Raw genomic sequence first — 144,179 nt, forward strand, 5'->3', positions numbered from 1 at the left:
CCAGTTTGGCAACATGATATTCAAATACTTAGTCTATATCTAAAGTACCTTATCAAACTGGACTTATATATATATATATATATATATATATATATATATATATATTTACTTTTATCTTAACTTTATAAAAACTGTTACACACAATGCATGGGCAGCCGATAGTAAAACTAGTAAAACATTGACTCTTATTTACAAGATGTTGGTAAAATCCAAATTTGATTAAGCTTGTATCATTTACGATTTAGCAAAACCATGTTGGTTAAAAAATCCTATGTTTAGTGTCCATTTTAAAGGCATTGGTTATGAATTGTGATATGTAGTGGTTTATGAAGTGTTTCGAAACATCATCATGCTTTGTACAAAGAAAAAACAATGACGAAATATGCATACATTTTATTTTTTCGGGAATATTTAATTTAAAATATGTAGTACTGGTTATATGTGGTAAAAATGCTAATACTGTACAGTTCCGTACACCTTAATCAAGTTCAAGCAATAGTATTGTTAAAAAAGTTTCCATGGATATAGTTAATTAGATATATTAAAACAATTTTAAACATTTCTCCTCTTTCACTTTTTAAGGAGTCCACGACTTGAATTGGTTATCAACGTAAATAACGTAAATTTAAAATGCATCTGGTTAGTATGCTACTAGAGGCTTCTTACTTCCATTTACAGTTATCTAAAGCAATAATGAAAGAGCTAATTCAGGTCACCGTCTTAGTCTCGGTCTCTGGTTTAGTGTTCAGTTAACAGTTCGCGTTCAAGTTCATGGTACTTTTGACAATCTCTCGTGCACCGATTGTCATTGATTGATAACTATATTGATTTTTAAAAACGGCGTTCAGAATAATTATAATTTAAATCTTAAAAGAGAATAAGTAATTGTATGTCTTTACACAGTGATCATGATACGAAGTGCGCTGTGGTTTGTACTCATATTTTTATTCATAAATATTATTTGGTGTGCTAGATATATGCCGAAATGGAAAAAACAGGTAATTGTGTTATAACTTCTATTATTTATAGGTGGGTATTGAGGTGATCCATTTACCACCGATTATTGTTAATTTTACAAGTTTTGCCTGGTGTAAATTTAACTTTTATAAAACAAATCACATACTTGCTTAGTTCTGTTATTTAGCAGTGTCGTGACTGTTTGATATCTGAAATTCTTACATTGGAAAATTAAATTATTAAACTCTGTCATAATTGCTTCATTTTACATATTTTATATGAGAATGTTGGAAACCGCCCATAATTAATCATTAATTGACAAGACTTGATTGACATAGTCTCTCTATAAAATATACCAGTTTTTAAACGAGCATTTGATAATAATTTGAATATCTTTATTATAAAATTCTGTGACAAACAGATTCTTTGCGTTATACCACTTTTCTCCATACGCACACAAATGATCCCGACAGTTTCTGATTTCTCGGTTTGGTAGAATAAAAATGTTTACAGGTTTGAAGTTAAGGCTGCTATTGCTAGCAACATTATTACCTTTATTCCGCAAATTTATTAATATGAAAAAACTATTATTCTTGTAATGTTTCACCAAACGTCAAGATAATGACTAGGAAGTAGATTTGTCAACTCTTACAAGATTTCCACCATTTATATTTTACCTACTTTTAATATTGTCAATAGTAAATACTTTTGCATTAAAAAACAAAATAAGGTAAGAGATATTTTTCAATAAAATAGTTTTTCAAGTTCAATTTCAATTTTCTTAATAGTTCATCCCATATCTCGCTTAAGTAATAACCAAAAACAGAATTTCCAATCCAATCCAATTATATATATATATATATATATATATATATATATATATATATATATATATATATATATATATATATATATATAAATATATATATATATATATATATATATATATATATATATATATAATATCACTTACTTATAAGTATATTGTTAATGAAACATTCTAACTTTACTTAATGAAAAATTTTTGGTAGACATTCTTGTGGCAGTTTTATTGCCGTAAAGATGATTTGAATATAATATGAAACTAACTTTAAATTGTGAGCCTACAAATGCCGTAAGCCAATTTCGTCTCTAATTTGATTCCATGAAAATAACGTGACTACTTGCTTGTAGGTTTTAAAACTGTATTTAGTTAGAAAGTGGTAATTTGGTTAAAATTCACCTAAAACACAATCCAGAGATAAAAAGAAAATATAATATAGTCATAGATATTTTCTAACGGATTGCTACATTTACTATTCTTAACTAATCATTGAGCAGTAATTAGCAAATCGTTAATTTTTTAACAGTTCTTAACCAGGTCCGATCTTAAATGTATGCCGTATATGTATATACAAGAATATGTTAATTATGTCAATCATATAAAAAATATGCAAAAACGTGTCTTATTTTCTATGAATAATTGATTCTACGTAATCAACTAATTTGCTCAGAACATTCACTATGCCAAATAGGTGTTCTATTATTAGATGGTGTTATCTATTATTTAGATATAATAAAAATGCAATACTTTGAGCTGCAGCAATAACATAGTGATCATAGCTGAAGGTGATTATGAAACAGTCATTAAACATACAATACATAATTATCTTTACTTATTTTTCTCTTCTTTCAGATAAATCATATTTTTATTGATTATCTTAAAGAGGGTGTAAAAGTTTATTTCCGTAACTTTCAGTTCTACGGAAATACTTCAAACTGAAATTGCTATTGATAGATTTATAACATATTTCAAATTATTTTTTCGACCGTACTGTTTTAAATATTGATTTATAGTATCAGCAATCGGTCAGGAAATAAAACTCTATTTGTTCAGTCTCAATATTTCGTCACGATTTTGTGACTTCTTCAGGAGAAAACTGTAAATTTATTAGAATAATTAATGATTATATGTAACCAAAATGAATATTTTAATACTTACAACTATAAGAATGAAAATTTAAATTTTTTTGGCATATCTAAATAAATGACATATTTGTTTGATTTTATTTAGGAGTTATGGTAACCGCAATATTTTATAGAGTGAATTCCTGTTGTACAATTTTCAGCGAGTAGGTTAAAATAAACAATTACTATGACAGTATTATTCATTTTATAAAGTGGAAAGATGGAATTAATAGAATTGAGAAAGAATCAGGAACACGATAAATTGATCTATAAAATGTAATTGATGGTATGTAGTCAGTTACTGCAATACTGATATTTAGGAATGTAATAAAATTATAGGTACAGTTACTAGAGAATTACTAAGTTTGTGTTTAAAGGTTAAGATCTATCATATTATATATTGTTTAGTATGTTGCAGTAGATATTACTTAAATGATTGGTGTCTGTCTTATTATTGATAGATTCAGGAGTTTTATTAATGTGTACCATTTCAAGGAAAAGCCGATTTTTATAATTATCAACTTGTTCCAAGATTTTTACATTATTAAAGTCAAAGTTATGTCCTGTCTTCAAGTGGTGGTCCAGTAAGACACAAGAGTTTTTTTTGTATGTTACAGTCACTTTTGTGTTGAGTGACACGTTTTTTAAGTCACTGTTGACTTTGACCAATATAACAACTTTGACATTGACTGCAATTTATTCTATAAATTATATTACTCATTAATGAATTTGGAGTTTTAACTTTAATTTTTGAGAATAACCTTGAATTTAGAAGTGGATTGTATTTAATTAATTTAATGTTCGGAAGTATTTTGAAAAGTGGGACAATTTGGTCTGTTAAATTTTTTATGAAAGGTATTTTTTTATATGAAACTGGTTGTGAATTATTTATTAAAGCTCTATTGTAAAAGTTAGTGTTATAAATAAGTTTTTTTAATATATGTTTTGGGTAGCCATTGTTTAAAAACATTTCAAAAAGTTTCTTTAAATTGACATCTAGGAAACTCCGATCACAGATTGTCGTTACACGATTTTTCATAGATACAATTGTGTTAAATTTTTGACTTCTAGGATGATTAGAATAATAATTTATAAATCTGCCGGATGCAGTATCTTTTTGATACCAATCTAATATGATTTTGTTATCATTAGTTCTTATGACTTTGGTATCTAGAAAAGGTATACTATTTTCATTTTCATATTCAACAGTGAATTGAATATTTTGATGGAGTGAATTAAAGATCGTTTGTACTGTCTGAATATGGTTGAATGGTACACTGCATATTATATCAACAACAAATTTATAAATAAATGCTAGTGAAAACGGCAATTTTGAGATTCCAAGGTCTAATAAATGGTCTAGGATAATTGTTGCTAAAATAGGACTACTAGGACTGCTCATTGGTGTTCCAAATATTTGTTTATAGAATTTATCACAAAAACAAAAATATGTGCTGTCAAATAAAAATGTTAATAATGACAGGAAGTCTTTCCTAGATAATGATGTGAATTGTTCTATTTAAGACCATTTTTCTTGTATGATTTCAATGATTAACTTTATTGGGATGTTAGTAAACAATGACACTACATCTAATGATATCAAAACATAGTTATCTGGTAGCTGAATTTCATTTACAGCATTGACAAAAGAAAATGTATCTTTTGTATATGTATCCTGACTTATACATTCTACCAGCAGATAAAGGAGGATGTACAGTCGCAATGGACAAATTAGACTATATTCAAAAAGTAGATACTCTTTTACAAGATAATACAACATACACCCAAATTAACAGTGATCCGACTACCTCCATCCAAACTAAATATAATAAATTAATAAAAACTTTAAAGAACGAAAATAAGCTTACAGAACAACAAGCTAAAGAACTAAAAATTTACAATTCTGACATACCCAAATTATATGGCCTACCAAAAATACATAAAGCAAATATACCACTACGTCCAATTGTAAGTACTATAAACTCCACAACTTACAACCTATCCAAATTCTTGGGAAATATACTTACACAGGCATTTGAAAATGAGCTAAGTTTCAATACAAAAGATACATTTTCTTTTGTCAATGCTGTAAATGGAATTCAGCTACCAGATAACTATGTTTTGATATCATTAGATGTAGTGTCATTGTTTATTAACATCCCAATAAAGTTAATCATTGAAATCATAGAAGAAAAATGGTCTAAAATAGAACAACTCACATCATTATCTAGGAAAGACTTCCTGTCATTATTAACATTCTTATTTGACAGCACATATTTTTGTTTTTGTGATAAATTCTATAAACAAATATTTGGAACACCAATGGGCAGTCCTATTAGTCCTATTTTAGCAACAATTATCCTAGACCATTTATTAGACCTTGGAATCTCAAAATTGCCGTTTTCACTAGCATTTATTTATAAATTTGTTGATGATATAATATGCAGTGTACCATTCAATCATATTCAGACAGTACAAACGATCTTTAATTCACTCCATCAAAATATTCAATTCACTGTCGAATATGAAAATGAAAATAGTATACCTTTTCTAGATACCAAAGTCATAAGAACTAATGATAAAAAAATCATATTAGATTGGTATCAAAAAGATACTGCATCCGGCAGATTTATAAATTATTATTCTAATCATCCTAGAAGTCAAAAATTTAACACAATTGTATCTATGAAAAATCGTGTAACGACAATCTGTGATCGGAGTTTTCTAGATGTCAATTTAAAGAAACTTTTTGAAATGTTTTTAAACAATGGCTACCCAAAACATATATTAAAAAAACTTATTTATAACACTAACTTTTACAATAGAGCTTTAATAAATAATCCACAACCAGTTTCATATAAAAAAATACCTTTCATAAAAAATTTAGCAGACCAAATTGTCCCACTTTTCAAAACATTTCCGAACATTAAATTAATTAAATACAATCCACTTCTAAATTCAAGGTTATTCTCAAAAATAAAAGTTAAAACTCCAAATTCATTAATGAGTAATATAATTTATAGAATAAATTTCAGTCAATGTCAAAGTTGTTATATTGGTCAAAGTCAACAGTGACTTAAAAAACGTGTCACTCAACACAAAAGTGACTGTAACATACAAAAAAACTCTTGTGCCTTAGTGAACCACCACTTCAAGACAGGACATAACTTTAACTTTAATAATGTAAAAATCTTGGAACAAGTTGATAATTATAAAAATCGGCTTTTCCTTGAAATGGTACACATTAATAAAACTCCTGAATCTATGAATTATAAGACAGACACCAATCATTTAAGTAATATCTACTGCAACATACTAAACAATATATAATATGATAGATCTTAACCTTTAAACACAAACTTAGTAATTCTCTAGTAACTGTACCTATAATTTTATTACATTCCTAAATATCAGTATTGCAGTAACTGACTACATACCATCAATTACATTTTATAGATCAATTTATCGTGTTCCTGATTCTTTCTCAATTCTATTAATTCCATCTTTCCACTTTATAAAATGAATAATACTGTCATAGTAATTGTTTATTTTAACCTACTCGCTGAAAATTGTACAACAGGAATTCACTCTATAAAATATTGCGGTTACCATAACTCCTAAATAAAATCAAACAAATATGTCATTTATTTAGATATGCCAAAAAAATTTAAATTTTCATTCTTATAGTTGTAAGTATTAAAATATTCATTTTGTTTACATATAATCATTAATTATTCTAATAAATTTACAGTTTTCTCCTGAAGAAGTCACAAAATCGTGACGAAATATTGAGACTGAACAAATAGAGTTTTATTTCCTGACCGATTGCTGATACTATAAATCAATATATATCTTTAAGGAATATGACCTTTTAATTTAATATAAAAAAAAGTGCACTCGTAAGTGAATGGGATGTTTTCGGTCAATTTGGAGATAAAAAAGACAAGAGTTGTACTAATTTATCTATTTAATGAGGACGTTTCGCCCACTGTTCAATGAGCATCATCAGTTCATATAAAAGAATGTTATTAGCGATACATCTAATATGAGAAACAATTAAGTAAATGATCTTATCTTTAAAAGATCTGTAGCATTAATTATGGTATTAATGTGAAGAAACATCAAAAATTAATCTAATAAATACATCAGCAAAAACACAGAAACACTGAATTAAAATTAAACACTTTTAGCCAAATTTACCATGCACTAATACTACAAAATTGATTCTTCCATATTCTACTTTTAATTATTGGTTTCTTCTTCAATTTATTTTATTATATCATAACATTTATGTTGGCATCTACAAAACTTTTCCCTCAATCTCACCAGCTGATTGTCAGTTCTGACATTCGAGCTTTCAAATACTTCATTTTGCATGATATGGTCATAACAGTCAAGAACCCTAGCCGTGCAGTTGTTAATATAACATTTCAAAATTGACAAGTACATTTTTTGATAGATTTTATAATCAATCAATGTCAAAAGTTAAATTAAAAAAAAATTAATATATATATATATATATATATATATATATATATATATATATATATATATATATATATATATATATAGTCTTCTTAGTCTAGATGTTTCACGAACGTGGTCTCACAGTCAACATAAAAAATATTTTCACGATAAGCGGTTGCCAGGTACTTTCACCTCAGCATATCAAAGCGTCACAATAGACAATGCAAGTGTTTGTACCTCCGCTTCTGCCAAATCATGAACATCACATCACAAACACCACAACACAAAGGAATGCTGCTGAGACTTAGCCAGTAGTCTTATATCAACACATAGAAAGGCTTAACCCTTCCATTTGATCTAATAAACTTTATTAGAAGACCACAACAATGTCAACTCACAAAAGGGAATGCTCCTAAAACGCAGTCTTACTTAACAGAAATATCCAAGGATACATAAATCCAGGTCACGTTCCTGTACGTCCTACATGATATCTCAAAAACACAATGAACAAACCACAAACTAATACATTTTAGTACCACTAACATACCTCCACTACATCATCTGACCACACAAAGACACGGAACTAACAGACAGAAGAAACATAACAATACTCCCGCTCTATGTCACTAACACATCGGCCTTAGCCATGGACAAACGAAGTCGTATCAATATTTCCTCCTACTTATAAAACAAAAGACAATACAGAAACACGGACAAAACATGGACTGTAAAACAGAAAACATTTTTTTTCGGGGATTTTTCACAAATTGCCTGGACTATTAAACTTTAAAAAATCTTTATTTCTTTCACGAAAATATTTGACTTATATTTTCGTACAGAATTGGGTCTCAGCTGATTTAAAACTCAATAATTTTCTAAACACAAAGAAGAAGAAAAAAAAAACAACTTTATATGAAGCTCAGGCCTTGCATACAAAATAAACGATTTTATAAACGTAAACAAATATTTATTTCTTACAAATGGGATGTTTACTTTAGACGAATTGGAAATAAACACAGACTGATATCATTCACATTCAAAATACCGACATGAAAAATTCGCATATAAGCAATGAATCATTATATCATTCCAAATACGTATTATTTGATTCATAAAATTAAAAATACGACGAGAATATTTCTACGTAATTTTACGAAGACTGAACTAAACGAAAATGGAAATAGTAGCAGTTAAATTTGGGATAGACTTGATTCAACAAAAATTCGGTAAAAGCAAATACACAATGTAACTGAAAAAAATGGTTCAAAACAAACAGAGTCAATAAACTAAACGTACAGAGGGAGACAAAACAACAGACTTAATAAACTGCACATACAGGGGGTACACAAAAATACTATTAATATTAAAAACTTGATCTTTAATTGAGCTACACAAAACAACACAAAATAAACAATTCTTGTTCTGACTTCTAAATGAGAGTGCTTCTAGACAAATCTAAACAGCACCTCCGATCACGAGTATTACACTTGTGGTCATTCAGAAACAAGAAAGGAAACACAAAAAACAATCTCTACTTCTCGGTCACAATCTCCAACTAACCCGTGGCATAAAAAACACCATCTAAGATAGGCTAATTAGGAAAACAAAAGGGGACAAAGAAGAACACAATCTCCAACTAACCCGTGGCATAACAAACACCGTCAAAGATGGTTAGTAGGGAACAAGGGGACACAGGGAAAAACACAACTACTCAACTACAGAGCTGGGATAAAGGGCAAAACACAACTACACAGCTGGGACAAAGAGCAAAACACAACTACACAGCTCAAACAAAAGTCACTAGAAACAATACTTATATTTATTCAAAATAATTGAACAAATAAAATTACAAAAACCGATTATTCTGTAAAGCCTGTCAAATCAATTAAAAATAAATGCAAACAATAACTGTATTAATTGTTACTGTCAATAACTTTTAAAAATTATTTCCTTATCAAAACATCATTTAAAATTCATATTTAAATATTCAATCTCAAAATATTTTTTTTCATTTCCAAAACATATAAATCATAGTATATATACACACCTTTGTACAAAACATTAAATCAAAAAACAATACATGAAATTAAAAAACAATATATGAAACAGAGGGGGTTTCATATAAATGACAGAAAAACTCGAGAAGATTGGAAAAAAGATATGGCTTGGGGAAAAACTACTACAGATGCATAAATGTTTAGAATCTAGAACATGCTAGCCGCGTTGGGTGTTAAATTTGTAACGAATAAACAGACCACACGCGTTTGGGCGCCAAATTGTAACGAAGATACAATTTGACGTTGACGCAAATTTAAAACATGCCCCACGTTGGGGGCGCCAAATTGTAACGAAATATTTTGCCTACCACATTATTATAGGAGGTTGAAAATTGGGGACAGAAGTTACTGGAGGTAGAGATAGGGCAAGCAAAATAAACGAAACTTATACGAACGGCACTCAGGGTTTATTTGGAGTAGCTGGGTCGTGGATAAGTTGAATGGCGAGGGGGTTGGATTGGGGCAACTACAAAAATGAAACAAAGGGGTGCTTACATGAATCTCCTGCAACAAATGGATGAACAAAATAACAGGAAGTACCACTAGCTATTAAAAATATGAACGCTGCTTCGAGGTGCCAAATTATAACGATTAAAACAACTAGTTGTAACTATTGAAATAATTGTTGGAAATGCAAAAATATATCTTTTTAATGCGCTAAATTGTAACGACATATGTGAGAAACAAATTGTTTTGGGGAAAAATTGTAATAAACATAAATTTGAAATGGTTTAGAAAAAAAAATTAAACATTTATTGTTGTCTCACCATAAACAGTTACAAAAATAAATGGCATAAATTACTATATAGATAGTTACAAAAGTAAATACAAAATTAACAAAGAGACACTTAATATTGTTACTGGGCTATAATTTATAACAGAAATAAATTATTACAAATAAAAAATTATCTTTTTAAATGAAGAAAGCAATTATTAATAAAAATTTTTATTCTTATTTTTCCTTTAAAATTTAAACACAAAAGTTACCTGGATTGCATTGGAATTTCTGGGAGTAGAACTGGGCTTAAATTCTCTGCCTCACGAACAAAAACTGCATATCAAGCTGCGAATTATTGAGGTTGGAAGTTGGGGCACTGGAACATAAACTGTGGAAACTTTTCTACTTAAAAAACTGGAAGAGGTAGAACTGAAAACACAATGGTTATTTTTAAAGTCTCACTTAGACTGCAACTCCACATTGAACTTTACAACTAACTGCCACTACACACTAGATTTCCATGAAAAGGGACGAATAATGAAAAAAATACAAATTCGACGTAAAATTTGTAGTAACGCTAAAACCAATCGCTCTTGACTACGCCTCAGCGAGAGTGTCGCAATTATCTTTCCGGCGATCTAAATGGATGTTTGTTTAACACTAGAAGCACCAGCATTTGTTTATACCTAGAAGCACCACTGGCGGTCAAAATGACGGATATTAGAATTTTCTATTACCAGCCGGTTTTATATAATATTATACACCTAAGTAAATACATAAATAGAAGCTACTAATATAATATAGGTGCTTACCTGGTGTACTAGCATTGTTGTCAAGTAACTCCCATCCTATGGTATCTATGGAAGAATTCTCTAAATTGCTTCTGCGAATTCCTCGTACCTGGTTGGTAATAAGTTCTGAAGATGTATTGAAGTCTGCATTCGAAGTTGAAGCAGAAGTACTAGGCATCTCCTCAATCTTAACTTCACCTTCAGAATCACTGCCCGATGAATGTCCTTGATCAACTGTATTAGGCACATACTCGTCAACTTCATCATCGGATACATCTTCATCAGATAACTCTGCTACAGATTCATCTTCTGACAAATTCTGTAGACACTCTAATAGCTCCTGCTGAGTCAAATATCGGCGAGACATGATAACAGCCGAAATAATAAAAATCAGAATGTAAAATTAATCAAAATACAGATTGAACATGCAATTGCAAAGAGTATACTCAAACTACATAATAACAAATATTTTCGATGTATTTTATACATAAAATAAGTAGAAACTTCCCAGAAAAGCAGAACAAAACGTAGACTACCTCGTCATTAGGACCGCATTTTTCTAGGTAGACATCAACATACTTAAATATATTCAAAATGTAATTATACCTGTACCTGTAAGTACCTGTAAAAGAGAAATTATAATCCTCAAGTAAATAATAAAGTCCCAAATGATAAATTTTGTAAAATAAATATGAATGAGTAATACTCTAGACTAATGAGGGTCGAAAATAGAAAGCAGTCAAAATGAATGCTATATGGTAGTTCTAGGTATACGTTACCATATCTTAAAAAGTAATTACGCTAAGTACCTGTAAAAGAGAAATTATAATCTTCAAATAGATCTAGGAAAAGTCATAAAATATCAAGTTTCTAAAACATTTATGAATAGGTAATACAGAGTGTCAAAAATGAAAAGCAGTCAAAATGACCGCTCTGGTGCTTCTAGTGTTAAAACGCAGTATTGAGCGGCTTAAATCAAAGAAAAATATCAAAGAATATGCTTCCGTGATATAAACAAACTTAAAATGTCTTCATATCAACTCTCGACGCAAAGAGGATTGAAAATACTTTTTGATATTTTAACACATACGAGGGGATTTCAATATATATGAAGGAATTTACAAATGCTACAAGGTGTTGATTGGGAATATATAGTTAGTAGATTGTAAACTAAGTTGAAGGAACGAGTTGTAGATTTGCTTTGAAATAGAGACTTAACATTTAGAAGTGTAATAAATTTAAGTAAATTTTTTCAAAAACAACACATTCCAAATAAAGACAGTTATTCATAATTTATTTAATTGTATTTTGTTTGTGTTAGGTTTCTTAATGGGAAGGTGTATGGAATTTGATTTAACCATTTTCTAATAAAACTATTGATGATTTCAGTAGAGTTTATATTGATGAAATATATTGAGGTATATATCTATTCTGTTTTATTTCTTAATTTCCATGATTTAATTACCACAAAACCTATTCCACGACCATGAGAGATTAAAATACTATAGTGTGTTATAGTATCAAACTCATTTGGTTTCCGGGTTGATGGGATCGATATGTTACTACACTGTGCTGTTGACTTCCTCTCTGAAGTCTTCATTTGTACTTGTCTTCATTTCATTACTACTAAGTGGAACTACTACTAGTAGTAGTCGTAGTGACTGTGAAGTGAAATAAAATGTGAAGTGTGTACAATAACGTAATCTGGCGGCTTATGCGTACTACTTTAGTAATAGTACAATAAACAAGTGTGTCTAAGTGAACTTCAGGAGACTAAGACCTCGAAAATTGTAACAAAAACTTTAAAAAATTCTTTAAAAGCTAAGAAAAATTTATGGATCCGATAAGAACGGAAAATCGAGAACTAAGAAGAAGAGTAATCTAAGAACAGAAACAAGCTGATGTGAAACAAGAAGAAAACCAACTTTCTGATTAAGAAAGTTACCAGATAGAAACCAGAAACTTATAGAAAGAGAAAGACTTAAAGGGAAATGGAAAAAAGCAGCTATTAAAGGCGTCAAATAAAAGTAAGAAACTGGATAGAATTATATATAAATAAAGAAATAATAAAAATTTTAACTAAAGTCAAGTTATACAACGACATGGAAAAAAAAAGAATATGGTGGATTTACTTACGCCAATAAATAAATCAGAAGAACTTTAAAAAGAGAGCTACAATCATTTCATCAGTATGTAATAATAATAATACTACGGAATGCTAATATAATACAAAATTCAATTTAACCCAAGTATTAGAATAAAGTAATATTGATAAATCTACGAGTAAAATATTTTTTGTAGGTCTAGAAAATATTTTGTACTATTATAAAAGATATATAGGTAATTCAGAAAATTATTGTTAGCAAGTTCTCCTTCATATTTTATCGATCAACAAAAAAAAAGTATTATGATAGTTTGTATCGATTTAGAATACGTTTTCTACGTCAATATGTTTTTCACAAGATAAAACATTAATCTTATTTGGTAAATATGACGTAACATATTTCAATGGAAAAAATGTAGAATATGGATCAATAAATATAAAACATACTTACTGAAATTAATTACTGCCAAGAAAATATATTCTAAAACAAAAAAATTTAAATGTGTATTTGTGAAGGAGACAACATTTGAAGTCACAATTTTTATCCAACACAATTATTAAAATTATCATCCTTCTAAATGGGGGATTGTGTACCTCCTGAAATTTTTTAAAAATGAATTCGGATCAGATGAGACCTCGTTAAAAATGTTTTTATAATCAAATCTTTTGTTATTCTCTAAAATTCTTTTTCGATTGAGATTGTTGCTAAATAGATATTTCTGATAAATTCTGGGGCACTACATAAATTACTCATTAAAATTAAAGAATATTAATTTTATGCAAATAAAATATTTACCATACAAAATTGGTAATCTTTAGATGAAATGGAAGTAAACAAACCCAGAAAATGATTTTTTATTTACAAAATATCAGTACATCTTTGTGACAATAATTTTAAAGGTATGTGTTATTTAGTATAACACTTGTTCGAAATTATACAGGTAATAAAACAAATATTCATTGTGTAATGGTTCGGTACAAAAATTGAAACATTTTAATTAAATCAACAATAAATAATGTGAATGTACAATCACTAAGAGTTAGGCAATACATATTACCTAGTAGGTAAATGTAAGCTCCTAATATCGTGGTATTTGTCAGAAATCCTTCTACGATTCAGAATTATACCTTTACTTTTGGTCGAGTATTTCACGTGAGAATATAGTTTAAGTTTTTTAAAAATTATAGTTTAGTTTGGAGTTTATTTATGGGTTTTTGTTTTGAATTTTTATCTCTCACCTGTCAGGTGTACAGTGTATACACAATTAACCGTAGACAATATTATATTGTTTTAAAATATTAATATAATTGTAACTTACCCCCTCAGTGTAGATGTTCATTTTACTTGCTAATATTTCTTAGGTCGAACGCCAAAGTTACAGAAATACTCTGTCTAGTGGGTTAGTAGACTATATGTTTAGTGTTAGTGTTTTTACTCTTTTTGTTAGTACTATCATTACAATTTAAAGTTAGAGTATTCATTGTTGGAGAAAATTTAGCGTTATATGTATATACATTTTGGAATTTCATTATTATTATTAAACTAGTTTAACTGTACATATAGGTGAGGGGTAACATAGGCTAATTTTACTTTGTATTTGTAAATATTATTAAAATTAAGTAGTGATTAAGTGAAGTTGCACATACTAGATGCTCTATTAGTACCTTTTTTTAGTTTTTAGAAATTTTACAGCCCTTCCGGGTACCCATACATTCATTAGAGCAACTTTTTAACTTCATTATTTATATTTTCGTCAATTTATACATTTTTATTAACTTTCCACATTTATTCTCTTTTAACGGTCTTTGAATTGTATGCAAATTAGCCGAATAGTTCCTTGAGTGTCAATTGGTCATTTTCCGACATAGCTTGCTAGCCAACCTTCAATTTTCAACTGGTGAAATCCCAGACGACTGGTTGAGATCTGAATTCATCACTTTACCAAAAAAAGCTATATCCGAAACACTGTAGGGACTATAGACTTTGGTAGAATTAAACAGACATTTGTTCAACAAATTAGGATGGCGATATTGCTACCATTTAGAGCGTACTAAGTCTTGTAATTACTTCCAACCCGAAAGACCACCCACTGGCGTGGGAAATAAGAACACCAGCAGTTCAAACAATACGTAATTTATTAATTTAATCTTACTACAACTAAGTTAATATCTAGCCAAAGTTTTAGTGCAAGTTCTTTATTAAAATAGCCCCGATCACTGTCTGTCTATACACTGGTCCACGACACACTACAAACACAAGTACTGATACAGATTAAATATTACTACTAACTATCACTTCAACTAAGGACGTTTTCTTATATATGAATAAACTTGATAACTAATGAGCGTTCAGCTTTTAACTCTAAACTATGTAACGATAACTACAATGCGCGAGATAAAACTCTAAAAACAAGAAGCGACAAGCTCAGCTGGGATACAATTTGATTCTGATTACGCGATAGTCTGAAAACTCTTAAGCCAAAAATGCGTCGAATTATATCGAATTCGAAACTAAAAACTAACTAAGATGCGAGCGACCAGCTAAGCTGGGGTACAATATTATACTGACCTAAAATTCCGATTTTCAATACCTGACTATTGTAAGGGATTTTCTAGCGGCGGAGGACAACTTCGATATTTCTATACAGTGGTAGGTAAAACCCGACCTTTTGAATTCTTGTCTAACAGAGAATTTTTTGGAATTGGTCGGAGAAAGTTAATCTACGGGTAAATATATCTTTTAAATACAAATATCGACTTTCATGAGAATTTACCTAGGTAGAAGCTAAGAATTGTAAGTTAATTGCTACCAGTGGCGTAGCAACACTTGGATACATTTCTTACAGAAATTTATTCATACTGTGGGGCGCGCGGCTAGGTAAAGTATAACTTCATCTAGAAATATCCTAAACTTACTTCTTAAGTACAACTAGAGTGCTACTGAAGGCTATCGGCTTCAGACAATGGAAGAGGAATCAGCTTTAAATTTGTCCAGACTTATAAAGAAGTCTTACGAGTTACCCTTCAAAGTTATTTCTACCTATCGTCCAAAGCTGAATAAGAAATAAGTGTGAGGAAGATCAACATGAAACGCAGTTTGGATTTAGACATAAATTGTAACTAGAAAAGCACTTTTTTCACTGAATTTTTTGCTAAAGAAATGTCAAGATCAACGTTAAGATGTCTTTTTCGTTTTTATTAATTATGAAAAGGCATTTGGTATAGTACGTCATGACAAGTTATTTTAAATATTGAGATATAAAGGAGTTGAGAGCCGCGAGGTCAGGATCATTGAAAACTTATAGTGACGTCAAACAGCGACCTTTCATATTATTGGAAAGTCGATAGAAAAGTGTAAAATTCTAAAGGGAGTTAGACAGGTTTGTGTGCTATCTCGACTCTTATTTAATTTAATTTATATTTAGATAGAATATTTTAACGTACTTTGCACAACTTGGAATATGGTGTAAATAAAAAAACTAATAAATACCTTTAGATACACAATTGACACAGTTATATTGAGCGATTACCTAAATGGGTTGTAATATCTTACAAAGTTCATTGATACGGTGAGACGAGAGATAGGACTAAAAATTAATTTATTCTACAACAAAATACATTGTATTTAGTTGCTTATATTATCAAAATACACAACTACAAATAGATAAACATTTAATACAAAGAATATAGAATCTTAAATAGTATAGTTTTTTATACTACCGAACAAAAACTAGACCCAAATAAAGAGATAAAATGTAGAACTAAGATGGGTTATGCATTTTTTTATAAATAAGGTTACTCTTTTGTAACCATAACTTGAAATTTCAACTTCGGAAAGGCATGAATAAATGTTAGATATGGTCAGTTGCCTTATATGGTGTCAAAGCACCGACCTTAAAAGTATCTACAATTGTTCGCTTCGAGGCTTTTAAAATGGGGTTGTATAGACGAACTTAAAACACTATCGCCGACTAAGCAGACAAATAAAGATTTTTTCAACAGAGCAGAACTGTCAACTGAACAGCTACTTGTCAGCTGATTGATATCTTTGACTAAAAGGGTAAATGGGAAAAATTGAAGGCCGAAGATTAATTGGTATAAAACTATCCTCGTGGTTGACGAATGTCAGAAAACACGGGATACGAAGAGTCAAACAACAGTTTTGAATACCTTAAGATAGAGAGAGTTTTGCCGTGTTTCTCCGTGGCAACTAGGCACATTGAGATCTCTAATAAATATGTCTATGAGAACGTAGCCATTGAACAAGTTGTTTTATTCTGCTTATATTTGTCGTTCTCACATATTAAAAGTTTTTCTAAAACATTTTTCCCATATATTTAAAAGTTCTTACTATTTAAAAACTTTAATGTATCCAATATTTTTCAGGCCTGTGAAGTGCCAACATCAAGAAATTCACACTACGTCTGTACAGATAACGGTGAAGTGAAATGTCTACCCGGATGGACTGGTGACCTGTGTGATGTTCCAAGATGCAGATCAGGATGCGATCCATTACAAGGATACTGCAATCGTCCTGGGGAGTGCATTTGTAAACTGGGATATTATGGCGACAAATGTAATAAATGCATTACCTTACCTGGGTGTCAACATGGTTATTGCAATGTTAGTTTTGAATGTATTTGTCAGGAGGGATGGGATGGGATATTTTGCACAGAACGTAAGTATCAATTTCATATTGTACATGTTTCATACTATATTCTTAAAAGACCATTGTCACCGAAAAACAAAAAAAGCAAAAGACGTCAAGCTAAAAACTATTTACTTCAAGTTTATTTTCTCTAATTTTTGCGATAAACTTCTAAACTATTATTTGCTATTTACTTCCTGAAAACATTCTTATAAACTCTTACTTAAAACTTTTTGATCGGAACTGTAATAAATTACGTTTTAACTATTTTTTTTTAACTTGCGGATTTTGCAAATGTGCCAAAATATTATATACTGAAAACTCAGATATCGACAGATATCTACACTTCTATTCATATCACCACCCTACACAATTACAGGAACATTTAAATTAAGAAATGCATAACGCGAAAATGGCATTAAAAAAAAATAGAAGAAAAAAAAAGAAGAATTAAGGACCCAACAGAAGACGAAAAACCAATAAAGGGAACAACAGAGAAAATAATAATAGTGCCATGATAACACCAAATAAAAATATTTATATATTTAATATTGACAGAAAAATCTCAACTACAAAGTTTACCATCCGCAAAAGCAAAAATGTTATTAGAAAATCGAGGAGTATTCGAGATTCTATGTGGAGACTGTGACAAATCGTACATCGAACAGACAAAACGAAGAATTCATGTTAGACAAGAAGAACATCGAGATGCCATCAAAAGAAGAGAGAAACCTGTTCAGTTTCACAACATGTTTCAAATGCAGAACATACAATAAACCTGAACCAACCAAAGGATGATGACATGAACGTTGAAAATAAAACAAAACGTGAAATCAGAGATCATTAGGAATAGAAAAAATTCTAAAAATCTAAACCAGAGATGATGCTCAAAGGCTTCCAATAACATGGAAAACGGTATTTAAGAAGAAGATGAAAATAAATCAGAGGGGGGGGGTTACAAACGAAAAAAATCGATTTACGAAGAATCCGTATGCCATAGGAGAAAATGTTTTTTAAATAAAAAATGCAGAAGAAAATGCAGAGATAAGTTTGAACAAAAACGGTTATCAGCATTTTTTATATAGAATGAACCCTCCTCTCAGAATTAACGCTTGAAGCCCCCAGTGATTTTGAATGTCAGTTACCCGACCAAAATCAATGTTAAATAAAATTTTTATCAATCAACTCGACGATAAAAATTCCATATCTTTTGATTAAAGAGTAAGAATGCACATTTCATAATATAGACAGTTCGGCAGCGTAGCGAGGGACAATAACATCAACCATAGCAGTTCTTGTTTGAACACGTAGTGAATGTAAGCACCACAAGCGAAAGTTGATCTGTTGTGGATTAATACACATAGAAGACCATAGAAACTCAGAATATAATTAAATCGAGGAAAGTCTGTTTCACTGACTTCTCTCGGAGGTTAGACCTCTAAGAATCTGTACACCAATTCGGGTAAAACACAATAGTTGTGGATGGGATGACACTGTGAACGTTGAATTATTGAATTTAAAGTTTGAAGAAACGGCCCCTGAACCTGTGTATAGAGAATAGCAAGAGGAACCCTGCCTATATAGGTAGAAATCAACCGTGAAGGGTACTGAGACGGTACCTAGAATCCAATCGATACGGTCGATTGGAAGACAAAAACAGAGTCTTTTAAGTAGAAAAGACCATGTCTTTTGATTATCAAGTACAATCTCAGAGCATTCCCGCTATTCTAGACGAAACGCCCCCCCTCCCCTCATTCTCTGCGGAGTCAGAGTTAGTGGCTGACAAAAAAGCTATTGCTTTAGGCTCTGCCCCCAATATACTAGCCTTTTCTTCTGACGAATTAAAGACAGAAGAGGAGGCTAAATCCTCTGAAGACGAATAAAACAGCAGCAATTTTTTCACTAGACTCATTCATTTCATAAATAGCGATATCGAAAATACGGAGATAAATTTTAAAATTAATTCAAATACCCTTCAGGAAAAAGAAATCTTTCTATCCCCTCAAGAACATACAATCGAATCCCTTATGAGAAATGAAACATACATTAATAAATCGCAATCACTTCAGCAGTTAAATTTCACAGATAAAATTAATAAATTCAAAACATTGATTGAAATAGGAACTGCTCAGGACACTATTGATGAATTTGTTATCAATAAACAACGCAATAAGAGACAGCATCCCAAAAGGGACAGCGACTCAGAACATGAAAAAACTAAAAAGTCACTTTAGTCAATTAAAACATTGACTGAAGAAATAGCCCAACTGAGAAAGAAAATACAATTTCTCCATACCTCCTACGGAGACCAAATAAAAGGTTTAAGCAGCCAAATAAACCAGCTACAAAAAACAATCGATTTTAAAGATAAAAAAACAGCGATCTCACCGGAAAAATCTTGCATCTCAATGAATTTTATGTATGAAAGTCAATAAACACCCAATACACAAACATCGAGCCATATTGGAAATCCTGAAAGCTGAGACAACAAAATTGAAATAGAATATAACTCTGACTGGAAAATTCAGCAGAATAAATAAGCAAAAAAAGTAAAGAAAGGCGAAAAACCTGTCGCAATGACAGAGAAACCGAAAAAATAGCGCGAAAAGTAATAACAAAAAAAGCACTAATGTACAAAACGAAAAAACTACAAAAAAGAAGGAACAAGACACCGGGGCAAAACCAACAAAGACCAAAAAGGACGAAAAGCCCACCCCAGAAATAATACAAGATGCCGAAAGCACGAAAAAACCAGAGCCTAAACCTCCAGCGATTATATTAAAAACTGTTGAATACAGTCAGCAAATCTTAAAGACGGCAGCGAACAGAGGTATCGGTTCCTCATATAAGTTTGCCAAATCCGGAAGAAGCATAATAATTCAGACTAAGGACAGAGTAAACTACTTAAAAATGGTAAAAGTTCTGGAAGAATTCGACGAAGAAGTAAACAAAAAAGAAAATAAAAGAATAGAATACATAGCTTATCCTATAGATCAGGATAAAACTAAAAGAGTGGTCCTTAGAGGCTTAGGCAAGAAAACAGACATCAAATCCATCCAACAAGAATTGGAAGATCTAGAAATAAAATGTCATAAAAGTAACAAATATGATCTCCAGAAAGGACAAAAAATCACTGCCACTATTCCTTATTACCATAAAGGAAGACGGTGACAAGAAAATCAAAAATATAAATAACCTATGCTACATGAAAGTGTACATAGAAGACGAATTTAAAAATAGTAAGGAGATCATGCAACGTTACAACTGTTAGAGCTTCTTCCACGGCTCCAAGGCGTGACAGTGTGGCTGTAGATGCATGAAATGTGAAGCAAACCACAAGTCAGGGGACTGTGAAAAAGATAGAAGCAATCCTCCCAAGTGCGCAAACTGCGGTGAAGCACACACCGCAAACTATAGAGGATGTAAGAAAGTTCCAAAACGTAAGCATCCACAAACACAACAGGCAAAAAACAGAAATGTACATAGGACACCGACCAATAAAAATGTGAGTTACGTTCAAATGGCCAAGCAAACATCGAACAACGAGACACCAAAACAAACGTCAAATAACAATGTGCTAAATGAATAATTACTATTTAAATAGAAATAAGCCACAATTAAAAGTTAAAGTACGTTTATTGACGTTTCAATTTCCACTTTGTAAATCGTTCTCAAAATACAAACATTAGTAAATTAAACAAATTTTGTTTTTTGTTACTTAGTGAAAAATTCTTGTAATAATTTAATTTTATCTGACTCATCTATATTGACAATTCAAACATACATTATACATTTTGTTTAACAAGTTATCAGAGAAGATTAATTACACCTCATTACAGTAAGACCCCTCATTTTTATGGAGTACCGAAAGTTCATAAAACGAATATATCACTTAGACCCATTTTAGTACCATGAATTCCCCTTGTAGTGTACTATCAAAATTTTTATTAAATATTTTAAAACCAATAGAAAATAAAAATGACACATTTATAAAAAATACACAACATTTTTTAAATAAATTATCAAGTATTGAATTTAATTCAAATAATACTTTAGTAAGTTTTGACATAAATAGTTTATTTGCTAATGTGCCATTAGATAAGACTTTAAAGATAGTCAAGACAAAATTAGAGAGTGATGATACATTGGCAACTAGAACAACTTATGTACTGATAATACATATTTTCAACTAAATAATGAATTCTATAAACAAAATTTTGGTCTAGCAATGGGCGCTAGTTTATCTCCATTATTAGCCGATATATTTATGGAAGATTTTGAAACAAATATTATTTCTAAACAAAATTTAAAACCCTCAGTATGGTGGAGATATGTAAATGATATATTCTCAATATGGCCTCATGGATCAGAGTTGTTGGACACATTCATAAATGATATAAACGATAGAGAACAGACAATAACATTTACCATGGAAAAGGAATATAATAACACACTACCTTTCCTGGATGTTTTAATCTCTAAGAAGGATACTGGATACGAAACTCAGGTGTATAGAAAACCAACACACACCAATAGATATTTAAATTTCAAATCAAATCACAATATTAAAATTAAAAAGGGAATCATTAAATCCTTATACGATAGAGCCAAAATTACTTGTTCTAACGAAAATTCGTTCTTGGAGGAAAAACATTTGTTAACATCTGTTTTATTAAAAAATGATTCTCCTTTATCGTTTATAAATAAGAAATTTTCAACAATCGATCGAATAGAACAAAACAACTTAGAACGAGATCCTACAGCATGTACAAGGAATAATACGAGGAAAATATCAATACCATACATAAAAGGATTATCGGAAAAGCTTAAAAGGATAGGAAATAAATTCAACATTTCAAAAACATTCAAAACAACAAACACGTTGAGATCTATTTTGTCCAAAACCAAACCTAACAATGAACAAGAAAGGACAAGGAATTGCATTTCTAAAATACCTTGTGAATGCGATCAGTTTTATTTAGGTGAAACATCAAGGCCATTAAATGTTAGAATAAGTGAACATCAATCCTATATTAAAAATAGAGATTTTGATAGATCTCAAATATATAAACACGAATGGGATAATGAACATAGGGTTCAATGGAATGATTCAAATATAGTCCTAAAAGAAACGGATGGTAAAAAGAGAAAAATCAAGGAAGCGGCTATAATTATGCTAAATGAGACCATTTGTGTCGCGAATTCCTCGGCAGAATGTAGTAGGATCTGGTTACCCATATTGAAAGAGGAAGTTATTAAAAGGAAAATACCAGTATTGGTAAGTCAGTAACATATAGAGGATACATCATTTATGGTTTTTAAATAACAAACATATAAAATAGGAATTTGGTGTTTATTGAAGGTAAACTAAATGCACGATCAAATACTTACCATGTCGGGATAGTATTATGAGGTTTTTTTCCTGGTTTTCCCTCATAATTTACTATGGAATCACTAACAGGAAAATTTTACTGTTATTATGGCATGTATTTGTCTTTTTAAAGACGAATTACATGTTATTATCTTTTCTGGCGGATATTCTCAAGTTAAAGTTGATTTCATGTAATCGAATGAACTATCTTATAAGTAAAGTCGTCCCAGGAACGCAAATCAACAATATTGGCAATATTATTTTAAAGTCGTCTACTTTAAAATGTATAATGTATGTCTGAATTGTCAATACAGATAAGTCAGATAAAATTAAATTATTAGAAGAATTTTTCACTAAGTAAAACAAAACAAAAGAAAGTTTAATTTACTAATGTTTGTATTTTGAGAACGATTTCCGAAGTGGAAATTGAAACGTCAATAAACGTACTTTAACCTTTAATTGTGACTTATTCCCATTTAAATAGTAATTACTTTAAAATGCCACAGGAAAATAGCTTCAGAACAATAGTGCTAAATGAATGTTTAATAGCTACTTTCCAAGAGCAAATAAATAATGTCTCAACACTGTTTGAGAAAATGACAGCAGTCATGAGCGCTCTATGCAGTTTCGGTGCAAATCAATAATGCCAGTACGATTAGACGATCTACAAATAAGGTCATGGAATTCTGGCGGACTGAGACAAAAAATGAACGATCTGGATGAGTTCTCCAACAGACTCAACTTAGACGTTATAGCCTTGCAAGAGACTCGTCTCACAAAAAAAGTGAAAATCAAATTTCCGGGTTATAACGTCTACAGGAACGACCATAGATCACGTTCAGGAAGCACGGTCATCATGGTGAAAAAAGGAATAGAACACCAATCCAATCCTACACCAGATGGTCTGGTCCCTATGGAAGCCACCATAGTTTCTATCATTACGACCAACGACACGCTAAAAATTGTCTCAGCCTGTCAGACCGAATGAGCCGATCCTGAGCGAGGATCTAGACGTCATTTTTGATACCGACGAACCAACCGTAATAATTGGTGACCTGAATGCCAGATCGCCTAATTGAATTGACAGAGTAAATAACAGAAACAGGAGATTCCACAAGGAAACAAAGTTCCTGTATTTGGCTGTATACCATATATTAAAAAATTTTGAATAAAATCCTTTATAAAAAGGTATATAAAAAACCCAGTTGGGCTATGTTGAATTGACAAAACGTTTTCGGAATAAGTATTCCATCATCAGTGTCCTAAAATAGTATTTAACCACTTAATTAAAAAAATTTCATGTTCTTTTTAATTAAGTGGTTAAATACTATTTTAGGACACTGATGATGGAATACTTATTCCGAAAACGTTTTGTCAATTCAACATAGCCCAACTGGGTTTTTTATATACCTTTTTATAAAGGATTTTATTCAAAACAGTAGATTGTTATGTGAATATCTTGAAAACAAAAATAACACAGTCGTCACGCGACCTATGGAGCCCACATGTTTCCATGGAGGAGACAGACGTCCTACCTATTTAGACACAGCAATTCTTCACAACGTGAGACAGCAACACGAAATACAGTCACTAATTGAAGGAGATTTCACCCACAACCTAATCGTGCTAACTCTAGGAGCCGTAGAGACAAACTACGTGCAGCCATACAGAAAGAGGAAAACAAGCTGGCCTAACTACAAGCGAATTGTTAGTGAAACAATAGGAATAGTTCTTAACATCAACAACAAACAGGAACTGGAAGATTATGTATTGAAATTCGAAAGAACCATACAAAATGCACTGGAAACCAGTACAAAAGAAGAAGCCACAACAACAATCAAAGGCAGATTCAGAGAAATCAGCAATGAACTAAAAACTTTAATACTAGAGAAAAACAGACGAAGTAGAAGGGCAAACAGGACCAGAAACATAGAGGACAAACGAATTGCTAATGAACTGAATAGGGAGGCCAAAAAATAGCCGGAAATTCACAGGAATAACAGCTGGGATGACTATATCCAACAGCTGGACCCTAACAAATCTGGGTTCTGGATGCTATCTAAAGTCTTTCGAAAGAATAAAAAGCCAATACCCACATTACATGGGGTTAACGGCTTAGTATATTCTGAGCAAGACAAAGCTAAGGTCATAAAAGATACACTAGAAAATGAATGCAGAAACAACCATCACCCAAACGAAGATCCAGACATTGAAGAAGAAGTGGAAAGAAGAAGCAGATTCCTAAAGAGAAGCAAAGAAGCCATAGCACTCAGATACACCACCTTTGAGGAAATCTCGCTGCTTATCAAAATGACCAATGCTAAGAAAGCTTCAGGCACAGACAACATCTCAAACAGAGGCTTAAAAAATCTGCCAGTATAAGCTATCGTTCACTTAACGAACCTGATTAATCATATAAAAATATTAAGACACTTTCCTGACAGGTGGAAGAAGGCTCATGTGATAAAGATAGGGAAACCGGACAAAATGGAATGTTTTCACAAAACTACCGAACGATCAGCTTACTACCATCAATAAGCAAAATTGCAGAACGAGTTATCTTGTCCAGATTGAAAAAGGAATCCGAAATAACAGGAACGATTTCAGATAGCCAGTTCGGATTCAGGAGCAATCACTCATGTGAACTGCAAGTACTAAGACTGACAGAGATCATCACAAAAGAGTATAATGAAAGGAAATATACAGCAGCCGCCTTCTTTGATGTCATTAAAGCTTTCGACCCTCTGCTGTATAAAATGAATGAACTTGGATACAGTTAAGCGATGACATGCCTTCTCTCATCGTACCTAGCCAACAGAAGGTTCAGAGTTCGGATAGTGTCCACCCTGTCCGAAGTCGGAACTATAGAGGCAGAAGTACTACAGAGAGTCGTGCTGTCGCCTTATCTGTACACCATATATACTTCAGACACCCCCCAGTGACCATCGAACTATGCTGTCTGTAAGCCGACGACACTGCTATAGCTGCTAGCAGTAGCAACCCTGATCTGGCCACTAGATACTTGCAAGCGGCCCTAAACCGACTTCAATCGTGGTGTGTTACGTGGAAAATTGCCGTCAACCCGGACAAAATACAGGCTGTCATGTACAAAAGACGTGAAGGACTGCCAAACAGAGAACTAACTATCTTTACTACTCCGGTCGAATGAACAAACAATGCCAAATATCTCGAAGTAACGCTAGATAGGCGTCTTACCTTTACTGGCCACGTAAATCAAGCGGTACACAAGGCAAAAATCCTTAAAAGTCAACTCTCCTCGTTAATAGGGGGGAAAAGGAAATTCAAACAGTCCAGAACTTCATGATTAGGGAGGCTCTTCAAATTTTTAGGTATGTACCTTTAAGGTACGTATATAGGGATTCGCAGCAAAAGAGAGTCCTGAACATGATGGACGAACATGCATATGAGCTCTTTAACAATCTCAGGGACCATCCGAACCATTTACTAAGAGAATTGACAAACTACGATCCAAATCTAAGGACTGTACATAGACGGCTTAAACAACAGCTGGCTGGATACAGGGGTAACCCTGATTGAACGCAAAGTAAGGATGTCTGCATAAAAAGCTCCACAGTTTAACAGATTTGGCCCCAAAAAACACAAATATACAAAAAAAAATAAAAAAAAAACCAAAAAAGAGCCTAGCTCACCAAAAAATAACTCCTTATCCATTCTTTATTTTTATTATTTTAATTATTTTCATTTTCACTAACCAGTTAAAACTACAAAAAAACCCAAAAACATATACACATTTCATCCATTAACTCCTTCCTTTTATTATTATTTCACCTAAAACCTCTACTAACAATCAAACTGTTAACTAATAAAGCCATATACATCAGTTGGACACCGATCCACATTATTTAAAGCCCGTCAGGCCAACGCCCCTCAGGCATGCCCCTCCGGCAAAAAGCCCTTCAGGAAACAGCCCTTTAGGACAACTTCGCCCTAAGCAAACCGCGAAACCTGACCACCGAGGCCGTGTGCGATATACACGAACTCGATGGCCAGACCCATCGATCACTCAACCGGCAAGGAGACCAAAACTTGTTTTGCCAAATTGGCGACTGTTTAACCGAGCACACAACTTCCGAACAGGGGGTCGTCAGCTACACTACCGACCCCCTGATCGGACACACATTTTTACGGGACACAGAGCCCAAAGTAAACTCACTAATAAATTCAGTAAAGTAAATAGGGATAAAAGCTACATTAAGCTACCTCGAGAGTCAGGTGGCCTAACCACAAATCATGAAAAATGAAGGGGGTTTCTTTTCCCAAATCGCCCGACGTAATAGTTTATAAGCCTCTTCCACGCATGTCAAACGTAAGGGAGGGGTGGAGGAAAAACCTGGGGGTCAGATAGGTACCGAGCCAAAACAACTTGCTCTTTTGGAACGAGACCGGACTGATCTTCGGACATGGGGATCCCACTGACTAGCAGTGGTACACTCATGTTCCTATGAGTTGACATGAACTCAGGTGTGTGTGTGTGTGTGTGTGTGTGTGTGTGTGTGTGTGTGTGTGTGTGTGTGTGTGTGTGTGTGTGTGTGTGTGTGTGTATGAGAGCAGATTTCGTATGCAATTTTTGTATTTTCCCACAAATGATGTCAGTTTCTATAAATCTGTTCAATAAATAAAAATTGCGCGATTTTTGCCATTTTTTACGATTCACGTGAAATCAATAGAAAAAGTATCAGTTTTATTGGCTGCTCCTACTGAAATTTCCATTACTAGAGACCAATTTTTAAAACTCAACATGAAATTTCGATTTTAAGTTTTGGCAGCAAAGGCAGAAAAACGCAGAATTTAAACATTTACATTTAAAAAACAATCTTATATCAACAATCAATAATATATAGGTCATGGGAAATGCCTCCAAGAAGACGGATTTGGTAGGAGTTTGCAGCAAAAGCTTACACAGCTTTTGAAAGACGTACTATTGTAATTGAAAAGGAGCAGTTTTATATCGTTTGTAATGTGTAAGTTTAATCCAGCATTATTTAAGCATATTTCAAATGCCTTACATTTGTTGTAAAAACTCAAAACTTAAATTTCATACAATAGGTTTTGAAGATTATGCTTTAGTTATAGTAACTCTACAGTGATCGGTCACTGAAAGTGATAAATTGTAATGATCTCATGAGAATCATAAAATATGGTAAAAATTGCGCTTCGTTTATTTATTTAACAGCTTTATAAAAACTGAGGTTATTTGTGACAAAATACAAAAAAAAAACATTTAGTATATTCACGACAATCACATTTAACAATATAAAAATGCTCAGAATAAAATTTTTTTTATAACATAGGGTAAAGATAATCTAGAGTAAAACTTTAATGGAGTAAAAATTTATAGTTACACCGGATTAAACCGCGTCAATTTTCACTACACCGAGCTTTCAACATCCTCTCTAATGTCTTCTTCAGAACTTCCTGGATCTTAGTCTCCTGAGCCCCAGATCTCTTCACTACTTCACTACTCACTGCACTGCTTCTACTGGGGTCGAAATAATCAGAATGTACCAAATACCCATTAAGTATATTCTGCAATTAGTTTTTAAAGCATATTACTAATCTACTAATCTACTTAATCATCTGCGGGAATTATCTGTTCGTCTGAAAAATGTAACATAAATAGCCTTTGATCTTCAACGGGAATGCCTATACTATAACACTTTCATCGCCAAGTGGTCAAAGATTCATTGAGGTAAATGTTAAACAAAGTAGAAACAATGCTTGGCTTGCTTTATACATTTCTTAATAGTAATTTTGCGACCTAATTTGCCCACAATTTTAATTTATCCTCTAATACCTTTGCACAGCTTCTCTACAGCGTTTATACTTTTGGGGATTATATTTTGATTTTTCATGGAGGCCACAGTTTAGAAAGTGGCACGCTATCCTAAGCCTTAGTTAGGCCAACAAATACCAAGTAGGTATAGAGATCGTATTTCATTCTTTTCTTTACTACTTGTTTCGAGATAAAAATTTTGGAGAGAGAGTTTCCCAATATTGATCTTTCCTTCATCGCCAATTTAAGAATTTTATTTTTGATATTCTTATACTCATCATACGATTATTTGAGCTTTAATGTCAAAATAGTTATGATTGATACTCATTTCAATAAAAACTCACGTACTGATCATAAGTTCTCAGTTGCCAGTTATTTTATTTTTGTTGAATCTTTGCTTAATTGTTTTATTTATTTTTTTAAATTAAATGATTTAATTAAGAAATTTTTGTTTTTGAATAATAAGCTTTAGAATATTTATAATTTTTTAGCAATCTGTAGATCAGACTGTCATCATACTAGAGGATATTGCGATTCGCCAGGCGATTGTAAGTGTCGACTAGGATGGGCAGGAAAAACATGTAAAGAGTGTCAGGTACTACCTGGATGTGTACATGGCTATTGTAACAAACCATTGGAATGCAAATGCCATCCAGGCTATACCGGGCTTCTTTGCCAAATCCGTAAGTAAAGTTTTATATAAGCAAATTATCTGATTTTAAATTATTGTTAAGCTTAGAATAATTTCCTGTATGGATGATTTAATTATAATACCGCCTTTACTTCGTTCTTATAATAAAAATTGACATCATTATACCTCTTTTGACTATTTTACCATGCAACATTTACAGTTGAGTTCATGGTTCTTGAGCCGTGTGTCATTTATACCTGGCGAGATAAAACACATACTTTTATCTGTCATCATTGTCTTCCTGGCATGAAACTAAAAGACAAACCAGCTACTACCTGTTATTAAGAAAAGACACATGTTATTTTTATAAATGCTCTATACACTCAGTACATCGAAAAGAGATAGGTACAAAAAAGACGCTTGGGGACGTTTTCAGATTTTAAGTACAATTTGTGACGTTTCCGGTTTGTTTACTTGTGGCTGTCAGTTTATTGAATTTTTTGCTGTTTCTGTCCAGTTTTTGTATTTAGAAGATATTATACAAAGAGTGATTTTGACAACTAATTTTATATTGGTGTTTAAAATTTTATTTTAAGTGTATTTTATTTTGCCATTACATACAAAGTTAACCTCATCCACACAGTTAAGGAATGGTTTTGTTAAAGTTTTCGCAAAAGTGAAAGAAATGACAAAAAGAAAATATTTTATTAAATTGTCTTAGATTAGGCTCAAAAAAACTACTACCTCATAAGCACAAGAACTCATTTTACATATAATAGAATACTTTAAAGTAAAAAAAAGGAATGAGGAACGTTGGATCTGCTGTCATCTGTTCAAGAGGTACAAAAAGTTGGAATTTTTAAATGCACACTATTATAACGCTTTAATGATGACAAGCACATATATTATTAATATTATTTATTTGCCAACTTTATTACATAACCAAATATTTTTAATTAGGAACGATTTATTTTTGGTTTTTTTCAATTTCACTTTAAAACTTTGTTTTAAAGGGTAGCAGATGCACTTAATTGGCGAGAAGAACAGTATATAATATACGAAAAAGAAAAAAAAATCCTGTTTAATCTTTTCCGGAAACAAGTAGACCTCGTTTAAAAACGAAAACTATTGATTTACTTGAGGGAAATAAAATGGCAATTTGAAGTGCAATATATAATATCGGCCATGATAGATAGTAAGTAAACCAACTTTCTGTTAAGAATTACAAGTAGGACTTAACATGTTATAGTAATATATTAAAATAAATAACTGTTTAGAAAAACATGTAACCCGTGAAGCATTGGTTGATGCAAAAGCCAGTCAAAAGCAGTTGTTAATACTGTTCCAGACACATGGGGAATCGGATTAAGCGATAACGGCTGTATGAAAACAGAAATTGTTTTTGATTATATACAAAATGTATTTCATCCATATTTAAAAAAGAAAAATGTTGAATTTCCTGTCATTCTCTTTATGGACGGTCATGCAACTCATCTTAGCTATCAACTTAGTACTCTTTGTACAAAGCTTGGTATTGTTCTCATAACTCTTTACCCTAACAGAACAGAAAGAAAAAACAATAAGATTAAAATGTGATTAGGTGTTCTTAATATTGCATTTCTTTTTAAAAATCAAGAGGCCCATCCTGGGTAATTTTTAATTTTTAAACCTGTCTTGATGTATGCAACCTGTTATGCACACAGGTGTATGGTGAAGTGTATATTTATAAGTAAATGTTTATTTTATTTTTGACATTTTTCCAGTAAAAACCAATAAATGTTGCTCAGTTTATCTATGTCAGACTTTTTATTTATGCAATGGAAACACCATTCTCTCTCCTGTTGCCGACAAGAATGTAGCGTAGAATTTTTTTAAATAATTTTAAACTGTTTGTCCTTGTTCTAGTGTAGTGTTATGTACAAGTTATGTTTTTAATTTCATGTTTATTACATTCCACGCTTGCTGGATTGCCAAAATTTGACGAAATGCCCCTGATGATGCTGTAGAAAGCGAAAGTATTTGGGCAAGATTTGATTATTAAAATTGTGCTCGATATTTGCCTTTAATTTTTCAAAGTTTATAATGAAGTTGTTGTGAAGATAAATTTTGGAAAGACACGGAACATGAAAAAACTAGTACCAAGCGAAAATCCAAAAGTCGACTGCAACAAAATAGGATTATTCCATAAATATAAATACTTAAGTTATGAAGTCGAAATTTCTAGGGACAGCCAAACTTGCAAAGAAGAATCACATTAGTATGAGCCGCGTATCGAATTTTATCAATCTTCAAAAGCAACATGCCAAATTATATAAAAAAATACGTTTGACCAATGTGTGTTTCCAGTCATGACTTACGGCGCCGAAACACTTTCCTTGACCCAGGTTGCAGGAACCAAACTCAGAGTAATCCAAAGACGAATGAAATGCTCGCTACTTGGACTGATTATTAGAGACGGAGTTAGCAACAAAAAGATAAGAAGGACAGGCGTAACAGATGCCATAGAGCGCATAGAATGGCTAAAGTAAAGTTACAGTGTGGAGACCACGAGCTGATAAAAGAAGCACAGGAAGACCACCTACACGATGGACAGACGACGTCAAAAGAATGGCTAGGAATTAGCTGCAGGAAGCTTAAGACCGACAGAACTGGAAGAAATTAGGGGAGGCTTATATTCAACTTTAGACGCAAAAGGCTGAATGATGTATATATATATATATATATATATATATATATATATATATATATATATATGTATGTATGTATATATATATATGTATGTATATATATATATATATATATATATATATATATATATATATATATATATATATATATATATTATGTACATATAATCAAAGGAGGGAAATAAATGGGTAAAAATCTAATAGAAAATGTATACTCTTTTTACTATATCCAATATATTTTGCCTATTTTCATAGACATCATAAGGGAAAGCTACAATGATGGTCATTGGGTATCTCTTATATGATAAATTAGTTTTGGCATACTTATTAAGTGAGGATGTTTGTCAAGATGTTAGAATTAAAGCAGTTATACATAACAATAAATAAAAACTAGAACTAAGGCACAGAAATTACGCACATTTGATATCTACAATTTAAATTAAAGTGTATAATGTTAAACTAAATAATTTTTTTATGTCTGACAGATTTATGAATTGAAGTAAGGCTAGACTTTTATTTAATGTACAATTTTGTTTTATATAAATATCTATTTGGTAAATTTTTTTGGTCATTATCATATTTTTTCATCTCCAAATCATGCCTAAAATCTATATAATAAACTGGTTTGGTAAAACTATTTAAAACAATTTTCCAAATCATTATTTAGAAGATAATTCTTGAAAAAGTTACTGTAACTAGTTAATAAACTAATATTGTGTTTTACAATCAATTTTCGATATCATTACAACAGAAAGAAGCAATAAAAGCATACATTATTCAAAACCAGTTAAGTTTATTAAACATTAATGAAAATTACTAGCTAGAAAAATCCTATGTATTTAAAGAAACAAAGAGTTAGTCAGTTTCTGCAGCTTTTATAAGGAAAGCTAATTTATTAATCACCTTGTTCTGTTTCTAGCGATTTGCACACCAACGTGCCATAAGGAGAGGGGATATTGCACGAAGCCAGGGGAATGCAGGTAAGGGGTAGTTGTTTTTTTACGTAAGCACAGCTATATTGATAATCGATTAGGATAAAAATTGCATAGAAAAATACATACCTTTTAACCCTGAACTCTTTATCAATGTAGTGCTCGTGAAATTGCACATGCAAGTATATCGATTAAAAAAAAATAATGTATCTTTTTTGTCTTGTGAATATTATTTTTACAGAAAAACGCATCTATTTATTGATATATAAATCTCACTCATTATAAATACATAATATATGTATTGATTTCTTCTACTTTTTGGTTTACTAACTTTAGGTTCTCCACAAGATCATTTTTTTATTATAATTATTGTCACTATAATTTTCAAATGGACTACAAACAATACATTAAGTGTAATATAGTGGGTAGAAGTATGAGAGACATGGTGCAGTGTTTTACAAGTCTTGCGGATGCGTCAAGTGAAATGGAACTTGTGGTAAACGAGGAAAAAATCAAATATGTTGGTTTCTAAAAAATCCCGAAATATCCAACAAAGAATTCAAATTAACAGCCATACCTTTAAGCAACTCAAGGAATTCACATATCTTGGATCCCTAGTAAACGCAACAAACACGACAAGCGACGAAATAAAAAGATGAATAGTAATAGGAAACAGAACTGTGCACGGTCTCCAGAAACATTTAAAAAATAAAAATATATAACGTGCAGTAAAGTTTAATATACAAGATCTTAATAGACCGGTTTTAATTATATATATATATATATATATATATATATATATATATATATATATATATATATATATATATATATATCTCAAAATCATAAAAGCCTTCTTGATATTTTTAAGAGAAAAATTCTTAGAAAGAATTTTTGGGGCCGTAAATGGAAATGCTATGGCGTCGAAGATACAACTTTGAACTACATATATTAGTTATACACCGATCCAGATATTGTGAAATTCGTTAAAGTGCAGAGACTTAGATGGGCTGGATACATTGCTAGAATATCAGATCACGAATACACGAAGGAGTTACCATTTTCAAAACCAGAGGGCACAAGAAGCAGAAGACAACTACGAGGGAGATGGATTGATGATGTGGAAAAACACCTACAGATTCTAAGGATCAGAAGATGAAGGGAAGTTGCCAGGAATCGGCAGGAGTGGCGACTTCTTTGTGAGCAGGCCAAGATTTACAACGAATTGTTAAGCTACTTAAGATGATGATGATGATGTGTAATACATTCGCGCCTGTTATAAAAACAATTCTTTCGTATTAAATATAAATTAACTTAATATTTACTTAACACCAAGATATTAACACAACATAACATTAGTAACATAATAAATGACTAATTAATAATAAAACACTTGAACCTGTTATAGTAATTTACGTAACAAGTTCCGAAAGTGATATTTTACGAGACGAGTAGAAAGTTTCGCGAGTAACGGAAAATTACTTTTAGATCGTGTTACGTACAGTATATTTTTTTTGCAGTCATTTTGTAGGTTAAAAAGAATATATGGATAAACTTTACTTGAACTTTTATTAAACACTTTTAAACTTACTTCAACTTTAGAAAAAACCCACATGAATATTAATAACACAAATATAATAATTATTTACATTGATATTGTTAGGAATATTAACAGAAGTAGCAGTATTGACATTAGTGTTAGACGTGTCAGTACCTTTACTCTTTTTAGATATATTAACTTGGTTGCGGCCATTTTCAAACTATGAAGCTATGTGAACTTTATTTCTTAAATAATTTTCTACGTATCCCTCAGCTCCATTAGTTGATTTCCATCCTTCGTGTCTTTTTAAGTTCGTTATAGTACCACCACTATCAGCCAGTAAAGTGGCTGAGCTCCTTCGTAGACATACTGTGACATACTGTGTACATAGACAGTGTATTATTCTGGATGCGGTAATTTAAGAAATTCAGCAATAGTCGAGGCGATTTTTCCAAAAGTCTCAATACCAATCGGTTTTATAGTACATCTTCCATTTTTGTAATATAAAAATAATCTACGATGCGGTGTGTTTGCTTGACGTAATGACAAATATTTTCTATATAAAGAAATGTTCTTTTCTCCATAAACCACAAAGGCTCTTTCTATGTTCGTTTTAGAATTAGGAATTTTAATGAATAACATGGTTATCTTATCTTCTATATCATCTAAACTCATTTTGCAAAGCTCCTTATGACGACAAGCGCCTGCCAAACCAATTATTATTGCAACCTAAAATTTACAAAATAAAAATAATAAAAAAAAAGAAAAATTAGATTTAATTATGTAACCTTTGTCATTAAGTAGATCTTATCTTCAGCTTCTGATAAAAATTTATTTCTTCTTATTCAATACTTTCGATCTTTTTGCTTTGTAGCCGACGAATTATCTTTTAAGGAAAGCAATAACTTTTTGATAGCTATATTATTTTTAATGTTAAGTGTGGACTTAAGCATCGAGTAATTACTCCAAATGCTTGATGGCTTCAAGCTATTAGATTTTTCCATTAGATATGCAAGAATGACTTCTTTATTTATAGTAAGTATGTACATTTTTATCATTGCTTCATTTTTGAAATAAATCGTAGAATAATTCATACCTCTTTCTTGACTGTACCGGCAATAATTCATACATAGCGGCTTTAGCAGTTTACCTAATCTCATCTGGAATTTCGGCTTCACTTTTACTGCTGATTTCTATTTCTTGAAATTAAAAAACAAAAAACTGAGCGAAAACACACAAAATCTTAAATAAAAAGCATTGTCATAATAAAATACAAAGTTGATGTTATTGTCAAAGCCGTTACCTAGCTACCCAAAATCGTCCCGAAAGTGAAAAAATTAGTCCCAAAAGTAGCTACTTTCGGTACCAGTTGTGTAAAATGGTACTTTCGATTTAATAAATCATACCGAAAGTTTTGTTTTCGGGATGGCTGTAGAAAAAAATTGTATCATTAATAGCTACAACTAAATTCTTTTCAATATTTTCGGTATTAAAACTGTCTTTGATCACTTAAAATTAAGTTATACACCGAAAATGAATTTGATACATCTACATTATGTAATAAATCATATTTTAGGATAGATAATTAATCCTTTCCAATTTGGAATTCATCGAAAAATACCCCTTTTAAAACTTTAGGAACATTAGATAAAAAAGAAAAACCTTATCGGTTAACAAAATTATCTACTAATTTTACTGACTCACATACATTTGCCTCTGTTTCTATTAAGGTAATTGTGGTATATATTAATTTATAATTATTATTGATGATATGCGAGTTGCTGTTTCAATTTCAGATTTTTTAAAATTTTTTCTTCTAGAATGACTTTCGAGCCATGTAACCTTCTAATTACTGGTTTAGGTTTTACAGCGACGCCTGAAAGTCTTTCTTTATATATCTTTATCTTCAATGGAGCCTGTACGAAAATGTTTTTCATAAATCTGAAAGAAACATATTTAAAACGGTATTCATATACAGGGTGATTCAAAAAGATATGTAATAACTTAAATCACGCATTCCGGGGACAAAAATAAATTGATTTAATCCAACTTACCTTAGTACAAAAGTATACACAAAAAAAAGTTACAGCCCTTTGAAGTAACAAAATAAAAATTGTTTTTTTGCATTATCTCCTAAACTATTTGATATTTTGTAATAAAAATGGACACGTTATGTTCTTGTTCTGAAAGCATTTTTCATACAAAAGAAAACAAAATCTCAAAATTTTAAGGGGGGTGTGTTAGCTGTGCGGCTTGCGGCCAGCAGCCGCAAGGCGTTGTGCAGTAAAATACTCCAATCGAAATACACCCGATAGACGATTATTTCTGACCATTGATCGTCGTTTACGGGAAACGGGTACATTCCAACCGCAAGTTGCTGGCAATAGTGGTCGTCCAATAATAGATGCAACTGATGAATACATTTTAGAAATCATTGTAGAAGTCTCTGGAACAAGTACAAGGGTAATAGCTTCTCAACTAAATGTTCCTTACGTAAGGGTTTGAAGGCGTTTGAAAGATGAGCCGCTTAAACCCTTAACATCACTTAACTACGGTTCAAGAGTTATTGGTTGAAGATTATCCTAAAAGGATTGGATTTTGCGATTGGTTGTTAATGGAAAACACTCGAAATGTTAATTTTATTAGAAATATTTTGTTTACCGACGAGGCTACCTTCAGTAGAAATGGAATAATAAACCAGCAAACGAGCACATTGGGGCGACGAAAATCCTCACGCCAAAAAAACGACACACCACCAAAGGACTTTCAAAGTTAATGTTTGGGCAGGAATTGTGGATAAAAATCTAATATGCCCAGTATTTATTCCCAACAATTTAAATGGTGATAATTATTTGCAGTTCTTTCCAAACGATTTACAAGAGTATTTGGAAGAAGTGAATATTGCAATAAGGCAAAATATGTGGTTTCTACAAGATGGCGCTCCACCTCATTACAGTAATGAAGTCCGGGAATACCTTTGCAGGCAGTATCCTGGTCGGTGGATTGGAAGGGGTCGTGACGCACCTATTTCTTGGCCACCTAGAAGTCCAGGTCTTAACCCCATGGACTTTTGCTTTTGGGGGTTAATGGAAGAGAAAGTGTATTGTGTAACAATAGAGGACGAACAACAATTGAGGATTAGAATAATTGAGCTGCAAATCAATTTCGTCAGAAAAATATGATTTTTCAGCGCATTCGGTTTTCCTTATTAAAACGATACCGAATGTGTATTGAAGAAAATGGGGGTCATTTTGAACATTTATTGTAATATCATATTTATAAAGGTTATAGACATTTTTTGTACATTTTTGACAAAAGTGACAAGAGGCAAAAAAAAAAATTAAAAATAATTTGTTAAACTAATGATGCCACAAAATTCATTTGATTTGAACGTACTCAAAAGTTTCGGGGGATTAAGGGCTGCATACTTCCCTTTTTCTGTGCGCTTAGATTTTGTTGTTTTGTTTAATGAAAAATGCTTTAAAAACAAGAAAGTAACGTGTCCATTTTTATTACAAAATATCAAGTAGTTTAGGCGATAATGCAAAAAACAATTTTTATTTTATAACTTAAAAGGGCTGTAACTTTTTTGTGTACACTTTTGTACTAAGGTAAGTTGGATTCAGTCAATTTATTTTTGTCCCCGGAATGCATGATTTAATTTATAACTAGACTTCGGCAAATGCAAATAAAAATGTAGAAAATGTGCGCATAAATATGCACGTGTTTACCCGAAAATATGCAAATATTTTACAAAATATGCATACAAATAAATAAAAAAATCGTAAAATAGTAACAATTTTATTTAAAAAAAAAGTGTACATAACTAAATATTTCCTACTATTCATTAAGATTTACATTTATTTTAAGTAACTACATCATTTTTAAGTATGAATAAACTTATTTAGAATTATGGTAACAATAAATGACCAAGTGGTGTTCAAAATTTTCTAACAAAAACTTGTGGCTTCTGTCTGAGTACATATATTTATATATGGAAAAACTTCGTTCAACATCAACTGATGTAACGGGAGCATTTTTCAAACTAACCAAAACATTTGATTCTAAATTAATTGTTTCCGAAATATTTCCAGCTAGAACACTGACTACTTCAGAAAGAATATGGTAACCTTTATTTTTTTCCATAGTAGCTTCAAATTTTTTTAAAATATCTTTTCCAATATTACCTCTAACGTTCCGACAACATGACGCAAATTCTTTTATTAATGCTGTACTTTCGAACAATGACAGTTTTGGTGATTCTAACTGAGTAATTGTTTTTTGAACAAAACTAAAATTTGATTTTATAAATGAAAGTTCTTGTTGAAGCAAGTTACTCTGAAAAGTTTGTTTAGAATCCAAAAGAGATTGGGAACTTTCATCTGTTAACGTATCAATTATGTTCTTTATTTTAACTGATCTGCATAAAAATTAGCTGCTTTTAACCATGTTCCCCATCGCGTTAAAATAGGTTGTGGTGGAAGAGGAATGTTAGGTAGCATTTCTTTATAAAGTTGAATTCTTATAGGAAATTTAAGAAATACTTTTTTGACACTGGATATCATGGTATTTACAAGAGGAAACTTTTTTCGTATTTCCTCTGCAACTCTGTTTAATCCATGCGCTACACAAGTAACATGTATTAAATCTGGGAAAAATATTTTTAAATTTTGTCCTGCTTTCACCATATAAGGAGCAGCATCCGATAAAATAAACAGTAATTTATTAGAAGGAATAGTTGTCGGAAGAAAAAAAGTTGCTAATGTTTCTTGTATAAAACGCGAAATTGTTAAAGCATTTGTTTTCTCAAGTTGCTGGCATGAAATAAGATGAGATTTTGGTAAGGTATCTTCTTTAAGAACACCAATCAATAAATGAGCAATATACTTTCCTGAGGAATCAGTGGTTTCGTCTACAGATATGTAAAAATAATTATCTGCAATTTCTTCCTTAATATTAATTAACACCGACGAGTATAGCCCGTTCACATTATTTCTTTTTAGAGACCGATCACTTGGAACATTAAGTTTGCAATATTTTTTTAGAAACGAACTAAAATTTACATTTGCTAATTTTGAAAGCGGTATGTTTGCAGACACTAATGCGCGACACAAGTCTTCATTAAAAGTGTCTTGCTCATCTAATTTTTTTGAAGTAGATTGGAAACATTTAGCCATTGAAGTTTGATGTTTTCCTCCTATTTTTCCTTTTTTTGCAATGTGTGAAGCAGTTCTCACATGTTGGTCTATCTGAAATTTCTTCTCACATGCTATCTATAAATAAAAATAAAAACCTTTATTTTAACCCAACCTTTAAAATATAAAAATATACAAGGTGTTTTTGGTTAATCAAATAACTGGTTTGAAAAAAAAACACTCGCTAAGTGTTTTAAATGCAGTATTAATCCACAAATTAGTTTTTGTTACTAACCATTAGTACATCATATACCTTATTTTAAAATTCAACAAAAGTTTTTTTTTTGTTAATTCAATTACAATAAAAATAATTGTGTTTTAGAATAGCTGACTTCATAAAAAAAAGTAAAGGTGAAAAATTTTTCTAAATACACACCATTGTATTGTACTATGGACAATTTTTTCTCACTAAAGGAAGCTATTTTTCATTTAAAAACAACCTACGAGTACTAAATTTCAAGTAAATACGTTTATTGGTTTTAAAGTTATTGTTGTTATTAACTAAAAGAATTTAATTTTTTTTAATTTTAACACCCTGTATCTCGAAAAGTAAATAAGTTTGACCCCTCATTAACTATATCGTTTTGTTCAATTTTTCGAGAAGTATCTACAGTCAAACGTTGTAAGTGTCATTTGGAAACACCCTGTATGTATGAAATATTAGATATTTAATAGAAAATATTAGATACTTACAATTTTGCCACAGACTGAACAGTAGATTTTTCCCATATCCATAGACAGCTCTTTATAAGGTTTAATCCAAGTTGAAGCACTGGTTGTTTTAGGCATTATAAAATCACAATCTTCCTTTTTGTTAAGCACAACGAGTGTTTACGCTTTGAATATCAAAACAAAAATGCTTTACAAAGCATTAAATTAGAAATGTTTAGGTACCTAATTCAATAAACTGGGAGATTTTGGAAAATCCCTAAATTAGGAACAAAACTATTAGCCGTTTACCTGCTGTTAAGATACAATAAATTGTAGATAGATTTGGGGATTAGATCATAAAATGCAAATGAGCGAACCCTTAGCGATTATCCAATAACTGAATGCCTCAGTGACCGAGACTTTCTAAGAATGTTGAGGGCTACTTAAATTGATCTTCTTTGAAATTGTAAATGTTTTGTACCTGTAGAGATTACGTACTTAGATCATTTCTTGATTAAAATGACTACAAAATTTTATACAAGAATTGAAATAAATTGGTATGTTTAAAAATTTTCAAATACAGTATAAAAATCTGAACTTTTATGCACTTTATGCAAACTTTTATACAAATATGCCAAAATATGAAATATTTGCATAAAATATGCACAATATGCAAAATATGCAATATGCATATTTGCCGAAGTCTATTTATAACATACCTTTTTGAAACACCCAGTATTAGTAGGCCGGGCCGCCAAACCCAAAATTCGTTTATTAAGTGTGTTTAGGAGTACGGAAATTTCGCAATTAAAAAAAATTTTGTATAAATACAAAATTTCGCATTTATTTCGCATTTATTTTTAACTACGAGTAAAACGACAAAAAACATTAATTAAAAGCTAACATCGTCGTAATTTTGACATTCGACTCTTTAAGAGCTGTTCTTTGATCTGTCACTACAATATTATATTTGCTGAAGAATCGTTTTGCGTCTACTCTGTTCGTTGCACTCCAGATGCTCTGTAATGCTGCTTTAGCAAATAATAACGGAAAACTACACTGTGTAGCATGCAAAATATCCTTCACATTGGGATCTTTGTTTGTTCGTATCGTTTGATAAAAGGAATTTTATAAAAGCATTCTGAGAGTACACTCGGGTTCATATTAAAGCTTGTAGCTATAAATGTGTTAAATATCTGCCCAAGGTGTAAGAAAGCCTCGTTTGTGTCTTTTAAAGTCATATGGAGAGTTAGTTTATTAAAGGCTTAGTCGTTTGCTTTCATAAGCATTTCCTTCAGTGTAGCATCAATTTCTCCATTTTCATTGAGCAATCGAGATGTTTTTACATCAAAATAACCTTGACGATGGTGTACAAGTAACGATTTTAAGTCATCTAACTTGTTCCATAAAAGATGGACGAATGGATAACTGGCTCCTTCCAAATCGTCTATTAATTTCATTAATTTTGGACAGAACTCAGTGGTGAAGGTCACTTGAATTTCTAGTTTACGTCTGAAAGTTTTATCGGCCTAATTGTCTTTGAGAAATATAATACTGGCATTTTCATTCTCCCACACATAAAAAAAATTGAGTATGTAATTAAAATATTCACTTAGATACGACACTGCTGAGAACCAAGAGTTTCATCTAGTTACAACTGATGCTGGATAAAGTAAAGTGCTGAGAGATTGGGTACGTTTTCATTCAAGTAAGATTTCTTCATTTTTCTTGAAAGACAAAAGGCTGACTTGACTTTTGCTGTAAACATGTTTAACTCCTTGAACTCTCCTAAGAAAACATCACCAACAAGATTAACTTTATGAATCCAACCCTATTAGAATTTTTAATAGGTTAAAGTAAACAGACATGTATCTTGCTGAATATAATACTTAAACTTGGAAATAATCAATTTCAAAGTCTTTTAATGTATCTATAATTGCCTGTGAACTCGTTGATGCATTGGCAGCATCAAGGAAGTTAACACTTGCCAAAAAACATTCTTGATATAGTACAGAATCTGTAGTTCTGAAGAGAATAGCAAAAACACATCTTCCTTGTCCATCCGAGGTTTTATCTGCCACTATTACAATGGGCTTGTCTTTCAGATGTTGCTTTATATTGGCTTTTTTAGACAGCCCACACCGTGGCACTACCTTTCTCCTTTAAAGTGTCCGCAAATGGAAGAGCACCCGACCCCGGCACATATTTAGCAATATATTCACGCACAGCTGGATGATCTAATTGATGAAGTGAAATATTGGCTTTCAAACACATACTAACTGTATCCTCCACAAAAGTATTATTTTCTTCTTTTGCTCGTTTCTGTCTCTCAAAGCCACTAGCAATTGACGTTTGTCGTTTAGTTCCTGAATTAGATATTATAGATTTTTTCTTGTTAATATTGTGGTTAGTCGACTCGCATGTTTCTGCAGTGTGTTCTTTTTATCACCCCAAACGAGTATTACAATACTTATACATCACAATATTTGTGTCACACAGATATAAGCTATCTGTCGCAAAATTCTTTGACTCGATCACTCAAAATTTGTTTAGGGCGTCCAATTTTAGGGGATACTTTAAGTAACTTTATTTTACTATGAAAACATTTTTAATAGACTATGTTCTCACTTAGTAAAAATTGACGGAATGAGCACTGATTGTCCTGGTTGACTAATTTATATATTTAGAAAATAAGAATTAGCCGACTTTTATACCTATTTAGATTTTTACCAATACAAAAAAGTGAAATGCAGATAACAAAAGTCTGCTTATTTATATTTCTTAAAGAATCAACATTGAAAAATATCAATTCCTTATCTTATCTTTATCTATTTAATGATGAACAATGAAAGATCCTTCTGTTTCAACACGTGTTAGTAACTTATTTAGGGGTGACTTGAGCACCTGCAGATGTTTCGCAATTTCGCATTTATCGAATTTATGTTCAGAATTTCGCCCATATTCGCATCTATTTTGTAAAAACGAAAATTCCGTACCCATAGGTATGTTCCTGTGAGTAGCGTTGCCAGATCATCTAAGCAGGAAATCGTATGCCGTTGCTCAAATTATCGTATTTTATGTACGGGTAATCATCGTACTTACTTATAATCTATTTAACAAGAAATTATTAATTACTATTTAAATGGGAATAAGCCACAATTAAAGGTTAAAGTACGTTTATTGACGTTTCAATTTCCACTTTGGAAATCGTTCTCAGAATACAAACATTAGTATTAGAACGATTTCCGAAGTGGAAATTGAAACGTCAATAAACGCACTTTAACCTTTAATTGTGGCTTATTCCCATTTAAATAGTAATTACTTTAGAAAGTAATTTAGTTCAGAATCTTGATTTAATGTGGTTTTTTCAGTTGCTTTTTTTATCTTTATTTCGGTGTCCTGTCTATTACTTTATAGTTTTTAATAGAAATCTTCCACAGTTTTTAACAACTCAGTCCCATTGGTTATTATTTCACCTGTACTGTTGTTTAAATTTGATTATTTGCCTCTTTCCAGTTTTTATTTTCTTTGTCTGCTTTTATTTGCCTGTATCGTTTTTTGGATTATTTCGTAACTATTATTTCTTAAATCTTTTCTGACTGCTTTGTTTACTTCTTGATTTATCTTCTTTATTTGTTCTTTACTTGTATTTATATTCTCCTTTATATTTTTCTTTGTTCTGTTAAGGTTTAATTTTCACTGCTGAGTTATTTCTCGCCTTTCTTTATTTTTGAACAATGTTTCTTTTGGTTTTCTTGGAGAACTTGTGTTATGGATTAATTAAAACATTGATATCTTCAGTAGAAGGTGTTCTTGTATCTGATTTTAATTTATTCTTAATGTCTTGTTGGTATATTTTGACATCACTGGTTTGTGTTCATGTATGTATTTTATTTTTTCTCAATAATCGATGTCTTTCCTTGTCTAGATATATTTTAAGTTTAGCGCGTACCATTCGATAATCACTACCTATATTAAATTTGTTTAGGGCAGCCACATCAATTTTAATGTTACAGAAGAATCCTACGACTACCATGGACTCAAAGAATGTCGAACGCAGAAGTTACTAGAAGCATAGAAAATAAAGCTGAAATAATCTTGACTATCAAAAGAAGAAACTTGAGTAATTAGGCCATGTTATGAAAGGGCAAAGATACTCATTATTGCAGCTGATTATGCAAGGCGAATTTTGAAGAAAGCGAAATGTGGGAAGACGAAGAATATCGTGGCTTGAGAACTTGAGGAAACGGTTTGAATGCAGTAGTGCAGAACTATTTAGAGCGGCAGTCAACAGGGTCCGCATAGCCATGACGATTTCCAACCTTCGATAGAAGATGGAACTTAAAGAAGAAGAAGAACTCACATCTTGGACGATTTCCCTTTTGTTGCTAATAAGATAGTCAATTTTGTTTTTTGTTTTGCTCCCCGAGCTTTGCTAAGTTTATCTTTGTCATTTTTTGTGACAGAAGCTGTTCATTTGGAATAAGTTATTTTGAAGAACAAAACCAATTAGGGTTTCGCTACTTTTGTTACGTTGGTCTGATCCTAATTTTTCTTTAGACGTCTCTTTATTACAGTTCGGCTGCAAGAACATGTGTTGAAAAGATTTGTTGTAATTGAATAAATTCATTATATTCATAGTTGTAACCAGTTGGTTACGGTGCAAAATTGACACAATCCTTTAATGATAAACTAATTAAGAAGAATATATAATGCCTGTTACCAAACAGTTCCTGCACTTCTTCTTTGTTAAATTACTTTTAAAAATTGTCTTTTACAACTTGCATTAGAATGAGGCAAAGTAACACAGACAATACAAAGTTACTAAAATTAACAAAATAGAGAACCGTCAAAATATTTTTTTGGCCCACTCTAAAATGAAATTCATTCATATTTTCGAATTCTATTGAAATATCCTGGCATTGTTAAAGTTTCTTTCATTCATCATCGATCTTTTACATCGTTTATAGGTCTTGAGGATTACAAATTCAGGGAAATTTTGATTATTGTGGGAAAAAAATTTGGGAACTATTAAAACTACCTTTATTTAGAAGATGTATCTTGTTAAAATAATTTCTTTTTGTACTTATATAAGCTGTAATCAGGCCTGCAATGTTTGTAAAAATCCTATATCAATTTTGTCATCGTAATCATTAATATTTTGAGCCACCCAAATTCCTAGATACACATGTTATTATTGTTAATACCTGGTAATACCTTAAGGATCAATTGTTTTAATATTGGTTTGTCTTACACATCGTGGGTCCATGCAAGTAAGCAACAGATCTTTACATACTATGATCATTTCGCTATACCAAATTTGTGATCGCTGTGAACTATTTTATCGCTTTGAAGAAAATTTATTTCTTTTCGCAAATTTTGGTAAAACCCATTCCAAAAATAGGTAAAAAAGTTCCCATTCTAAGAATTCATCCACTAGTTTTAATTTTATTTTACTTACGTTGCGTTAAGATTTTGAAATTTAGAGCCGAAAAATAGTTGTTTTCATTTGAACGTTTGTATGTGTTACACGAGATACTAGAGATGAAAATGTAAAGAGAATGATCATAGCATAAACTGAAATTATCGTATATTTTACAATTATAAGATCCGTACTATAGTAAATTACGGACAAAGTTAAGATTATAGTACAAAACGAGAATTAACATACGCCTGGCAATGCAGAATATTATTTTAAACATTGATTAATTCGATCGGAAACACTTTGGTTTCAATTGAGAAGTAAATATGATTTTGATCTTTGTCTATAATGTGAAAACATAATGTGAGTTATCTTTGTTACGTATCTCGATAATTTTGTAATATCCACCATAAACTTTTTATTTATGGTGGATATCATAAATAAAAATTTATTAGATACACCATTACAACTATTATATTCACTGATTTACGGGTGATGATACGGGTTGCATAAAGGAAGGTTTGTTAAACTATATTGTATAACTGAGTTGTAGAAATAAATATCACACTTAATCACAATCTATTTTATTTTAAACTAGGACTACCAGTTTCGAACACTAAAATTTCCTATTATTGTTCGAAACCGGTCATCCTAGGTTCAAATAAAATAGATTGTAAGTTAAGTATTTATTTCTAAAGCCCAGTTAAAATGAACCTGCGTGTACCGAACATTCACTATCTTGTGTAAATTTACTTATAGTTAAAATGTTTGTTTTTTCCAATTCTATAACGGTATCTAAATAAGGTTTTATGCAAAGTTTTCTTTCAAAATTCCAATCATCAAATTATTTATATATCTGATTTTAACGCATAACTTTTTTGTCTTTAACTTTTAAGCATTTGTTATTCCAGATTTAGCCATACGGCTCACACTCTCTCTAAGGGGAAAATTCACTCACCCCAGATACCCACGGTATCAAAAGGATTGAGCTCTGGTGGGACTCTTTCCGTGTTATCGAGCCCTAGGTGACTTGGTTTGCTGGAGTATCTCCCAAAAATTTTCGTACACATCTGGACGTCGCGAGGAGTACAGCTTTCTGCATGGCCTTATAAAGATGTTCATTTAGACCCAGCTGTTTGATGTTCGCTAGGAGGTTTTTGGGAATAACACCAGTAGTAGATAGAATAATAGGTACTGTCTCCTGATTTGTATTTCTAGATCTCTATACTTGGCGATCTTTTCGTTGTATTTAACACGCAAATTATTGGTGTTAAGTATCGCCACATAAATAAGTGTTGTTTGCCTGGTAAGTTTATTAATTAGTATAAGATCCGGTCTATCATGCGCCACTGGTTGGTCTGTGAGCACAGTGCGGTCCCAGTATAGCTTGTAGTTGTCATTTTCAAGCATTCTGCCAGGGACATATTAATAATAAGGAAGATGGTCGGTTTGGAGAAGTCCCACTTTGTCAGCTAGTTCTTGGTGGATAATCTTTCCTACTGAGTCATGGCGTTCTTTATAATCAGTTCCGACAAACGCCTTGCAGGGGCCCGGTAAGATGTTGGATGGTTACTTGGGCTTGGCATCCATATCGGCATTTGTCATTTTGGACTTGAGGATCTTTAACAATATATTTCAGGTAATTTTCAGTTGGAATTACCTGATCCTGAATGGCAAGTAGAAAGCCCTCAGTCTCGGGAAACATCTTTCCTGATGTCAACCAATAGTTGACGACGCTGTATTGTCGACATATTCTTGGCTGATCTCATTGAGATGTCGCCCATGCAGAGGTTTACTCATCCAGGTGCGCATTTTTTCTTGCTTAGTCAGATGGTTTATGCGCATTTCTTGTTCCCTCAGTTTTAGCGGCGTTATATCATCTACTGCGCAAATTGCTCGATGTAAGGTAGATGTCTCAGCCTGCACCTGAAAATAAGTTCTTAAATTAGCAACCTGTTTATCCAATTACTCACCTATGGTGCGAACATGGTGTATATGGTGTATACACCTACCTTGGTGCGAACGTCAATGAAAATTAGGACCATTCCCTAAAAATCAAATGTAGGAGAGAGAAAGCAAGATTTGCATTTCAAAAATTCTCCAAATTCTCGAAAATTTTTCGATTCCCATTAAAATCGATAGTTTTTTAAAAATACTAAACACGTGATTTTTAGTTTTGAGATCAGATGTTAATTTCGATGCAAAATATTCGACTGCCCCGCTTGTTTTGGCTTACCATTGTATTAAAATATATCATATCTTTAAATAACAAAAAATAAAATAATTTGTCTTTGTTGAAATGTTTAAGAATTATTATTGTAAAAGCAATTTCTTGGTTGAAAATCCGAACGTTAAATAAACTAATTCCTCTGGTAATAGCTTCAGATTCATATTAATGTTCAAGTTCATGTTTCGGCCTTCAGATTGAAATTTATTTTAAAAATATAAGTAATTGCATTTGTGTTAATAGTGGCATGAAATAGTCACAACCTGATATAATAGTAGCAATTTAATTTTGGAAGGAGTTAGATCGTTTTTAACGCAATTGGATTTAGGAAAGTTATGCAAATGAAGTTGAAATACGAACGCGAATAGGAAAGGCCAGATCAGTCTATTATATAGAAAACATTCTTACAAACTTTATCATTGAACGTTAAATCGATTCATAAATTGTAGAAGTAAATAGTATCATATTATAATTGGAAACCTTCTTAATGTCAGTATTACGAATAATACCAAATCTTTCAGTGACAACACAGAATAAATACCGGTATGTTACGAATGGCGAAAGAAAATATTGTAAGCATTAATTACAAACCTAAAATGGTTTACCTAGGACATACTTATCATTTAGAGAAAGGTAGCGTTCTACGTTTTGTGATAATGTGAAACTTTGGGGAATCGCACAGGATAGAATTTAGTTTTATCGTAATAATTTTATCAACATTTCGTAATAGAAAGGGCGCTTTTCCATTGTGTTCACCTAATCTTAAGGTTTCTTTGATATTTAAAGGCCTTTTTTGTTTATTGATTGACCAATAACTAACCAAATATTTTTATTTTATATAATTTTTAGCTTTTATGCTATTTTTAAAATTTTATTTCCACATATATTCCTTCTAGTAGATTTGCACTAAATGATTTTAAATTTTAAATATAGGTGTCGAGTTGGCTGGTGGGGAGAGAACTGCGAGAAATGCTACCCCTACCCAGGATGTGTTCATGGAACTTGTCGTAGACCCTGGGAGTGCAATTGCAAAAAGGGATGGGGTGGAATGTTATGTGATCAAGGTAAATATTTAGTACAAATTTATACATTTGAGAGTATTTTAATAAATGTTTAAAATAATAATAAAAATATTGCAGCATATTTACCTGTAGTAATATATATTTTATGAATTAATGAATATATATATATACATCTATAAATACACGAAGTAACAAGAAATCGGAAGACTTCTCTTCGATAGCAAATTAGATAAACCGCAAAGAAAACCTCTGACTGGAGGCTTTTACTTTCATTTTAGGTTATACAGGGTGGCCCTTAATTAATCCTACAAACAAAAACCGCAGATTCTGGACTTTAAAATATTACAATTTAAGCCAACTTGCTTTATTAAAATGTTAATATTAAGAAAGATACATGTTGTTAAAGTGGAAATTTAAAATTTTATTTATCGTTATAACTTATATGTTTGTAAATATTTTTGGACAAAAATATACAGTTGGATGCTTTTGAGTAAGATAAATTATAATTTTATACATACTTTGATGTAACCAATAGAGGGCGTCACATATGCCACATGTGTGGCCTAAATTTGCGCTTAACTTTTTTGATCTTTAAGTTGGCTTTATTTGTGTTAAAACATATTAAAGATATATTATTTTTACAAAGAAAAGGTATACTTAGTAGTAACCTGAAAATTCAACCGTTTTCAAGATAATCGCATTTTATAAATCAGCTGCATAATTATTTTTAGTTTGATATTTGTGCGGTAAAGCACTGAATACCTGTAGATAAGCATAATTCATAGTTTACTCTTTATAAAACAACTCAAAGATGATAATGTAACATAACAAAATGCTTTGTTATGGGTGCTAAGTGTCTTATTGGAGAAAAGATTCTTCATCTTCTTCTTTAGGTGCCGTATCCGTATTCAGACGTTGGCCCATCATCATGTTTACAATTTCCCTTTTCTATCGCTTCTTAAGTTTCTATAATGAGGTTGTATTACTTTTTCTCTATTGTAAATTGCTGAAAACCCAAAATATGTGGTTTATGCAAGATGGTACACCACCACATTCTAGAGAAAAGGCAGTTAGAACATACTTAAATACAACTTTTCTAAACGTTGGATTGGTGGTGGTAGTCATATTCCTTGACAATGTGGTGAGATATTGATATAATTACTTAATTCATAAAAAATCAGAAAAGAATACTTATTATTTATTACGTAAATTGTTTACCCATTTTTATTAGGAGAAATAGAAACTAGAGCACAGGTATTGAATAACACATATGTGTCTTGTTTCATAATAATTTTGCTACGAATCTAACCTGAAAGACTCAGCATTTTTACAAAAACATCATCGTTGGCCTAATAACCGATATTGTTATAAATATAGTAAACGCACAGGCAATTTAGTTCAGCATAATATTAAATCATTAGTAAATCGTAATAGTCCATTTGTTCGAGATGTAATTATAGTTACTCGTAAGTTGTAACGTATTCATATAAATAAGTAATGTCATCGATAGGTTATTCGGTGTCTATATAAGTAACCAATGAACGAGATATATCACAGTTTAATACATTATTTAACCTCTGCGACAAATAACATGAAGTTCCATAATATATCATAGGATTTGGATATGTATCCAAAAGAATATATTCATCCATTATAGCCACCACTTAGCCCAGAGTTTAATCCGCTTGATTTTGGTGTATGGGGCGCATTAAAACAACGTGTCTAAAAGAATCCCATAAACATTCGCAACCAACTATGGGAAGAAATAAATACTGCAGCAGTTTCTTTAGAACCAATGATGTTATTTAATGAGAGACGATCTTTTATGGAATATATTGACAAATGAATTAAAGAAAATGGTGGACATATCGAACACTTACTTTGACAAATGTTATGTTATTTAGTTTAACTATTTCTTAATTTGGTTTGTAAACAAAATGTTTTAATTATGACTTTAATTTAACATAAAACGTAAAATGTTTGATGTAAAATCCTATTAGTCTGTTATTTTGTCAAATCCTATTATTAATTATCCCGCTGATATATTTATTTTATTTAATATTTCGTTAACTATTAACTTTAGTTAAAGGTATTTTATAACAAAATTCAGAAGTATTATTGTTTTTGTCTATTTTTTCTTCGTTACCTGGAGTAATTGCCTTAAATCAGAATTATGCAGCTGATTTGTAAAATGCGATTATCTCGAAAACTGTTGAGTTTTGAAGTTATTAACAGATATACCTTTTTTTTGTTAAAATAATGTATCTTTAATATTTTTTTCCCAAATACAGGTAACAAAGAGCAAAAATGTTAAGTGCAAATTTATACCACATATGTGGCCTATGTGGCGCCCTCTATTAGTTACATCAAAGTGTGAATTAAATTATAATTTTTCATATTTAAAAGTACACAGTTGTAAAGTTTTGTGCATAAATGTGTACAAACATTAAAGTTATAGCGAAAAATAAAATTTTAAATTTGCATTTTAACACCCTGTATCTTTCTTAATATCAACATTTCATTTAACCAATTTGGCTTACATCGTAATATTTTAAAGTGTAGAATCTACTGTTTCTTTTTATAGAATTACTTAAGATTATAATAATTAATATTAAATTTGAAACTAGATTTTATTTTGCCATTGAAATCAACGTTACCTTTCGACATTCGACAGGTAACTCTTGCCTCTGTCAAGATTCTAAAATATACAAGATTGGGAACAAAAAGTTATTGTAAAATATATAAAAAACTTACTAAAAAACGTAAAACTGGACACTGGCATCAATGAATTGACAGAAGTAAAAATTGATATTTGATATCTCATGGTTTACTGTGATTAGTGTATAATTATTTTTATATGGGCTTGTCGTTGGTGTTTTTGAAAAAGATAAAGTGGAGATATGTTATAACTTTGACAGTCTTTTATGGTGTTATATTTATTTTTATTTAAATCAGATGGAAATATATTTTGTTTAGGTTCTGTGTATCTTTTTTGTCATTCATTGCGTTAGTATTAGTATTTCTTTTTATTTCTATTGATTCGTATATCTTCCTCTTCTTTCTGTTTTAATCGGTATTTAAAATTTTGATATTTTTGAAGTCAAATTTATGCTTCGTCTCATTCTCATGTTTTGTGAGCGCAGTGATGTTGTTCCTGCCATATTTATGAGAACGAATTCTGGATTGATGCAGTTGACTGTTTTGCCAATTACAGACACCTTCACAGTTAAAACATGATATCTCGTAAAAAACATGTGATTTTTTGAGTTTTAGAGTTTTTGTTTTTAGTTTGGTGAAAAATGTATTAAAAATGTTGTTGTCTTTGTGAGCCACTGTTATGTTATGTTTGGCTAAAAGATTCGTACGTTTAAAAAAAAACCTTTTATATATGGAAGAGTTGTATACGGAGTCTCGATACTGTTGGGTTGATTGTTATTTATATTGTTGTAACATTTATTTAGTCTTAAAAATAGTTTCGATTAGATATTCAGGATATGCACTACTTAGGAGGGCATTTTTTGCTTTTTTATTGCAATTGGTATGTATTCTGGATCTGTTAGTTTTATAGATCTATCCGCAAGACATAAATACAGACTTCTTATGGGAGTACAAATGATGTGATTTATGGTTGAGATATCGTGCAGACCATGTGCATACAAAACATTGATAAATAACATTTATTTTTTTTTGTATTTTGTTATGTCCGAAATAAAAATCAAAATGTCAAAATAAACTTATTTTAAAGTAAAATTTAAAAAATAAAAGACACCTGACTTGTTGAAAACAAATTTCTTTCAAGTTAATGTGAAGATGTCGAGCAAGCAAGCAAGCAATTTTATTAAACCCAGCCTGTGAGACATGTTCACCCATAAGAATTACGTTCAGGTGTAATAATTCATTGGAACGAGGTGTATTAACTCGAGTAAAAACAGGAGTCACTCCACCGCGCTTCAGTGCTTCAGACCATCCCTTTACCCCCTAGAGCACTCCGATGTGCGATAGGGGCACAACTATCAGCCAAATGCTCTTTATGTGGGAGTCCTGGATAATAGAACTCCAACATGGTTTCCTAACCGAATTCAAAACTCAGGACAGCGCATTGTCGCTATAATCCTGTTATCTTAGTGTGGCTTATCCGCGAACTAAAATTGCTTACTTGGGCCTTAAGTCTCCGGTCTGAGCTAGGCTCAGTTCGGCGACTTGGTGCTCAAGGGGTTGGGCCCTACGTGCTCGGGTTTTTAATGGTTTTTGTTATTATTTTTTTGTGGCTTGAGCCGGTTTTTGTTAGTAGTTTTTTGATTTTTTTGGTGGCCGAAGCCGTTTTTTGTGTGTTTTTTGGATTTTTTTTGTAGGATGCCTGAAACATAAAACCAGAATTAGTGCATATTAGTATATTAATTATCTACTTAAAATTAACTGGGTCCAAGCTGTACGTTGCGATTGTCCACGAGTTTTTTGAGCTACGAACTATCTTCTTGGTGCGTTGTTTTTGTTATTTTTTGTAGTGTTTTATCTCTGGTGTTTTGTTTTCTCTCTGGTGTATTTACTGATTTTCTCTCTAGTACGTTTGGTTTTATTCTACTATTTGTTGTTTGGGTCTCTTGTGCTTCCATCTGTGGAAAGCGTCGTACCTCATGGTCTCTCGCAATATGTGACTAGGATGGTTCTCTATCTGCGCGAACTTTGTCCTTGCTTTTTCCTTCATTATATCAGTCACTCTAATTTGTTGTAATTCTCTGAAGAGGAATATTTCTGCAACGTATCTCGGTACGTTGACTGCTTCTCTTAGGCTGCTGTTATATGCCGCTTGTATTTTCTTTTTTGTTGTGTTACATATGTATCCCCATGCGAGAGATGCATATGTTAGTGTAGGAAGAATTATACTATTTATTAATCTTATTTTGGCTTTTATTCTGAGTTTGCTTTTTCTTCCTGCTAGGCCTCTTATTGATGCTCTTGCCATGTTGGCTTTTTGTATTGTAGCGTCTACATGTTTACTAAACGATAAACCTTTGTCCATGATTACTCCGAGGTATTTTGCTTCGCTTTTCCACTCGATGGGATTGTCTTGCACAGTCACCTGTTCTTCTGGTTGTTGGTGCCTCTTTTTGAAAAGTACAGTCTGTGTCTTTTCGGAGTTTATAGCGATTTTCCATTTTAAACTCCATTCTTCTATGTCATCTAACTGTTTGTAAGTTATTTACCGCTATGTCTACATTTCTGTGTTTGGCCGCTATCGCTGTGTCGTCGGCATAGAGGCTTAGTAATGTACCTGGTGTTCTAGGTATATCTGCTGTGTATATCGTGTACAGTAGAGGTGACAGTACCGCTCCCTGTGTTACTCCAGCCTCCGGGTTCCTGAGTTCAGATAGGACTTGTTCTATTCGAACTCTGAAACTACGATTGCTTAAGTACGAAGAGATTAGTCTTGTCATTGATCCGTTGTAGCCGTATCTTCTCATTTTGTAGATTAGTCCTTTATGCCAGACTCTGTCGAAAGCTTTGCTTACATCTATGAAGGCAGCTCCTGTGGATTGTTTATCATTAAATCCAGCTGCTATGTACTCTGTTAATCTGAGTACTTGTAGCTTACTGGAGTGTTCTGATCTAAAACCGAATTGGGCTTCGGGTATTATATCTAGTCTGTCTGTTTCAGCTTGAAGTCTGCTGAGTATTACTCTCTCTACAATTTTGCTGATTGCAGGTAGCAAGCTTATTGGCCTGTAGTTTTGCGGGAATGTGCTGTTTTTTCCGGGCTTTGGTAACATTATGACATGGGCCTCTTTTCATCTGTTTGGGAATTTCTTGAATCTTAGCATTGCATTGATTATATTTGTTAAATATACTATGGCTCTCGCTGGTAAGTATTTTAGAGCCCTGTTCGTTATTTGATCTGGACCAGGTGCCTTTTTCGACTTCTTCTATAAAGTTGATGTCCTCGTCTGGGTGCTAATTTAAACTAAAATTTTACACTCTTTCTCGAGAGTACTCCTCATTACCTCTGCTTTTTCCACTGTAGTGCAAACTATTCCGTTTTCTCCATGTATGGAGGGATTGGCTTTCTGTCATTACTCAGTATTTTCTGAAGCCTCCAAATATTTTGCATATTTGGTCCTTGTTCCTCCATATTTCTTATGTGGTTTTCCCAGCTTTCACTACGGTTTTGTTGTAGTGCTGTTTTGACCTCTCTGTTTAACTTATTTGCTCTATTTTTGTCCGCCTGGTTCCTTGTTCTTCTTGCTGTCTGCTTTGCTCTGTTCTTTTCCCTTATCAAATCTTTTATTTCTTGCTGTATATCCTTAAATCTTCCCGTGTGCATTTCTACTTCCTTTTCTGTAGTGCTATTACTGAGTGCTTGGTGTAAGATGTTTTGCAACTCTAGGACTTTGTCTTCTATTTCTCCTGGGTTGTCTATCACTGGAACTATATTTATTCCAGTACTCAGGAGTCTTTAAAAGTTCGTCCATTTTGTTTTCTTTTTAACTCTTTTGATTGTACTTTCCTCTTCCCATGTTCCTAGTTCTAATAGGATGGGGTTGTGGTCCGTTGTGCCTTCGTTTAATGTTTGTAATTCTGTTTGTAGTCTTAGGTTTCTTGCTACTACAATGTCTATGTGTGTAGGAAGTCCTTTTCCTGGGTAGTGTGTTGGGTCTGTAGGGTCCATTGCCATAACGTCGTCATTGTTTTCTAAGTATGTGTTTAGGAGTCTTCCATTTCTGTTCGTAGCTCTGTCGTTCCAGTTTGGGGATCTTGCATTTAGGTGTCTTGTGGTCTTACGTAGGCAGAGGTAAATCTGACTTCTCCTTTCCTCATTTGTATTCTTACTGTTGTTGCTTGCATAGTATTTAGTTGTGGTGTTAGAATTCTGATATGACCTATGCCTTTTTTCACTAAACCTAATATTGCTGTGCCACCTGATCTTGCTATGTTATCGTTCCTGTATATGTCGTAGCCCGGAAACGATATTGATGTTGTTCGTGAGCTCTGTTTCCTGTATTGCCACGACATCCATTTCATATCTATTAACCAGTTTGTCCAGTATATTCTGGTTGGCCCATATGCCTCCTGGGTTTCAAGAGCCTATCCTCAAGTATCCCCTATTTGCCTGCACTAGTTCAGTGCTAGCTTTATGTCTGCGATCGCCTCATGGACAATTCTAGTGACCAGTTCCTTAACTGAGTTCACTAGTCCTTCTTGCTGTTGTTTCGAGATCAAGATGGTGTTCTCGGTATTTTTCGCTTTCGCTGCCTGTGCATAGGAAGGTCCGCTTGATGTTTGTTGCGGCCTTTTTTGCAGGGTTTGTTGTGTTTGTGGTTGTTTTTTCCCCAGGTTGAACATATGGGGCATCCTTTGAAGTTTGCCGGGTGTTGTTCCTTGCAGTTGGCACATTTTGCCTTCTGTTCTCGGGGCATTTGGCAATTTCTTGTGGAGTGATTTTCTCCGAATCGTACGCATCAAGGTATCTTAAAGCATGCTCTCTGCGCGTGGTGGTACCCCTGGCAGTTGAAACACTGCGTGGGTCCAGTGGCTTTTCTAAGGTCCTCGATATGGACCTTCATATGCATCAGATTAGTGATGCGCCTGGATTTTTCTACGTCCTCTTTCTCCAGTGTCAACACAAACATTGGTAGATTTCTTTTGTCGCTCTTTCTGGAAATCATGTTCTTTATCGATTCACATTCGATATCATACTCTTCTTTGAGAGTATTGAACATTTCTGTAACATCTGTGTTTGGAGGTAGTCCTCTTAAAACCATTCTTGGTTTTATGTCTTCCTCTAGTGGGAAGGCAATCCATTGTATAGGTGTTTTTTGATTATAATTCTCTATGATTTTCACCATAGTTCTGTAATCTTCTGGACTTTTCGCTTGGATTAAAGTTTCTCGTCCGCTTCTCGATAGTCTATTCGACGTTATTACTTTCTTTTTCTGAGCAATGTCTAGTATTGCTCCTGTCTGGCTGACGCTTTGTAATTTAATTACAGGCGGCTTTGGCTTCCACGTTGGTTTATCGTGTTTTGTGGTTGTTGCTTGTGCTTGATATGGAGTCGCAGGGCGTGATGTAGCGCGCGCATCTCTTTCTTGATGACTCTCTGGTGCTGTTGCGCTAGGGGTCGCTAGCGGAGGGAAGTCTTCCTTCACGGCCTTCTTCTTGCTGTTTTTGGGTTCTTCTTCTCGTGTTCTCTTTTTTGTCTTCTCTGTGGTCGTTTTTGTCTTTGGGATTGTTCCCGTGGACTTTTCTGTGGTTGCTTTTGTCTTTGGGATTATTCCCGTAAACTTTTCAGATTTTGACGCCTTTTTGGCCTGGGTTTTCCAAGTATCTTCTTTGCTGCTCTCTGTTGCCTTCTTAGGTTTTGTGTTTTCTTTTCCATTGCTAAGTTCTTGGAACTTTGAGTCAATGTGGCCAAGTATTATTCTTTGCGAGGCTAGTATCGTATCCTGCAGTTCTTCTATTTTTTGTTTTAGCGCTGTTATTTCGGCATCCTTTTCTTTTAATAGCGACTTCATCTATGCCAGTTCGGACTTTTCGTCCTCACTGCTCATTTGTCTTATCCTTTTTGTTGTGGCTCGTTTATCGAGGGGTACGTCGTCGTCCGTGGTGTACACTTCTTTTTCGCGGTTTCCCTCCGCGCGGTCTTTTGTCCTCTTTTTCTTAGTCTTGGGGCGTTTGAAGTCCCTTTGGTCTATGTCCTCGGTGAGGAGATCTTCGAAGATCTCGTAATTCGTGTCCTAGTGTTCTAGGAGGGCATCATGTATGTTATAGTTGAGTTTGTAGCTCGAACTATAACTATTGAGGCTTGGAGTGGCCTTTCGGCCGGGTGGGGATCGTGATCGATCCATTTTTACCTGGGGGTGGAAGTCCTAACCTTTGGAGCCTTATTTTTGGACCGTCTGACCCGTTGTCACCACGGCTTCTGGGTACCACCCAGTATCTTTACTCGGAAGTTCACGCTCTAGGCAGAACTAGAGTGGGATCCGCTTGAATTTCTCTCCTCCCTGACCTTGAGGCCGTGTCTGCCAGGTGTAATTTCTAAAATATTACACCTTACAGTGTCATCCTAATCGTAGCACAGGGAGTATCCCGACGGGCTAAGCCCGTTTACTTTTTCACTTGCCTATGCCTCGATTTTGGCCTCCGTGAAGATTCGATTAATACAAATCTCCCCAGTTCAGCTTTGTCTTGGCATAGGCTTTTGCCTCTAGTGGCCTCGCCGCTGCTTACGTTCTTCTCCGCGTTGCCGTGCGTATACTCACGGCACAGACTGATAAGTCCGGCTTCGACTCAACGCTGCAGCTTCTCGGCGGTCTTCAGGTGTCGCTTCTTCTACACGTCCGTACTGTTCTGCGGCTGGCGCTGAACTAAGTGATGAAGATGTCGAACTGCAGGAATAATTTAATTTCGTAGGAATTCAAGATATTTTATTGCATTTCGCTTTCCTTTGATGAAAGAAGGACCAATAATATGATCTTCCAAAATTCCAATGCAAATATCTTTTGTAGAGATATTACATACGCACAAATACAATCAAATGCTTATTTCTCTAAGACAAATATCGTACAACGGATGAATTATATTTCCTGTGAATTATGAAGGAGAAATTGTCTATAAACAAAACATTCTTAAAAATATATTATTTGCAGTCGATTTCTCCATATAATTTCACAGAATTCCATCCATTTAAAATGATCATCAGGTAATCTTTGTTGAGTGGTCTACACTTTGCACCTTGAGTGGTCAACCAAACACTACTGGAAAGAGTGAAGCAGTACAACAACCTTGGTACCATAATAAATTAAGAATGGACCCACAATCTGTAAATAAGAGCGCGCGTTATAAACGTTAGGTACATTTTTAACCGGATAAGGGTCTTCTTTAAAAGACTCAATTTCCCTTCTTATAAAAGTATAAAAGTAAGAATGCTGTCATGATACGTCTTCCTTGTTTTGTTTTATAGTGTTGAATCATGGACCTTGAATGGTTGAAAGAATTGGAGATTTGGATGTATTGAAGAATACTCAAGATTATGTGGACTAACCGAATTACAAATGAAGGGGTCTTCAGAAGAATGAAGGAGAATCGAGAGGTACTGAACATCATAAAATCTCAATAGCTACAGTACTTCGGACAAACTAAATGAAATAAATTTAGTTAGGGCATCCTACAAGCCATCCTGCAACGAAAAATATTATAAAAATATAAAAAGGCGAGGCCCAGGAAGAAAAAGAAAATCCTGGTTAAAAAACCTCAGAACCTGGTTTAACATAACATATGTGTAGCTTTTCCGCATTTCTGCAGATATGATTTGTCAACATTTGTCACCGATAGGCACATCAAGAAGAAGGAAGTATATCACTCGACGGAAGTTATCATATCAAATATGCACTTCTGAAAAAGATCCGATAAATGTGTAAACAAGTTTTCTGCCTTATATTTTAAAAATTAAAGGCGAACATTTTGTTCAGACTTTCTGGGTCAAAATATCACAAATATTTTAAATTTCTCATTTGGAAACTCTTATAAGTAATACGGAATTAAGTATTGGCACAGCTAGTTGTAGATCTTGATCAGATGGCCAATTTTTAGTCAAGAGACTATAAAAGTGATCCTTCCATTTTTCTAGTGCAATTGGTGATATTATATATCCTTTGATATTTCTTGCCTTAACACTTGTAAGACTTTTCAGCTTTCCGTACTTCTGCCTCCTCTAATTAAAGTTTTTATTTTTGTACAATTTCTTCACTAACCTTAATTTTTTCCTCTACCATCCTCCGTATTCTAGCTTGTTGTTCTTTAAAATCTTTATTATCCTGGTCTTTTTGTTCTAAAGAATTCGTTAGATTTTTGTCTTTGACATTTGTGATTTCCATCAATTCCTGATTCTACCAGTATGGATTTCTTTTCTTCTTCTTTCTCCTGTAGACAATTATTTTTGTAATTGTGGAATTGTTTGGTAATTTAAAATTCTCTCGAAGCTAATGTCTCATCTAATATATTTTAATTTTGCTGTTTTACGCTTTTATGATTAAATCTCTCTAAATTGTACCTTTGATCGTCAGCAGGATCTTGTTTTTCTTCTGTCGCATCTTTAATTGTCCTTATATATTACGTAGAATAGACTCATAAAACGCTTATATTGAATTTTTTAGATGTTATAATTCTCAGTTTCATTAAAAGGCGTAAAGTTTTTTAGATCAAGGTTACACAAACATACTTGCTAATAACAATAGGCCGATAGAAGATCTAAAAAATATTTTAGAACATCCCCATACATCGGTAATGAGAATTATCCCTGAACATCTACCGTCTTCCAAGCATTACATTCTTCTTTATGTGCCGTCTTCTACCGAAGGTTGGCGACCATCTAACGATAGGTTTCTCTGTTTTGTGCCGCATGTATTATGTTCGCAGCTTCTGGTATTTGAAACCATTCTCTCAAGTTTCTCAGCCAGGATTTCTTCTTTCTGCCCAAACCTCTTCTACCTTCAATCTTGCCTTCCACGATAAGCTGTAGCAGACTGTACTTATCATGACGGAACACATGGCCCAGGTATGACGCTTTCCTCCTTTTAACAGTTGTTAACAATTCCACCTCTTTACCCATTCGTCTTGAGACCTCTGTATTGGTCACTCTGTCTATCCAAGGTATTCTCAGTATGCGTCGATACAGCCACATTTCTAGAGCCGCTAACTTCTTTATAGTTGCTGCTGTTAACGTCCACCCTTCAACTCCGTAAAGTAGCGTAGAGAGTACGTAGCATGTCGTGGCGCGCCATCGGAGGTTAACGCTTAGGTGGCGGTTGCTTAAGAGCTTTTTCATTTTGATGAATTTGGATCTTGCTATTTCAATTCGGATCTTAATCTCTACATCTCGGTCCCACTTATCATTTACTGTATATCCCAGATATTCAAATCGGTGTACTCTTTCAATACGTTCGGTTTCAATATTCAGGTCGATATGTTGAATGTTCCTTTTTCTGATCAACATAAATTTAGTTTTCTTTCTATTGATCTGTAGTCCAAATTGGTTGCCAGTTGTATTTACTCTATTTAGCATTATTACATTAAGTTTTAAATAATTAAAAAATTACATTAAGTTTTAAATAAATAATCGTTGTATTCAGCAATATGAAAGAATTGATAGCACCTTATAAACTAAACTTAGCTGAATTCACAGAGTTTTACCTACATGGAAGCACATTCTCTTAGAAGCATATTTTCATATTAAAAGTGAACCACAGTTGTTTTTGAAAGAAAAAATTCAAATCGAAATCCTTTCTTCAACCAATAAATGTCAATGTGGAATAAGATCGGGTGATCTTAATCATACATTTTTTGATAGTTTCTTACATGCAAGTATCACATGGATACTGTTGGTGCAAGTATCACACGGATACTGATGGATAATCCAGAAATAATTTTTTAAACACTTTTTGACTTTTCTGTAAAAAATTGACTTAAAAGTTTAACAAAAACGATTGCAATGTTATTATGAAGCCGCCCTAAAAGAGTCTTGCCTATAAAATTCAGTAAGAATGTTATTGTGTTTTAATTACATTACTAAAGATTACTGACCAAAGCTACTTTTAAGTTTAATTTATCAAGACGAAAATCATATATGGCAATTTATTTTAAATTTGTGTTTTCAGAACTTAATTATTGCGAGGAGAATCCAAATACATGTCACAACGATTCTAAGTGCATATCCCTACCAAAAGACGAAGGCAGTTATAAATGCTTATGCTCAGAGAGAACATTTGGTCGACATTGCGAACATACAGAACAATCTATACATGAACATCCGATAAAGTCCACCACAGAAGTTACAGCAAACATTACAGCAATCACCGTGAAACCTATACAAAGTGATGAAAATAAAACTGATGGAAAGCTAGAACCCGTTGATATTGACAATGAAACATAGGTTTAACATAATAAATATAAAAAGATTAGTTTACTTTTTTAAACAATGAAAATCAAACATCATTTTTTTAATAAGATAATGATATTAACAAAAAATGTTAAGACTGCATATATATTTATATTAGAATTTAGGGTTTAGTTTATTAATCTATTTATTTATTTATTTATTTATTGATTTATATATTTATTTATATATTTATATGTTTATTATAACTATTATATTTATTAAATATTAATATAATTTTCGTTTAATTAAATTTGTATATTATTGTTCTAAATAAATTAACATTATGTTTGTCTAAAATAAATACAAACGAAGTATTGAGAACATAAAACCACCTTACCAGTATATATAATTTTCATATTAACATCAACCAACTTTCCAGTATATGCAATTTTCAAAACAAGCATATATCACAATAAAAATATAATGTATGTTTTAGATAATAAAAAACTGCGAATACCAACAAAAATAATCTAATTAATAAAGGAACCTGAGATATATAAGAAAAAACGAAATTGATATACATAATTTAACTTAAAAGAATTTGACGTAAACCAAGTACTGAGTAAATGTTTTTATGGTACTCTTTAATCTAACACTTAAAAAATTGATTGATAAATGTTAAAAAACATAGCAAACACATTGAAGATGCTCTCATTGAAAGTACTTGGGCAAGATTTAATTAATAAAACTGTGCTCGATATCTGCCTTTATTTTATCAAAGTTCATATATATATATATATATATATATATATATATATATATATATATATATATATATAAGAAAAAGGATAATGCGAGTTAATAGTAAAATAAAGGTAAAAGATATCGGCATAGCTCGCAATAAAAAGAGAAAAATATAATAAAATATGTGTATAAGATGGAAGGCAACCGTATATACGTATTTCTGATTATTGGTCGTCTTCAGTACGGTGCAGCCAAGTTAGAAAATTGATCTTTTCCCAAGTTAATATGCTCCTTTTCTAACTTGGCTGCACCGTACTGAAGACGACCAATAGTCAGAAATACGTATATACGGTTGCCTTCCATCTTATACACATATTTTATTATATTTTTCTCTTTTTATTGCGAGCTATTTATATATATATATATATATATATATATATATATATATATATATATATATATATATATATATATATATATATATATATATATATATAAATACGTTCAAATTATCGGGTATAGTGGTCTATAATAAAAATCTTTCTTTTTTCTAAATTACTCAATATTTCGCTATTTATTTAAAAGCTTCCTCAGGAGTAAACTAAAAACAATTTGAACATTACAACAAATGGCGTACAAATACATTTTAAAACACTTACAGAATTTAAAAGATTTCGCAATTTATAATTTATAAATTTATAAATTCTGTAAGTGTTTTAAAATGTATTTGTACGCCATTTTTTGTAATGTTCAAATTGTTTTTAGTTTACTCCTGAGGAAGCTTTTAAATAAATAGCGAAATATTGAGTAATTTAGAAAAAAGAAAGATTTTTATTATAGACCCTATAATTTGAACGTATTTATAAATTATTTTTTGGTCGAAATAATCACTTCTAATATATATATATATATATATATATATATATATATATATATATATATATATATATATATATATATATTAGAAGTGATTATATATATATATATATTTATATATATAGTTTTTTTTGTCATATTTGTGGGAACGTATTGTTGAGTTAAGTAGCTAAGTAGATAAATATAAACCCCATCACAATTCGAACCGGGAATTTCATATACAACATGCGATCTTTTTAATAGAGAGGTTTTTGTTTTTAATCTTGTAAAATTCTTTTTCAAAAGATTGTGATCTTTATGAGCAACCGTAATATTATGTTTGGACAGAAGATTTGCAATTTGTTCTGCTAATCCTTTTATATAGGGAAGAGAGAACAAACCAGTCAGCTACTTAACTAAATAATACGTTCCCACAAATATGACAAAAAAAACTCAACCGGCCTCACAAAACATGAAAACGAAAAAATACATAAATTTGATTTTGAGAAAACCAAGATCCTAAAAAGTGAACACAACAGAAAGAAGAGAGAGCTTCTAGAGTCTATACAAATAAAAGAAAAATATTAATGCAATAAATGATAAAAAAGATGTCAAAAATTTAAACAAAATATATTTTAACTTAATTTAAAAACACATAAAAAGACAATCTCAGAACGCCTATGATGTTAAAACAACTGGTTGTTTAAATGATAAACTTCAATAAACAACACATTAGATTTAAAATACATTTTACATGTAGTGACTTAGTGACTTAGTGGGTATGTCCTATGTTTTTAATATTATTTTAATTGTGACGTCTACTTGTTAGTACCGAATTTTTACATGCTTGGTAAGTCAAAAGTTTAACTTTTAAACCGTATTATGTCATAAAATGTTGTTTAGTTTTTAGTAAATATTAGTCAATATTACTTCTTGAAAAAGGCATGGATTACAAACAAAATGTCTTAGTATCAAATCAATTTTTTTTGTGAACCTAAGCCCAAGAAAATCCACTAAAAAAATATATATGAAGGTTCAAGAACCAAACTCAAACTATACATATATATATATATATATATATATATATATATATATATATATATATATATATATATACACTCCGCGTCATAGAAAACGGGCCACGCCAAATATTTAAAATATTTTCGAAATTATTATTTATTGCTACAAAATTAAGCATTTATTTTTTTGTATATTGAATCAATAACTCGTTTAATATAAAATTGCATCACTATCGTAAAACATCAAGCGAAAATAAAACATTAAAGAAAAATAGGAAATTTATTGAAAAAATCAACTTACAGTTTTTAAAACAACAATGAACTGTATATTTAAAAAAAAGCTGGTATCCATTTTCAGTAATGGGTATTGCCACCTCGATTCTGGATGACAGTCCTCATTCGATTTAGCATGGAATTTATAACGTTTTGGATATCTCTTTGGGGAAAAGTGGTCCATTCATCAATGAGTGCCATCTGAAGCTCTACAGATGTTGTTGGAGCAGGTATGCGACGCCTAACGCGACTTTTTAGCAGGCTCCATATATGCTCAATAGGATTGAAATCGGGGCTTTGAGCAGGCCAGTCTATTTTTGGAATACCAACCTCGTCAAGGTACTCCGTTACTATCCCTGCCGTGTGTGGTCTCGCATTATCCTTCATTAGCAGGAATTCGTTGCCAATAAATCCAGCATAGGACATCACGTGATGTTGTAAGATTTCCGTTATGTACCTTACTGCTGTTAACGCACCTCTGTCGATCACGTCGAGATCCGTATGCGCATCAAAAGAAATCCCTGTCCAAAACATTACTGAACTACCACCAAAAGCAACCCGTGGTGCCAAGTGCAACCAGCGAAACGTTCTCTAACCCGTTTGTACACCTTACTGCGTCCATCTTTACCATAAATAGACATTCCATACCCATCCGTAAACAATACTTTTTTCCAATCGTCTGCTGTCCAATTGATGTGCTCACAGGCAAAATCGAGTCTTGGTCTTTTGTGAGTTGGGGAAACTAAGGGCCTTGTTGCTGGACTGCAAGCTGTCAAACCTTGCTTCCTTATCTTCGCCGAATAGTAGAAAGGCTGATTGCTGGTCCTTTAGCTTGCTGTAAATGGTCTTGAAGTATTCAAGCGGTTTAGGTCTGATTCCGTAATGTAGCAAGAATGACGACGCGATCTTCCCTAGCGGTTGTTTACCTTTTTGGACCTGTACCAGGTCGTAGTTGGTGAGATCCTGTAACAATAAATCGTTGCTGGGTCCTTTGTGCAGTCCAAAGACTAATATTCAATTGTCTTGCAACTTGTCTTTGACTTAATCCACTTCCCAGTAACGTTACAATTTCAACCGATTTTTGAAAATTCTCCATCGTTATTAACTCATGACTACTTCACAGTAAGTCGGCTACTGTAATACTGAGATGAGTTTAAAACTCATTAGAACCCTTTACAATATCAAACATTTCTCAAAACAATCGCTTTCTCGAAAATTGATCAAATTGTAAACAACTTTTTTTCAAAATTGTTTTGTTTTATAGGTTCTATGAATATCCTTAATCCAGTTACATGGTCGGTTTGCTTTCGCAACAACCCATTTAACTTAAATAACCCAAGACACATTAAAAATAAAATAATATTAATTTAATATACAAAAAAATAAATGCTTAATTTTGTAGCAATAAATAATAATTTCGAAAATATTTTAAATACTTGGGGTGGCCCGTTTTCTATGACGCGGAGTGTATGTATAAGAATTACTGGATATTAGTGACTGTCAATATAAACAAACAACACAGTTTATTAGGTTTGCAGTCAGAAAATTGGCCGGGATGTTAATGGAACACTCTTATGACTTTTTGTCTAGCTTTCGGAATGGTTTTATTCTTTTTTCAAGACACTGTAATAAGAAAAAAATGTAAATATTTATAAAATATCACAAATCTCCAGTGCAACTTACTAGTCGTTGAGATTATTGATAAAAGCATAGAAACTCAACATTATTAACACACATATAAAATATAAAATAGTGGACAAAATACATTTTAAAATTTTTTAAAATTTAGGTACAGATAGTAAAAATTTAGTTTGTCATCTTTTAATGGTGTGTTTTAACTCTGACACATAGAGAACAAAAAGAAAAAATCCTATGATGAAAAAGTAATTGTAAAGGTGTATTTAATATTATATTTCTTTTTAAGAAATACTAAAAGCCCATCTTAGGTGATTTTAATTTTTAAACCTGTCTTAATAGTATGCAACATGTTATGCATATAAGTGTAATTTGTGGTGTGGGTACAGGTAGATATTAATTTTATTTTGGATTTTTTTCCAGTAAGTAACAATAAATGTTGCTCAGTTTATCTGTGTAGCAAACCTAATAAACTGTGTTGTTTGTTATATATATATATATATATATATATATAGTTATATATATATATATATATATATATATATATATATATATAAATATATATATATATATATATATATATATATATAGATATATATATATATATATATATATATATAAATATATATATATATATAGATATATATATATATATATATATATATATATATATATATATATATATATATATAACTGTTTTGGATGGGTTGGAGTCAATAATAGGGCTATTGGTTAACTATTTTTTTATTCTCGAGCTTTCAATTGTGTTTACAATTATTATCAAGAGCTAAAAAAGACAAAATACTTACAAGGTTGAACTAAAAAGAAAAAACAATTTTTGTTAACTTACCAAATAAAAATTAGTTTGGTAAGTAAAAAATCACTGTTTACATCTTCAAAATATTTAATACAAAAATGTTTTTTTCTTTTTTTTATCTAATAAATGTTTCTCCGTTTAAAAAAAACATTTTATATGATATTAGAGATAATAATGGAGAAAAAATGCAATATTTTGACTATAAATAAATTAGCGAAAAATGGCAAATACAACTGTGAATAAATTACAATTCCTTGGCATGTCCGTAACCTTTTTCATTCTTAGCAGCAATACGAAGTATTATTGCTGTTTTAGTTGTTTTGTCTATGTAGGCAGCGGACAAAGATGAATTACTTATAATGCACTTATTGTTCGGGCCACAGTAAACCCGCACAAAGGCGAGTTGACCAGGACTAGTATTAACCTTGTACTTAGCTCTCACAGCCAAATAAACCGAGTATTCTAATATTTCTCCGATAAAAACATTTTTGTATTAAATATTTTGAAGATGTAAACAGTGATTTTTTACTTACCAAACTAATTTTTATTTGGTAAGTTAACAAAAATTGTTTTTTCTTTTTAGTTCAACCTTGTAAGTATTTTGTCTTTTTTAGCTCTTGATAATAATTGTAAACACAATTGAAAGCTCGAGAATAAAAAAATAGTTAACCAATAGCCCTATTATTGACTCCAACCCATCCAAAACAGTTATATATTTGTTCCAAACGAGTCACAAGTACTTCTTTTTTCTTATATATATATATATATATATATATATATATATATATATATATATATATATATATATAAATATATAAATATATATATATATATATATATATATATATATATATATATATATATATATATATATATATATATATATCTATATATGTATATATATATATATATATATATATATATATATATATATATTTATGTTTGGGAAAGTATGTAGTATTTATTTTCATATTTTTACATTTAATAAAATTTTACATTTTAAATTTTCTTTTACTGTACTATAATGTGATCTAATTCAATGGCATATTCTAACGTTTTTGCTTTAAAATATATTGTTTCTGGTTATTTCGTTAAATCGCATTGTCAAATTGGCTAACTCATTTATTCTGTTTAAAGTTCAGAGAAGTTGACTTTCTCTTTTGTATTTTGTGTCGCCAATATACACAAAACGTGTAAAGTATCATATTACTGTTATCATTGAATTGGATTGTCGCTATTCTGAAGCACCCTACAATAGGATTGATTTATGGGATGCTCTGTCCATGAACCACCCAACGGCCAGAGCGTTTCTGAGCATCTTAAGTCTTAAGACGACATCTATACTTATATATACATCTATATTTTAAAAGGTGAGTCTATATTCTTTGTACAGACAACAGTATGAGCTAAAGCTAGCTAATGTAATTTATTCACAGTTGTATTTGCCATTTTTCGCTAATTTATTTATAGTCAAAATATTGCATTTTTTCTCCATTATTATCTCTAATATCATTTAACCAGCGACATCTAAGTTTTATACCAAACATTATATATTAATATATATTATTAATATAAAGGTTTATTTGTGAGGCATTTTCAATAATTGTGCCCTTAATGCTAATATTTTTAGAGATCTACTGTTTACTACGTAGGAATTTATAAATTGTGTCACTATTGACAATGAAAATGAAATAACTTTTAGCAAAAATTTTAGTAACTTTGTTTTAATAATTACTAATACATTCATTTTGCATAATATTGTATTCCCAACTGTAAACAACCTCACGTGAAAACCAAACAGGGTCGTACTTTTCGAAACATCAATAAATTAAAATATTGCATACAGACATAGAGACTAATGATCATGACATCGAGTATGACATTCTTTGTAACTATTTACTTTTAATATTTGTTCATTTGTGTTATTTTCATTCCATCGTAATAAATACTTTGTTTTTAAACCCCTTTAAATAAAATTTTGTTTCAATTTGCCTTTTCGCTTTTTTCCTATTTTTTTTTTACAAATTTTGTGCTGCGTTTATTGAAACAAAAGCTAATTTATAAAATTATCTTTTTAATCAAATGTATTAAATTAATTAAGGTATCTATTATTTGAACTTCTATGACGAAAAAACAAAAAATTTTCAAATCTATTTTTCTAGAAAATGGTGTATTCAACCGACTTAAAGGATAAGTACTGTTAGTACTAGAATACCTGAAAATTTACTGATTTATTATAATAAATGCTTAAATGCTAAAGACAAAAAAGTTATGCATTAAAATAACCATTGACCTACCCAAAGCGGACGCTTATGACCGGCACTAGAAATTTGCAATTGATGGCATCGATTTAACTCTGGATGATAAATAATATTCGTACCAGTTTTAGTTTTTCTAACTAGAAGCGTTCTGGATGTATTAAAAAACTAATTACAAGGCGCCATCTTCAAAGAGCTCTAGCTCCCTTAGGAAGCATTTTCGGACTAGGTAAATTGGGTTAAATTGTCTTAAAATTATCTGATGAATCTCCAGTTTTTGTTTGTCAGGAGAGATTCTGGACACCCTGTATTCAATTTACACTTATCAGTACTTCAGACATAGAATGTGAACTACAACATGTGAATCTAAAAAACTATTAATACTACCATTAATAAAAATAAAATTATTTTTAATAAAAACATATGAGCCTTTTTGGAGTATATATTTAAACATGTTCAAACATGTTCTAACATGTTCAAACATGTCCAAACATGTTCAAACATGTTCAAACATGTTCAAGCATGTTCAAACATGTTAAAACATGTTCAAACATTTTATTAATAGATTCAAAATTATTGAATAAAACAATCCATTGATTCTAACAATACTAATTTAAAAACTATATATTAATGGCATTAAAAAACCAGTGGTATAAAAAAAGATAAGTAATTTTTGTTATGATTGTATAAAATAATGTATAAAAATATTCTATTTTTGTCTGTTAAAATGAAAACTTGCAAATCAGTCAAAACGTGTCTATTCAGAAGGATATTTCTACAGAAATTGAAGACAGATAGACACAAAACTGGATTTGTCACACAAGAAGAACACTTTCAACGAACTTGTTTACCATTTTGGCTTAAAACATCTCCAACAATATTCCAAAGAATAATGTGTAACATAATTGAAACATAAACTTGCAGATTTCACTGTGAGCTAGATAGCTGACATACTTATTTTTTCAAAATTTATTCTAGGAACAACTAGCACAACTGCTTAAACCTATTAGAGTTGTAGGATACAGAATAAAATTTGTAAAATGCATGTTTGCAGCTGAACCAGTAAAATAATTGGGTCATGTAATACAAAATAATTGTGTAGAAGCACTTAACGATACCTTAATTTCAATAAAAACCTTTTTAATACCGAAAACGCAGACAAATATTAGATAAACTTTGATCAGATAAAAGGCATATATCGAGCACAGTTTAATTAAATCTTGCCCAAGTACTTTCGATCCCTAGATCATCTTCAGGGGCATTTCGTCAATTGTGGCCTATCCGGCAAGAACAAGATGTCATAAACATATAATTGTACATTACACTACACTACAAATAGACAAACAAACACTTTAAAATAATTTAAGGAAGGCTACATTGCTTGAAGAAGTCTCCGACTTCTTCAAGCAATGTAGCCTTCCTTAAATTATTTTAAAGTGTTTGTTTGTCTATTTGTAGTGTAGTGTAATGTACAGTTATATGTTTATGACATCTTGTTCTTGCCGGATAGGCCACAATTGACGAAATGCCCCTGAAGATGATCTAGGGATCGAAAGTACTTGGGCAAGATTTAATTAAACTGTGCTCGATATATGCCTTTTATCTGATCAAAGTTCATTTATTCGAGCATTCAACCTTATATTTAAATATTAGATAGTTGTTAGAAAATTATGAAAATGGCGATGCAAGTGATGGGAGACGAGAATAGATGTGGTAAGTACAATATTTAAAGTTACTAAGAAATGTATCAAATAATAAATTTTTGAGGTTTGGCTTACAAGAATAATGAAAAAGTACTAGTTAGGAAATAATTTACAGAGATAAAAACTAAAAAAGAAAGATGTTATATACTTTTAATAAATAATACATAAATAAAACGATTATAATCATATAATTTGAATCCTACCTTGGAGATACAACTGCTTACCCCAAAATAATTATTAATTTTAGGAAATACCTCAGTTAACTGTGCCCTAGGCCATATTCCGGTCTCTACAAATACACCAAAAATAATTATTCTCAACGATGTCAAGATAGCCGATAATGTGATGAATGGTAAGTTGGAGTTTCTAAAATAATTCATATAAAATTATTATTCAGCAAAGACCTTGAGATTAAACGCTCACAATAACTCTAATGTACACAATGTCTATATGAATATCTGAATGTGTACGTTTATTCCCTAACTTGCATAAAACTATTAGACTGTTTATTGTAACTTAACTAACAATTGTTTTAGAAGCGGCCCACGATCAAAATGATTTGGAATATGAGCAGTTTTATGACAGCGACGCAGATCCTGATTACGCTTGTAGTGAGGAAGAATCAGATTCCGAAAAACAAACTTCAACGGAAATGATACAAATTAATCTAGCTATTAATCAGAAGGAAATTGTACGACAGCCTGCAGAGAAACCTACAAGAAAAGAGCAAAGGAAACAATTAAGAAATGTCGATGAATGGAAAGCAACCAAGAGAGCAAGAAAAACTTTATCTGGCAAAGAACATATTTCTAAAACAGGAAATCTGATAAAAGAAAAATGTATGAAACAGCGGAAAGAAATATTTGCTACTTACTGGAATGAATCGACAAACTGGGATGTGAAAAGACAGTTCATAATAGCTCATGTCAGAAGTCAATCGATAAGGCGAGAAAGACCCAACGACTATAGTAAGCAGTGTCAAAGACAGCAAACTATTTCGTATTACTTTCATGTGGCTGGGAACAGAATTGAAGTTTGTAAAGTGTTTTTCCTAAACACATTAGGGATTTCAGAAACTGTAGTTAGGACAGCTATAAAAAAACAAAACACAGGTGGTTTTGCTTCTTGAGATATGAGGGGTAGGCATATACCTCCAAACAAACTCCAATAAGGTGTTCTTGCCAGAGTCAAATCTCACATATCTTCATTTTCGATTTATCAGAGTCACTACAGCCGAGAGAAAAGTGCCAAAAAATACGTAGGAAGTGCATCACAAGCATCACACGTATCACTAGAAGGCTTTTTAAACCCTAAATTGAATTCGTTATCAAAAACTCGTTTATAAGCCCAATGCTTTACTACTTCATTTTTTGGAATACCGTCTTGGTCACATTGTTGCATGTACTTTTTTTAAATCTGTAACGCCCAATTATTCATGCAATACTAAACTTAATACATGGGACATACGACAGTTTACCTCTGTGCTACTCAACTAATTTTATTGTTAATGAAAAACTCTGTATATTTTTACGTTTTTAAAAGCTCCCTAACAACCTAATCTTAACAAACGATATTATGTAGGGTATGTTATGAAAAATACAAGGTAAAATTTTTGAAATTATGTATAATTTTGATCAAGAAATTTAATGCAAAACCCGATATCTTGATACTTGCAACATGTTTTTTTTTTAATTTTAATTCTTTTTTTTACCATTGTTTACTAAGAGAGCGTGATGCGGTCGCATCTTGAGAAATTGAAATTATGTAGAACTTAAACCTTTTAGACACACTAACTTTTCTAATTTCTAACCCCTAATTGGTTTTCAAAAATCTTTTCACTAAATAAGAGATCTCAATGATGAGATAGTGGCTTGGTCAATAGCTACTAACTTCAGGAATTATAAAAAGTTTGGCGTATGTCACCTGAATCTCCTGAACGAAAGGAAATCACTTTTGGCGTAGTTCTATACGACGTTAATCTAATATATAAAGTTCCCCTGTCACACTGTTAGTTACCGTACTCCTCCGAAACGGCTTTACCGATCTTTACCAAATTTTATATGCGTATTCAATAGGTCTGAGAATCGGCTACTATCTATTTTTCATACCCCTAAGTAATAAGGGTTGTTCACCCTTAATTTTTTTTTTTAATTTTTCGACTAAATTTTTTATTTTTGTTTTTTTATAATGTTGCATTAAAAAATACATACAACCCTAAACTTTTATTTTTTTATCATCAACCCCTATTTTCTAATATATAAAATTTCCCTGTCACAATGTTAGTTACCGTACTCCTCCGAAACGGCTTTACCGATCTTTACCAAATTTTATATGCGTATTCAATAGGTCTGAGAATCGGCTACTATCTATTTTTCATACCCCTAAGTAATAAGGGTTGTTCACCCTTAATTTTTTTTTTAATTTTTCTACGAAATTTTTTATTTTTGTTTTTTTATAATGTTGCAATAAAAAATACATACAACCCTAAACTTTTACTTTTTTATCATCAACCCCTATTTTTTATGGCTATTTTAGTAATTTAATCATTTTTCATCTCGCTCGATAACTGATCAATTATAGTGTTTTTAACTGTACTCGATTAAAAATCTAAAATGTTTTTTAAGAAAATAAACACTTACTTTTATTATTAAAGTTTAATCTTGATATATGTTTAGTGTTACCAATCTTAGATTCTTCAAATTTGCCGCAAATTTTCCGCAAATTTGCCGCAAATTATTGTTTATGCATCAAGTGTAGTAGTAACGTTCACAATTATCAATTTTCTATTTCTGTGTAACTCTCATAATAACTATTAATTATTACTATTTTATTCATAATAATAAAATTAATAATTCTAAGTGAATTTGGCACGATTAGATCAGTTAATGAAGTTGTATTTAAACAAGTGATTTACATAACCTTAAAAGTACTCAACACGTGTCACGAGCTCCAACCAACAACGGCTTTTGTGTTGTAAGTATACTTTTTTTATATAATTATTTGAATTTTTTACAACTATTGTTTTAAATTTTTTTTTCATAAATCTAATATTTTCGCTATAATCCTGGCCGTAATTATAATTATAACGTTTTCCATCATTAAATAATTTTAGTAATTCTATTTATATGTGTTTTGTACAGTGAACAATGCCAAGAAAACGCAAAGGGACTGATTTGAGCCGTAATACAAGTAGGTCCAGAATTTATGAGAGATAAAAGATCCCAAAGAACCGAAGAACAAGTCCAGCAACAAAATGCTGATGCACGTGTGAGCATTCAGCAATTGCGTCAGGAACAATTAAAAGATACACGAGCTGAGCGCAATGAAGTTATACGTTTAGAACAACGACAATTACGCCGTCTTACGGGAAATAGACGCAGAACAAATGAATAACAACGCCAACAGGTACATCGTGCATTTACATCTGATTCATTTTTGCATCTAGCATTTCAGTACGAGTCCGATATTGAATATTATGCTCATTCAAAAGTGGCAATTGGTGCTATGGATAAGGAATGTCCGCATTGTCATGCTCTCAAATTCAAAAATGAGCCACCTGGGATGTGTTGTGCGTCAGGAAAAGTGCAACTACCTGAAATTTAAACACCATCTGAACCATTGAATGGTTTACTTATCGGAACGGATCTAGATTCTAACGTATTCCTGAAGTCAATTCGAATATTCAATTCCTGATTTCAAATGATATCGTTTGGAGCAACAGAAATAGTTCTAAATACTAATGCTAATGGTCAACAATACAATTCTACATTCAAAATCAGAGGCCAAGTTTATCATAAAATGGGCTCATTGCTGCCAATGCCAAACGAACCACATAAATGTTTACAAATCTACTTTATGGGCGGCGAGGATTCCGGAAGCGCAATTGCTAATCGCGTGAATGCACGTTGTGACTATAATAACCTTGATTCATTTTTTGCCAGGCGCATCGTCAGCGACTTAAACGCTCTATTGAACCAGCACAATGAATTGTTGAAAATATTCAAATCACACATGCACAAATTACAAAGCGACAATCACGCTATTGTCATTAACCCTAATAAAACACCAGCTGGAGAACATATTCGTAGATTCAATGCACCTGTTGTTGAAGACGTTGCTGGAATCATGGTTGGCGATCGTACAGGTACACGAGAAATTGTGATTCGTATTCGATTTGCTATTGCCTGGCCAAAATGCAATACATCGTCACGACATTACAGCACGTGTATTCAGACAAGATTTGAAGTCTCTAATAAGTTACATTACTAAATTACATGTATTCGGTCCCACACGTTGCTGGCTGTATTCAGTTGAATGGCAAAAGAGGGGATTACCTCATGCGCACATTTTGGTTTGGTTAATCGACAAAATCCGTCCTAAAGAAATCGATAGTATCATTTCTGCGGAAATTTCAGATCCGTCTACTGACCAAGTGCTGTTGGATATTGTTACATGAACATCATCCATGTGGTACTCTTCATCGTTCATCGCCTTGCATGGCAGATGGAAAATGTACTAAAATTTTTCCCTAAAGATTTCACTAATGATACGATAACAAATACCGACGGATATCCAATATACCGTCGAAGAAGTCCCGATAATGGCGGATACTCATTTATTAAAAATATGAGCAACACAGACATTGACATTGACAATCGTTGGGTGGTGCCGTATTCACCTCTGCTAAGCAAGACATACAATGCTCATATTACTGTTGAGTTTTGCAGTTCTGTGAAGAGCATCAAATATATTTGCAAGTATGTCCATAAAGGCAGTGATATGGCTGTGTTTAGAGTAGAAAATACTAATGTAAATGCTCCTCCAATGAATAAAAACGATGAAATTCCGCTCTACCAAATTGGACGGTACATCAGCTCCAATGTAGCTGCTTGGCGTATATTTGGTTTTCCAATTCATGAACGGGATCCAGTAGTGGTTCATTTAGCCGTCCATCTTGAAAACCATTCATCTTTGGCGGCACTCTGTTGGTGCTTTCAGGTGATTTCAGACAAACACTTCCCGTCATTCCACTTTCAACATACGCTGATGAGATCAACGTTTGCTGAAAATCATCTCCATTGTGGCGTAATGTTGAAAAAGTAGAGCTGAAAGTAAATATGCGCGTTCAAATGCTTCAATATATATCCGCTGAAACATTCTCAAAACAACTCTTAGATATCGGTGATGAAAAAGTTGCTACAGATGAAACTGGATACGTAAAATTACCGACCGATTTCTGCACAATCGCTGATTCGCAAGATACTCTCATTGAACAAATATTTCCTGATGTACACACACAGTACATAAATCATGAGTGGCTTGCAGAAAGAGCTATTTTAGCAGCAAAAATGCAGACGTCAACAATTTAAATTTGAAGATACAACAGTTGTTGCCAGGGAACTTGGTATCATACAAATCTATTGATACAGTTTGCGATACCAGCGAAGCTGTCAATTTTCCCACAGAATTTTTGAACTTACTGGATTTGCCAGGCATGCCACCGCATAATTTACAATTGAAAGCTGGATCTCCAATTATCTTGCTTCGTAATTTAAACCCGCCACGGCTGTGCAACGGTACGCGATTAGTCGTTCGAAAATTGATGAAAAACGTTATCAAAGCCAGCATTTTAAATGGCAAGTTCAAAGGTGAAAATATATTAATACCACGGATTCCTATCATACCTACAGATGTGCCAATTCAATTCAAACGAATTCAGTTTCCGATTAGATTGGCATTTGTAATGACAATCAACAAATCTCAAGGCCAAACGATGTCTATTTGTGGCTTAGATTTGAGTACACCATGTTTTTCACACGGGCAATTGTACGTAGCATGCTCTCGAGTGGGTAAACCATCCAGTTTGTTTGTGCCCGCTAAAGATGGGCTAACAAAAAATATTGTTCACGCTATAGCATTAAGAGATTGATTTTGTTTGTTACGGTTAATATCGTAATTAATATGTGATGTGTAATTTTAAGTAATAAACTATAATAACTTGAAAATAATATTGTTTGGCGTTTTTTATTTTTATATTCCCTTATCGTTCATAGCGCTCGTCGCCCATTTCACGCATATACCACATACTTACATACTTATAATAAGTAAGGAACTTTTTGTCTACACTAGAATTTATCTAGAAACTAGAAATAATTTATAAGGCAAAACAGCGTTTGCCGGGTCAGCTAGTAACATTATATTATAGACGCCTGTTTGTGGCTTCTATCATAAAGCAGATACCAATAGTTGTTATTCCATTGTTGCGAATAATACATATGTGCGTTTTTAGTTAACCAAGTTAAATAAAATCCAAGACCAAGTTAAAGTAAATATCAGCTGAAAAATAATCAATTTTAACTATTACCAAATCAATTTATTATTAAATAACATTATTTTTAGGGCATTTCTGTTATTTGGGCAAACTGGAATACCAATAAGTAGAGTAAAAAGGGTACCCCGTCTTACCCTATCTATTGTTACACTATTTTACTCCCTGGGTATATGTTAACAATATGACCTATATATTTTATTATTAAACTAATATCTTATTTTATGCAAGTTTCCAAAAAAATGTTAGGTTATGTTCTAGATGGTTTTTACCTACAAAACGAAAGTTGATCTTCAAAAGTGGCCAACAGAGAGCCTGCAACAGGTTATAAATGCTGTAGTAACTGGCGAGATGATTTACTACCGAGGATCAATTACATTTGCCGTTCCTCGGACAACTTTAGAACGTCAGATAAAAAAACAACGAGATAATGCAAGTTATTCTTTGCATTAATTTTATGCCTGTTTTCACCCCCCCTATAAAAAGTACAACTTGTTACTTATCTTAAAGATATGGAAGCAAGATTGTTCGGCTTGACCACGAAAGAATGTAGCCAATTTTTTTTTGATCTTGCTGATAAAAATAGGTTTGAGCATCCCTTATGGCTGATGAAAAATCATAGAATGGCTGAAAAGGGATGTATGCAGCAATTTTTAAATAGGCACAAAGGGTTGTCAATCTGAAAGCCCAAGGCTACGTCAGGTGCCCGTACGATGGGATTTAACTGGGCTGTTCAAAAATTCTTTGAACTGTTGGAAAAAAACTGTCCAGAAATATAAATTAAAGGCAGAAATAAATTTCAACGTAGAAGAAACACGAGTTAAAATCAATCCAAAGGAGGTTTCGAAAATTATAGGTTCAAAAGGAAAGCTTCAAGTTGGTGCGCTTTCCCTCGCGAGAGGGGTGAAACTGCAGAAATTTGTTTTTTTTTACTAATATTTCACTGAAAGCAAATGCGACAGGGGTTTTTGAATGGCCTCGTACCTGGTGGATGGGTTGAGCTTAATGAAAAAGGGTGGATAGATAAGACACTGTTTTTTTCATGATTTAAGAACTTTGTTGAGTATACTAGAGATTCAAAGGAATCACCGGTTCTGCTTCTACTAGATGGTCATTCATCGTATACGAAAAATCTAGACGTAATTAATTTTGTGAGGGAAAATGGGCTGGTAACTTTATGTTTTCCACATCATTGCACGTATCGTCTTCAGGGCTTGGATATTGCATTTATAAAGCCATTAAGGGCATATTATGACGACGAAGTAAGGAAATGGCTTAGAATACATCCTGGAAGCGTAGTAATATTTCAGCAAATTCGTTAATTCGTTAAGATTAAGTAAGATAAGTTTAAGATTAAGTAAGGTTAAGTAAGTAAACCGACAGTGATCTAAATTCTGAAAAAATATTGTAAATAGTTGTTAATAAATGATTATAAAAGTAGGTGTATACATATTTTCATTTACTTAGTTTAAGGATTCAATATTTTCATAATCTTGATAATTAAAAAATAAATTCATTATCCTTTTTCAAGAGATATTGGTGCTATTGATTCAATAATAGTAGTATCGGATTCCAAAATGAAAAATATGTACGCAGTACCTACGTTGTCAGATTATTTTAATAATTATAAAATACATTCAATTATATATAAAAAAGACTCAAGTCCACAAAACCAAAACAATCCAATTTCTGTAATGAATTTCATATTAGAACCAGATAGCCAAAGACGCTGAGGTCAGAGACCCCATATAACCTATGCGATGACAAAAGAAGGGAAATAGCGAATACCCTGTTTCCTAACAAGCCTATAAACGACTTCCTGATTAGAGACGATGAGAACTGTCCCAAAGAATTAACGGCGGCTGAACTCACCAGAGCCGCCAATTCCATCAAAATAGGTAAATCCCCTGGACCGGACCGTGTGCCACCAGAGGCGATAAAAATACTAGTGAATGAATGCCCAGAAGCTACTAGAATAGCACTCAATGAGCTGCTAACAAGACAAGAATTTCCAGACCAGCTGAAACTAGCTAAACTTACACTAATACATAAACCCGGTAAAAACCCGGACGAAGCCAATTCGTACAGGCCTATATGTTTATTAGATTGTCTAGGAAAACTATACGAAAATATTGTCAAAAATCGCCTAGAAGATGAATTAAGTGAAAGAGAGACTATCTCCAACAGACAATACGGATTTAGAAAAGCTAAATCAGCCATAGACGCGGTAAAAAGTTTAACCGATACTGTAAAAAACACAAAGAAAAGATGGGCTATACTGGTTATGTTTGATGTAAAGAATGCCTTCAACTCTGCCAACTGGGCACATATCATAACAAAACTGGAATCAGCACGAGTGTCAGGATATCTCATCAATATCATTAAAAGGTATCTTACTAATAGATACGTTACAGTGGCAAAAAATACAAAACAGAAGTTAACAGCCGGCGTACCGCAAGGTTCTGTATTAGGGCCGACACTCTGGAATATATTATATAACGGGGTACTAGAAATAGACTATGGTAGAGATACTCTAGCTATTGCATACGCAGATGACCTGGCGATACTAGTCATGACTGACATGAACTGGAAAATCGAAGACAAAGTCAACACATGCTGCAGAAAAGTCAACAGCTGGATGGCTAGAAACGATCTCGAACTAGCACGAAGCAAAACGGAAGTGGTCATACTAAAAGGACCACGACGAAGACCCGAGATGACTTTTCAAATTGGTAGTACTATTATAACCCCTACAAATTGTGCAAAATACCTAGGCATATACATCGACACAGGTCTAAGGTTCACAAAACACCTGACAAATGTAGTCCAGAGGGCGGAAGAAAGAACGGCAGCCCTACAAAGAATCATGCCGAATATAGGAGGCCCAAGCAGCCAAAAACGAAGAATGTACCTGCAAGTGGTACAGTCAACTATATTATATGGAACCCCCATTTGGGCAGACGTACTAAATTACAAAAAGTACAGAGACATGATAACCAGAGCCCAGCGAAAGCCTCTATTAAAAGTTACAAGTGCGTACAGGACCACTTCAACGATGGCCCTACAGGTAATAGCGGGCACGCTCCCTATTCACCTCCTAGCTAAAGAACGGCAGATGCTTTATAACTCTCGAAACGGCCACCTACCTCAGGTCAGAGCCGCCATTAGAGAACAATTACTAACAGAATGGCAAGCAGAATGGGAGGCACAGATAGACAAGGCACAATGGACCAAAAAACTAATACCCAATGTGATAGAGTGGTACAAATGTAAGTTCAAACGAGTAAATTTTTATTTTATGCAGTTCCTGACCGGACATGGATCTTTCAGGTCTTACACGTATCGTATACGAAAAACCAGCGATGATAATTGTGTCATATGTAAAGTAGAAGACGATGCGGAGCATTGTATCTTTAGGTGCAAGGTGTTTGCGTCGGAACAACACATAATGCGAACAAAGCTAGGAGAGATATCCTCTGACAACTTGATACGTGTCGCTATGGAAAGCAGAGAGAACTTTGAATTTCTTGTAGACCAAGTAACAAAAATTATGAAGAGAAAGTCCATGATAGAGAAAGAAACTGAGACAGGATGAGAGTGATCTGGGGCAATCCACCTCCATTTAAAACTAGTTATCATTGTATGAATATGTATGTAAATATGTGTATATGTGTATTTGTGTGTTCGTAGGTGTGTATGTGTATGTACGTATGTATGTGTGTATATGTGTGTAATACACTTGTTTATTGCATACGTATGTATACTTACTTATTGTTACCTAATATTACCTAATACCAAATATTCTTACACCTTATTGTTACCTTGTATACCTATACATTCCATATACTCTCCCCCTGGTTCCTTACCGCTCTTAGGTAATACCATCGGCAAGGCCATTTACATATGGGCCTATTTTACATACATTTTTCTTCTGGTTCCTTACCGCTTCTAGCTAAGAACCAGCAACAAAACTTTATTACTAATTCAGGCAGCGCAAGGCATCTCTAAGTTTCGTTCGCTAACTGAACACGTACGGGGGTGTCTTGACGAAGAATGGGTGGTTTTAGTTGGTAGGCAGGGCAACAGAAAGGCATCCGTTTGCAGGACCTCCTCTACATAGGGGGAAATGGGCTCAGATGTTTTCCTCTGCCCTGAATCCAACACACGCCGAGCAATGGTATGGTGTTTAGAACATTTCCACCCTCATCAAAAAAAAAAAAGATAGCCAACATAACTTTTTATGTACGGAATAGAAGGTTTAGGTACTATTTCATCCAGTGGAAGTGGCTGTAAGGTTGAAAAGATTCAGCCGTTCTAAATTACAGCAACATTCTACGAGTATAACCCAGCCAGAACTCAAAATTAAGGCAATTTTGAAGATGAATTGCTAAATGAAGACATAACTGAACTTTTTGAAGTTGAAGATATTTGAGCTAACTTTATATAATATTTTAGTGTTATGGAAATACCTGAGAAGAATTTTTAAACATGTATTATTTGCCACCACAAATTGTGTAATTAAAAGAGATATTAAAACATTATTGTGATTTCTTTCACAATTAATTAAATATTGGTGTGTTCCTCAATAAATTTTACATGTATCTTACAGAAAAATAACCGCAACATAATTTCACGTGAAAAGACGATTACATTTTATTTTAAAAACAAATGTCTATTTTTCAGATAACCATCTGTCAGATAGGATAATATTTATCTGGAGGTGAAAAGACCAGCTCTTTCATGCAATAAGTTTATTATTTTAAAAATTTTATTTTTAATTGTTTTGAAAATTTTGTTGATCCTAAAAAATTGGCTGCGTATGTGGTGATCGGTAAAAAATATAATACAACACTCGAGCTTTCCCAACAAATAAATTGCTAAACTAGAATAAAGCTGGTTTTATAGGTTGGTCGTCATAAGACGACAAAAAGTGACTTATTTGTTATAAAAGTTGTACAACATCTTAATGTTATTATTCTGTTGACGTCCTAGCCTTAAATAGGAGGAAGACAAAAACAATTAAGTGGAGTGATTATAGATGCAATTGATTGGATACCCCGTCATATGGTGACGGGCAAAATCACTAATTTATATATAAAAGTCGATGGTTCTCAGCGTTTTTGAACGAAGTACAAATGAAGTACAAAAGAGGAAAAAGACTATATGTATACCTAAAGTGAATGGCAATTAAACCATGTGTTGAATATTGGTAACATTACTTAATGGTAAGAAATTTACTGTTTTTTTCCTGACCACAAAACCATTAAAGAATATAAATATAAAATAATATGCATATGCATAAAATAAATATGCATATATCCTAACATCAAAACACAAGCTCCAAATGATTTTATTGAATTTGTAAAAACCCTTTTAGAGACAGATCACATTGTTATGATTCTAACAGACGAATACCTAGGAATAAATTCAAAACATTTCAAAAACTTTTTAGATTAAAAATTTATACAAATAATCTTCACTCCTGCAAATTCACCATTTTCAAACGCCTTGAATGAAAGATTAAATCAGACCGTAATTAATAAAATCAAATACAAAATTAACGAAAAAGGACAAAAAACTGCTTGGACAAAAATAACCCAAGAATGTGTGCTCTAATAAAATTGATGAGAATAAACTGTCACTGCTTTCACTCTGTCATATTTAACAAAATGCAAAAATGTTGCAATGTTGCCAATTGCACTGAAAAATTACATTCTAAGAAATATTTATAGCCACCGTTCCAATTCAAGTATCATTAAAAAAAAACGAATCGACATTTAGTAGAAAATTAAAATACATGCTTCTATATAAACGCACGTAACGTTTAAATATACTACAAAATGCATTAAGTATGCATATATTTACAACTTGTAAAAAACTAACATATTAATACTAGCTATAAGAACAATCCAACAATATAATTAAAATAAAAAAATTGCAGCTGTAAGAAGAGAAAGTGATACACTTTACCTATTTTTAAAGGTGAAAAATTTAATAAACACGACAATTTGGTTTATTAGATCAATATTATTTTCATGGTCATTGACTTGTACCGATACTGTATTTACTTTTACCTTCTCGAAAGGAGTTCTTTTTAGAATGTGAATAGCAGAATTATATTAAATTCTACTTAATAAGTTTTTTACATTGGTTCAATGTATCTAATTTATACAGATTACCAACGTTATTACAAATACATATAATTCTCATAAAAAATATAAGGGACACGTGTGGGGAAAATAACTTTTTTAAACATATCTTCTTAAACATAAGCTTGTTTCATCAGAGGAAAGATAATTTAAAACTAATTGCTTTTAACCATGCCACCTAGAAAAGAAAGTAGAATTTTCAATACTTTTAAAAGCACTTAACTATGACCTAACAATATATATTTTTTTATTGGTACCCCATTTAGCTTATTTAAAGTACGCCGTAGCGTGTTTAAATTCAAGTTTCAAAAAAGCGCGAGTTTTAAAGTTACCATGGCAACATCAACAGTTTTAAATATTTATCTGACCTGACAGGAGTACATAACTTGTAACGTCAAATAAATAAAATATGAATCAAATATTACTAACAAATATTTCAAAAGCTTTATTCAAATATTTGGAAATTTTAATTTTTTAAATGAATGTGAAAAATACAGTTGGTATTGTTTGAAATATTTATATTTCCCTTTTTTAAATCAGAGGAAATGCTGTTTAAATTAATACTACCAAAATTCTCGGAAGCGAATGGTGTTGTACTTCCATAAATGGCACTCCTAATAATGTTTGAAACATTCTTCACATTCTTCGTTTAAGCAATATACAACCAGTAATAACGCAATAATAATACATAACATAATAATAATGCAAAATATACAAGACCCTGATAAAACCGGTCCTTGTATATGGATCAGAAACATGGACACTGTCGAAAAGCGATGAAAACCTATTAGGCACATTTGAACGAAAAATCCTTAGACACATATATAAGGGGGTAAAAGAAAATGGCATATGGCGCAGAAGATATAACTTTGAACTATACACAGTATACAATGAACCCGAGATCATAACATCCATAAAAATCGGACATCTGCGCTGGATGAGCCATGTTGAACGAATGTTGAAGACTGAAACACCAAAACATATTATGAGGCAAACACCAGTAGGAAGAAGGTCAAAGGGAAGACCCAAACTTAGATACATGGAACAAGTGGAACAAGATCTGAAAACACTTAAGATTACCAACTGGAAAAACAAAGCAAGGAACAGAACAGAATGGCGGAAAATCCTAGAACAAGCCAGGACCCAGAAAGGGTTGTCGACCTACTGATGATGATGATGAACCAGTAATAACAATTAATCTTATGTGACAGATTGCAAATTAATTTTGGTTTTTCTCATTTCCATAATAACGAAAGGTATACTGATATAAATCACAAATTAATCTCTTATTTAAATTTTTGTAGTAATAATACATGATTTCAAACTGTACCAATAAAAAAATAGCGTAAAGTATTCGTGGATAACTGTCTTTAAAACACTTTACACTTTAAAACACACCAGCTGCGCCGCCGTCATGATAGAAAAATCGCGCGTGCTTTAAAGACTTCAATATCCACTTATACTTCAATAATATTATACTATACTATATTCACAGTTAGGTCGGTATTTTTAAAGAGATTCAGGCCTAAAATTTTGAGTAAATCTGTTTTAGTATTATGAAAACCGTATAGTCGGTATTATAAAAAATGGATTCTGTACAGCTAAGAAGTTATACGGGTACACCATACAGTTATTGGACACCATACAGTTATTGGAAAATTTCAACTTTAAAAATTTAATATTTATATTCTTCACTGCAGATAGAAATAAAATTAATATCAAACATAGAATAAAAAGTTTATTACAATATGTCTTGTATCTCAACAAAAATTATAGTTATTGGACAGTTTATTTAGTTACGGTACACTCAGATTTAGTGATTGGATAATGTTTTGGATCATGTTAAAAAAATTTCATATTTTAACCAACAAACTTAAATTTGCATTGGTAGGTAGATTGTTCTTTGGAGTTTCTTTCAATTCTTTAAGCTTTGAACTTTTTCAGAACCTAAAATAATCACAAAGATATTATGGGTAGTCTATCTTGAAATTTTTTCGATAATCTTCTAAAATGATTGAATTTTTTACTACTTCTTTACGTAAACATTATGTGTACCTAGCTAAAATAACATTTACTTTAAATTGGAGCAATCCGCAAACTTTTAAACAGGAACCACTTTGTTCGCTACATTCCATGGATGGTGCACACACCATTCTCTCACTGACTCGCCAAGCTTTAGTGGACGAAAAATAGAAACATCACGTGGCGCGTGGTTGTAACATCCGTGTGGCGTTAGGATAAAGTGCAGTTACTATAATTAGTACTAACTTTGGTATGGTAACTTAGGTGACTCTTGTGCCTCTCTACAAAAAGAATGACTACAAAATTAGTAATATTTTCAATTAGATGGAATTAAAAAACATTCGCAATACATGTACTGATATAATATATCTGCTGTCATCCAGCTATTATCGCTTATTGTCGCTATTAAAAGGGGTTATCACATTTAGGATTAATGTCTTTAGTAACTTATTCTGGAATACGTGGGTAAGAATAAATACCCATAGGCACGCAAATTTTACCGTAGTCTGAACAGGTAAACATCATAATGATTTTTTTTTTAACAGCTTTTTTCGACATTATAAATATTTTTGAACCTCAAATAGCAAATAATTTTCCTATAGATGGACATATTTGAAATCTTGACTTATAGCAATTAAAAATTATTGACGGATCAGTTAGGGCTTCTTCTAGATGTTTTCATTTAATAGAATTCCCTCTATTTTTAAAGCAATTTTTGACGTCACAGCTGCACTTGCGCTTTATTTTAAAGTCCTTAGTTAAAAAAAAAACAAATGATAATTAAACCCACTGGAACACAATCAAGAGTGCATTACATGAGATCCAGAAGACTGTTGAAAAATTTGAACTTCCAAAAATGTCTAGAAACGAAAAAGCTGTCATCCGAAGATTAAGAATAGGACATACCCGATTCACACATGAATATTTAATGAAATTCGAGCCGAAGCCCAATTGCCAAATCTGCTCAAGTGTATTAACCGTGAAACATATCGTGATCAAGTGTCCCCGGTACGCAAAACACAGAGTGCAACATAAACTTAAGTCAAATATCAAAGACGTTTTTTTAAATTCGCCTGATTAAGTCTTTAACCTAATTGGTTTCTCGAAAGACATTCAGTTGTTCAACAGATTATGACCCCTTGTTTTCCATGTATTTTACCTTTAACTTATATCTTAGTGATAAAACTGTATTATTTAGTCATAGGTTCTAAGCTTATAGATAAACTGTAGCAATTAGTAATATGTGTTTATTGTAATTATTGTACACAATATTGTTTGTGTCAATGGCCATTGCAGCCGAGACACATTAATTTAAATAAAAAAAAATGATAATTATAGATTAAAATACAATTTTTGGCTACATACTTTTAATCATCCATCTCCAGGTCGATTATTCTGAAAGTATTTGAGTTGCATATTTTCCAATAAAATCTTTGAGCGCTTTTTTTTTTAAATCGTTACCCTTTTTGGAACACCTTTTGAGGCGGTTTCTTGTATCCATTTGGAATATTTACTAAAAAATCGAATATTCTATTGACTAAGATAAATTCAAAAGTTTACCTAACTAGAGTTCCTCTTAAGTTAAAATAGTGGATGGTTCAACTATATCTTTATGTTCTGGATTTTTTCCGTGATTTAATTTAAATTGTATCGTGGACTTTAGTGCCGTTTAGTACATCCTTAATAGTTTCTATAAGTTTAACCTTATCGCATTTTTATTAATTCTGGCACTCTACTAAAATCCTGTATGGAATGTTGAGGATTCCATGGGTACAAAGAGTTACTAATGTTGAGGTACTTCGTCGCATGTGTAAACAAAAAGAATTACTAAGAATAATCAAAGAGAGGAAAATGCAATACTTGGGTCATGTGCTGAGAGGCGAAAGATATGAATTACTTCAACTTATACTGGAAGGAAAAGTACAGGGCAAAAGATCAGTAGGAAGACGCCAGAACTCGTGGCTGAAAGACCTGAGGAGATGGTTCGACCGCTCATCCGCAGAGATCTTTCGCGCAGCAGTTTACAAAACTACAATTGCCATTTGGATCGCCAACCTTCGAAAGGAGACGGCGCAATGAGAAGAAGAACTAAAATCCTAAAAAGAAACTTTCATGATTTGACGGTGATATTTAGTTATTGGGTAATTGTCTAATAAGAGTTACATCGATTAACAAATTACACTGCTAACTGCATTTCATTATAGATACATAAACGTGTTAAAAATTGTAGAAATATATGGTAAGTGTATTTATCTATTGATGGGATAGGTATCCTGTTATGTTTGTTGCATGTGTTTAAGTTTGTATTACAAATGGTAAGAGGAAAGAAAAGAAGAAGACAACTGCATGGCAGAAGGTTAAGGTTAAGATTCGTAGTTTTAGAGTTGTATTAGATTGTACTTATATATTTAAAAAAATAGTTTCAAGTAATATATTTCATTCTACCCTACATTCACAGTACACAACAATTGGCGACGAGGATTTTTACTTTTACGTACCACGCAATAAGTGAAAACAATAAATTATGGAAGCCAGCAACTACCAGTACATTACAAATTCATTCTAAATTCACAGTGAAATCGTTTAATCAATCAGTTACAAAATGGTCACGATGGGTGGAACGCCTAATAGGAGCTTTTAAAGTTTTCAAAATAGATGACAATATGAAATTATCTTATCTGTTACATTATATGAGTCCTGGAGCCTATTATACACTATGTAACAAGTATGCACTACAAGTACCAGAAGAGGATAAAACATACAATGAAATTTTCACACACACACATACAATTTTGACAATCCTGTCCCTTTGAAAATTACTGAAATTTACAGGTTTTAAACCAAGCTGAGCAGCTGAAAGCAAGCTGAGAGAGAATCAGTGCAAGAATTCTTAATGGCATTACAGAAGACAGCAATAAATTGTAATTTTTAAGCTTATCCAAAATCTTCCATAAGAAACCAATTTGTGTTTGGATTATGTTCTGAAATTCTAAAAACTGCAAAAAAATTCTAAAATCCAGCCTCGGAATACGGACGGGAAAAAACGAAGACGACGTAGCAAACGAACAAGGACTTTGAACATGGAATATCCAAGGGTGGAGAACCAAGTCAGACGAAGTCGTGGCAGAAGTAAAGAAAATAAAATCAGATATCACGGTCCTTACCGAAACAAAGAAAAAAGGTCAAGGTAGTGAAGACATAGGAGGTTTTATACATATTTATAGTGGAGTAGAGAAAGACAAAAGAGCACAAGCAGGGGTATTAATATTGATAAAAAAAAATACTTAAAAGGAAACCTGAAAAGCTGGGAGCAGATCAATGAGAGAATTATTGGAGTATCTTTTATGTGGAAAGGGCACAACCTCGAGATCATTGGAATATATGCTCCGTCAGAAAATGCATCAAAAGCAACTAAACAAATATTCTACGAAACTTTATCGGAACTCATTGAAAATATAAACAGCCGCAAAGAAATTGTGTTGTTGGGAGATTTTAACGCTTGGACGGGAACAAAAATAAAATAAAAAAAAGTCGTAGGAAAATATGGTGACGCTAAAACAAATGCAAATAGGGAACACTTAATCAAATTCTGTAAACAGCACTCTCTGAAAATCCTAAACGGATTCTACCGACATAAAAACATACATAAGTACACCTGAAGACACACAAGAAACGCACATACAAGTTGAAGACAAGAGTATTAAGAGGACCGGAGTGCGGAACTGACCACTATATGGTAAGATAGAAAATGTTACCTACAGTATCGACCTCGGCTACTACATCAAAATGACAACCAACTAGCTCAATCAAAACCCCTGGAATCGAATCTACCTAAATACAATATTGATGCACTGCAAAACGACTCGACATCATTCTTATATAAGCTGCGACTCACCCAAAAATTGACAAACCTGATTTACTCCTCAGCCCAGAATACCTATAAAGAGATAATCAATAAAATCAATGAAACAGCTTACGAAGCGCTCGTCTCAATCCAAAAGAACAAAAAGAATACTCCATTGTGGTGGACAAATGACATCACCAATGCAGTACACAACAAGAAATAAGCATATTAAAAGTGGCTACAAACAAATGATCCAGATGATAGACGAACATATGCAAGATCAAACAGAAAAGCAAAAAATATTTCCTGGGAAAGTAAATGCGAAAAACTCAACATATATATATATATATATATATATATATATATATATATATATATATATATCTATATATATATATATATATATATATATATATTTATATATATATATATATATATATATATATATATATATATATATATATATATATATATATATATATATATAGGGTTAACAAGATCAAGAGAAGCATGGAAAACGGTAAAAAATCTGAGAACAAACAGAAAAGAAACGAGTAGAATAGATTTAACCCGGCAACTGTGTTGTGGGGTGAAAATCACCCACGTCGTTCATTAGCGCTTGTTAAAATAGTGGCAACATCGCCAGATTCATCTGGCGCCACGAGTACCTTCCCATAATATAACAGATCTTGTATTGCATCATAAATTTCAGTATATAATAAGATTTGAACGAGTGGTGTCGCGTTGTTTGGACTTTTGGGTGATTTTAACCCCACCACACAGTTGAAGTGCAGTAATATTTAGTTTTTGGGTAATTTTAACCCCACAACACCGGTTAATTATTAACAGGTAAGTTCTTATACTAGCACAATTTATCTTTATTTTTTTAACAGAAACATAATGTAATTGGTAGGAATATTGAAAATTGATTAGATATTTTTAATTTCAGACATATAGAAATATGTGTAGTTGGGAGAAAGAACAAGAAGCTCTCTTGAAGCTTTGGCAGGATGAATTAACTGGATCAGAGTTAGGATCAGAAAGCGAATCTGAAAATGAAAGTCAGCAGGTTAGCCTTCGTCCCAGTGAGGATGTTTTAGAAAATCAACTTCAATCAGTGGAAAATTGTCAGCCTGGAAGTTCTAATCAGAAAAATCAATCATCGTCGGAAGATTCCTCTCAAGACAACAATAAGTTTGAAGATAATAAAGTAAGGCAATCTAAGTTTTTTATCGGACGGGATGGGAAAACAAAATGGGCAAAGAACTGTCCTAATAAATCGGTTAGAACACGACAAGAAAATTTAATAACTTTACTTCCCGGTGTTCGAAATAATGCAAAATATTGCAAGTCGCCCATTTCTTGCTGGGAATTATTCATGGATAATATTATTGTGGAAGATATTGTCCACTGCACTAATAAAAAAATCAGTTTAGTTGCTCAGAATTATAATGACCAACATAAATATATCACCAAGTCTACGGACGCAGAAGAAATTCGTGCAGTTTTCGGATTATTATATCTATCAGGCGTTTATAAAGCCAACAGGTTAAATCTGGAGGATCTGTGGGCTACAGATGGAACAGGAATTGACATTTTCAGGCTAACAATGTCCCTGCAAAGATTTATATTACTTTTAAAATGCCTACGATTCGATAATATCGAAAATAGAGAAGAACTAAAAAGAGTAGATAAACTGGCAGCTATACGAGCTGTTTTTGATCGATTTGTATCCAATTGTCAACAATATTTTATTCCTAGTCAATACTTGACGATCGATGAAAAATTAGAATCTTTTCGGGGACGTTGTTCCTATCGGCAATATATCCCCAATAAGCCGTCCAAATATGGAATTAAAATATTTGCCTTAGTGGATGCCAAAACATTCTACATTTTAAATTTAGAGGTATATGTTGGCTCACAGCCTGAAGGACCTTTTCAATTTAGTAATAGACCGTTTGATGTAGTAAACAGGCTTGTAAATCCAATCCGTGGTACTAACCAACAACTGGTTTACCAGCATACCGCTAATGGAACATTTGCTCAATGAACATCGGTTAACATCAGTTGGAACTATTCGTAAAAACAAGAGGGAAATACCGACAATCTTTTTAAATTCCAAAAACAGAGCTGAAAACCACGCAATTTTCGGATTTAAAAAAGACATTTCTTTGGTGTCCTTTGTCCCGAAGAAAAATAAAATAGTGTTAGTAGCTTCTTCACTTCATCATGATACAGAATTTGACCACAAATCAAATAAACCTGAGATTATAGACTTTTATAATCACACAAAAGGTGGCGCAGATATGGTTGACGAAATGTCTGCGTTATATAATGTGTCTCGTAATAGCAAACGATGGCCTCTAACAATTTTTTTTTCACTGCTTAATAATGCAGGAATAAATAGTTATGTTATTTATCAACATAACAAGCCAACTGAAAAACTAAAACGCAGATTTTTTTTAAAAGAACTTGGTTTGGCACTAATTAAACCATATATTGAAAAAAGAGGTAACAATCAAAGAATACCATCAGACATAAGAGCCAAACTAAAAAGAAATGATGGCGGAGAGGACTCTCAAGGACCTCCAAACAAGAAGCAACGAACAACATCCAGATGTGGAGTGTGTCCCCGTGGAAAGGACAGAAAGTGCCAAAAAAAAATGTGTGAAATGTGACATTTTTCTTTGTCTTGAACATTGTGTATATTTTTGTTCTAAATGTGCACATAATTGTTAATTATGCTATTTAAACAAAAGTTCCTAGTTACTTTTTATAAAACTTGTATTTTTTTTTATTCTATATCTCTAATAAAAATTTTGGTAACAAAAATTGTGGTAGTGGTTTAAATATAAACAAAATTTTAGTATATTTTTTAAATCGTTGAATTTTTAACGGAAATTTTTTAAATGATTTATCTTTGAAAAATATTATATAACAATATAACCATGATTTAAAATCTTAAGGTTGCATGCAAAAATAAAATATTTTCTCAATTTTATAAATAAAAAAAAATTGGGTGATAATTACCCCAACACACAGCTCTTGTCAGAAAATTTCACCACACAATCGCCGGGTTAATAGAAGAAAGATCTTGGATCGAACACTACTCACAACTTTTGACTGAAACAGGACCTCAATTCACGAACATCAGTATAACAACATATGAACTGGAATTCAGCGAAGACGATGAAATAACAGTACAGGAAGTCGAGAATGCATTACAAACTCTAAAAAATCGGAAGTCTTGCGGACCACAAGGTATACCAAATAATTTATTAAAACATAGCCCACAAGTATTACGGGAATTACTGGCGTATGTCTTCACCTTATTCTATAATGGACACGACTTACCACCGGAGTGGACAAAAGCACATATTAACAACATCTACAAAATAGGAGATAGAAAGAATTGTTTAAACTACAGGGGGCTAAGTGTCATAAATTCACTCTCAAGACTGTATGGAAAAATAATAACAAACAAAATTGAAAAAGAGATGACAGATGTTGAAGAACAGAATGGCTTTAGTGAAGGCAGATCCTGTATGGACAGTATATTCTCTCTAAAGCAAGTTATCGAGAAAAGATTAGCCCACAACCTTTCAACTCATATAGTGTTTATAGATCTGACAAAGGCATACGATAGTGTACCACTTTCAATGCTTTGGGTAGCAATGGAAAAACAAGCAATAAGCAAAAAAAATATACAAGCAGTACAACATCTCTATGATCTCATAAAAATATGACGGCAAACATTAAAACTGGAAATAGATTAACTAGAGAAATTCTTATTAGTAAGGGCCTAAAGCAAGGCTGCTTCATAGCATCTACACTCTTCAAAATATATCTAAATGAGGCACTCTTAGTGTGGAGAAGAAAGTGCTGCAATATGGGCATCCCAATCGGAGATGATAGATTGTACACGATACACTTCGCTGACGACCAAGCCATTCTAGCTGAAGACGAGAGTGATGTAGGCTACATGCTTAGAAAATTGGAAGATGAGTATACCAAATGGGGCCTCACAATTAATATACAAAAAACTGAGTACTTAGCTGTTAGAGAAAAACCAGAAAGCCTACAAATCGAAATGAGAACTATAAAACCAAAAGACAACTTTAAATACTTGGGAGTCCAAATAACATCAAAAGCAGGAAGTAGCGAAGAAATACACTCCAGGATTGGCCAAGCAAGATCAGCCACTAGACAGATACATGGACTATTATGGAATAAAAAATTAACAAAAGAAAAAAAAGAAGAATTTATAAAACTATAATAGAAAGTATTGGGCTGTACGGCGCCGAACTCTGGGAAATAAACAAAAGAAATTAATCAAAAATTAAGGCCATGGAAATGAACTACTGGAGACGATGTTGCCAGCTCACTAGACTTGACAGGGTGAGAAACAAAGATATTCGGAGAGAAATGGAAATCGATCTAGACATAATAGACATAATCGAAGCCAAAAGACTTAACTGGTATAGACACCTTCAGAGAATACCTGAAAATAGATGGCCAAAAAAAAAAATAGAAAAATGGACTCCGCCAACCAGAAGAAAACGAGGTAGACCAAGACGATCCTGGAGAGACGATGTCGACGATGCAATGACCGCCAGAGTTCTAACAACTGAATATTGCTTCGACAGAAAACGCTGGAAATTAGGATGCGAGAAAGAAGACTATTAGAAACAAGGAATCTAGACTTGGATCGAGCAGTACAGATGACCAGTAGTTTTGAAACATCAAAAAAGGAGAGTAACCAACCAAATTTCAATAATTCAATTAATTTTTTACAACCTAATAAATCTAGATCACATTCAGTACGAATATTACACATTCTAGTTCAAATACTAAAATAGGTATATGTTATCGTGGTGGGGGTGCTTTTGATTTAGCCATCCAATGTAAAAAGAAATTGGTATGTAATTTTTTGTAATAAAAGAGGATATGTACAAAAAGTTTGTTTGAAAACTAAAAATATAAATTCTGTTAAGAAAATTTCAAATGTACAGTCAACGAATTCAAAAGATAAATGTATCATTAACATGAAAGTAAATACTGACGGTTAGCTGCGTCGACAATATTTCTAAAATTATCGCATCTTGCGAAAGGTGTCTTTTTCTCATTTTATAAGATAATTTATTAATTCTTATAGGGATATATTCAATTATAACATACGGCAGCAGTAATGTCATTACTGGATTAAGGCTGTGGGAAAATAAAAAAAAATCCTGCAGGCTTAATTCTAGATACTCAAAGGCGCCACTCACATTATGAGTCAATCGGTTGTGACACTGCGATGGGGAAGGCAACGGGAAACCACCCCATAAATAGTCCCTAGTTCATTCATCATGGTTAATGTAAACCAATTTGGAGAAGATACTGATCATGGACTTCGGATACCAAGATCCGGCAGGGGAGGAAGAACACAAAAATGTAAGGCTTCCCAGGTCGTCAACCCACGAAATCCTTACCAATATTTAAACACTAATAAAGATAAAGTATACACGTGGAACGTTCAAAAAATCTGTACTTGGAATGTTCGAAGTATGTTTGAAGAGGGAAAGATACACAACATCATTCAAGAAATGAAAAGACTAAATATCGACGTGATGGGAATCAGCGAGATGAGATGGCTAGGCTCGGGACAGTGCTGTGTGGATGAGCATATGGTATACTATGCGGGAAACAACAAACCACATCACTGGAATGGCGTAGCATTGATTCTGAGCAAAAAGGTCGCTGGGGCTGTGATCAGCGTGATACCTCTCTCTGACAGGGTCATTCTGATGAAGCTGCAAGGCAGACCCGTTAATACGAACATCATTCAAATTTACGCTCCAACATCAGAAAAACCAGAAGAAGATATCGAGGAGTTCTACGCAATTGTACAAAAAGCACTAAAATACACCAAGAAGAACGAGCTAACCATCATCATGGGTGATTTCAATGCCAAAGTTGGCAAAAGCAGTGTAGAAGACATCGTCGGATAACACGGCTTAGGCGAGAAAAACGAAAGAGGAGACCGACTCATACAATTTTGCCGGGAAGAAGATTTTACCATTGCTAACACGTGGTTTAAACTTCCCCCGAGACGACTTTATACGTGGAAGTCACCTGCAGATACAGCCAGCAATATCATCAGAAACCAGATAGACTTTATTCTCATTAACAAAAGATTCAAGAACAGCTTGACTTCGGCGAAGACCTTCCCAGGAGCAGACGTCTCATCGGACCACAACCCATTAGTGGGCCAGATAGAACTCAAACTAAAGAAACTCATCAAAAATAAACCTAAACAGAACCTGGATTATGGCACTCTAAAAGACCCCGTAGTTCGCCAGAATGTGAGAGATACAATGAGACAAAAACTAGAAACGGCTCAACAACAAGAACAGAGTGTAGAACAAAAATGGAGTTATATCAAAGACGTCATGCTGAATGCGGGAAAAGAACATCTGGGAAAGAAAAAAAGAGTAAAAAATAAAGAATGGATGACTGATGACATTCTGCAGATGATGGAACAAAGAAGATTACTGAAAAACAGGGACACGAAGAAATACCAAGAAACCAACCAGACAATTAAAAAAGAAATACGAAGAGCCAAGGAGACATGGATGCAAGAAAAATGTAAACTAATCGAGGAGCTCCAAGAGAAACACGATCATATAAATATCCACCGAAGGATTCGTGAAGCCACTGGTCAATACAAGAGGAGAAACACACACCTCCTTATAAATAAAGACGGTAATCTGGCGACGACAGTGAATGAGAAGTTGGTTACCTGGAAAATATATATCGAACCGCGGGACGCGGCAACCTTCCGGAAATAAATTGCATGACAGGGCCGTCAATTCTAGAAAGCGAGGTAAAGGCTGCTTTAAAACAGTCTAAGAATGGTAAGGCTACAGGTCCGGACGAAATACCCGTTGAACTTATTAAGGTGATGAGTGAAGTGAGCACGAAGGAGTTAACTGAACTGTTCAACGCCATATACGATTCAGGTAATATCCCAGCGGAATGGCTATTGTCAACATTTGTAACGCTACCAAAAAAAAACGATCTGCGAAAACGTGCGAAGATTTCCGAACTATCAGTCTTATGAGTCATGCACTTAAAAAATTTTTCTTAAAATCATACATGCCAGAATTTACAAGAAATGCGAAGAAAATGTCGGTGAAATGCAATTCGGATTCCGCAATTCTATGGGTACACGTGAAGCACTTTTCACCTTACAAGTCCTACTTCAGAGATGCCGCGATGTCAGTTGTGATGTCTATATTTGTTTTATTGACTACGCCAAGGCATTTGACCGTTGTCAGCACCAGAAGATTGGATGAGAAGGACATTCGGATCATCATGAATTTATACTGGAACCAGCGTGCTCAAGTCAAGGTCGAAGACCAGCTGACCGACCAAGTGAAGATCATGCGAGGAGTAAGGCAAGGATGTGTGCTATCGCCGACTCTTTTCAATATATACTCTGAGGAGATTTTTAATGAAGCCCTCACAAACCTAGACATGGGAATCTGAGTGAACGGTGAATACATCAATAATATCCGCTACGCCGATGACACCGTGTTACTAGCAACCAGCCTAAACGATCTGCAGGAATTACTAGACCGAGTGCGAACTGTGAGCGTAACATACGGACTGAACCTCAATATTAAGAAAACTAAATTCATGGTTGTCAGCCGTACAAATTTAGATCCCGGGGCACTAATGGCAGGTAGCGAAGAGATCCAGAGAGTCGACAGATTCACTTACCTCGGAACTACCCTCAACGTACAATGGGACTACGCTCAATAGATTAGATCCAGAATTGAAATGGCACGGTCTACATTTATTAAGTTGAGATCCTTGCTGTGCTGTAGTGATCTCAGTTTGGGAACCAAGATGCGGATAGTGAGGTGCTACGTTCTTCCAGTGTTACTATATGGAGTTGAAGCCTGGACACTGACGCAAGCCACTGAAAAACGAATCGAAGCCTCCGAGATGTGGATATACAGAAGGATACTAAAAATATCTTATGTGGACCATGTCACCAACGTTGAGGTCCTACAGCGCATGACAAAAGAAAAAGAAGTGCTTAATTTAATTAAACAACGTAAGCTTGAGTACCTCGGCCACGTGATGCGGAACGAAGAAAAATATCGAATTCTTCAACTTGTTATGCAGGGTAAAGTATTTGGCAGAAAAGGACCGGGACGCCGTCGTATCTCGTGGTTGAAAAATCTCCGACAATGGTTTGGGATGACCTCAGCGGAGCTGTTTCGCAGAGCAGTCAACAAAACCATGATAGCCTTGATGATCGCCAACATCCGGACCGGATAAGGCACTGAAGAAGAAGAAGAATAACATACGGTCTTACCAAGAGGCTTCAAGATCATACGATCCAAATATACCTCGTAGGTACTATTGCACTGCTAATTGAGAATTATTTTTCTAATACGATATGTATAGAATTTCAACAACGGTATAATTTCTAATCAAGATTTGGTCATACACGAATCCATAATACCTTAGAGAGGCTTTTTAGTGTTTCGGCAGTATACAAAAAATGTACGGAAATAAGACGGATATGTAATTAACTTTAAACTTTATACTGGTAAAGGTAATAGTTTGGCAGGAAAATCTCATGCTGAACATATCGTAGATTCGTTTATGCCAGAATATTATGAAAATGAATACAATATTTTTTGTAATAACTATTGTCATTCAATGGAACTACACATTAATAAGAATACCTGAAAATAATAAAACAAGAATTTGGGTACAGTGAGCAAAAACAGAAAAGGTTTGCTTAGTATTCTATTTTCCCAACTCAAGCGACGTGGAGTCATGAGATCAAGACAAATGAGATCTATTAAAGTGATAAAATAAACCACAAGTTATTTTTGATTATAACTTGGTGAAAAAGAGTGTTGATTTTAGTGATCAAACGGTTTCCTTTAAAAGCCCAATAAGTAAAACACTGAAGTGATACCGGAAAGTGGCAGTGGCTTGGTTGCTAAATAGTAACAAACTTCAAAAAGCGCAAGTTACTTATTCTTGGATTCAGACTGAATCTCGCAAAGGCATTGGCAAATAGAGCAACTTTGAAACCGCCACGACCACTTACACCCAAAAAATACCATACACTTGAGCAAAGAAATGTAGATCATACAAAGATAAGAAAGTGTACAGAATGTTAAAAAATTTTAAGAAGCATGCCTTGTAGAGAAGTCGGTAGAAAAGTTAGACTTTAAAATGTACTGTGAACAATGTGATAAAAAACCTGCATTATGTCTAGCGTGCTTCAATGAAGCACGTTAAACCATATTTTTACTGATAGAAGAACTATTTTTGTGTTAATTTTAACGTTAACTTTAAGTGATTAACTTTAAGTTATTTCAATTTGTGCTGTATATTTAATATATTTGTTCAGTATTTAAATAATAAATGTTAAAACGAACCATTTTATTTTTATTATGGCTTCAGCTTATGACAGGAAAGTTGTATCTTACTCCTGATTTTGTAATGTATGTGCCAGTATAATATTAAATAATAATTTGACTACAAAAAATATCTTTTATTTTCGGAACACAGGCACTCTTTAAATGGCTTGATTCTATACGGAACATATCACTCGTAACGCAGTCAACAGTGTATAAATAATATCTATGAACGCAGCTAAGATAGTACTTTTCTTTTTAATACATTCACAAATTATAAAATAAAAAAACTAAGAATCAAAATACAAAACGTTAATAAAAATATGCTGTATACATGAAAAACTAATTAACTTAAGAGAAATGAAAAATAAAAATAATGAAACAAAAATTAAAAAAACATACATAACTCAAATTTATTTATAGTAGACTAAAATCAAAGAAAAGAAATAAAACAAGATATATAATAAAATCGAGTGCGTTAATGAAGTTAACTGATTTCCGGATATGGATAACTGTATGGGTACTCTCATCAAGAACTTTACTTTTACATTCACTTCAACAATCAATATAATTAGAAATAAGAACGTCCTTGTTTACAGTAATAAGTGACCTAAATTACTTAAATTTATATCCATTTAATTGCACTGTACAAATATATTACTGGATTGCTAATTACAGGTCAAACTGTACATTTTATGTTTAAATGAGATAACATCACAAGATGTCATAAGCACACCCAATTTCCTGTTTATTGATACTTGTTTATCGATATCGCCTATTTTACCCCATTTTGTAATTATAGTGTTTAGCTAAATGAGTTCTCACATTGTCTTGTATCTATAAATGTCTGGAAAAAATGAACGGTTACTTGATTTAAATCAATGTTCAATATTACAGACTTATCCCAAAAAGGCTTAGTTTGAGCACGTCTGTGAATAATTGTTCCTTTTGTTAGATGGTTATCCATTTTCACAATAGAAATTAAAAATATAACAATTTTTGTTTTCAAAATACAAATTTGAAGAAAATAAAATGGTCTAAAATACATTTTGGCTCATTTGATTAGTTTTGTAACACAGGTAAGAAAGTTTGTCACGTATGAAATACAAAATTATATACAAGATCGTTCAAAATCAAATCTAATTTGACTGCATGTGATCTGCTTGACGTATTTTCAAAACTTCTACAGCACAAGGCAATACTACAAAATTAACTAAAATATGATGATGCCATTTGTGATAAAGCATTACTACTTTAGAGAACGAATTATTGTTTAAGGTAATAATAAATCTAAAATTGAAAATGAATTTATTGGAAGTTGTTGCACTGGATATATATATATATATATATATATATATATATATATATATATATACATATGTAGTAGCTTTATGAAGTTTCATGAACCATACTATATTTAATATAAAATTAGTAGCTCTTGGGTTTAGGTTCAATAAGTAATATTAAATTTGGAACTAGATTTTATTTTCCATTGAAATCAACGTATCGGCAAGAAACCCTTGCCTTGGCCAAGACTCTAAAATGTACAAGATATGATGTTACATATATAACAACTTACCAAAACGTAAAACGTTTAAGCAGTCGTTGGATATATAACAAAGGTTTCTTTTTATTACCATGTGTGGCGAATTTTTTAGTAACTGTGTAGGTAAAGATGAATTTTTATTTTTCATAGCTTCATTGTTTGCTTGCTTTATTTTATCAGTTGTTATTATTACCTTACTACTATATCATAATATCGCTTTTAGGCTACCCAGACAGCTCTTGACTTTGAATTTCCGATGAGTCTTTCAATCTCAATTTTTTGTTTCATAATTGTATCTAACATATATTTTTTTATCCTTTGTTGTTCATATACTAAGCTTTTTTTCACAACTTTGTCTTTTCTTTCTGATTATGTTTTCTATCTTACATATCCACCAATACGATTTTGAATTTCTTATATTTTGTTTTTTAAACAAAATATAAGAAATACATATTATATGCATATTAAATCTCAATATAGTGCAGCCATGTTAGCATATAGTCCAGTCGTCAGAGATTTGAACCCTAAAAGTTACACGAACAAGCTAAATTTTGCCGACAATATAATGGTTTATATTTATTTATAAATAAATTAATGCTGTGTTTACCATTATCCCCTATGTTATACTTCTTTTAATCCCTTATAACCTTTAAAAAAAGTCACAGGCCTATTTCATATCTGATAAGAATGTGTGTATTTACATGTGTTCGTCATTTTAATTCGTATAATTATTATTATACCTATTATTTCATAGTCAAATGCAATTATTTACATTATTGCAGAATTTACATACTTTTTGAAGGTTAATTTATAATGAATATTTTAGTCGTTTATATGTGATAGTTTATTAATTTATTTTGGTGTAAAATAATCATGTTACTCATTGACGCTATATATATATATATATATATATATATATATATATATATATATATATATATATATATATATATATATATATATACATATATATTATATATATATATATATATGTATATATATATATATATATATATATATATATATATATATATATATATATATGATATATGATAATCTTCCTTGTATGATTAATTCGTTGTTAATTTGATCTGGCCCTGGAGTTTTGTTTAGATTAAGTTGCTTTACGACATCTATAAATTCCAGATAGGCAGGTGCGTCTTCCTATGCATCTTTATTATCTCTTATTTCTGTATCTTCTGCATATTTCTCTTGGCTGCAGTCTCTTGTTCTACTATTATGTATTTTTCCATGTTTCTTTGTTTCTTTTATAGAGTTTTGTGGGGTTTTTTGCTTTACTGATCGGTATTCTGTCAGTTGTTCCTGCCCTTCATTCTCTAGCCATTCATTTCTCGCGAGGTTTATAATTTCACTTTTTTTGTGACATTCTTCATCAAACCGTGCTTTTGATTTTTTTTTGTTGGGGTCCTATTATTTGTTCTGCAGTTTCTATTGTTCCATTTTTTATGTTTTTATATTTAATGTATTTATTTTTGTATTTATATTTAATCGTTCTCAAAATAAAAATTCATAAATTAAACAAATTTTGTTTTTTATTACTTGGTTTTATTATTATTTTTTATTATTTTAATAATATTTGTGTATATATAATACAACGATGTCGGAAGTGGAAATTGAACCGCCAATAAACTTATTTTAACCTTCAATTGTGGTTTATTCCCATTAAAATAGTATCTATTTCTGGGAATATTTTCACAAGTCCCTTCTAGGATGTCATAAAAAGCTACTTTATCTCCTTGGCTTGCTTCTTCTGTATGGACGTAGCAGTTGAATATCGATATGTTTGCTTGTTTGTTCTCTATTATGAATATGATATATCCTTCCACTAACTGCTTTAAATTGTATAATTTTTTGTCGCAGTCTTCTATTTACCATAAATGCTGTCCCATTTTTGCCCTGTTTGTTTTCTCCATTTGTTTTTCCTTGATTTTTCCATTAAAATTTTTAATTCATATTTTTTTATTTCGCCTATTTTTTGCATCTTACCTACTGCCTGTTAGTATGGTTTAGATAATCCAGGATCCGATTTTTAATGGGCTCTTTTTCTCCTACTACGTTTCTTTTTTTACTTCTGTGTCTTGTTTTGTTATTTTCATTAACCTTGTCTATTGCAGGTCTATTATCTTGGTCGTTAAACTCTATTATGTATTATGTATATATATATATATATATATATATATATATATATATATATATATATATATATATATATATATATATATATATATGTATATATATGTTCTGTCCTGATATATATTTAAGTTTACTTTTATTCTTTAATACAGACTTTTTATATGTGATATTTTCCATTTCTGCCAGAAATATTTTATCACCAATTTTGGAGCAAAGGCAGCTCAGTTTAATCCTCACCTGATGATTTGTTTCAATGATTTCTTCTAGTTTGTGTTACTCTTATTATTGACGGCCTCCATAATTAATCCTTTAATAATTATTTTCTTTTGTTGCTCTTATTTCGGTTTATTTTAACAATCCTTAGAGTCAATTCTCGAACTCCATATTCTTTTCCTTCAATTATTTAATGCATTCCAAAGTCTCTCTGTGGTCCCTGCGTAGGTTTTTCTTGTCTGGTTTAGTTGCCCAGTTACGTAAGTAAAATTTGTTGCCCGGATAAGGGTTATTGTCTTAACGAAAATTACACATTAAATTATTTATAATAGAGGGTCTAATACATTTTTTTGACATGAAGTAGCTTCTAAAAACATAAAATATACAGAAGTATTTCTATTAAAATATAGATGATGGACTATTCTAGACTTGCGTGAATTACCCTTGTTTGCTCCTGTCACCCTTTTTTGTTGGAGGACTGTAAAAAGCCAACGGGTGTTTGAGCACTTTCTTTGATGTCCTATCCTTTTTGACGATTGGATCGGCTGTAGGAAATTCACATTAAAATGACGATTTGAAATTTCTTTATTTAGTTGCCAAAACAACTTGTAGCAAACAGCACCCAATAGCACTAAGCGAACGTAAAATTCGTAAAATGTATTTTTTATCGGCTGGAGTGGCTGGCTTGATATCTTTCAGCTCACTGGTTGTGTGGCGCCTTATTTTCGTTCCAAAACTACTCTTTACCGCGTGAAAATAAAAAACATATTTTTAAACGAAGGGAAGCCCACTCAAGGTTAAACAAAAGGTTTTATGACATAATAAATAGTACCTTCCAACGAGGGAAGAGAATGTTGAGTGCAGGGAAATTAATATTGATAACGAAGAATGTTTTCTACAAATTAGGATCGAACAACCCTGTATATTTAAATTTATGTTTAAAAAGCACCCATCTTTGAATTTAAAAGGTGACGTGGCCCAGAGTTTTTCATAATTATCTTAAATAAGGAACGAATAAGTTTATTCTATAAGTGGTTTCCACACTTTACAATGTCAAAATTTCACCATGTATACATAATAGAACATACATGATATATAGTTCGTTAAAATTAAGTTCTTAAGCAGCTTTTATAATATAAAAATATACAGGGTGTTCCAATAAAAATATAGGTTATTAACTAGGCTTGTGCGAATTGCCCTATACATTTAAATTTATGTTTGAAAAGTGAAAATTTATGTATAAACGTCGACGGATCTTAGCGTTTTTCATAATTCTTGAAAATAAGCACAGAAGTAATTTAATTCCAAAAGTGGTTTCTACCCTGTATATTAAAATATGTGAGATAAGACATCCCTGAATCACGCGTTTGTGAATATTAATATCATCTAAAACAATATTTTTAATTTTTGTCTAAGATGTAACTGTAGAATATCACAATCCTTTTTATATTTGACATTATCTAAAATTTGACTATGTACTTACATGTTTCTAAGCTATTTTTTGAAGCATATTTTACATTGAATAATTTTTTTTTGATGATAAATAACAATAACTATACAATCGTTTTGTAGTGCAACTATCCTATAGAAATAAATAATATATTTTCGGCCAAATGCCATTAAAAAACTTTTATGATAGTTGACACTTACTTTCCTCGCTTGTAGTAACAATTCAACATCATAACATTTAGAGTAAATAATCTTCAATGAATGAATAAGTCTTTATTATTCTTAAATTATAAATAATGTGTCCCAGATAGCCTTGTAAGCTAGATCAATATTGGTGTGTTTTACTTAGTGACTTATTTTTTTCATATAACTAAAGCGATCTTATTGCATTCCACGAATGAGTTTGCTACGTAATTCTCTTCGTTTAGTAAAATGAGGGCGGCATTAAAATTTTCTCTTATTAGTCCAACACTTGTTTGCGTAGGTATTTGTTACATATTGCATTATCTATTTTTATTGTAAAGAGTCATAAAAGATCTGCTATTTAGTCAGTCACCAATTTAGTGCAATAAAAGCTTTAATGTAAATGGCACTAAAATATTTTTTGTTTCCTCAGTAAATGTCCAATCATTATCAGATGATCTGCATTCCATATCGGAATAAGGCTGAACATAGTTGCTGCCTCTTAATATGGACAAAGGGTCTCTAACTTTATTAAAGAAACTTATAACCCCTACATACCATTTAAATTGGTCACCTTTCACAAAGATTATGGTTCGTCAGCAGCTCTGATACAATAATTCAGTATTCCGATGCTTCTCAGGAATTTTAGCATAAGTTTTAAATAAGCAACGATGTTGCAAAAAAACACTGCATAACGACTGGATTTATGAATATGATTGTATAACTGTTAACTTATTATAATTCACATTGTAAACAGTTTGTATAGTATTTTTTCACTTTTTATCATATCTTAATTTATATTAGTTATCGTTATATTATCTTGTATTAAAAAATCTTTACCCATTTTATCAATATAATAATGTCAGTATAATGTACAAACCATTTTAACGCAAATAAAACCATCAACCACTACAAAGGCTTTACATTACGTAATATTACGACCATTACGTACCTTCTGGCATGTAAAAAATATAAAATAAATAAAAAAAATTTGTGGTTAATGGAATTATGCACAAATAACATTTTTTATGTGGTATGAAACTATACCTGAATATTTAATTTAAATATTCAGGTATTGTTTTATACAGACTTAAGCTGCAGACTCTGTAGCAGAGAACCTGAAATAGTTAACCATATCTTGTAAGACTGCGAGGCATTAGATCGCAGGCGGCAAACAATTTTGGTGACTACAAGGTAATTCCAATAATATTTTGTACCCATCCACTAACCTGTATAAGCTGGTAGAGTATTTAAAAATCCTAGAGTGGGTATCATGAAGGAATCGAAGATGTACAATAAGCCAACCGGTTGCAGTACGACCGGTTTGCAACAGACGGCTTCTATGAAAAAAAAAAGTAGTAACTATTCTTGTTTGGGAATCTGCGTTTTTATTTCCTAAATTCCTATATTCAATTTTAAATTTCTCTTGTAAATTATAAATTTGCTCCTAGATCGAGTTTTTTTAGATCAATAATATATTTTTTTATAGATAAGATTGTAGGATTGTTGGTATGAACTTAATTAATTATTTTTATAATTTGGACATTTGCACGAAATATCGTCTATTAAAATAGTTAAAACACGTATTTACGTAAATATAGTTATTTTATTAAACCAAATCAAACTCGTTCACAATGGTCAGTATTAATCACACCAAATTAGTATCTCTCCCCTTCTGCTGTGTTCATCTGTCATCACCAAACTACTCGTGACCATATAAGGAAATTAGTGACTCAAACCGATCACTGTATAAGGAATGGAGTGTGACTTCACAATGTCATAACAGAACTACCAGTATTCCATCTTAAGCTGATTGGGACATTAGGAAGTTAGTGACTTAAGCTGATCAGCGTATTAGGATAATAGTGTGACTGCAGAAATGGGATGTAAACATCTAATTTATTTACTTGCGCCTACGCGCATCTCATATTTTTCTAGATGTATTTATATTAATAATAAATGACTAGATGACCTATCTACCACATATAAATCAACACTTTAAGTTCTCATGCTGATCAAATTAATGTAATTGTCCATTAATACTCAAGGTTTTATGAATTTATCTTTTATGTTTTATTTTATTTCAGGCTAAGTTTACCTGGGACCTTTAGATATTTAAAAAATATCTAGATATTTTTAACGATACTAGTTATCGAATCCATGACTTAAGTAATAATCACAAATTCTACTGTTTAATATATCTGACTTCCTTAAAAAACATTTATATGTCTCATTTCCTTGAGATTACTGCTTAAGATTACTCCACATTATTTTATTTAGATGTTATCAATCTATTTCATAGGATTATATTTATTTTTTTCCTTTTTTATATTAAAAGAAAGAACCTTATAGCTAATAGTAGATTTTTCAATATAGTTTGAGCATTACCAATTGTGTTGAATCAAACATTCCTTTAACACTAGAAAGTCGGGCTTAGCATACCTACCTAGAAAGCCCGAATGGATCATTTTGGCCATAAGTTCCTAAATCAATAAAAACCAAGTTTAGAATTAACTATTTACTTGGGAATAAACAAAAAATAAAAATAAACAGTTTTAAGAAATTATATAAACTCTTGACGATAGAATTTGATTTAATTTTTTAGTTTCATTTTAAACATTTGGAACACCATACAGTTTGCAGTTTTTGGCATTTGCCACACATTGCCTCGTTACAGCCGTGGCACTCATTGGAAGTATGATTTCCTTTACAAAACATTTTTAACTGGCATTTTTTTCTTTTTCGGCAAGTAACAGTGCTGGTGGTTGGTAAATCCGGTGGTGCTGGGTATAGTACCAGATTTCGGGAGGCAAGATATGGAGCCCGTAATTCTTCACACAGCTGAAGAATAAACTTACGACGACTGATTTTACTTCCAGTAACTTCTTTATAAATAATTCATGCATTTGTTGCTCCTAAGTCAAGAATGTTATAAAACACGTGCATTGGCCATCGTCTTGAAGCAACTTTTGTAGTATAAAGACGCGCCATTTGGTCCACTACATCAACCCCGTATTTTGTTTTATTATAAAAACTTACTGTTTGAGGAAGTTTTTTTCCATCGACAGCAACATCCACTGATTGATGTAATGAGCTTAACAAAAGCACATTTTTGTGACTCTTTCCTTGGTATGCAGTAAGTGTTATCTTTTCGTCGCTCTGAAATCTATGGGTAACATATAATTCTCCGCTTTTACTCTTTACGCTTAGAGGAACTTCCTTTCTGTTGCGATTCAAAGTACCCACATGACTTGTTGATTTTTTTTGCAATGCCTTGGCCAATTTTAACGATGTAAAGTAGTTATCTGTCGTAACATTTTTGCCCTTTCCCAGTTGATTTACCATTAACCGCAAAACAACATGTTCACCAACACTTGTATCTTTCTTGCGTAGATGATCAGTGCCAGTATAAGGGTAACCATTTACAATATATTTTGATTCCACGCATGTCAAAAGCCTAAATTTTATGCCAAACTTATCCGGCTTATTTGATATGTACTGTGTGAACGGGCACCTGGCTTTAGAAGGCAGTAGTTGTTCGTCCACAGTAAGGTTTATTCCCGGTTTGTAACATTCACCACTTTTTAACATTTTCTATAAATCCATTCCAAACCGCAGAGACTAGAGCAAATTTGTCGGTTTTCAATCGTTCAGATCTCGTTGGAAAATTTTTGGCGCCGTAGACTCCTCTTGCGTACATAATAGCAAGGGCAGCCTCCAGTTCTTCCAAAGTTATAGTCCATGTGTCATTTTTCAAACATCGATGTGCTTCTGCAATAGTGCATTCTTTTATATGACGTAACATTCTGTCATTGATTATTAGATGCCAAGCACTTACCACACAATTGTTCCTCACGTTCCTTTTTGCATACGACGTAGGACCTGATTCCTCTCGATAAATGTTGTGCTGAGCGCGGCGTCCTGTAATGAGCAAACATTCAATGAATATGAAGATACTAAAAATCATAATCTTACCAGGTACTGATCCAGAATCAATAACTTTCCACGTTGTTCCGTCTTTCGATTCACACACACACACACGCAGTGATCAACCCTGCCCCTAGGAACATGTGTATACCAATCTAAGAATGGGATCCACATGTCCGAAGATCAAACCGGTCTCACTTCGCTAGTCAAAGTGGTACCTATCTGACCCCCAGGTTTTTCCTCCACCCCTCCTCATCGTGTGACTTACGTGAGGAGGCTTATGATCTGAGTGATTGAAAGTTACTTAAGGTGTCCTGGGTAATGGAACACCCTCTGTTTTTAATTACTGTGGTTATGCCACCTAACTGTAGGGGTAGCCACATCTAGGCTTTTCTTCTTATTTACATTACTGACTCTATTGAAGTTACTCTATCATGACTTCGGGACTTGAGTCCCTAAAACAAAAAGAAAAAGCGTGTGTTCCGACCATAGAGCCCCCAGCCGTGGCTGACGACTCTATGTTCGGAAAAGAGTGTGTGCTCGGTCACTCGGGCGCCGATTTGGCAAAATAGATTTTGTTCTCCTCGCCGGCCGAGCATACGAGTAGGGTCCGGCCACTGAGCCCTTGTATGCCGCACAAGACCTTAGTGCTCGGATTTCGCGAGAATATCAGTATTCATCTGATCCGCCTTAGGGGCCTAGTCCTTTGTAACGGTATATGTCGAGCCTGATGGGCCCTCCATATTTGGTCAATGATACGTGAATTTACGGAAATTTAGTGACAAATGTTTAGGTAAAGGATGAATCCGAGTGATTCAAATAGAGAGACCGTTTTATATATTTTTTTTTTGTTTTTTTGTTTTTTTTGTTTTTATTTTTTTTGTTTTTTGTGGACTTCCTTGGAGCTTCGGAACTATAATATGCCTGGGTCCCAATTCTTTCCTTTTTTATTCCCTAATCCTATTTGTGTGCGTGTGTTGGGGTGAGCATTCCCAAGTGTATACTGCTCTCACTCACCCCGGTGTATATTGGACTTAATTCTACCTAAAGAACCTAAAAACCTAAAAGAAAAAGCGTACCCTCTCGCCAGAGGTATTTTTTTGGTTGGTCTCCTATCTATCTTCATCTTGAGGTTATGACGACTATGCACCATTGCATCCTTTGTTATTCGTTTGGGTTCTCCCTATATCTTGCTATTTGCTGCTTTGGTCTTCTGTGTACCGTCCTGATGTTTTCGTTGTAGTTCGTCAGCTCTTTTAGCATCCTACTAGGGTGGTTTGTAAGTCCGTTGAATATATCGTATGCTCTTTCGTCTAGCGTCCTTAGTATCCTGGTTTGTCCTGAATCTCTGAATACGTACCTTAGGGGTACGTATTTTGGTATTTTTAGGGCGTCTCGAATGATTTGGTTCTGAGATCTCTGAATCTTCATTCTGTTTGATTTGCAGGTATGTCCCCAAGCTGCCGAGGCGTACGTTAAGACTGGCATGATGATGCTGTTTGCAACCCTGATTTTGGTTTTAAATCTAAGTTTGCTTCTTCTTCCTATGAGCGTTGAGAGCTGACTTTTCAGCGCTTTGGCTTTATATACCTGTTGGTTGATATGTTCAGTGAATGTTAGTTTCTTGTCGAGTAACACTCCTAGGTATCTTGCCTGGTTGGTCCATTCGACTGGGGTGTTGTCTATCGTAATTTCTCGGTTTGGTACACTTTTTCTATGACTAAACATTACAGCCTGAGTTTTGTCTGGGTTTAAGGCTATTTTCCATTTTATGCACCATCGTTGGAATCTATTTAGTGCTCTTTGCAGGTGATTAGCTGCATGATCCGGGTTTCTCCAGCTAACCGCTATTGCTGTATCGTCTGCGTAAAGACTTAACAGAGATCCGGGTTCTGTTGGCGTGTCGGCCGTATAGATGGTGTACAGGTATGGTGATAACACCCTCAGCACCCTGAGGCACACCCGCTTCCAGGGCTCCGACTTCAGACAGGGTTGCCCCTATACGAATTCGGAACCTTCTGTTAGCAAGGTATGACGCAAGGAGACATGTCATCGCCTCGCTGTACCCCAATGAGTTCATTTTATAGATGAGTCCTTTGTGCCAGACTCTGTCAAATGCTTTACTGACGTCCAGAAATGCGGTTGCTGTGTATGCCTTTTCGTTGAAACCTTTGGTTATAAATTCTGTGAGTCTTAGTGCTTGTAATTCACAGGAATGTTCACTTCTGAAACCGAATTGAGCTTCTGGAATGGTGTGTAATGCTTGAGATTCTTTATTCAGTCTTTTTAGAATTACTCTTTCCGCAATCTTGCTTATTGATGATAGTAAGCTGATTGGTCTGTAGTTTTGAGGAAATGTGCCATTTTTCCCTGGCTTTGCAATCATGATTATGTGAGCTTCCTTCCATCTGTCTGGAAAATATCTTAGTTTTAGCATATTGTTTATGATGTTGGTAATATAGACAATAGCTTTTGTAGGTAGGTTTTTCAGCGCCCTGTTTGTGATGTTGTCTGGACCAGGGGCTTTTTTGGCATTGGTCTGCTTTATGAGTTCTTTTATTTCTTCGGGAGATGTATGAAGTATCCCTATTCTGCCTTTTGTCCTTTTTAGTCTTCTTGCTATCCTCTCTACCTCTTCTTCGAAATCTATATCTTCGTTGGGGTGTTCGTTGTTTCTACACGCCCTTTCTATTTCGTCTTTTAGGACTTCTGCTTTTTCGATTTCTGTGTAGACAATCCCGTTTACTCCATGTAGAGGGGGTATGGGTTTTTTGTCTTTACGTAGAATTTTCGATAGTTTCCAGAACGCAGATTTGTTTGGATTTAGCTCTTCGATATAGGAGTCCCAGCTTTCATTTCGATGATTTTGAAGTTGTTTTTTCACTTCCCTGTCTAGCTCATTTGCAATCCTTTTGTCTTCTACCGTTCTAGTGCGGTATGCTCTTCTTCTTTTCCGGTTTTTCTGTTTGATTAGGTTTTTAAGTTCTGTGCTTATATCCCTAAATCTTCCTTTTTGTCTGGTTATAGTTTCTGTTTTAGAGCTGGCATCGATAGCGTTGATAATTGTTTTCTCTAGTTTTGTTACACTGTCCTCTAGTTCTGTGATATTGTTGATTGTGGGGATATTACCGATGTTCTCGCTCACAATTCTTCTGTAGTTTGGCCAACTAGTCTTTTTTCTGTTGTGGGGCTGCAAATAGTTTGTTTCTATTGCGCCCAGGGTCAGGACGATTAAGTTATATGTCGAATCGCCTTCGTTAAGAGAGTGTATCTCATATTGTTGACCCAATATGGATTGCAATGTCTAGGTGAGTGGGAAGTTGTCCGTGAAAGCATGTCGGCTCAGTTGGTCCGATCACGTACGTATTTGGTCTGTTTTCCAGATGGTTGCATAGTCGTCGTCCGTTATTGTTGGTCGTCCTGTCGTGCCAATTGGGAGATCTCGCATTAAGGTCTCCTATTATTATTGTTGGCTCTTCTGAGTTTAATATTAGGCTCAAGTCTTCATCCAGGATCGGTTCGTTAGGTCTGACATATGCAGACACTATTTTTAATGAGTCGTTGTTCGCTTTTATTCTTATGAGTGTGGCTTCCATTGTGACCAGTCCATCTGGTGTTGGGATGTGTTCGTGTTCGATTTCTTTTTTCACAAGTATGGCTGTTCCACCTGATAGCGCTCTGTGATCCGTCCTGTAGATATCGTAGCCGGGAAATTTTGTTTTCTTCCTTTCCACTAATTTGGTTTCTTGTAGGGCTACGATATCGAGCTCTTATCTATTTATCATTTCGTCCAGAAGGTTGATTTTTTTGGATAATCCGCCGGAGTTCCATGACCCAATGCGAAGATCTTCCGTTTGGTGTACTAACATTTCTGACCTATGTTTCCTATGGCTGTCATTACTTGTTGTACTTGATCTAGCATGCTGGTGACATGTGCCATTTTGGCATTTAGATCAGCGTTGAATGTTGCTATTAATGCAGCTGCTTCGTTTGTGGCTGTGTTTTCTGTGGGCACGCTTTCGGGCTGTTTGGTAGCCTGAGCGTAGCTGACACCTTTGTTGGTGTTGCTTGCGTTGATAGGCCTTGTCCTTTGTTGTTGTGGGGCGGCTTTCTTCTTTGGAGCTCTTGGGCATCCGCGGTAGTTTGCTGTGTGCGCTTGTTTGCAGTTAGCGCATTTTGGATCTGTTTCTCTGTCCTTTTCGCATTCGCTACTAAGGTGATTTCCTCCGCACTTTACGCATCTAGATCCACAGTGGCAAGATTTTGAACTGTGGTAGAAGCCTTGACAGTTGAAACATTGAATTGTTTCTTGTTTTGACTTCATTTCGTCCTCTATGCTGATCCTCATATAACACAGGTCAGAAATGCTTTTGATTTTGGCGTTCTCTTCTGCCTTAATTGTTACCAGAAACAATGGAAGGGGTTTCCTGTCTGGTTTTTTGGAGATCATATTGATGACCTTAGTGGCCTCTACTCCTTTACTTAAGATTTCATTTAGTATTAGATTTGTATCGGTTTTTGCCGATAGTCCTCTAATAATTACTCTTTTTATTTTATCGGTATCAATAGGATACGCGATAAAATCGATCTTTGGGGTGTACGTCTCTAGGAGTCTTACCATTTTCAGGTAATCCTCCCTGGTCTTTGTCTGGATGACGATAGATCTTCCTGATCTGGCAAATTTATTTGCCGAGATTATCTTCATTGCTGCAGCTTGCTGCAGTATCTTCTGGTGTTCGCCGACTGATTTTAAAATTATCGCCGGTGGTTTTAGCTGTTTGGGAGTAGAGACCACTTCAGGTGTGATCTCAGGGGTCGCTTTTTCTTCAACTTTTTTGTTTGGAGGTTGTGACTCCGTGTTGACAACTTTTTTGGTAGGAGTTTGCGCCTCCTTTTTCTTGGTATTAACTTTTTTGATAGGAGGTTGAGGCTCCTTTGTTATTGGTTTTTTTTTTCGAGAGTTTGTCTCTTTTCCTGCCTGGCCTTGATGGTCTTGTCCATCTCATCTTCTTTGCGCTTTTGGATAAGCTGCATTTGCTTTTCCGCTGCGCTTTGCTTAGATTTCTTTTCTACCGTTATCCATTCTTCAGTGCCGGTGGAGTGCCAGTTTTCCTCTCCTTCGATATCCATACCGTCATCATTAGGTATGATGGGTATGACTTCTTTACTGTTTGTTTTTTTCGATTTTTTAGTCGAGCTCGTCTTGGCAGGTTTTTCTTGCGGTGGAGGTTGTACCTGGATGCTTTCTGCGTTCTCTTTTACGAGTTTTGCCTCATTTCGTTGTTGAGTTAATGCATCCATTAACTCGAGGATCTTATCGGTTAGTCTCTTGACTTCCCGAACTTTCTCTTGATTTTCCCTTCTTAGCTCATTTAACTGAGTAAGAAGTTTCTCTTCCCTGGCACGCATCTCTTTCTTCATTTCTTTCATCTGTTCGGTCAGTGCATTGACTGACCTACTTAGCTCTTGATGGCTTCCATCTCTTTGGCTTTTTTCCTCTCTTCTTCATCCTCATCTACTTCTGGGGCACGTTGTCTTTTAAGTTGTTTGGATGGTGCTTCCATCTCAACATTATTTTCCTGTGGGGGCGGGGCTACGGCGTTTAATGATACGTCCGACTGGACGTTCAGTTGTTCGTCCGACTGAACGTTCAACGGTGCGTCCGACTCAGCGTTCAATGCTTCGTCGGGGATGGTTTCGTCCATATCGTGTTCGCTATTTTTCTCGTCCTCGGACTCGGGCGAATAAGAGGAGTCGTCATCGGAGGATGTTGGGAGATTATTCGTGGGGTCGTTTAAGCTCGCGGTAAAATTATTATATAAATTAATTGCAGCAGAAACTGAGGGGGTGGATGACTGGGGCCTGTCATCATCTTCTACTTCGCATGTTGTCACCTGCGTGACAACATTGTTTTGGGGAGGGCAGTCACTCATGGTCCCGTAAGGCGGTGAACATAGGTTCAAAAGACTGATTGGAATTTACTACTTAGTAGACTCTGTTTTTTTCTTCCTGTCAAGCCGCTGCCTGACAGTTTTCCTGGGTGTCGTCCCAGCAACCTCGCGGTAGTTCACTCCCTAATTTCTCAGGGAGGGATCCTCTTGCCGTTTCTCTCACCTCAGAGGCAGGGGCCGTTTCTGTCCGACTTAGATTCTAAATACTAAGCCTTACAGTGTCATCCCTGTCGACCCACTGAGATGAACCCGTATTTTTCGCAAACACGAAGCTATCAAAAGCCTCCTACGAGGAGCCTATAAAGGCAACCCCTCGAGGTTTAACTTAATAACAGCCTCGCATCCGCTCTTCGCTTATTTGAAAAACAAGTGCCTGTGCCACGCCCGGTGTCTTACACACCGGGAGCTGAGAAGCTCCGTTGACAACAGGTCAGTTGTCCCCACCTAAGCACACTTCGCTGACTCGCGTCCGTATCGTCCGACTGCTAGAGCCGACTGATGAAGACACTGATCTGATTAATCCCCGTCTTTCGATTGTTCGGTGTCTCCGATTGAAATAGTTTTTCCTTGTTGACCTCTTTTTCTCTTGTGACTTGGCTTAGATGCACTTGGATTCACGATAAAATTAGCTGACTCGTGCTGTTGAGTTGTAGAAGCAGTATTTACATAAATTGGTGAGTCTTGTACAATAAAACTTTCTAACTGCTCTGAAGCATCAGAGTCACTTGAATCATTATTTTGTGGTGGTACGTATTGTTCATCGTCTGACTCATTATTTTCTGCAAATTCAGATTCACCTCTCGAAACATCTTCTTGTATTTTTCGTATTTCTTCAAGAAGTTTAAGCTCTGATAGTCCACGACGAGACATCTTTACAGTCGTCTTAAATTTTCACAATTAAACGAATGTTTCAATATTCTAGAAACGAGAGTCAGCAGAACCTAATAAACCGCTCAATAAACAAAATACTTTCAAGGAACAAACAGTATGTAACAAAATACCTTCTAGGAATAAACGTACATATAATTTTATCTATCCGACAGAAAGTTAAAAGAAATCGTCAAATTTCCGAGAAAACGATAATAATTAATACAGGGCCAGTTTGGCCCCTTCAGACTTCTATGGTAGGTTTGTTAGAAAATCCATTTAATAAATTTAGTAAACAATATTTTTTTGCGTTAATTTTGCGTTTTGCGTTTTTTGCCTTTGTATCAAAATATTAAAAGTCATAAAATATGAAATTATTATTGTGTCAAATAAAAGAACTACAATAACTTCAAATCGCAACAGGGGCCAAATTGGCCCCTCCGACTTTCTAGTGTTAAAGCATACTCCTTTTATTAGATTTTTAAGATCCTTTAGTGTAATCTTAAATAGTACTTAATATAAGGAGCTTATTTAAAAAGTTCAGTTTAAAAAAAAGCTACAGAAACAAAAAGAATATTAGCATTCCCAAAACATTAAAAAACAAGAAAAATTCTGTTTTAAAAATCGCTCCCTCATGCGTTTAAGAAGGTATTTTTTAAATCCTTTTTCAAAAAGAAGTTTACAAAGAGTATAGGACTCCGCTTATCCACATTTGGAGAAAAGAAAATCTTAATTTAAAATCAGATCTAAATATTGTTACATCAAAATAATTAAGCAGAATCCACAGAAATTTGAATACTCTATCAAAAAGCTAATAAACTACACCAATAACCATTTTGTAACTACGGTTTAGCAACATATTGGATGCACGTTAATGTGACTAATATAATATTTTATTATTAGTTTGCCTAACAGGTAAATATTGTGCGCCAATTAAAAATTGATTAGGTATATATTTTTTATGTCTTTATCCATTAAAAAGAATTTTATAGAAGTAAATAATATAATTATTCTGAAAGTTTTCTTAATTTAACGAGTATATAATTAAGCAATGTTTATATTTTTATATAAAAAACTTACATTTATTCTAATAAACGTGTCCTTAAATAAAAAATTATATTATATACTAATAGATACACTAATCAATTAGATTAAAGTGAGATTATTTTTAGTTTACAGACAAGAAATAATTTAAATTTTAAAATTACAAGGACCGAAGAGTGACTGTCTAATGAACATTTTTACTGATTGAAACTAGGTCTCCCCCAAAAGAAACGACAGCAAGCATTAAAACAATCAACAACCTACATTGATATAGGGATTTTTAATTAATTATTATTTATACAGACTATAAATATATGACAGTTTCTTCACGAAGGTGTCTGGTAATTCTATTGTTGTCAGTTTGACAAACGTCATTGAGGCGTGCTCAATTTTAAACAGATATAATGAATCGAGACGAAAAATCAAGATTTGGATGCTAGTCAGATAAAGAAAACAAAAAAATTGGTTTCGGAAAATGTCTCATTGAACACGCAGTGGTCCAGAAGATCTATTTGGAACCAATTTTCAGAGTTCCTACGGGTGAAAAATTTTACGCTTGAAAGATGTACTACCATAAAGGAACTAGCAAAATTCTCGATGATTATGCCTTTACCATGAAAAGAGGCAATGGCGAAGACTATAAAGTGTTTTCTGTAACGTCAATGTGGAATAGTACAAGCAGAAAATGTCTGGTAAGAAATTCACCAAACGAAAATTTATGCCCAGTTGAATTATTTTTGACATTCATGGAAAAAAGGGCACCAAATATTTAATCAGACAGACTCTTTCTTACCGTTTATCCCAACTGGAAAGATGGATCTTGGTTTAAAAACTGTCTACTTGGAATCAACACCGTATCTAACTATACAAAATTTCGGTTTAAAAAATTGACATAAAATAACAAACCATTCTAATCTATCTTCAGCTGTGTGAGTCTTGTTCAAGCGAGGTGTTGCCAAATGCTACTAGTCAATAATACACAAAATCATGCTTTGGTAGAAAATAATGGGCAAACTACTATAGCTTATAATAATAATTGTACATTTTTTAATATTGTTAACAAATAAATAAAGATTATTTTTCGTTGATATGATGCATTAACAATTGTCTCGTAGAATAGTCTTGTCGAATATTATTCGGGAGAAAATTATCCGGCAAAATTTTCTTCTGGTTTTATTCAAGTTTGTTGCCTTTTGTTGTTGTTGCAAGAAATCACTCGACTGACGTATCGTCATATAACTGTCAAAATTTAATTCTCGAAAATTGCTAGGCAACAAACTTTCATATATATATTTTATATATACACCGGTATTTAGGCGCCACGCCCTTCCGGTAGGGATCAATGGAGGAGTACCACCGAGCCGGAAGCCCTTATCTCTTGCGGTACTGCTCCACCATAGGCCGATCAGACACAAGGATATTCTAGTCTAAGCCGCAGATTCATCTAGAATTTTAAACTGCTGCGTTAGCCTTTTTTATTTTTCTGTACACCAAGCTGGGGCTCGAACCCACATCCACTGAACCATTCGACAGTGTCGCGAATGAGAAGACAAGACATATTTGCTTTAAACCATTAGCTAAAAAATCAAGATTTTTGGGACAGGGTAATATTTACAGATGAGAAAAGGTTTCAATCTTCCACCAAAAAGGGCAAAATTGGGATGTATAGACCAGATAATAATATATTTAATCTTCTATATGTTATTGGATATCAAGCAGCTGGTCATTTTAGCGCCAATGTATGGGGATAGATTTAATCTACAGGAATGGAAACGGTATGGCGTATTGATGGCAGGTTTGTTGGGCAGACTTATCTAAATATTTTAGAAAACATCATGTTTTCCAGTTTAGAACAGTTGTATCCAGAAAATAACTTTATCCTCCATCAAGATAATGGTCCTGTTTACATTGCAAATATAACTAACCAATGGCTCCAGAATAACAACATGGCGATCTTACCATGGCCCAGCTACGGTCCAGATTTAAACTTAATCGAGAATGTGTGGGGAGTTATTATAAAACGGTTGTATCGGCGTAATTTTATACCTCAAACTGCTACAGAGCTAAGGCACGGTATACAACAGGTGGGGGAAGAACTCTATGAAGAAGACAATTTCATAGTTCCTTTTACGCATATGGACCTAAGACTACAAACTGTTGTCAATATTGATGGGGATATTACAAAATATTAATTTTATTTTTACATACCTAAATTTGGTATAGTTTTCGTCTTTTGGTTCCTTCCATTTTTTATTAATAGAAAAACTGTGGTTCTGCTTATGTTAAAATGTTTTGCTGCCTCTGATAGTGCCCAGTTATCTTTTAATTTGGTTACAATTCTTGCTTTAATATATTGTTGAGTTCATTTCATTCATTTGTTTTAGTCTTTAATAATAATAAAAATAATAACAAATACCCTATTTTATGTAAAAACTATCATTTATATTCGCTCCGTGCGTGACTGACGTGACACCTACCGCCTTCATCTGACAGTTTTGGACCTACCAATTTTCAGGTTAAACATATGACATATGTTTGACATTGTTAAATACACGCCAAATTGACAATTATTAATAATTAACTTTTTAATTATATTTTTTCAGTTTATGTACAAAATAAATGTAGTATTAAAAACTGGGTTTCTCAAAATTCATCATAATATATCTTTTCAACCACAAACGGAAAAGAAAGGGAAAAATCTAGTACTGGCAAATCAAGTTTTTCACGTGAAAGAGCATATATTTAAAAACAGTAATAGTAAAAGGTATGATATAAAAACTAAAGTTATCAGGCACTCTGCAGTTAGCTTGAAGCCTTATAAAATATCATTTAAGGTAAATTATTTAATATTTTCCTATTTCAATTGCATAAAAAATGAAGTTATATGATATTAACTTTTTCATATTAATAGCACGGATCCATCTTTTTCTTTTCTCTAATTTATATGTAATCTTTAGGAACCTATAAAAACTACACTTAATAATTTTGCTATTATTAGCACAATTAAATACGCAATATGTATTTGCACACATTTTTGACAAAATTTATGCGTAAAAAGGTAGGTCCAAGTGTGTCATATTTCGCCGCTACGCACGCTGGCATCGTTTCGAAGTACCCCTACCATGGTCACGCACGGAGCGAATACTCTTTATAAAATGCAGGAATTCAAAATAATATCAAAATTTAGACCTTAATAATTATTACAATTTATGAATTAACATATGTAATCAATTGTTTGTTATTTGTTTGTTTATTTTATTATTTGTCTGTCATAATAAATATAATATAATGTCAGAACAATCAAATGCAATGCTTAAAATACTCAAATCTTATCAAGAGTCGTATCAGTTTTTTTAGGAACCAGCTGTACATACAGACGATCATGGTCTTTTGAGTTGGATAAGTGTTAATTAAAATAAAACCAAGGTAAACATTAATCATCGAGGTGATTAATTTTGGTTATAAACAGTAGAAATAAAAAAATCAACAAGGGAGAGTCACGACACTGGCATCGGTTTGGAGGTTGAAGACAAGTAAAACTGGATTTGGTAGCTGCAATCGATCGATTTCATGAACAAACCATAGTCTGATATATCGATATAGATTAAGCATAACCTAACCCTCTTATCTATGACTAAGCGTGCCAGCAACGAGTAGTGACTTCTTCTTCTTAAAGTTCCATCTCCTATCGGAGGTTGGATATCATAACGGCTATGGTCACTTTGTTGGCTGCTACTCTGAAAAGTTGTAGTGAACTACAATTAAACCATTCTCTAAGGTTCTTCAGCCAGGAGATGCGTCTTCTTCCTATGCTTCTTCTTCCTTGGATCCTTCCTTGCATAATAATTCTCAGCAGCTCATATTTTTCTCCTCTGGTTATGTGACCCAAATACTCTAGTTTTCTTCTTTTTATGCTGTTCATAATTTCTAACTCCTTATTTAGACGTCGTAGTACCTCAGCATTAGTAATCCTTTGAACCCACTGAATTTTTAATATTCTTCTGTAACACCACATTTTGAACGCTTCTATTTTTCTTATGTGTGGTTTCTTTAATGTCCAAGCTTCCATTCCGTATAGTAAGATAGAAAATATGTAACATCTTAGAGTCCTCAATCTGAGATGCAACTGAAGGTCTCTGTTGGTAAGCATTGTCTTCATTTTCACAAATGCTTGCCTTGCAGTTTTAATTCGGACTTTGATTTCTCTGCTTTGGTCATTTTTGTCATCAACCCAGGTTCCCAGATATTTGTATGTCTCTACTTTTTCTATTTGGGTTAGCTCTATCATTAATCTTTCATTTCCATGTTGCGTTTTTGAGACAATCATAAATTTAGTTTTTCTCTTATTTATTTTTAGTCCGTATCTAATGCAATAATCGTTTATTCTATTTACCAATTTTTGTAGCGATTCCAGGGTGTCTGCCATTATAACGGTGTCATCAGCGAATCTTATGTTATTTACTATTCTTCCGTTTGCAGAGATTCCATCACCCAGATCCGCTATCGCTTCCTGGAATTTGGCTTCACTGTACACGTTAAACAGTAATGGTGACAGAACACAGCCCTGTCTTACTCTCCTCTTTATATCTATATTTTCGGGTAGTGACTACAACATCTTTTATGATTGTTCAATCTGTTTCTCTCTCTCTCTCTCTCTCTAGCGCATTAAAACTCTATACTCGCTCTCTACCGTCAAAAAGAGACGCTGCTATACTTACTTGATGTAAGATCGAGAACAACTAACAACGAAAACAAAGATGGTGACGTCACTTAGCTCTACGGACTGCTCGATCTATGTTAATATATACATCTATGGAACAAACTTGGATGAGAGAAATCCTGTTATATTTTCCTTTATTTACATTTTTGTAAGTTCGATTCATTTTATGACATACATTATTTTTGTTTACTTTTACTAGCGGGTTCTTAAATAAATGTGTTTACCTTATAATTATTGTTTAACAAGGAAAAAATGGGTGAATTAACTGAGTTAGTTACTAAGGAGAGTAATTAACGTCGGTTTAAAATGTTTAAAACTAATATAAAGGATGATCACATTATAGAGTTACCTCTTCGCAACAAGAAACGTGAGGATGATTAAATGAAAGGAATAATTTTGAAAATAGATATTTTAAAATTATTGCTTTAGCCGATATAGTAAATTACAGCATGATTTGAGTTTAGATCTCTGGAGGTGATTTAAGCAATTTACTAGTAGGCAACGCTAAAAAGAGTGTTAAATTGTTGGCAATGGATATTCCACCATTTTAAGGGTCGTATTTGGGTTGGTTTGTATTAGTCTACATAAATCATGTACTTACTAATGTTCAAAAGTTTTACTACTTGAAACGAGCGCTAAAGGGGGATGCCGCGGAAGTTCCTGGGGCTTTAGAAGTGTAGGAAAGAAAATTATAATAAAGCATGGGGTTTGCTTCAATCTCGGTACTAAAATAAAAAACAAATGGTCATAACCCGTTTTGATTCGTTTTTAAAATTTTCGCACTTGGGAAAAGGGCCTTCAATTGAAATAATAAAGTTTGTAGATGTTATTCGGAGGGACTTGCGAGCTAAAATCAATAAAGCAACCCGTAGATTTATTGGATAATTAATTGATTTATACTTTGGAGGGAAAATTGGATCAGAGTACAAAAAATGAATGAATAAGATTGGGATCATCTACGGTATTTCTCACAATGAAATAATTCTTAAATTTTTTGAGAGAAAAACGATGAAGGGATCTGAAGCCTTCATATGATGGGACTAAAAATTCAGGTATAAGTAAAATTGTTTAAAACGGAATTACAGGGCAGAGAACTGTACTCTTTCATGTTGCAGTGCTTTTGGTAAAAAACATTATATTTTGCTACATTTTTTCAGGACATTTCGGTAAATATAATTCGGATTCGGTAAATATAAAGATGACTGGTTACGGGACATCAAAAATGGCAAATAATACGGTAAATCTGGTTAATAATAAGAATACGGCAGATAATACGGTAAATCAGACTTCCACGATTAATAATATTAATAAATGAATCACTGTATGCATCGGATAATTCAGGAAATAATTATAATGAAAATTCAAGAGCTTACAGGGATACGGGAGGTAAGCGGACTAGCGAACAAGATATTGTTCATAGCTACAGGTACAGGTACACAGGCACAAATAATAGGAAAGTCGAGAAAATTAATTAACTGTAGAGAAATATTAGATAGTGCTTCTCAATCAAATTTTATAAGTGAAGAGTTGTGAAAAAGAACAGGACTAAAATCCTTTTTAAGTAAATATACCGGTATAAAGGATAGCGCAGAATTGCACAAATATAAGGGATTCGGTTAACTTCACGGTGCGATCTAAATCTAATAATTTTTAAATGAATGGTTGGTTTTTGGTAATTAATAAAATTTTGGATGGTCTACCATCACACAGCATGTATTTAAAAGCTATGCTTTTTATATTCCGGAGAGTATTACTTTAGCGGATACTGAATTTTACTCACTCGCTACTTTAACCATCTGTATTTTGGGATTGACTGTGTTTAATGTAGTTCAAATTAAATTAGTATCTTTTATTCAAAAAACCAAATTGGGTTGGCGTGTATCAGGGCCTATATCAGGGATTAATGCTTAGAATAAAAAACGAAGTTTTGGAGTTTGGATGAATGTCAGCAAGCTACACATTATACGGCGAAAGAACTAAAATATAAGGAATTGTTTAAAAATTCTACGGACAAAAATTAGGAAGAATATCCATTTAAGAATAACGTGGAAGAGTAAGGTCAATCATATGACACGGTTTTAAAAAGGTTTAGTTATTTGAAAAGGAGATTAGAAAAGAACGCCAAACTAAAGCAGCAATATCATGATTTTATGTTAAAGTATATCCAGTTAAACACATGTCCTAGGTTAAAGATAAAGATCAAGTCTCAGAATCTGCTCATTATATTTATCATACGGACTGATCAAGGATTCTTCGATCACTACGAAATATAGGGTTGTCTTTGATGGATCTGTGATTAGAGATTCGGAAATTTCATTAGATGATGCGTTAATGACGTCACAAAATCAAAACCGTAAACGCTGTTTAAGTTCCGAAATGAACGATTAACTTACAAGATTACAAAACACTATACATTTATAAAAGTACAGAAAGAAGAATAAAAATGATAACTACAAAACGATAATAAATTACACTATTAAAATAAATAACTACATACTATATATACATCAATACAATTACGCAATTATCAGTATTACACAAAAAACAGGCTTCCTCTAGAACACAATACATAAACTTGACCGTTGATAGGTGGCTATATAAGCGGATCCTAAGAATATAATAGATGAAACATTTAACTAACGAGACTGTACTACTAAGAACAATTAAAGAAGGAAAAGTGATGGACATGATTAGATGGCAAAGTTAGAATGTCTCGACACATCGTAAAAAACGGCATTAAATGCATTTAAATTTCTACAAATAACCTTCTAACTGACATAACATATGCGTAAAGCAAGGAATTGGAAGAAGACAAATATCCTGGTTAACAACCCTAAGGAAATGGTTTTCCACGACAACGATTAAGTTAAAGCATTAGTCAACAGAATAATTGTAGCAAAACTGACCACTACAATATTCAAAACGAATAAGTACCAGAGGCAGAAGAAAATGGATAAAATGCAATACTATCACTAGATATTATAAATCTAGATGAATAGACATAAGAATGACGACCGTATGAAAACGAAAAAACGATGAAACTACATTCTTCCATAAACTTTATCTCTAAATAATACTTATGATAATCTAAATCTCAATAAACAATCTGTATCACAGGTTGTGATTCTAGATCCCTTTCGGTAAAAAGAAGTAAACAATTCTAACATGCTAGAAGTAGACTTAGAAAATTACGATAAATAAGAAGTACGATAAATAAGAGAATGGATAAAATACGAACATTATACTTTTCGTGAACAAAGCTTTTATACACAAAAGAAAAATTCCAAACGGACAAAAATGGTGCGGCTCTTAATAATTCTTATTACCTTAAAGAATTCGCATAGTACAAAAATAAAATACTTAGGTTTCCAAAAGTTAAAAAGCCGTTATTTTGATAAAAAGTGGAGCGATCATCAAAAAAAATAAAGCTATGTAAGTTTTAAGCAAAAAGTATATCTCTTAAGTAAGTTTTAAGCAATATAAAAAAATCTGCAACAGGCAACGCAATGAAAGATGAGACGGTCAACATCAGATAATTCACATTTAACTGAGTCTGAAATAATTTCTAAATTTGGACGTACTTTGAGACTTTGTATGTCCCAACGATACGTGTTTCTTAAGTATCCTTGAAACCACTCGATTGTTCCAAGAAATAGAAATATGATGCTTTTGAGCAAAAGGAATGACTGCATTTCTGAAGATACGACTAACTTTAATACGGTTAACAATTTCTTCTGAAAATAAATTAAAACAACTAACTTTTCATCTGGATTTGTCATACCAGATGGCAACGATTCTAATATCCAAGGAAATGAGGGACTTGTCTTGAACAATAAGCAATTCAGGTTGCTTTTTACAAACTTTTCTGCTGAAATGAAAAACAAATGCCTTTACTCGTCGCAGACAAGCAAAGAAAGAGTACACTACAAAAATATGTGGGATTAAATAGAAGAATTATTAATATATGATGCTGTACCTACTTTATAGTATATATTACTGTATGGGACGGGCTCCCATATTATAAGTCCAATCGCCTTACACAACAATTCTTCTATAATGGTGCGATTATCGTTGTCTGGAGCAGGATCTTCTAATAAGTTTTCGAGTGCATCCTGTGCCCATTTATATTCATCATACTCAACCTGCATACATTTGTTTATAGCCGAGAATATGTGTACAGAAGGTGTCTATATAAGCGACTAAATTAGAAACATTAAAATCTCACTTAATGAAACAAAAGATCGACCATCGCAGGTCCTGAATAGATTGAACCTTAGGTATACAAAAACATTATAAATCATGTGATTTTTGCCTACATGTGACGTCACTGCAGAAAATTTGCTGGTTCTCCACGTTTTTTTAGGATGCGACATAACATCAGCAGCTTACAAGATCAGGAAACTTAAATTCATCAAAATTTTACAGAAACATCCTGAGTTAGCTAGCAAAACGGAATTATTTTTCAGTGATAAATCCAAGCCATCTTTGCTGACTTTCGTTTTTTGGCGGACGTTGTTTCGTCTAATTATATGATGGAAATAAAAATGACTCTCTGACAATATGAGATACAATCGCTTCGCCAGGACAGTGATCAGAATTGATTAAACTTATTATCGTGTACATACGCACTTCACCATCTAGATCATAATCATTCTTTTAATGATGAATTTCAAATTCTTCACATTTAAAATAAAGGCCTTAAGCTATCTTTGTTAGAATCTATGGAAATGAACAAATTAAAAAACACAGATATAATTCTGAATGACCAACTTGAGACAAACAGTTCTCCTCCCCTAAACTTATTTCGTTAAAGACTCTAAAGTGTAAATGTATGCTAAAAATAGATCACATAAGAAAGGCACTCTGCCGAAACAGCTGTAGTGATAAGATTTTATAATAAATTTTGTGGAAGTTTTGAAAATAAAGTTTTGAGTGTTTTATTGTTACATAAAATGAATTTCCATCAAGTAACGGTCGAATCCATCAATTATTTAAAAGAAGTCAGTAGAGGGCTTTTGACCATATTGTTTTCAAGATTACTTTTGAAAAGTAGGCTTGCGACACAAAACATCTGGTTTTTAAATATGTGTTTACAAAATAAAGTGTTCCCGAAATATATTCAGTCAAAAATCAGGAACTTCAGCCCAGCGGCACAAAAAGGGATACATCATGGCAAGACCAGATGGCTGAAAGACGACAGAAAAAACCAATACAAAAAGCGAGATATCATAGCTGTTTATCTTATGTATGCCATTCAGAATTAAATTATAGATTAAATAATATAGAATTTGACATCCTAGATTTTAACTTGAGAATTAATATAGATAATATATTAGATAAAAAATTCAATACACAGTGTAAAAAACTAAATAATCAAATTTGCCATAGTAAAAAACCCAATATTCATTATACAAAAAATTTTTCGGACCATAATTTTTTCAATAGATTTATGAATTTAACAGATACTAAATTTAGTAATAGCGAGATACAACTTTAAGAGAAAGGATTTAAACACAACTTGCCTCAACATAATAATCAGAAAACTTTAGAATATTTAGGTGTAGAATGTGAAGTAGCATTAAACAAAACTGCTAACACTATCGAAAGAAGTATAATTACAAAATCTATTACAGATGTGTGTAGTGAAACCAAAAATTCCTGTTACAAAGAGAATAAAACAGCCATTTCAATTAAAAATAAATTAATAGAAAACAACATAGTGTTTACAAAAGCAGACAAAGGTAACACTGCTATTGCCATAGATAAAATAGAATATAATAACAAAACAATAGAATTTTTAAATAATTAAAATATTGAAACGGTACACAAAGATCCGACAGAAAAGTATTAAAAATAAATTAAGCTAGCGTTAGAAAATTCAAAATCAATAATAAATCCAACAGAACAGAAATACCTCAATATCATGAACCCACAGCCTCCTAAACTATACTCTTTTATTCAACTACACAAACCGGATCATCCAATAAGACCTGTAGTTTCTTTTTATACAGCTCCGTCATATAAACTTTCAAAAAAACTGTTTTAGAGATTATTTTAGAACACACTAAATTTTCACCTAAATTTACCATAAAAAATACAATAGAACTAGTTCAAAAAATACAACATTTTCAATTACCTAACAACTCCAGATTAATTTCATTTAACGTAAAAAATCTTTTTCCTAGTATTTCTCCTACAGAAACTTTTAGTCTAATAAACAACTTAAACCAAAATATTATAAATTCAATCGTTACATCTGAAATTTTACATCTTCCTGAAATTTGCATAAACCAGGACTCTGCCGAAACAGCTGTAGTGATAAGATTTTATAATAAATTTTGTGGAAGTTTTGAAAACAAAGTTTTCAGTGTTTTATTGTTACATAACTTATTATCATTTCAGCTATCACAAAATGCAGCTCGTTGACATAGTCCTAGAGTTTATCACCAGGACATTCTTCCGCAGACATTCATCTTCGATGCTGAATTACAAGCGCAGCATGGACCATCAAAGAAAACCAATAGCTAATAAACAACTTTTTAAATACATATTTATGCCCAAAATTATCTTGTCTACAAATTGTCCGTGGATTAGGTGAATGTCAACAAAATGATAAATTAGAGAAATAAAAAAAATATATAATAGAAAACTAAGCCTAATGGTTGGTTTTTATCGTATTATCGCACTTACCTACAAATTGTAGTATACTCACAGGCGAGGCCACAGGTATATTAAAAGCCTTAACATTTTTCAAAACTAGTAACACGATGGAGTGCGTCATTATTACAGATTCACTTATTGCGTTATTGAAATTAAAGCAAATTTATACAACAAATTCCATTACACAAGCAATAAAAAATGAATCAAAAATACTTTATTCCATAGAAAAGGACACAGCGTTCATTTGGGTATCATCGCACACTGGAATCTGGGGAAATGAAAAAACAGATTAACTAGCAACTATAAGTCGTATCTACTTGGAAGATTTTACAAAAATTACAAAATACCATTATATTGATATAAAACACCTGAATAAAGTTCATTGCAATTACATTTGGCAAAATTACTGGAAAAATTCAGCAACCAAATTAAACCCAGTATGCCCAAAGGTGAGCAGCTCTTTGAATAACCCCACAAGTAGTCGAGATCAAGTAATTACAAACTGTTTAAGAATTTGTCATACTGCTGTCACACACAAATTTTTAATCACAAAATATCCATTAACAATTTGCAACAACTGCTCCACTTTATTGGCAGTGAAACACTTCCTGCTTGACTGCCCCCGTTTCCAAAATCAAAGAAGAATGCATGGAATTTAATATTTATTAAATTATTTAAAAGATATAAATTTATATTATACTATTTAATGTACACAATCATATTAAAACTATCGTGTTTGTCATCCCACTAAGTACCCTGCGTGGTTGATGTGGAATAAGTGTTTTAAATAAAAAAAAGTAAAATAGTTCAGCGCAACAATATAAATTCACAACAAATGTATCTAACAAGTGAATGGTACAACATCAACAATTAAAGTATACAATAAATAATGTTTTTACTGAAATCTTGAATTACCACGTTGGATGTGGTGATGCAGAGAGGAGTGCCTACCACCGCGCAGCAAAGAGATGGCCAAATGAATTAAGATTGCAAAATGGTTCATCTCCGGTTGACTAGGTAACGGAAATCTAAGGTTAGTACTGATGGTGTCAAATACTTGTTACTAGTGGTGAGCTCAGCTAATTTGATTTATACTACCCTAAATTATATACTAATACAAAGATACGAATACAATAATATACTAATACAAAGATGCCTGGACGTCAATCAAGATATATACGCATGTTTTATTGACTATAATAAAGCATTCGATAAAGTACGACATAAACAATTAATGAATGTCCTGAAATCAAAGAAGATTGACTACAACGACCTCAGGATCATATCAAATTTATACTATAAACAGCGAGCAAAAGTACGTGTTAACGAACAGCTGTCAGAAGAAATTGAAATTAGATGTGGAGTAAGACAGGATGCGTATTGTCGCCAATTCTTTTTAATGCCTACTCCGAAGAGGTCCTGAAAAAAAGCTCTTGAGGGTGAAACAGCTGGAATAAAGGTAAATGGAGTTCCCATTAACAACATTAGATATGCGGACGACACTGTGTGATCTCAGCCGAAAACATTGAAGATCTTCAGAGACTGGTGACCAGAATATCAGAGTATGAAAAAGAGTATGGTCTAACAATGAATGTCAAGAAGGCGAAATTTATGAGATATCGAAAACTCAAAGAAATAACGAGAATCTTCTAATAAACGGAACCAACGTCGAACAAGTGGACAAATATGCATACCTGGAAACAATGATTACCTCCACAAATGATTACAATCAGGAGATCAAAATAAGAATAGAAAAGGCTAGAGCAAATTTCAACAAAATAAGGAGAGTGCTATGTACCAGGGATTTAAAACTGTAACTAAGAGTTAGGTTGGCGAGGTGATATGTTTTTTCGACTTTATTTTATGGAATGGAATCTTGGACCTTGAATGCGACATCAATGAAAAAACTGGAATCATTTGAGCTTTGGGAGTACAGGAGAATTCTGAAAATTTTATGGAAAGAACACGTCACAAACAAAGAGGTTCTGGGAAGGATGAACAAAGAAATGGAAATTTTAAATACAATAAAAACAAGAAAATTTAAATATCTCGGACATATTACACGTGGAGAGAAATACACCTTGCTCCAACCGATTATGCAGGGAAAGATCCAAGGAAAGAGAAGCATAGGGAGGCGTAGAATGTCATGGCTGCGCAACCTGAGAGAGTGGTACGGAGGTACATCAAATGAACTTTTTCTGAGCAGCCGTCTCAAAAGTCCGAACAGCCATGATGATTGCCGACCTCCGCCGCGGAGATGGCACTTGAAGAAGAAGACCCGAAATTAGATGCGGTTGTCGGTACGGCGTAGAATTAATTTTGATTTAATACTTACATAAAGTTGAACAACTGCAACATTATTAGGTGGTCAGATACATTAGGTTCTTTTAAAAATATCGTAATATTCACTAATGTAAGTAATCCGTCATTTAACCCTACACTGTCCAATTTTTGATTTTTGTGAAAAAAAAAATGTTTCCTATATCTTTGGAAGTTACAGAATATGGGAAAAATAATTTAAAAAATTTTTGGTTAATATATACTTAGCAATAACAAAAAACGGGATATATCAAATATGCCACACTTAGCACTAACACTAATAATTAAATGTGTAAGTTTAAAGAATTACGTAGAATGGAATGTTACAAAACAGTTATTGGGTTTGTTTAAACACAAATGTAGACAGCACTTAAGGCACTTAATGAAAGAAAATGATTTTCATGATGGTAATTTACATCTCTGTCGGGCTTGCATATACATTGACCAGTGTGCAAATGAATCAGTTTTTACTTCTTTTGGCGGAATGTAAGATGTAGCTGAGCGATCTTTTTTAGCTTGAATTGATTTTTCTACTTCACTAGGACGTCCTCTTTTCTTCGATTCATTGGAGACCCCAATATGGCATAAGCAGTATGCTACTTCTGCGTGAAAATCTGCTAACTGACGGATATTAGTTTGTTTACGATTTTCTGCACATTTTTTATACAGCAACCAGCTATTTATTACAGCCATATCTACTGAATGGTAAAATAAGCGCAGATACCACGTTTTGGTTCTCATTTGAATTTTATACCTTCGTATCAGTGATTTCATCAAATTTACGTCCCCCATGTGTTTGTTGTATTCTTTTACAACATATAGACAGTTGACGGTCGTCTGACACTTCTGTTTTCGGTCGTAACGATTTATTGAGGTGATAAGAATTTCTTCGGCAAAACCAGATAAGAGTGATACGGTTTTGTTGTCTTTTCAAGAGACAGAAGACGCTTCAACGCCATCAATGTAGCTTACATGATCGACAGAGGTACCTCTTGTTTCTTTTCTCATGATGTTTTCACTTGACAATTTGCAATTGGGTATTCTTACTCTGCGAACGGTTCCTAGCGAATGTATCCCTTTTTGTGCCAATTGTACTAAGAGTGAAACAGGTGTGTAGAAATTAGCGAAATACACTCGATAATTTTTAAAACAAGGATCGTTTCTGCAATGTCTAATAACAATATTTGCGCTAGCCCCCAAATCCGTTTCATTTGGCAGACATACATTTTCGCAACCTGTATACATGCTAGTTAAAATCCGTTCCCCTCTCGTATCTTTTGAACGGTTATACTTATAATGATGAAATTTGGAGGGAGGTAATAAACAGACGTAGTCTTCTTAATTAGTCATATAAGTGACGTAATAGTGACAGATGACGTTATAGCGCCACTGTGACAGATAATTTTAAATAGGACCTTATGAGAAGTGATACCTCGTTTGAAAGGTATTGAAAATACCAATTCAACTATACTAATTTTATTTGACTTTAAGCTCACTTTACATGTTTGTATATAAATATATATATATATATATATATATATATATATATATATATATATATATAAATATATATACAGTGTAGGTTAAAGTTTATGGTCGGTATGGACCTTATGTGAGATGGAGTGAGAAACACCTGTTTAAAAAGAGGTATATTAGGTCCGACCTTTAAATATCGCCGAAACTACATGAGTGGAAATAATAAAAAAGGGGAAATTCAACGTTGCCAAACTTTCTGGTTTTATTTGACCTGATGCCTTTTTAGCATTTGAACAATGTTCTAAGATAATAAAATTTGGGCGAAATGGATTTAAATGGCAGCTTACTGTTTTTTATTGGGAATATGCCACAATTTTACTTTACAATAAGTGTTATTTAACATTTTGATTTCCACTTCGGAAATCGTTTCGGAAATCGTTTTATATAAATTAAATTTATTAATGTTTCGTATTTTAAGTACGATTTTCGAATTAAAAATCTAAACATCAAAATCAGCTTATTTTAAAGTCACATTGACTTTATTGATGGATAAAGGACTTTATATTGATAATTTCTTGTTTTTATTGTATTTAAAATTTCCATTTCTTTGTTCATCCTTCCCAGAACCTCTTTGTTTGTGACGTGTTCTGTCCATGATATTTTCAGAATTCTCCTGTACACCCAAAGCTCAAATGATTCCAGTTTTTTTCATTGATGTCGCATTCAAGGTCCAAGATTCCATTCCATAAAATAAAGTCGAAAAAACATAGCACCTCGTCAACCTAACTCTTAGTTCCAGTTTTAAATCCCTGGTACATATCACTCTTCTCATTTTGTTGAAATTTGCTCTAGCCTTTTTTATTCTTATTTTGATCTCCTAATTGTAATCATTTGTGGAGTTAATAATTATTTCCAGGTATGCATATTTGTCCACTTGTTCGACGTTGGTTCCGTTTATTAGAAGATTCTCGTTATTTCTTTGAGTTTTCGATATTCTCATAAATTTCGTCTTCTTGACATTCATTGTTAGACCATACTCTTTTTCATACCCTGATATTCTGGTCACCAGTCTCTGAAAATCTTCAATGTTTTCGGCTAAGATCACAGTGTCGTCCGCATATCTAATGTTGTTAATGGGAACTCCATTTACCTTTATTCCAGCTGTTTCACCCTCAAGAGCTTTTTTTCAGGACCTCTTCGAAGTAGGCATTAAAAAGAATTGGCGACAATAAGGATGCGTATTACTCTACACTAAAGGCTTACTCTACATCTAATTTCAATTTCTTCTGACAGCTGTTCGTTAACACGTACTTTTGCTCGCTGTTTATAGTATAAATTTGATATGATCCTGAGGTCGTTGTAGTCAATCTTCTTTGATTTCAGTACATTCATTAAATGTTTATGTCGTACTTTATCGAATGCTTTATTATAGTCAATAAAACATGCGTATATATCTTGATTGACGTCCAGGCATTTTTGTATTAGTATATTATTGTATTGGTATCTTTGTATTAGTATATAATTCGGGTAGTATAAATTAAATTAGCTCACCACTAGTAACAAGTATTTGACACTATCACTACTAACCTTAGATTTCCGGTACCTAGTCATCCGGAGATGAACCATTTTGCAATCTTAATTCTTTTGGCCGTCTCTTTGCTGCGCGGTAGTAGGCACTTCTCTCTGCATCACCACATCCAACGTGGTGATTCAAGATTTCAGTAAAAACATTATTTATTGTATACTTTAATTGTTGATGTTGTACCATTCACTTGTTAGATACATTTGTTGTGAATTTATATTGTTGCGGTGAACTATTTTACTTTTTTTTTATTTAAAACACTTATTCCACATCAACCACGTGGATACTTTTAGTGGGATGACAAACACGATAGTTTTAATATGATTGTGTACATTAAAAATAGTATAATACAAATTTATATCTCTTAAATAATTTAATACATACTAAATTCCATGCATTCTTCTTTGATTTTGAAACAAGGGCAGTCAAGCAGGAAGTGTTTCACTGTCAATGAAGTGGAGCAGTTGTTGCAAATTGTTAATGGATATTTACTGATTAAAAATTTGTGTGTGACAGCAGTATGATAAATTATTAAACGGTTTGTAATTACTTGATCTCGACTACTTGTGGGGTTATTTCAAGAGCTGCTCACCTTTGTTCATATTGGGTTTAATTTGGTTGCTGAATTTTCCCAGTAATTTTGCCAAATGTAATTGCAATGAACTTTAATCAGGTGTTTTATGTCAATATAATGGTATTTTGTAATTTTTGTAAAATCTTCTAAGTAGATACGACTTATAGTTGCTAGTTGATCTGTTTTTTTTATTTCCCCAGATTCCAGTCTGCGATGGTACACAAATGAACGCTGTGTCCTTTTCTAAGAAATAAAGTATTTCTGATTCATTTTTTATTGCTTGTTTAATGGAAATTGTTGTATAAAATTGCTTTAATTTCAACAATGCATTAAGCTAATCTGTAATAATGACGCACTTCATCGTGTTACTAGTTTTGAAAAAAGTTAATGCTTTTAATATACCTGTGGTCTCACCTGTCAGTATACTACAATCTGTAGGGAATTTGTGATAATATATTACTGTAATAACTATATTAGAAAGAATAAAATCTCACTTAATCAAACAAAAGATCGACCATCGCATGTCGTGAATTGATTGACCCTGGTATCCAAAAAAGTTATAAATCATGTGATTATGGCCTATATGTGACGTCATTGCAGAAAATTTGCTGGTTTTTTTTAAAAGAGGAAATGAGAAATCGATTTCAAAATACAGAAGATAATGAGGTTTTTGCAGAGTGTACTATTTTGGACCCAAGGTTTAGAAATCGAGGTTTTACAAATGTCAAAGCTTATGAGAAGGCATTACAGGGACTTCGAAATAAACTTGCGGTTGTATCTTTGCCGGAAGTTAATCAAGAAAGGCCTACAAACAATATAAACATAAATATTACAGTCAGTGAAAGCAGAAACCAGCAGAAGAGCATTTGGGATGACTATGATGAGGAAACTATTAAAATCATTAGACCAGAAAATAAACAAATGGCTGGCATTATAGAGTTGGACAAATATTTAGGTGAGGACTATCTAAATAGAAAAAGCAATCCACTAGAATGGTGGGATCAAAAAAAAAGGTTTATCCAAATTTATACTCGTTAATTTTATATCGATTTTGTATCGTCGCAACTTCTGTGCCATGTGAACGGATTTTTTCTGGCACAGGTCAAATAATAAATGAACGTAGAACTCTTTTAAAATCGAGCAAAGTTTCGAAATTAATATTTTTACATACAAATATGTAAAGTAAGTCATTTAAATCTATTTAAGAATATATTTTAGCTACTTTCTTATAAATTGTGTTAGAGTACTGGTTTTATTTTTTAAATAAATACTATTTAATTTGTCCTTTATTTTCTTATTAATGATTTTGACCACATTCTTAAAAAAAAACAATAATACATTTTGTAATAAAATATTTATAATTCTAATATAAATTAAAATCGGCGGTATTAAAAATAAACTTATGTACAAAAGATAAAATAATCTTACATTTTGCTCATGTGTAAATAAATCTCTCATGCTTAGTAACTCTTTGAGTTATTGAACTAGTGAACTAAAAGAGCGACCTAGTTCACTTCTCACATTTGAACTAAACTGAGCGCTCTTTATGATGAACTATTATGCCTAAGCCTAGTTTCTAGGTACTTTGGATATGCAGTTTCCTTATGCACAAAATGAAATTTTTAATTTACGACCATGAATTTTGTTCACAGACTTTTCTGACATTTTCCCGAATCGAATGCAAAAAGATGCACAGCGATTCATCTTACTGTGAAAAATTTTTTGTTAGTACTTTTTTGTGCTTCATTTTTTCGCCTAGTATTAAAATAACTTGAACTCGATAAACAAAGTGTTGTTCTGTTTTAATTATTTCAGATACGGTCATACTGAAAGTCAATGCAAAAGCAATGCTAGGTGCAATAAATTTAGTGAATTACACAATACCAACGACTTTCCAAAAATTGAGTTTACTTCAAAATGTTTTAATTGTGCTGGCGACCATTTCCTTTTGTGTAATTCACTAAATTTATCGCACCTAGCTTTGCTTTTGCATTGACTTTCAGTATGACCGTATCTGAAATAATGAAAACATAACAACACCTTTCGTTTATCGAATTCAAGTTATTTTAATACTAGGCGAGAAAATGAAGCACTAAATCAAAAAATTTTCCACAGTAAGATGAATCGCTGTGCATCTTTTTGCATTCGATTCGGGAAAATGTCAGGAAAGTCTGTGAACAAAATTCATGGTCGTAAATAAAAAATTTTATTTTGTGCATAAGGAAACTGCATATCTGCAGTTTCTGCAGAAAACTGCAAGGAAAGTACCTAGAAAATATGCTTGGGCATAATAATTCATCATAAAGAGCGCTCAGTTTAGTTCAAATGTGAGAAGTGAACTAGGTCGCTCTTTTAGTTCACTAGTTCATTAACTCAAAGAGTTACTAAGCATGAGAGATTTATTTACACATGAGCAAAATGTAAGATTATTTTATCTTTTCTACATAAGTTTATTTTTGATAAAGCCGATTTTAATTTATATTAGAATTATAAATATTTTATTACAAAATTTATTATTGTTTTTTTTTAAGAATGTGGTCAAAATCATTAATAAGAAAATAAAGCACAAATTAAATAGTATTTATTTAAAAAATAAAACCAGAACTCTAACCCAATTTATAAGAAAGTAGCTAAAATTAATACATTCTGAAATAGATTTAAATGACTTACTTTAAATATTTGTATCTAAAAATATTAATTTCGAAACTTTACTCGATTTTAAAAGAGTTCTACGTTCATTTATTATTTGACCTGTGCCAGAAAAAATCCGTTCACATGGCACAGAAGTTGCGACGACACAAAATCGATATAAAATTAACGAGTATAAATTTGGATAAACCTTTTTTCTTTGATCCCACCATTCTAGTGGATTGCTTTTTCTATCTAGATAGTCCTCACCTAAATACTTGTCCAACTCTATAATGCCAGCCATTTGTTTATTTTCTGGTAAAATGATTTTTATAGTTTCCTCATCATAGTCATCCCAAATGCTCTTCTGCTGGTTTCTGTCTTCACTGACTGTAATATTTATGTTTATATTGTTTGTAGGCCTTTCTTAATTAACTTCCGGCAAAGCTATAACCGCAAGTTTATTTCGAAGTCCCTGTAATGCCTTCTCAAAAGCTTTGACATTTGTAAAACCTCGATTTCTAAACCTTGGGTCCAAAATAGTATACTCTGCAAAAAGCTCATTATCTTCTATATTTTAAAATCGATTTCTCATTTCCTCTTTTAAAACATCTAAGAATGCCGTCACTTTAGGATTGTCTGTAGAACTTTTTGATAAAAATTTATCAATAATTTTACAAAACACAATAACTTTTGATAATGTTACATTTTTTTTCGAAACAAAGTTCTGTTGTTACTTCATAAAATGGTTGCAGGAGCAGTAGTACCTCTTCTATAATGTCCCAGTCGTCTTGCTGCATGGAAAGGTCGTTCCGCAAAAGGACTGTAGTTGTAATAATAGCATCTTGTATTTTAAATATGCGCTCTAACATTTCAAATGAAGAATTCCAACGAGTTGAAACCTCTTGTTTCAATTTTAGAAGTGGTAAGTTCATTTGTCTTTGGGCGTCTTGTAAGTTACGTAGTCCCTGAGTGCTTTTTTAAAAATATTCTACAATATATTTCACCTTTGTAAGAGTGTCTGATATTGTCCGTTTTGCTTTCTGAACAACCAAATTTAATGAATATGCAAAGCACCCAACCGATGTCTAATTGCCCATTTTAACAGTTAATAAAATATTTATCGCATTATCACTTGCAACAGCAGCTATTTTGTGAGAAATTTGCCATTCTTGCACTATGTTTTTGAGTAAATCTAACATGTTTTCAGCAGTATGTCTTTCATTATATTGGATGCAGCCTATCGCAGAAGAACAAAGCTTTGATTGTTCGTCAATATAATGAGCTGTTACAGCAATGTAACTTTCATTAGAGCGGGATGGCCATGAATCAGTAGTAAGGCACACGGCTTGTGCGTTATTTAACTTTATTTGTAATTCTTCTGCTATTTGATAATGTGTTTTTATGAGCAAATTTTCAGATAATTGTTTCCTAGATGGTAATTGATAATTTGGACAATGAGATACCATTTTAATTAATTCTTTAAATTCTGTTTCTTCGACCATTCTTAATGCATGTGTTCTATTTTATTTATTGATGGCGGCTTTTGAACAAAATTTGTTATTCTGGTTTAAGATCTTGCTTTGGTACTTGAGGAAGGTGACGTGTGACCAGAAACATCTTCACTATTCATTACTTGAATTTCAGGTATAAGTTTAGACTTAGACGGTTCCACTGATGTTAAGGCTATGGGATGATTACTTTTCATATGGCGACTTAAGTTTCCATTTGAACCATTAGCAATGCTAATTGACTGGGAGCAGTAATTGCATTTGGCTCTTTTGTCTCCATGTTCCGTAAAATAGTCCCAAAGAGCACTGTGCTTTCTTTTCGAACTTACAGTATTTTTTTGAATCTGAAATAAAAAAGACTTAATTAACTTCTTACAATAATTGTACACAATTATTATTATACACAAGTACTATTATACACAAATATAGGTACTATATAAACATACAATTATTATTACATACAATAATTAATTATTATATACAAAAATTAATAATTAATAAACATAAAATAATTATTCTATTGTACATATTATTATTGTTAATATACATATTATTCTACACAATTATTATACACAAAAACAATTTTTACTTACCTAAAAATACTCAGTGACATTAGAAGTGTTACACCCAGAAGGAGTAATTTCTTGAACTTAATTTTTTGGCAACAGAATGACTATATTAAAAACATGCTATGATAACAATACCAATGGTTTATCTCTTCTACTTTTTGTAAAAATAAAGTTTTATCTTCTAAATTTTTTTGTGAGAGACCGACTTGTGAAAACCGGTTCGTATAGAAATCCTCAGTCTAATTGTATTCAGTGTAAGCAAATGCATCGAGTTCGAATAAACCATAATTACCACCATTTTAGCGATTTTGACAGGGGCAGAATTATTGCGTATAAAGATATGGGTTTGTCGTATCGCGAAATTGGCCGTCGTGTTAATTGTACGGCAATGACGGCTATGCGTGTCTGTCGTGTGTGGACAAACTAAGAAAGAGGAACACGAAGAAGACCAACTGGTCAACCAAGGCGTACCACGGAGCGTCAAGATAGGCGCTTTAGATTACTGGCTCTGCGAGACCGTTTTGCTACTGCGCGTCAAATTGCTGACCAATGGTTTGGAGTAGTAGGTAGACCTGTTAGTATGCGTACACTATACCGTCGTATTCGAGCCTTTGGATTGTTTTCATTCCGCCCATGACTAGTGCTTCCTTAGACTGCGGACCACGGTCATCAACGTTTGAATTCTTGCAGAGAACGGCAGCATTGGGTAGCAGAATGGCGTAATGTGGCATTCAGCGATGAATCACGATTCTGTTTAGGAATGCATAATGGTCGTAGGATGGTAAGACGCCGCCGTGGAGAACGACGAGATATCGGGTTTGCTGTTGAGAGGCATGTATACCGGACAGTTGGAGTAATGGTTTGGGGGGCTATTGCCTATGGTAACCGATCACCATTTGTGTTTATTAGAGGCAATATCACAGCTGCGCGTTATGTTAAGGACATCTTACAAACCAGTTTACTGAGTTATCTCGACGGCCGTCGAGACGTCCTTTTTCAGCAACACAACATGCGTCCCCATATTGCTCATCAAACTATGGACTTTTTCCAAGAAGCTGGCGTTAATGTGTTGCCACGGCCGTCCCGTGTTCCGGATTTAAATCCTATCGAACATGTATGGGATATGATGGGAAGGAGACTGTCCACTTTGCACCATCCTGCACAGACTCTGGCACAGTTAATACATGAAGTTTAAGTTGCTTGGAACGAGGTGCCACAAGCAGACATTGAACATCTCATTTTGTCCATGCCTAGACGTATACAGAAGTGTATTCAGCTACGGGGTCGCCATACACATTATTAATTTTTTTTTGATTACTTGTTAATAAAAATTCTTGACAACGTTATCGTTTCATTCTTGATGTAAATCTACCATGTTGCCAAAAAATTAAGTTCAAAAAATTATTCCTTCTGGGTGTAACACTTCTAATGTCACTGAGTATATATCACCAGTTATCAGCTCACTCTCACCGTAAAGTAAACTAAATTACCTATATAATGAAAATAAAACGCACCATAAACTTGAAATTATAATCTGAACTAAATGATTTCTCAGCAGTTTTAGCGCTCACTGCCGCTTAGCGCTCACCCACTTCTACTAATCGTCCACATGTCCACATATTAGTTAGATGGTCATAGATGGTTAGTTCTTTTCATGCTCTTCCTTACTACCCGCTACCCGCTCAGCTACCCAGCTCACTTATTTCGTTCGTCGGGTCTGGACTTGGAAGATTCGAACTGAACCGCTCCTGACCGATGAACAAACGAAACGCGAAGCTTCGGCTCTGAGAAATAAACGGCTCAGCGGAGCGAGTGAACGGTTTAAGCCAGCTCTGGCGAACTAGTTCATTTACGCCCAGTTCCACCAACGCGATTTAAGTGAAAATTTGATCTTAAGAAATAATTTTCACTTAAGTTTGTTGAGTTTCGTTCCACCAACTAAAAATATTTACTTGAGTACAAATATTTTTGCTTAAGCTTAAGTCACCTACTATGACGACTTAAGCAAAAATTTTAACTTGGAGCATGCATTGAAATTCATCTTCTGTCATATATTGACATGACACATAAGTGAGGTTAAATTTCATCTGTTGATCGTCGATGTTGGGTTAACTCGCATTTTTTCGGTCTAATTGGATGTTTTATTTTTATAATCTTATTTAATCTATAGTATAGTATATCGTAATATCGTAGTATGGTAATCTATAATATAAAAGTAGTAGATAGTATGTAATAGTTTATAGTGTATACATAGCGTACGTAGATGTTCTTGTGTTGATAGCATTTTTATTTTTATATTTTTTTTGTTATTGTAAATTCCACCGAAGTGTGTAGTTTATCGTGTATATATATATATATATATATATATATATATATATATAGAATATAGTGTGTACTATAGTTTAAACTATTATATTTATTTTATACTAGCTACAAAATAAAATATCAAAATACACAAGAACACAGGTCACCATTTACATTTCCAATAAATATTGAAATGACATTGAATTAAAGACAGCATCAAAGATGACACAAATGTTCATCTTTTTCTTCTTTTTTTGTTGTTTCTGCATTATTAACGAGTCAACAATTTAAGAATTCTTGACAATTTTGCAAAGTTGGTATTTCTGAGAACTTAAGTTTTTTCTTGGTTAAGTTGGGTAAAGACTTGTATGGTGGAACGCAAATTACAACTAAGAAATATTTTTGACTAAGCAAAACTTAGGTAAGATTTTACTTAGATCACGTTGGTGGAACCGGGCGTTAGTTCACGGTTCGAAGCCGGATCTTTGAACTAGTTCGCTCATGAACTACACAAGCCTACTAGAAAATTAATTGAAATGAATAAAATTCGTAACTCAGAAAATATCGAATTAATGAGTTCAATTTTGTTACTAGGGGGTTTTTGAGATCGCTGAATACGAATGTGATAACGACGATGGTTCTCGAGCTACCTGGTACTTAGGATAGACCATGTCTTTTGTAGTATGTTAATTTCATTTTAAATTAGTTGACAGTTATATAATAGCTCAAGACAGAGACAGTTTCGCCATGTTAATCGCCAACGTCAAGGGAACTTGATAGGGCACGTTAAGAAGATGACAGTTATAACTCGGAAATCATATATGATATGATATGATAACCACGATGATCCTCGAGCTATTTGGTACTTAAAATGGATCTCGTCTCCTGGAGTTTTATGTTTTTTTTTTCATTCGAAATCAGTCAAAAGTCATTACTCAGCAGTTTTTGTAGTTGTTAAAAACGAATATTATGACGGCGATAATCTCCCTGGTGCCCAGGGTCAACTCGTCTTCTGGAGTTTTATGTTAATTTCATTTTAAATCAGTCGACAGTCATTACTCGTAGGTTTTTGAGGTCGCTAAACACAAATATTTCGTTGATAAATGACCTCAAAATACATCATGTAACTTTATATAAAACTTGAAAACAGTATCCTAAACATTATTTTTTAAATTTAGCAGTTTTAAGCAGTTATCAGCACTGGTGGAGTGCTAGGTAATACTTAATATAATCTCCTCTGTAGCAGCTCCCGTGTTTTATCCTCACATGGGCTCTTATAAGTACTAGTATATAGATATCCTCCAAATGAAATACCTAGTTAAAGTGCGTTTTTTTCTCGCTCTATTTTAAGTTATTATGAAAATCACTCTTTTATTATATAAAAATGCAGATGTAGAAAGAATGACTTGCTTTGAAATTTGGCAAGTAAAAATTGTGCTGTGTGAAAATTTCTCGAATATGGGGAACTATGAAGAAAATCAGTTATCTGATACAGAAGAAAATTATATAAAAAAAATCATATTTTAACTCTTATTTGATACCAGACTTTCATAAAAATCCTAAATATTAAATTATTAAAAAAAAACTTTAGGACATGAAGTCCACGCTGGGCACCAGATATCTTGTACTAATATACTAGTAATGACTTGTTACTGATTTTGAATGAAAATAAAATAAAACTTCAGATGACCAGGTTCACCCTGGCCACCAGGTAGCTCGAGGATCATCGATGTTATCATATTTGTATTCAGAGACCTCGAAAACCGACTACTTATAAATGTAGACTGATTTAGCATAAAATTAACATACTCCAGGAGACAAGGTCCACACTGAGAACCAGGTAGCTCAATCACCATCGTCGTTTTCATATTCATGCTTATATTCCTCGAAAAACCCCGAGGAACAAAATTAAACTTATTTCTGTATATATTTTCTTAGTTGCAAATTTTTTATGCACTTTGGAAATGCATTTTTTTATGCACAAAATGCAATTTTCATTTTATTATCAAGAATTTTGTTAACAAAAATTTCTAATACTTTTCTAAATCGAATACAAAAAGTTTCAAAGCGATTCTGCTTGCTACGGAAAATTGGTAGGTTTTTTTAGTGCTTCGTTCCTTTGATTGCGATTTAAAAGTGATAATACAGGTTCTTGTTGGGATGTATTGTGTACAATTTTTTTTTTACTTTCTTTCCTTTTAATCCTTTTACTTTTAATATTTCAACATTTACACACAGAATCACACGTTTTTATTTTATTTTTAATATAATCTACCGAAACTTCAGTAGATATATCTTTGATTATGTCCTGTCTTGACAAAGAATTGGTGATTTTGGTCTAGGAAAGAGAAGATCAACTAGGAAACATAATAAGAAATCAAATTGATTACATAATGGTGAACCAGAGATTCCGTAATGGATGCCTATCAGTTAAAAGTTATCCCGGCGCTTACGTATCGTCAGATCATATTCCTGTTATTGGTAAATTTAGGTTTAGATTTTAAAAGCTTACAAAAAAAAACAGTAACAAACAATGTAATATGAGAAGACTAAAAGATAAGGATACAAAGTAGACAGTCACACAGATTCTTTCAGAAAAGCTAAGCAACATGGAGCAAACATATGATCCAGAAGAATTACTTCAAAATATATGTAAAACCTTTAACAAGATCAGAGAAGAACATCTAATAAAAAATAAAGATAAGAGGAAAAGTTGGATGAATTACAATCTACTGCAACTCATGGAAGAAAGAAGAAAATCAAAGAATAACAAAAGAATGTACAAAAATATTCAGAGACAAATAAGATCCGAAATACGAAAGGGCAAAGAAAATTATTTAAAAATACAGTGTAAAGAGAGAGAGTTGTTAGAACAAAACACGATACATTTTTAATATGCATAAAAAAGTAAAACAAACAGCTAGTCTTCAAAAATACAACACAGCTAGAAAACTGCAAGATCAACAGGACAACATCGGCATAGATAAAAATCAAGAAATATTCATATGGGCCAAATACATACAAAAATTCTTTGATAATAGATCCGAACAACCTTCGTTCCACATAATTATGTAATGACCACTTACCAAAGCAAAGCTCCTAGACTTGACAATGCTTATGCTAAACTCATAAAGTTATTTAATACCGACGGTACTCAACGACTAACAAAAATATTCAATGACACATATTTAAACGGAGTAATACCAAGATCATGGCTGAAGTCAACGTTTATTGCTCAACCAAAGAAAACAATACATTTTAGTAGTTCCATGACATGATACTTGGACGTTGACAGATGTCTTGGGACGTTACTCACTTCATTACTTACGGAGTTACGGAGTTATTTATGTTACCACACACATGTTTTTAGT

At 32.7% G+C, this 144,179-nt stretch overlaps 1 protein-coding gene across 1 annotated transcript; it reads left to right on the forward strand.

Moving 5' to 3' along the window:
• The first annotated feature begins 694 nt into the window (after positions 1-694).
• C901 lies at positions 695-62,344 on the forward strand. The gene is made up of 6 exons (XM_072527995.1): positions 695-998; positions 17,428-17,719; positions 29,367-29,558; positions 33,113-33,173; positions 49,094-49,224; positions 61,830-62,344. The coding sequence occupies exons 1-6, from the start codon at positions 909-911 to the stop codon at positions 62,102-62,104; spliced, it is 1,041 nt and encodes a 346-aa protein (XP_072384096.1). The 5' UTR covers positions 695-908; the 3' UTR covers positions 62,105-62,344.
• The last annotated feature ends 81,835 nt before the right edge of the window (positions 62,345-144,179 follow it).

Source organism: Diabrotica undecimpunctata, chromosome 4, assembly GCF_040954645.1.
Source record: "Diabrotica undecimpunctata isolate CICGRU chromosome 4, icDiaUnde3, whole genome shotgun sequence".
NCBI classification, from domain to species: Eukaryota; Metazoa; Arthropoda; class Insecta; order Coleoptera; family Chrysomelidae; genus Diabrotica; species Diabrotica undecimpunctata.

Excerpts from the sequence above, each read along its gene's own strand:
- C901 (XM_072527995.1), top strand. The coding sequence starts at position 909 with ATGATACGAAGTGCGCTGTGGTTTGTACTCATATTTTTATTCATAAAT. Across the intron at positions 999-17,427 it reads TGCCGAAATGGAAAAAACAG|GCCTGTGAAGTGCCAACATC; the intron begins GTAATTGTGTTA and ends AATATTTTTCAG. Across the intron at positions 29,559-33,112 it reads CGGGCTTCTTTGCCAAATCC|CGATTTGCACACCAACGTGC; the intron begins GTAAGTAAAGTT and ends TTCTGTTTCTAG.